At 38.6% G+C, this 144,179-nt stretch overlaps 1 protein-coding gene across 1 annotated transcript; it reads left to right on the top strand.

The window, feature by feature from the left end:
- Positions 1 to 51,898: 51,898 nt before the first annotated feature.
- On the top strand, positions 51,899 to 128,402 carry LOC121388627. The gene is made up of 5 exons (XM_041520048.1): positions 51,899 to 54,947; positions 81,595 to 81,951; positions 92,514 to 92,648; positions 122,508 to 122,668; positions 126,172 to 128,402. The coding sequence occupies exons 1-5, from the start codon at positions 54,860 to 54,862 to the stop codon at positions 126,772 to 126,774; spliced, it is 1,344 nt and encodes a 447-aa protein (XP_041375982.1). The 5' UTR covers positions 51,899 to 54,859; the 3' UTR covers positions 126,775 to 128,402.
- The last annotated feature ends 15,777 nt before the right edge of the window (positions 128,403 to 144,179 follow it).

The following is a 144,179-nucleotide window of genomic DNA, read 5'->3' as shown; positions in this document are numbered from 1 at the left end:
GTATACTCAAAATAAACATGCACAAATTAAATACAAAATTATTGACCGTAAAAGTTTCACTTCAAATCCACTGAATTGGTGTGTTTTAATTAGATTATTAAAGTAACTTGAAATGCAATTCTGAATACCTACAAATGCAATTCTGAATACCTACAACCCTTCACAGGGCTCAAAATTAGAAGTAAAATATGGCATGCTGTTATTTAAAAAAAAAAAAATAGCTGGCCAAAAGAAATATGGCCGTCTAAGAAAAAAATGTGTTCTGCTAGAAATAGACAGCATGGGTTGAGTGGAAGGTTTGGGACAGTGTGTGGAAAATTAGGACGTCTGAGATTTATTATAGAGTATTGTAAAATGAGAATATAACACTCACGAGCTCTGCCTCAGCTAAATAGAAAATACATACATACACTCTCTTGAATAACGACATGCAAGTTTTTGGTAGTTTTTGCCGAGCCGATATATTTTAACATGCTCATATACCACAACGGTTTCGAGCATGTCTGTCCCAGGTCCCATTTCTGGTTAGTTTTAGCAGATAATTTCTTCTTTCACTTGCTGGGTCTGAAAAAATGGACCGCTGTTTGCAGGATGCTATTTCAAGCCCTGCTTCAGCCAACCTTGCTGTGTTTCAAACAGTTAAATGTTTGAAATTTACTGTTGAATGTCAAACATTTGGTAATTCTGACACGTGGTCATCAGAAGAAACCCACTACATTTTTCCTAATGCAGCAAGGGATCTTTTATATGCACTTTCCCACAGACAGAAAAGCACTAGTTGTGGTGCACTGGTTGGAATGAGAAAAAACCCCAATCAGCTGAATGGATCCACCAAGGTGGTTTGATCCTGCGATGCAAGCACCTCAAGCGAGCACTCATCTGATTGAGGTAAATCCCACCCCTAAGTGAGATTTAAGGGCCTGTTTTGGAACAATGTCAGACTCTTGATTAGTAAATAAGAGCATGTCATTGTACCAATACATATAGCAGCAGTGACATTTATAAAAACAACTAAAAACAAAGTAAAAACACTCGGTGAAAGTAATTTATTATATCATTATTTGATTTTGAAATGTCAGAATGCCATATTTTAACGGACATCTTGATTTGTAAGGAAATATACATGTCATTTCCACCCACTGTCTGTCGATAGTGTTGGAAAAGATGAATTAGTGATGCTGCATGTATGCTGTGATATTTCAACATGTTTTAGTAATGTGAAAGCACACAAAACATTTTGTAGGTTTTTACTATCGTCATTCCAGTACCATGTTTAGAACACTGTACAACTAATCGGTGGCGTGTTCAGGAGACTGAGTGCTTGCCGACAGTTTGACTGGTACTGTCGTCTTCTATTGCATCACATTCACTTGATGTTAGGTGAAAACAACCGGTCTAGCGCTCGACTGTGATCGTACGCCCTCCTAGTTACAGCTGTCCAACTCTGAGAGCGAGGGCGGGACATAGCCCAGTGGTAAAGGACTCGCCTGATGCGCGGTCGGTCTAAGATCGATCTCCGTCGGTGGGCCCATTGGGCTATTTCTTGTACCAGCCATTGCACCTTGACAGGTATATCAAAGGCCGCCCTATGTGCTACCCTGTCTGTGGGATATGGTGCCTATTTAGATCCCTTTCAACTAATGCAAAAATGTAGCGGGTTTCCTCTCTAAGACTGACTATATGTCAAAATTACCAAAATGTTTGACATCCAATAGCTGGTGATTAATAAATCCGTGTGCTCCAGTGGTGTTGTTAAACAAAGCAAACTTTATTTGAGTTTTACCCTGTGAACACTGATGTGGTGAGCACAGTATTTGTACATGGCCAAGCTTACACATGATGAGAATGGTATATGTGCATAAACTATGCTAAATTTGCTTTTATACGCCATTTATATGTATTAAATACAAAGTTATAAAATCTTGAAAGTACAGTTTGACTTGACATAAACACGGTGGAATTCACTTTGCAGCATCCACAATAAACAATACTCTGCTTTGCATTCCTTGAACACATAATATAATGGAGTGAAGTTACCTGCCCTTGATATGAACACCCTCATCGGGAAGGTGACTTCACTTAAATTCCTGTATCCTTCGTGTATCGGAATATGGCTATGCAGTAATTGTTCATTTTATTTCTCAGTAACCACATTGCTGTAACAACACCCTTCATACCTTGGTAGTGCTTTGCAGAGCTCACCCTGTTAATTGCAGAATCAGCCAATTGCTAATTTTTACACAAAGTGGCCACAGCATTTTGTCTTTGGTTAATAAAATAGTGCTTAAATTAACCACATTTAATCAAGTTTCAATGAAATGCTCTACACATCTGGATATTGGCTAAGCCAAACTTAGATCCAGTGTGAGCCCTGCCATTGTAAGACATTGTAATATATGTTAATGTTTGTTAATGTTAGATGTTAATTGTTGTCATGGAGTAAGTGCATTTAAAAACACAACAATCCCCTCCCCAACTAACTTCCTTGAACCTTTTGTTATAGTCAGTAAACATAACCCATGTGCCAGAATAACCTTTAACATTTTTGTTTGGAGTAGAAAGTTGAAGTTTGTTTCGTTTAACGACAACACTAGAGCACATTGATTAATTAATCCATGGATGTCAAACATTTGGTAATTCTGACACGTGGTCATCAGAGGAAACCCACTATATATATTTCCTAATGCAGCAAGGAATCTTTTATATACATTTTCCCACAGACAGGAAAGCAAATACCACAGCCTTTTGCCAGTTGTGGTGCACTGGATGGAACGAGAAAACTCCCAATCATTTTAATGGATCCACCGAGGTGGTTTGATACTGTGACGCAAACACCTCAAGTGAGCACTCTACCAGCTGAGCTAAATCCTGCCCTGTTTGGAGTAGATGACCATGCAGTGCGTAATCCTTATTTATAGTATGTTGTTCACCATGAGCAAAGTCTAGGCGAGCTGAAGATCACTCACCATTTCACCTGAAATGGTGCTATGCGAGCTAAAGATCATTCTCCAGAAATGGTGCTAGGTGAGCTGAAGATCACTCACCTGAAATGGTGCTAGGTAAGCTGAAGATCACTCCTGAAATGGTGCTAGGTGAGCTGAAGATCACTCTCCTGAAATCGTGCTAGGCAAGCTAAAGATCGCTCTCCTGAAATAGTGCTAGGCGAGCGATCACTCGCCTGAAATGGTGCTAGGCGAGCAATCACATGAAGTTTCAAACAATCTATTAATTGTTTTTATACACACATTGTATTATGGTATGGCATTGTCCGTCCATAAATCTGTATGTCTGTCTGTTAACTTTTTCTTGTCCGGCCCATATCTTGCATACAGATGCATACAGGACCATCAGACCTAACATGTAGGAACAACTTGGGATGGCGGTATGTCTGGTACTGTTATCTAAGTCACTTTGACCTACTTTTCATGGTCTGCTGCACATAACAGTAAATCCTTGTCCGGATCATATCTTGCATACAGGACCATCAAACCTCACATGTAGGAACAACTTGGGATGGCGGTATGTCTGGTACTGTTATCTAAGTCACTTTGACCTACTTTTCATGGTCTGCTGCACATAACAGTAAATCCTTGTCCGGATCATATCTTGCATACAGGACCATCAAACCTAACATGTAGGAACAACTTGGGATGGCGGTATGTCTGGTACCGTTATCTTAGTCACTTTGACCTACTTTTCATGGTCTGCTGCACATAACAGTAAATCCTTGTCCGGATCATATCTTGCATACAGGACCATCAAACCTAACATGTAGGAACAACTTGGGATGGCGGTATGTCTGGTACTGTTATCTAAGTCACTTTGACCTACTTTTCATGGTCTGCTTCACATAACAGTAAATCCTTGTCCGGATCATATCTTGCATTCAGGACCATCAAACCTCACATGTAGGAACAACTTGGGATGGCGGTATGTCTGGTACTGTTATCTAAGTCACTTTGACCTACATTTCATGGTCTGCTGCACATAACAGTAAATCCTTGTCCGGATCATATCTTGCATACAGGACCATCAAACCTAACATGTAGGAACAACTTGGGATGGATGTAGCCCAGTGATAAAGCACTTACTTGATGTGCTGTCGCTCTAGAATTGATCCCTGTCGGTAGGCCCATTGGGCTATTTCTCATTCCATCCAGTGCACCACAACTGGTGTAAGAAAGGCTGTGGTATGTACTATCCTGTCTGGGTGGTGCATATAAAAGATCCCTTGCTGCTAATCGAAAAGAGTAGGCCATAAAGTGGTGACAGCGGGTTTTCTCTCTCTATCTGTAGTCCTCAACCGTATGTCCGATGCCATATAACCGTACATAAAATGTGTTGAGTGCGTTGTTAAATACTACATTTCCTTTCTTCATTAATTTTTCTCTGGTGAGTTAAAAAAAGCAGCCACCTTTTACCTAGTTACTTGTACATGTATGTTTATAATTTTCTGTGGATAATAAAATGTCTGACTCATTAAAATTTCAGCTTAAACTATCTTCTGTTTCTTTTTGATTGTAAAGACTTTTTGTACAAACTTATAGTATCCTCAACACATGTACATGGTATATTAGATTGTGTCTTGCCTTCGTTTGTCTGTCCTTGAATTGGATGACTATTTCATCCTCATGTCTAGACGTACTAAATCTTTTTTATTTTTTTTATTTTTTTATTATTAAAACTCAAACTGTATAAATTATAAGATCACATTTAATTTGATTTATCACCAATTTTGTCACAATGTTGTAACATCCCTGTCTGGAAGGATTGCTAATTTTATGCAAATTATGTTTTAAAAAATTCATACCTGTCTGGGGTTAAAAACCAACAAATACGATGTTGTTTAGCAGTTTACTTTCATAAATATGTATTGTTCACTTGGAGAAATAAATTAATAGTTAAAACCAAAATCAAGTACCGATTACATATATATTTTAGTTTATATATTTTGATCAAGCTGTTCATATTTTGGGGTGAAACTTAAATTATACAGTAAATCAATGTGCTCTAGTGGTGTCGTTAAACAAAACAAACTTTAACTTTAAATTATACAGGGGTGGGACGTAGCCTAGTGGTAAAGTGTTTGCTTGATGTACAGTCAGTCTAGGATCGATTCCCATTGGTGGGCTATTTCTTGTTTCAGCCAGTGCACCACAACTGGTATATCAAAGGCTGTGGTGTGTGCTATCCTGTCTTGGATGGTGCATATAAAAGATCCCTTGCTATTAATGGAAAAAATTAACTAGTTTCCTCTCTATGTCAAAATTACCAAATGTTTGACATCCAGTAGATGGTGATTAATAAATCAGTGTGCTCTAGTGGTGTTGTTAAACAAAACACTAACTTTCAAAAGAAGGCTAACTTGCTTTTCAAATTAATTTATGATCTATTTTTTAAACATTTGTTGTCATTATAATCAATAAAGTATATATGTCTACTAGCCACCATCTCAGATTCGCAACTACTCTGATGGAGTTGAGTGAGAATTAACCACCCTTTAAAAAAAAAAAAAAGGCCTTATGTTGCATAACGTGTATCAAAAAAACACAGAGTGACTCCTCCTAACATTTTAATACTACAGTTTCATGAAATGGCACGGTAGCTGTTAATGTTAACAAAGATCAGAATATAAAACATGTTAGGTAGCTTTCTTGAAATAAATAATGCATTTTTTGTAATCACACCTGCAAGCAATGTACAGGTGCAGACATGTCTAGTTTGTGAACCTGTCACTTGTGAAACTCCGGTCGGTGACATGCTCTGCCAGCACACATTTTGACCCCTCAGGTCTCTGTATTAACTGTTTCAGTGGATGCAAATAATACTATTATTCCAGCTGAAGGGCCGTGGAAAGTTGGAACTCGTTACACAGGCAGTAACTGTGGCCTCTACTACATTCCTAATGGACTCAAAATATAAGGTCATGAGTCCATGGACTCGATATTTTTGGATGAATGAGAACCCTGCAGTTCATGTTGCTGATGATCTATTCCCATTCAAGCCACTGGCTGTGGTCCCCTAGAATAGGTTGTTTGTGTGTAATCTTCATTTACAATGATCATTTGAAAGTGATTATTTTAACATCACCAAAGTGTTGGGGGGGGGGGGGGAGGGGGAGAGGAAATATGAAAAATATGAGAGAGGGAGGGAGGGAGGGAGAGACAGAGACGGGGGGGGGAGAAGGTTTATTATTGCGACCTGTTTTTTTGTTGTAAGTTTTAATTTTCAAATGAAACAAACAAATAAAGGGTGGGGGGGGGGGGGGAGAATACGAAGATGGGTGAATTATATGAGCACCCAAAATAGATAATTTTCCTCTGTTTATTCCCCATTTAGTATAATGATATTTTAATGATACTTTAGTGGAACTGTTTGCCCCCTTCCTCAAAAGTGGGAGTGGGGGATGTGATTAAAAGGAGAGGAAAAAAGAAAGAAAGAAGAGCATTTGTTGCAACCTGTTTGTTTGTAAGTTTCAATTTTCAAATGAAAAACAAAAACACAAAAAATAGATCATATTCCCTATTCTGTGTAATGATTCTTTAATGCAATTGTTTGCACCTCCCTTTCTCTAAAGTGGTGGTGGTGGTTGGGGGGGGGGGGGATGTCAATAAAAGGAGAGGGGAAAAAAAAGATGTTTATTCGAAACTTTTTTGTTGTTGTGTGTTTCAATTTTTCAAATGGGAAAAACCCTCCACAAAAACAACTGAGACAAAGAGGGGTAAATTACCTGAACACTCAAAATAGATGACATTCCACCTGATCTCCATTCCCCATTGTGCCCAGTAAGTCATCTGTGGTTGGAGACCAGCTCCAAAATATCTCCCTCGCGTGCAGTACGTTGTGAGTTGGGAAAATTCTCACTTGAAAAGACCCGGCTTTCATTGTGAGAAGCCGATAAGTTGTTGTCGTGGGCAATATGGCCATATCGAGTGGAGAACGTAGCTGAGTGGAAAGAAGCAGGCCTGATTATGTCGGCCAGCTGGATGGGTTGCGGTGACCCACCGCCTGCCACGCTGTGTGCTGTATATTGCCAGCTCACCCGGTCACTAGGTCAAGCGGTCTGGCATGTGCAAGCCATTTGGTGGCCACTGGTCATTGGAGTCCAGCTCCCGTGACCTCGTCTGACTCGGTTGGTTGAAGGCATATTGTGTAGATGTGCAGATACTTGTTATCTGTCAGATGGTCTCATTTTACAGTTTTGTTTTTTATTACCTCCAGTATTCTGTGCTATTGGTTTAGTTCCAAACAAATGATTTATGCGATAACCACAAGTCATACCGATTGCGAGGTGCTTAGTTCTGTGGTTTATGCTTGAGTGAATCCAGTATTTGTGTACGGTGTGGGAGGGCGAGTTACCCCAAATATCTATTTAATAGCAGAGGGAGGAAATTCATATTTGATTTTTAGGGTTTTTTGGGGGTGGGTAGGAAAGGGGAGGGTTTTTTTATATTTTTTTTTATAATATTTTTTTTTTTTTTTTTTACCAACCCCAATGGTGCAGTAGTATAAGGCTGTTGGGTGCTCAGTTTGTTTGCTAGTCGTAAGAATTTAATGCACGTCTAGTGTTAGTTAATGTAGTACCTGCAGGTTGAAGTCACATGCTCTTGATAACAAAATGAGGAAGGAAACATTTTGTTCAGTGATGCCGCAAATTAAAAAAAAAAAAAAATACGGCTATTTGGTGTCTTAATACATCAGACCACTGGGTGAAAACCCCCACACTGAACGGCGTGATTAATTGTTTTCCTACATGTAACTTAGATTTATAATGGGACCCATTTAAGATGTTATCATATTTCCCATGCGTATTGAGCACTGATATCTATATATCCTTTTGTAGTGCTGTTAAAAAAAGAAGTCACATGCTACTATATGTAAGAGGAGGTAAAAACCACTCTCCTGGAACTAGATAGGGTAGGATCTAGCTCAGTCAGTAGAGCGTTTGTGTCAAGTTTCTAGAGTCATATAGGATCAAACCCCTTTGGTGAAGCCATTCTTTGATTAAGGCTGTGGTATGTGTTGGTCTGTCTGTGGGAAAGTGCATATAACAGATCCCTTGACTACTAATGAACAAATGGTGCAGGCTTCCTTTGAAGACTGTTAGAATTATCAACTGTTTGACATCCAGTAAGAAATTTAATTTTCGCATTTACCATAGTTAAACATTAATATTCATTCATTCATTCATTCATTCATTCATTCATTCATTCCAGTATCAATTGATCCATTAATCAATGTGCTCTAGTGGTTTGTTAAAACCCCCAATCCCCCAACTTTGTCTTTCCCAGAATGCTATCTGCCCTTGCGTCAGTCTGCGTATGGTTTTTTGGACACTTGATCTTGATAGAGACAGACTCTGATAATCTGCTGCTGCCACCATGTTAGCTGGCTCTGTTAGATGTGTGTGTGTTACCCATGTTAGCTGGCTGTTAGATGTGTGTGTGTTACCCACGTTAGCTGGCTGTTTTACATGTGTGTGTTTTACCCATGCTAGCTGACTCTGTTATATGTGTGTGTGTTACCCACGTTAGCTGGCTCTGTTATATGTGTGTGTGTTACCCACGTTAGCTGGCTCTGTTAGATGTGTGTGTGTTACCCATGTTAGCTGGCTCTGTTAGATGTGTGTGTGTTACCCACGTTAGCTGGCTCTGTTAGATGTGTGTGTGTTACCCACGCTAGCTGGCTCTGTTAGATGTGTGTGTGTTACCCACGTTAGCTGGCTGTTTTACATATGTGTGTTTTACCCATGCTAGCTGGCTCTGTTACATGTGTGTGTGTTGCCCACGTTAGCTGGCTCTGTTAGATGTGTGTGTGTTACCCATGTTAGCTGACTCTGTTAGATGTGTGTGTGTTACCCATGTTAGCTGGCTCTGTTAGATGTGTGTGTGTTACCCACGCTAGCTGGCTCTGTTAGATGTGTGTGTGTTACCCACGTTAGCTGGCTCTGTTAGATGTGTGTGTGTGTTACCCACGCTAGCTGTCTGTGTGTGTGTTACCCACGTTAGCTGGCTCTGTTAGATGTGTGTGTGTTACCCACGCTAGCTGGCTCTGTTAGATGTGTGTGTGTTACCCACGTTAGCTGGCTCTGTTAGATGTGTGTGTGTGTTACCCACGCTAGCTGTCTCTGTTAGATGTGTGTGTGTTACCCACGTTAGCTGACTGTTAGATGTGTGTGTGTGTTACCCACGCTAGCTGGCTCTGTTAGATGTGTGTGTGTTACCCACGTTAGCTGGCTCTGTTAGATGTGTGTGTGTGTTACCCACGCTAGCTGGCTCTGTTAGATGTGTGTGTGTTACCCACGCTAGCTGACTCTGTTAGATGTGTGTGTGTTACCCACGTTAGCTGGCTCTGTTAGATGTGTGTGTGTTACCCACGCTAGCTGGCTCTGTTAGATGTTAGCTGGCTCTGTTAGATGTGTGTGTGTTGCCCACGTTAGCTGGCTCTGTTAGATGTGTGTGTGTTACCCACGTTAGCTGGCTCGGTTAGATGTGTGTGTGTTGCCCACGTTAGCTGGCTCTTTTACATGTTTGTGTGTTACCCACGTTAGCTGGCTCTGTTAGATGTGTGTGTGTTGCCCACGTTAGCTGTCACTTTTACATGTGTGTGTGTTACCCACATTAGCTGGCTCTGTTAGTTGTGTGTGTGTTGCCCACATTAGCTGTCTCTTTTACATGTGTGTGTGTTACCCACGTTAGCTGGCTCTGTTAGATGTGTGTGTGTTACCCACGTTAGCTGGCTCTTTTACATGTGTGTGTGTGTTACCCACATTAGCTGGCTCTGTTAGATGTGTGTGTGTTGCCCACGTTAGCTGGCTCTGTTAGATGTGTGTGTGTTACCCACGTTAGCTGGCTCTTTTACATGTGTGTGTGTTACCCACGTTAGCTGGTTCTGTTAGATGTGTGTGTGTGTGTGTGTGTGTTGCCCACGTTAGCTGTTTCTTTTACATGTGTGAGCTGGCTCTTTTACATATGTGTGTTGCCCATGTTAGTTGGCTCTGTTACATGTGTATGTGTGTTACCCACGTTAGCTGGCTCTTTTACATGTTTGTATGTGTTACATATTAACCCACTTAATGCACACGACTTAATGCACATGTTGACATGTGACACTGACTATGACCGAAACAGACACCACAGTGAAGTGTGATTACCCAAACGTAATACTATTATTCTGTATATATTTACATATGTATATTATATTAAAAAAATAAAAAAATAAAATAAAAGAAAAACACAATTCAATAAAAAAAAAGAAAAAAAAAAAGAGAAGATTTTTCAGTACATATGCACGCAGATACGTTAATGTAAAAAGAAAAGGTGCTTTTGTTTAACGACACCAAAAGAACACATTGATTAATTAATCATTGGCTGTTGGATGTCAAACATTTGGTAACATCTGACATGTAGTCATCTATGACATGTTTCCATCTAGTTGTGGTTGGGGTAATGATTTTTTTATTAGGACTAGCAGGGAATATTTTGTTCAGTCTCACAAGTTTTAGAGATTGTAAGTTTCAGAGATCGCTACACATATTTAAAACATTAAACAGTAGTTGCTATTGATTTTCAACTGACTAAAGACATCACTAATCGAGATTTTGAAAACAAAATGTTCCCTGACTAATTTCTACACCTAGTTCGTATGGGGGTCAAGTTGTCACAGAGCTGCATGGCACTAAAGAATATTGCAGGCGACTGACTGTTCCTGCAGTACAAGTTCAATAACCCCATCATGCGCTGTCATGCTGTGGGCTTTACAAAGAACCGAAGTAAGCGGATATACTGTGGCACATTTTTTTTTTTTTTTTTTTGTAGAGATTATTGCAGTCTTTCATTTGCAGCCTGTACACTTGCAGCACTGGGAATGCTAGACCATCCATCACAGAAGCCATCTGTGTTTGGTGACTGGATTTGTCAATGAATGTTGCCACAACCCCAAGTATTACTCATTCAGTATCAGGGGAAGAAGGAGATAAAGAAAAATGTTCAGTCAGCTGAAGAGGATTTAGCATTTGCCCTCTTAATTGTAGTGACATTAGTCAGGTCTTGAAATTTCAAGATGCAACTGGTAATCTTTGAAAACAAAACAATTAAATGATGTCAATGTTCACCATAGCCATAGATGGGACCCGGGACAGACATGCTCGAAACCTTTGTGGTATATGAGCATGACAAAATTATCCACTCCGCTCCATAGCCATAGATAGGACCCGGGACAGACATGCTCGAAACCTTTGTGGTATATGAGCATGACAAAATTATCCACTCCGCTCCATAGCCATAGATGGGACCTGGGACAGACATGCTCGAAACCTTTGTGGTATATGAGCATGACAAAATTATCCACTCTGCTCCGCTCCATAGCCATAGATGGGACCCGGGACAGACATGCTCGAAACCTTTGTGGTATATGAGCATGACAAAATTATCCACTCCGCTCCATAGCCATAGATAGGACCCGGGACAGACATGCTCGAAACCTTTGTGGTATATGAGCATGACAAAATTATCCACTCCGCTCCATAGCCATAGATGAGACCCGGGACAGACATGCTCGAAACCTTTGTGGTATATGAGCATGACAAAATTATCCACTCCGCTCCGCTCCATAGCCGTAGATAGGACCCGGGACAGACATGCTCGAAACCTTTGTGGTATATGAGCATGACAAAATTATCCACTCTGCTCCGCTCCATAGCCATAGATGGGACCCGGGACAGACATGCTCGAAACCTTTGTGGTATATGAGCATGACAAAATTATCCACTCCGCTCCATAGCCATAGATGAGACCCGGGACAGACATGCTCGAAACCTTTGTGGTATATGAGCATGACAAAATTATCCACTCCGCTCCATAGCCATAGATAGGACCCGGGACAGACATGCTCGAAACCTTTGTGGTATATGAGCATGACAAAATTATCCACTCCGCTCCATAGCCATAGATGAGACCCGGGACAGACATGCTCGAAACCTTTGTGGTATATGAGCATGACAAAATTATCCACTCCGCTCCGCTCCATAGCCGTAGATAGGACCCGGGACAGACATGCTCGAAACCTTTGTGGTATATGAGCATGACAAAATTATCCACTCCGCTCCGCTCCATAGCCGTAGATAGGACCCGGGACAGACATGCTCGAAACCTTTGTGGTATATGAGCATGACAAAATTATCCACTCCACTCCGCTCCATAGCCATAGATGGGACCCGGGACAGACATGCTCGAAACCTTTGTGGTATATGAGCATGACAACATTATCCACTCCGCTCCGCTCCATAGCCATAGATGGGACCCGGGACAGACATGCTCGAAACCTTTGTGGTATATGAGCATGACAAAATTATCCACTCCGCTCCGCTCCATAGCCATAGATGGGACCCGGGACAGACATGCTCGAAACCTTTGTGGTATATGAGCATGACAAAATTATCCACTCCGCTCCATAACCATAAATAGGACCCGGGACAGACATGCTCGAAACCTTTGTGGTATATGAGCATGACAAAATTATCCACTCCGCTCCATAGCCATAGATGAGACCCGGGACAGACATGCTCGAAACCTTTGTGGTATATGAGCATGACAAAATTATCCACTCCGCTCCGCTCCATAGCCGTAGATAGGACCCGGGACAGACATGCTCGAAACCTTTGTGGTATATGAGCATGACAAAATTATCCACTCCGCTCTGCTCCATAGCCATAGATGGGACCCGGGACAGACATGCTCGAAACCTTTGTGGTATATGAGCATGACAAAATTATCCACTCCGCTCCATAGCCATAGATGAGACCCGGGACAGACATGCTCGAAACCTTTGTGGTATATGAGCATGACAAAATTATCCACTCCGCTCCGCTCCATAGCCGTAGATAGGACCCGGGACAGACATGCTCGAAACCTTTGTGGTATATGAGCATGACAAAATTATCTACTCCGCTCCATAGCCATAGATAGGACCCGGGACAGACATGCTCGAAACCTTTGTGGTATATGAGCATGACAAAATTATCCACTCCGCTCCATAGCCATAGATGAGACCCGGGACAGACATGCTCGAAACCTTTGTGGTATATGAGCATGACAAAATTATCCACTCCGCTCCGCTCCATAGCCGTAGATAGGACCCGGGACAGACATGCTCGAAACCTTTGTGGTATATGAGCATGACAAAATTATCCATCCACTCCGCTCCATAGCCATAGATGGGACCCGGGACAGACATGCTCGAAACCTTTGTGGTATATGAGCATGACAAAATTATCCACTCCGCTCCATAGCCATAGATGAGACCCGGGACAGACATGCTCGAAACCTTTGTGGTATATGAGCATGACAAAATTATCCACTCCGCTCCGCTCCATAGCCATAGATAGGACCCGGGACAGACATGCTCGAAACCTTTGTGGTATATGAGCATGACAAAATTATCCACTCCGCTCCATAGCCATAGATAGGACCCGGGATAGCCATAGATGAGGACCCCCGGGACAGACATGCTCGAAACCTTTGTGGTATATGAGCATGACAAAATTATCCACTCCGCTCCATAGCCATAGATAGGACCCGGGACAGACATGCTCGAAACCTTTGTGGTATATGAGCATGACAAAATTATCCACTCCGCTCCGCTCCATAGCCATAGATAGGACCCGGGACAGACATGCTCGAAACCTTTGTGGTATATGAGCATGACAAAATTATCCACTCCGCTCCATAGCCATAGATAGGACCCGGGACAGACATGCTCGAAACCTTTGTGGTATATGAGCATGACAAAATTATCCACTCCGCTCCATAGCCATAGATGAGACCCGGGACAGACATGCTCGAAACCTTTGTGGTATATGAGCATGACAAAATTATCCACTCCGCTCCGCTCCATAGCCGTAGATAGGACCCGGGACAGACATGCTCGAAACCTTTGTGGTATATGAGCATGACAAAATTATCCACTCCGCTCCGCTCCATAGCCGTAGATAGGACCCGGGACAGACATGCTCGAAACCTTTGTGGTATATGAGCATGACAAAATTATCCACTCCGCTCCATAGCCATAGATAGGACCCGGGACAGACATGCTCGAAACCTTTGTGGTATATGAGCATGACAAAATTATCCACTCCGCTCCATAGCCATAGATGGGACCCGGGACAGACATGCTCGAAACCTTTGTGGTATATGAGCTGACTCCGCTCCGCTCCATAGCCGTAGATAGGACCCGGGACAGACATGCTCGAAACCTTTGTGGTATATGAGCATGACAAAATTATCCACTCCGCTCCGCTCCATAGCCATAGATGGGACCCGGGACAGACATGCTCGAAACCTTTGTGGTATATGAGCATGACAACATTATCCACTCTGCTCCATAGCCATAGATGAGACCCGGGACAGACATGCTCGAAACCTTTGTGGTATATGAGCATGACAAAATTATCCACTCCGCTCCATAGCCATAGTTTTATAAATGGTCAGTTGTGGCTCAGTGGTGAAGCACTCACCTGATATGCAGTCGGTCTAGGATCGATCCCTGTTGATGGGTCCATTGGACTATTTATAATTCCAGGCAGTGCACCACAACTGGTATATCTTAAGACTATATGTCAGAATTACCAAATGTTTGATATCCAATAGAAAATGATTAACAAATCAATGTGCTCTAGTGGTGTTGTTAAACAAAAACAAACAAAGGTTGCACACCAATATTAACCTTTGCATGCAATACCATACCATTTTTATGTCGGAAAAGCAGGACAGTGTTGAAAGAACTACGAGACTGCTGCTATTTTTAGAAGTGCATTAGCTTCCCAACTTCCGTGCAGAAAGTCAACATACATGAAGGTTGACCCCTGAACATTTTGAATTAGCCACTCTTATGCCCGAGCAATGCCTTATTCTGAATTGGCCACTCTTATGCCCGAGCAACGCCTTATTCTGAATTGGCCACTCTTATGCCCGAGCAACGCCTTATTCTGAATTGGCCACTCTTATGCCCGAGCAACGCCTTATTCTGAATTGGCCACTCTTATGCCCGAGCAACGCCTTATTCTGAATTGGCCACTCTTATGCCCGAGCAACGCCTTATTCTGAATTGGCCACTCTTATGCCCGAGCAACGCCTTATTCTGAATTGGCCACTCTTATGCCCGAGCAACGCCTTATTCTGAATTGGCCACTCTTATGCCCGAGCAACGCCTTATTCTGAATTGGCCACTCTTATGACCGAGCAACGCCTTATTCTGAATTGGCCACTCTTATGACCGAGCAACGCCTTATTCTGAATTGGCCACTCTTATGCCCGAGCAACGCCTTATTGTGAATTGGCCACTCTTATGCCCGAGCAACGCCTTATTGTGAATTAGCCACTCTTATGCCCGAGCAACGCCTTATTCTGAATTAGCCACTCTTATGCCCGAGCAACGCCTTATTGTGAATTAGCCACTCTTATGCCCGAGCAACGCCTTATTGTGAATTAGCCACTCTTATGCCCGAGCAACGCCTTATTGTGAATTAGCCACTCTTATGCCCGAGCAACGCCTTATTGTGAATTAGCCACTCTTATGCCCGAGCAACGCCTTATTCTGAATTAGCCACTCTTATGCCCGAGCAACGCCGTATTGTGAATTAGCCACTCTTATGCCCGAGCAACGCCGTATTGTGAATTAGCCACTCTTATGCCCGAGCAACGCCTTATTGTGAATTAGCCACTCTTATGCCCGAGCAACGCCTTATTGTGAATTAGCCACTCTTATGCCCGAGCAACGCCTTATTCTGAATTAGCCACTCTTATGCCCGAGCAACGCCTTATTGTGAATTAGCCACTCTTATGCCCGAGCAACGCCTTATTGTGAATTAGCCACTCTTATGCCCGAGCAACGCCTTATTGTGAATTAGCCACTCTTATGCCCGAGCAACGCCTTATTGTGAATTAGCCACTTTTATGCCCGAGCAACGCCTTATTGTGAATTAGCCACTCTTATGCCCGAGCAACGCCTTATTCTGAATTAGCCACTCTTATGCCCGAGCAACGCCTTATTGTGAATTAGCCACTCTTATGCCCGAGCAACGCCTTATTGTGAATTAGCCACTCTTATGCCCGAGCAACGCCTTATTCTGAATTAGCCACTCTTATGCCCGAGCAACGCCTTATTCTGAATTAGCCACTCTTATGACCGAGCAACGCCTTATTGTGAATTAGCCACTCTTATGCCCGAGCAACGCCTTATTCTGAATTAGCCACTCTTATGCCCGAGCAACGCCTTATTGTGCTGTTATAGAAGTGGCAGCAGCAGCGTACCACTTGAACAAGAACTTCAAACCAGTGGGTTACTTAAATACAATCATCAAAGAAAGATTTCAAAAGACATTTCAGTATTTTTTAATTTTATTTTTTAAATGGGCTATTTCCTAAAGCGGACTATATTAAGCTTCCACAACAAGTAATAACCTGACAGATGGGTGTGTGGTGCCACAAACAGGGCTCACACTTAAAGGAATTGTCCAGAGTCTGAACCTATTGTAAGATCTTTCCCACTAGCAAAGCATTTTGGGGACAAAAATTGTTCAGAACACCAGTATCTGTATATATTCAATGTGTTTGTGGTCATGTACTCATTTTTGTAGCAGTTAGTTTTCATTTTACTTCATCATATGTATATTTTTCATATTCATGTACAAAATTACTGTAAGGTACAATCTGTTTTGCCATAGTTCAGGGACCTTACTAATGGTAGGTTTTTTTTCAACTGAACACTAACTATTGCCAGTAGTTGAAGAGATAATATTTTGCTTTTTACTTTATATTAATTTGTTGCAAAGATTACTGGTTTAAAATTGCTGTAAGTGAGTATTTTGCCTGTGCCAAAAACTTTTCAAAATTGCTGGTGGTAACACATTTTTCAGTTCGAGCTATGAACATACTGTTTTGACTAATTTCGTATTATAAAACTGTTCACAAATTGTGGTCACTGGAATTGGTTGTACCTAAAACTCTTCCTGACCATGCAGCCAGTTGATACAGGGCTAGATCTGCCACTGACCAAATTCACCAATTGTGTATTTTAATATCAACTGGCAAATTTTATTTTAATTTGGCGTGCAGTAATTGTTATTTTGTTAGGAAATAACCGGATTTTTACAAGCTTAAAGTTTAATAACAGACAATTTGGCCTGTATTATTTCAATATGGCCTATAATTGTTTTTGTTTTAACATAAATGTCTGGTTTTATTAAAGAATTGATGCTAAAGTGAAAGCAATGGACGTCCAGTGAGATTTGAGGAATGTACATGTAGCCATTGAGATGCCATTGGGCTATTTCTCGTTCCAGCCAGTGCTCCACAACTGGTGTAACAAAAGCCGTGGTATGTACTATCCTGTCTGTGGGATGGTGCATATAAAAGATCCCTTGCTGCTAATCGAAAAGAGTAGCCCATGAAGCAGCGACAGCGGGTTTCCTCTCTCAATATCTGTGTGTGGTCCTTAACCATATGTCCGACGCCATATAACCGTAAATAAAATGTGTTGAGTGCATCGTTAGATAAAAATATTTCCTTCTTCTTCTTCCGTTGAGATGTTCACTTGAGAGACTTCTTCCAACCTGCGTTCAGTCTGTCGAGTACAGGAAGTTCATGCATGGTTGGCGTTTTGGTCAACTATGGCAGAATCACAGAGCAAGAAAACCTCCAAAAATCAGTTGACCAATATTCCTGGCAGGCTTATAATTCCGCAAGTTGTTTGCGCAGCGGCTAGACACAGCAAAGTTGCTTCATCAATGAAGAAATGATTGTATCCAGAGATAAAAAACAGAGCAGGCTTTTTGCTCCAGCTGCAATGCTGAAGGGATGTTGACGTATTCTGAGGTTTGCAGTCATAACAATTTTCTCTTAAAAGATGTATGATGGAAACAGAACTCGCTAACACTGTGCATACCTTATGAGGGGTTTTTTTGTTTGTTTTTTAGTGAGATTTTTTCCCCTTCTCGGCTTTGCTTTTTTTGTGTGCCAATAAGATAACTCTGACAAGAAATAATTTAAACAAGTGCAAAAATAAATGCTTAAGACAGTCATTCCAGACATTTTTTCTGGTTTTAAAGTTTCTTATATATATATATGTACTTTTTTTTAGCTTTTAAAAAAAAAAAAAAAAAAAATTATAAAACTTTTTGACTATTGGATTAAGTTTCTGACAAAAACCATGATGAGGGATAGATGCAGATTTATAATTTTTGCTAACATGTTTTCACTTGTAAATAAGTAAATAAGTAAAATTATGCTCAAATATGATATATGGTGAATGCACTACAGTCTTCATGCTGTATACAGTGTGTCGACTGGCGATATTGGGTGAGATGAGGTTAAATAATTTCTTTTTACTTTTTGAAATTCTGTGCCAGTCTTCTTCCAAATCCTGTATGGGAAGCAAAGTGTAAGGAGTTGGATTTATTCCCACTACCGTTTCAGACAATTCATTATATAAAATTGCCCCCATCACCACCTCCATGTCAGTTCAACTTTTGTCAGTGCTTATGGCATTTTTGTTATCCTGGAAATGTTAAAGATCTAATAAATGTATACTTTCTCCTTTTGTATATCACAATACAGTTGATTGAACCTGCCTATGTTGTGGCCTGTAATAAGTAGCTATATATACATGGTAGTTTCTGTAAAGTGAAAGCTTGTTTTGTTTTTATGTCTGTATTATACACAAAACATTTCACCTCAAAATGCATTTCTGAATATCTACCAACTCTTTTACCAGCTGTTAAATAAATTTAATATACAAACAATATTTCAGAGTGCTCAGAACAGAAACACAAAAATCCATTGTGTCCAAATTAGTGAGATCTAAAGTCCTAACTGTTGCTATCTGTGTGTTTCCTTATTTCGCTCCATCAAGTATATTACTATTATTAGCTAGCCTGCAAGTATTATGCAGCCACCCGGACAGTACATGTAAATCAGGTGCTTATGAAATGTTTTGTCTAAAACTCGACACTCGAATAGAGTCTGAGACGTGAACGTCATGGCAACGCCATACAAATTGTATGCATGTGTGAAGTTATTAGAGATTGAGTCTGAGACGTGAACGTCATGGCAACGCCATACAAATTGTATGCATGTGTGACGTTATTAGAGATTGAGTCTGAGACGTGAAGGTCATGGCATCGCCATACAAATTGTATGCATGTGTGACGTTATTAGAGATTGAGTCTGAGACGTGAACGTCATGGCAACGCCATACTAATTGTATGCATGTGTGACGTTATTAGAGATTGAGTCTGAGACGTGAATGTCATGGCAACGCCATACAAATTGTATGCATGTGTGACGTTATTAGAGATTGAGTCTGAGACGTGAATGTCATGGCAACGCCATACAAATTGTATGCATGTGTGACGTTATTAGAGATTGAGTCTGAGACGTGAACGTCATGGCAACGCCATACAAATTTGAGTCTGCATTCTATAAGTTTTATAAGCACAGGGCCCAGTAGTGACAATTTTTCACAAAATTCTTGCATTTAAATAAATTATGTTTAATTATTACAGGAAATGTTGTTTGGATTGTGTTGGTGTGACAGAATTACAAAATTGAAGGGATTATGGTGAATGGGAGCTGAGATCTGAGTAAACTCTGAATCTGTCTGATGGGATCCGAGTAAACTCTGGATCTGTCTGATGCGATCTGTGTAAACCCTGGATCTGTCTGATGGAATCCGAGTAAACTCTGGATCTGTCTGATGGGATCTGAGTAAACTCTGGATCTGTCTGATGGGATCCAAGTAAACTCTTGATCTGTCTGATGGGATCCATGTAAACCCTAGATCTGTCTGATGGGATCCATATAAACCCTGGATCTGTCTGATGGGATCCATATAAACCCTGGATCTGTCTGATGGGATCCATGTAAACCCTGGATCTGTCTGATGGGATCTGAGTAAACCCTGGATCTGTCTGATGGGATCCATGTAAACTCTGGATCTGTCTAATGGGATCTGTGTAAACCCTGGATCTGTCTGATGGGATCTGTGTAAACCCTGGATCTGTCTGATGGGATTCATGTAAACCCTGGATCTGTCTGATGGGATCTGAGTAAACTCTGGATCTGTCTAATGGGATCTGTGTAAACCCTGGATCTGCCTGATGGGATCCGTGTAAACCCTTGATTTGTCTGATGGGATCCGAGTAAACTCTGGATCTGTCTGATGGGATCCGTGTAAACCCTGGATCTGTCTGATGGGATCTGTGTAAACCCTTGATCTGTCTGATGGGATCCATGTAAACTGGATCTGTCTGATGGGATTCATGTAAACCCTGGATCTTTCTGATGGGATTCATGTAAACCCTGGATCTTTCTGATGGGATCCATGTAATACCTGGATCTGTTTGATTGGATTCATGTAAACCCTGGATCTGTCTGATGGGATCATTGTAAAACTTGGATCTGTCTGATGGGAGTCATGTAATACCTGTATCTGTCTGATGGAATCGGTGTAAACCCTGGCTCTGTCTGATGGAATCAGTGTAAACCCTGGCTCTGTCTGATGGAATCAGTGTAAACCCTGGATCTGTCTGATGGGATCTGTGTAAACCCTGGATCTGTCTGATGGAATCTGTTTAAACCCGGATCTGTCTGATGGGATCTGTGTAAACCCTGGATCTGTCTGATGGGATCAGTGTAAACCCTGGATCTGTCTGATGGGATCAGTGTAAACCCTGGATCTGTCTGATGGAATCGGTGTAAACCCTGGCTCTGTCTGATGGAATCGGTGTAAACCCTGGCTCTCTCTGGTGGGATCTGTGTAAACCCTGGCTCTCTGGTGGGATCAGTGTAAACCATGGCTCTGTCTGATGGGATCCGTGTAAACCCTGGATCTGCCTGATGGGATCCATTTAAACCGTGGATCTGTCTGATGGGATCTGTGTAAACCCTGGATGTGTCTGGTGTGATTCGTGTAAACCATGGCTCTGTCTGATGGGATCCGTATAAACCCTGGATCTGTCTGATGGGATCCATTTAAGCCGTGGATCTGTCTGATGGGATCTGTGTAAACCCTGGATGTGTCTGGTGTGATTCGTGTAAACCATGGCTGTCTGATGGGATTCGTGTAAACCCTGGATCTGTCTGGTGTGATGAGATTCCAGACGGTGAAATTGAACTGGTTGTTGTGATCTCTTGCCATAGATACTTCCTTGTATGCCAGCTTACAACTCTTTAACCTTTAGACTACTGGATTAATTTTTAACAAAAACCACGTTGAGTGGGTACAAGTTTATAATTTTTACTCACGTATATTCACTTAAATGTTTCATAAATACATGAAATAAAGTTCATATATGAATCGGTAAGTATTATTTTCGTGTCTTTTTTTTTTAATTTTTATTATTTTAGATCGGCTAATGGTGATTAAAATTAGGCAAAAAATCGAAAAAGTTGCGTTTACTTACGGGCATTTGTGGCCAGCTGTCCAGTATTTATGTCCATTATTCCCGATAACTGGTTTTCTGACCAGAATTTTTTTTAAATCCCGAACTACGATTCATATTGCAATATTTGGTAATTTTCGTTGTTGGTAAAACAATCAAATTTATTATCAAATTAGCTGTTACAATCAGCTATCGATCCCTGAAAATTACCGCGACGTGCCGCCATTGTTGTCAAGCGAAAATACTTGCCGAAAACCACTTTTTGAACTCAAAATTTCAAGGTATTTTCAATTGAAAAAATCAAAACAAAAACCACCATTTTGAAAAAAAATCTTTTTTCTTTAATTATATTTCCGTTTCTGGTGAGTGTCGTGTGCAAAACGGCGGGAAATATGAATTGGGGAATGCACTGTATACAGTACAGTATATCGACTGACGTGACGTCGGGCGAGATATCTCCCCTGCAGTAGTCAGAAGGTTAAGCATAATCTGAGTAACTTAGCAGTTTTGTTCCTAGATATTTTTACAACAGATTGCCTGATCTTAACAAGCTATAGACGGGCAATTCCATGGTCAAGTAAACCAATAGGTCATTTTTAGAAACTCATTCAAGTGAGACAAGTTTGGTATCATTTGAAAGGTTATTATCTCTAGTGTCAGATATCACATTAATCCTTTTTCAGTAGATGTGTTTTAGTCACTTATAATGCAACTAATGCATCAACCATGAATGCAGCAATATTTTACGAATTTTTTTATTAACACATGTACATGTACCTAAAGCGACGTAGGATGGAATAAAGTTTATATATAACAATGGTGCCCTAGTTGGTTCTTACAATGTATAACAAAAAAAAGTTGTGGAACGTTTTGTACATTTATGTAATGCTTGGCTGAAGTGTCTGAAATGTATGTCCGACACCACAGAGTTGCCCAGACATTCAAATAATCAAATAAGCAAGTAAAGGTGAAAGCAACTGGGAGTGGGGAGGTGGGATGGGGAAGGTGGGACAGTTATATACTAATTGGGCTTTTCATCTTGGTGGAAATGTATTATTTTCAAAGTTAAAGACAGGCCAGTGCTTCCCTGCCGTGCTTCCCCCTCCCCCCCCCCCCCCATACGCTTATGGTGTCTATGCTAAGCATTTCTTCACCCTACTGTTCTAATGAGTTTATTTTATATAATTGTGTCTGTAGATACTTCCACTTCAAGAATACTGTCCTCAAAAGATGTTAAAGGTTAACAGACAACCTGACCTCATTTTTCACAGTCCGTATCATTAATACCCTAAGTATTGTAATGAGTAATTTAGCAATTCTATCTGATAATGTTTTTCACCACTAATGGCCTTTACTTGCCTGCCGAGACCTTCGGACCGGCTAGACGTACAGACAGTCCAGACTATTGTTGGCAGTCTGTTGCAGTTTCATCATCGATCATCTGTTGTGATCGGTTTTCACCAGCCAATCAACTTTCCATTATACAATTGGTAAGCATTGTACAGACTTATAACTGAAAGGTTTCAGCTGTTAGGACATGTATTTATTGTTGTGTTCACCAGGAAATCCATTACAAATTGCTATGTTTACATTCAGTACCTAATTAATGTTTTCTTGGAGTGCATTTGTATACATGAAAACAAACCCAAACCCCCAGCGCAGTTGCATCAGTTGCACCGTTTGAACTGTAGGAACAATTACAGTTAACATGTCCCATGACAATCAGCTACGGATTTTTATAATTGCAGTTAACATGTCCCATGACAATCAGCTACAGATTTTTATAATTGCAGTTAACATATCCCATGACAATCAGCTACAGATTTTTATAATTACAGTTAACATGTCCCATGACAATCAGCTACAGATTTTTATAATTACAGTTAACATGTCCCATGACAATCGGCTACAGATTTTTATAATTACCGTTAACATGCCCCATGACAATCAGCTACAGATTTTTATAATTCCCATGACAATCAGCTACAGATTTTTATAATTATAATTACAGTTAACGTACATGTCCCATAACAATCAGCTACAGATTTTTATAATTACATTTAACATGTCCCATGACAATCAGTTACAGATTTTTATAATTACAGTTAACATGTCCCATAACAATCAGTTATGGATTTTTATAATTGATCATTGGAACATCACTAGTCTAGGCCTACGGGCAGTCTAGACCTACTGACAGTCTAGACCTAGACCTACTGACAGTCTAGACCTAGACCTACTGACAGTCTAGACCTAGACCTACTGACAGTCTAGACCTAGACCTACTGACAGTCTAGACCTACTGACAGTCTAGACCTACTGACAGTCTAGACCTACTGACAGTCTGACAGTCTAGACCTAGACCTACTGACAGTCTAGACCTAGACCTACTGGCAATCTAGACCTAGACCTACTGACAGTCTAGACCTAGACCTACTGACAGTCTAGACCTACTGACAGTCTAGACCTACTGACAGTCTAGACCTAGACCTGACAGTCTAGACCTACTGACAGTCTAGACCTACTGACAGTCTAGACCTAGACCTACTGACAGTCTAGACCTAGACCTACTGACAGTCTAGACCTAGACCTACTGACAGTCTAGACCTACTGGCAATCTAGACCTAGACCTACTGACAGTCTAGACCTAGACCTACTGACAGTCTAGACCTAGACCTATTGACATTCTAGACCTAGACCTATTGACATTCTAGACCTAGACCTTTTGACAGTCTAGACCTAGACCTTTTAACAGTCTAGACCTAAACCTGCTGACAGTCTAGACCTACTAACAGTCTAGACCTAGACCTAGTGACCTTCGGACATTCTAGACCTAAATCTACTGACAGTCTAGACTTACTGACATTCTAGACTTACATATTTATATAGACCTAGGCCCCATTCCACAAAGCAGTCTTAGCCATAAGATCTAACTGTCTGATGCACTTAAAGCGATTTTAGTGCTAAGATCCCTTTGTGGAAATTGGCCCAGGACTTGCTGACATTAAAGATGTAGTGCTACGGAGGACAATGTAGCAGGGCAGTGTAGCGCTGTCTCCACAGCCTAGTGGTGGGCAGGAGAGAGTTATTGATCAGGTGAATGTCATGTTTATTTGTCTGGGTCGCAGATGGCATGGACGGCACCGCTGTCCTCTGTTCTGTCTGACGTCTTTTACCAGAACCTGGAGACTAGCAGACCAGGCTTCAAGACTAATGTCTTATTTAGTCCGTCACATTACCACTAGCAACAAAATTGAACTAATATACACATATATATTTTTTAAATGCGCTAATCCCAGTACAAGATGCATGTATTTGAATCTGGGAAAAAAGATAGTCATTAATGCATCGTTTCAAAGAAGCTTAATGCAGCAAGATGATGAATGTAATCGTCGTGAAAAATTTAAAATGTTAGCATTCGGAGACCAATTTCTGCCAGTGGGAAATAATTGTAGGAAAATTGATTTGATTTTTTTTCTCCAGTGAAAATTTAAAAAGTGGAAAATTTTAAAACAATTAATGAAGTCTGCCCCAAAAATAAAACCCATTAATTAATAAGAAAATAGATTAACAAACAAACTAAATCATTCCATGCAGATTGGTGCACTAATTTGTAAATGTAACCATTACAGAATTCCACCCCAAAAGGATCTTTTATATATTCTTTCCTAAAGGCAGGTCAGTATGCATACACTGTGTCATAAGGTATATATACACGTACAGCTCTATTAATTCTTTTGTCAGACACTATAGGTTGCTTTTTGTTCTTGTTAGTTTGTTTATTTTTTATTTATTTATTTATTTATTTTATTGGGGGGAGTGGATGGGGTGGGGGGCACTTCACAATAAAACAATAATTCAGGTACTACTTACTCCCAGCACATTTCTACCCATCCCTAAGGATGATAATATATAATTTAAAAAAAAATTAAATTAAATTTTATGTTCAAATATTTTCATTCATAACCATAAAGTAATTCATTTGTTGTGCTAGCACTAGGTAAGTATGAATAATAATCCTTTTTTACAACCCCCCCAGAAACATGCCCAACAGCAGAAATATAAATATATAAATGACGTATTTATATAATAATCACTAATACTAGTCCTGGCAATTAAAAAACATTTAAATGCCAAGGCTTATATAAATATATAATATTGTTGTAAATATGTGTTTACTGCTTTCTGAAACATTTGAAATTGTTTGGCCTTGACCATACATACATGCACAATTCATAACATGGCATTTATAACATGTATTATTTAAAGTTAGAGGCTGCTTATTCCGGTTAGCCGACTACATGTACAAGACGCTTGATAAACAAGGTAATTAATCTGTACTGTCGTCAGAACATGTTACTCTAAAACACAGACAGTGTGCAACTTACATATACAATAGCTGATGAAAATTCAACGCTTGTCGGCTTTTTTTGACAAGCCTGAATTGTTTTTCCATATGTGTATATAGTGGAGAATGTTTGAGGAAGTGTGGATTCGTGAAACATAATTCACAAGCTCTGTAAAAGCGAATTAATTGTGTGTCATAAATCCAGTGTTGAATGCATTCTCCAACATAATCCATTATTCATTAACAAATTTAATGTGATTGCCAAATTAATTATTATTTTGTATCTTTTTTTATTTAAAAAATTGGTTAAAAATGGCAAGGAATATTTACAAAACTAATACCGGTAACCCAAATTAACTAGATCCTTTTCGACCTAACGTGAATGTATCGGCCAATAAATTATCAGCAGTGGATGACTGGCATTTAGTGTGATACATGTGCTAAATATGTCATCTATTATTTCCAATTTACTATTTGACAGTTTTGGTTGCAATCAGTGTGTATACATTACTGTCATTAGTATCGGGTTGATAAGGTTTAAACTACGTTTTAATTCATTGATTCAGTGATTGGCTGTTTCTTGTTCAGCCAGTGCACCATGACTTGTATATTAAAGGCCATGGTATGTGCTATCCTGTCTGTTGTATGGTACATATAAAAGATCCCTTACTATAATGTGAAAAATGTAGCAGGTTTGCTCTCTTAAGACTGTCATTCAATAGACGATGATTAATAATTCTAGCACAATGACGTCGTAGAAAGGTGCTAGAAAGGGGTGGTAGAAAAACCGTCTACCACGTGTGTAGACGCTAATCCGCCCTTTTCATTGGTTAATATTAGGATGTACACGGCAGTTGCTACCGGTTGATTACGTCATTTTTTAAACAAAGTAGTATATGACGTCACATAATATGAGTAGGTCTTCTCGACACCACTGTATGCTTTCACACTCGTGACGTAACATGGGTGTCAGCTTAGAGGTGACGTCACGTTACAAAAATAAAATGAAGATACTTACAGTATAGTTAGACTAAATTAATAATTAAATATATGAGACAGGTTGTGCTAGAAAATATTTCTGGCACTCGTCCTTTTGTATATGGTTTTTCTGACACTCGTCTCAAGAAAATCAATCCATGGAGCTTGCTCCAAAGATTGATTTTCTTGAGACTCGTGTCAGAAAAACCATCTACAAAAGGACTCATGCCAGAAACTATTAATCAATGTACTTTAGTCGTGCCATTATACAAAAGAAACTTTAACTTTTGTTCACAATGTACAAGTTCTGTCAGTTACAGGTTCGAATCCCTGACCTGAATGCACAAAACATTCAAATTGCATTGTTCTCTGATGTTTGACATCCAATAGCTGATGATTAATACATAATTTTTTCATTGTGTTGTTAAACAAAACAAACTTTAAACTTTTGTTGTTGGCAGTATATTAATTCTTGAAAACCAATCTACAAGTATGGTTAGAACAATAGAGTGACATCACAGGTATGAATTAAAACATTAAAATTACATTATCAGCTGTATATTAATTCTTGAAAACTAATCAACAAGTACAGTTAGAACAATAGAGTGACATCACAGGTATGAATTAAAACATTGTTCTTGCCTGTATATTCTTGAATTTTAACTAATCTACATGTACATTTCTAAAGAACAATAGCATGACATGACAGGTATGGATGAAAACATGGCCAGTGTGCGGTGCACTTGTTGGGTGCAGGGTATATGATTGCTTTAGTCTGTATCTGTGGGCCTGTATTTGCCAGGGAGCTGTGAAGAAATGGTTGACTGTCATATTTTGGCTGTCTGCACAGCGTGATCGCTCAGGTTGCTACTCTTTGCTCATTGTCTTGGCAAATGGCCAAATGCAAACAAATGCTGGTTTTTGTCTCTTGTTTCATTGATTGAAAGACCCAAAAATGTTGTTACTACATGTGTTTGCGGCTATCGGATCAGGGACCCGAGGATGTCATTTGTCGATATGTACACGTTTCATGTATGAAAAATTGCATCTGTGCATGTACTAGAGTATTTTTGTTTGTTCCCCAATGTCTGAACATGAAAGCTGATGCTTTGCTACAGAAATTTATTAATTTGGTCTAACATAAGCCATAACTTGATTAACATGGTTGCATAGGAATTGGCAAATCAACAGTGAAACCTGCTCCAGTGTCCACCTGTGTTTAGCAGCTACTGTGTTAAGAGGCCACACTTTTGTTCTCCCAAATGATCTAATACAGTGTAAATTGTATTAAGCAGACACCATTAAAAATCCATTTGGGTGGCTGCTTATCACTGGTTGGACTGTAGTTCCTTTTTATTTATTTTTTAATATGCTATTAACTGAATACTTTACTGGATGAACAGTGAGTGGGTTTTAAATTTACCACACGTTATTAGGTCTAGGTTTAGACTGAATTAAAAAATATTGTCCATCCATCCATCCATCCACCCATCCACCCATCCACCCACTGACCCACCCACTGACCCACCAACCCATCCATCCATCTATCCATCCATCTACCCACCCAAAAACCACCCACACACCCACCCACCCATCCATCCGTCCGTCCGTCCGTCCGTCTGTCCGTCCATCCGTCCGTCCGTCTGTCCGTCCATCCACCCACCCGAAACCCACCCACCCATCCATGCATCCACCCACCCACCCATCCATCTATCCATCCATTAGTTGTCAGTGTTTAGTTTTCCCGTTGATAGTTTTTATGTTTATTTAATCTGGATGCCTTAGTTCTGATTACTTCACCAGTTGATTCATTGATTGATTCATTGATATATTATGCTTTACCCCAAATAACCCATAGCCTATTTTCCCATGTATTATGCGCACCAGTGTATAATGCGCCCCCATACTTTGAACGTATATTCCGAGAAAAAAAACCATGAACCACAATATAATGCGCACCATTTTTTTAAAACACAAAATCGACAGTGAATGCAAGATATACCGTTTTCCCCGTGACCAAAATTAACGAAAAGCGAAAGCAGCGGTATATTCAAGAAACAAAACTTAAGTTAGGTACTTGCGTATATATACCTACATGTCATATTATACAAAGGCTAGTATTTGTGTACTTACATGTCACAGACTCACACATGCATAAATCAAAACAAAATTATATACCCATATACTGTAAATGACTAATAAATAAATGGAAACAAAAATATAGCATATTACATTTGGTTCTCGTGGCTAACGTGAATGCGCGAGATTTCTAAATTTATAGTTGTGTTGTGTATTTCCGGTTTGCCGGAAATGGCCGAATTAAATCTCGTGGAAATTATTTTTTTTTACATTTATTACAACCATCACAAGTGAAAAGCAATTTTTAAGAGGGTTTTGGCATTTCATTGTAATGAACACTGTCAATAACCTGTAAAGTACCGTAAACTACCGATCAGTGATTTTTTATGGGTGATTGCTGGACATTTTTAAAAGATAGTTTTTCTATTGCTATGTATAGTGTACACCCCCATTCTTAACCTGTATTTTCTGAAGGAAAAAAGTGCATATTATACATGGGACAATACGGTATATATTCTTTGTGTTGAGGTGTTGCTAAACATTAATTAATTCATTCATTCATTCATTCATTTATTCCATTTATTTATTCACTCACTCCATGCATCCACTCACTCCATTCATCCATCCATTCATTCATTCATTCATTCATTTATCCATCTATCCATCCATTCATCCATTCATCCATTCATTGATTGATCGATCGATCCATTCATCAACTCATTCACTCATTCATTATGTTCTGTATGTACATTCATCTATGAAGTCTGCACACTACTTGCACAAACCAGAAATCTGTTTTATTATTTTTATTTTTAACATTTTTTTTACAAAGAAAATAAGATTTTTAATACTTTTTGTTGTTGTTCTCTGATTGGGTTGGCAGCGAAACCCGTGTCCTTGCCCTCAACCTGTCTGCCCAGGTTCACATCGCCGGACTGTATTTAAAGGCCTCCTTCCATCAGAGTTCGCAGTTGGCTCACACAAGTGGCACTCCACCGACAGTACACCGGTGTCTTCAGACCTGTCAATATTAATCGAAGATCCCGCACGCCCAATTCACATGAAGAAATTGTACTTCACTGACTCTCTCTCTCTCTCTCTCTCTCTCTCTCTCTCTCTCTCTCTCTCTCTCTCTCTCTCTCTCTCTCTCTCTCTCTCTCTCTCTCACACAGCGGCAGGTTCTTGATGCCACATGATGGGCCACGACAGCAGGGGGGAAAAAAGAGAATTACATGTGGCATTTATGTTTCATGAGCAAACTGACGGGTGTGACACTCCACTGCCAACGTAGAACCCGCCAATTTGCGTGTCCTTAACCAGACCGACCGACCAACTGGGGGGCTGTGCTCATTGTTGAGGTCTTTCCCACTAGTAGAGCCTTTGAAATGACTAAAACCACACATTAAAGTTTGGGTTGTTTAACAACGCTACTAGAGCACATTGATTTATTAAATCATCAGCTATTGGATTTGAAATATTTTAAGCAGGGTTTCTATCGTTAAAGAAAACAAAACAAAATTTTAACTTTCTACTGACTAATTTAAAATCTGCCCCTTCATTAATTAAAGTTAAAGTTTGTTTTGTTTTGTGACACCACTGGAGAAAATTTATTGATCGTCGACTATTGCATGTCAAATATTTGGTATTTTGACATATAGTCTTAGAGCGGAAACCCACTATTTTTTAATTAGTAGCAAGGGATCTTTTATATGCACCATCCCATAGACAGGATAGTACATACCACAGCCTTTGAATTACTAGTCACGGTGCACTGGCTGGAATGAGAAATAGCCCAGATGAGAGGATGTGTGTAAAACTAAAAATATTTAAAAGTTGTTATTTGTTTAACAACACCAATAGAGCACATTGATTTATTAATCATTGGCTATTGGATGTAAATCATTTTGTAAATTTTTCATATAGTCTTAAAAAGGAAACCACCTGCATTTTTTCATTAGTACTAGTAGCAAGGGATCCATCCCACAGGTAGGATAGCACATAGGATAGCACATAGGATATACAAGTCATGGTGCCGGAGAATGGGATCCATCCCACAGGTAGGATAGCACATAGGATATACAAGTCATGATGCCGGAGAATGGAATCCATCCCACAGGTAGGATAGCACATAGGATATACAAGTCATGGTGCCGGAGAATGGGTCTTATCATGTGTCTTGTACCTACGAAACAAGCCTGCCCCTTTGATTAATTAATTAATGCAGGATGTTATTTGTTAATTACAAGAAGATGCCTTTAAACACGAGTGGGCCGGGAACTAGCCCAGTGGTAAAACGCTTGATGTCCAGTTGGTCTTAGACCGATTCCCATCAGTGGGCCCATTGGGCTATTTCTCGTTCCAGCCAGTGCACCACGACTGGTATATCAAAGCTATCCTATCTATGGGATTGTGCATATTCATTTCATTTCATTTCAACTTATTTTCGTGCTTATATCCAGTTAAGGTTCAAGCACGCTGTTCTGGACACACACCTCAGCTATCTGGGCTGTCTCATTTGTGGGATGGTGCATATAAAAGATCCCTTGCTACTAAGAGAAAAATGTTGGGAGTTTCCTCTCTAAAACAATATGTCAGAATTACCAAATGTTTGACATGCAATAGCCGATGACTAATAAATCAATGTGCTCTAGTGGTGGTGTTAAACAAATAACAATCTTTAACTTTACAAGAGGATGCCTTTAAAACAGGAGGACAAGAAACGAGTGTAAACCGGTGGCCTGGCGTGACTGTAAACCGGTGGCCTGGCGTGATGTTCTATAAATACTGATGATGGTTAGACAGCCGTGCCAGCCAGACAGACTGTCACAGAATGTCTGTCTATTTTCTGACGTTCATCATGCTGTAAACAGCAATGTGCAGGTGTGGGTGTGACAGCTGAGGCATTGTTTGCCCGACAGGTCATTTATAGGGCTGCAGTTATTATTAGTAAATTATTAGGCTTATCTCATGTTTTCCCCCATCATGAATTTAGACACTGGTACATGTGCATGTTACACCAAATATGACGTAAACCTTTTAAGCATTTTTTATTATTTTTAAATATATAATTTTGAAAATGTTGATTAAAAATATATTTTAAGATATTCAAAATATTTTAAAATATTAATCAAAACTTGTTTTGAAGTATTATTCCTTAATATGCTGTAAAAACATTTTTTAAAAACTGTTTATTTGACATTATTCATTGTTGAAAATCCCCAAATTAATGACTTCATTTGAAGTTTTTGTATTTTTTTGTATTTTTTTTAAAGCTTGGTCACAGTGCCGTGATGGAAAATGGCTCTCGGCATGATTGTATTGATTGCGACATATGCTGTGTTATTACTGCGCGCGTTGAGTAAGGGAGTTATACCACGGGCTTGTGTCATATTGATTAGTAGATCAATACCAGACAGGATTGGCCGAGCCTGCGTCAGTTTGCGTCAGAGGCTTGGCGTACTGTCTGTGAGACCGATGCATCGTCTTGGTACCCACAACTGCAAGGCTTCGTATGGCTTATGCTTGCATTGCAGGATCGAACCACCTCGGTGGATCCATTCAATTGACTGGATTTTTTTTTTTACATTTAACCAGCTAGTGCACCACAACTGGTAAATCAAAGGCCATGGTATGTGCTATTCTGTCTGTGGGAAAAGTGCATAGAAAAGATACCTTGCTGAATTAGGAAAAATGTAGCGTGTTTCCTCTGATGACGGCATGTCTTTGACTTATTTCTGTGTAACTGGGCTATAGGTTTCTCAAACCCCGATATAATGTCCCGACATCTTAAATAGACCATATGACCCCAGAACATGTAACTACATTTATATACACACTTTTTTGTTTTTGTGCAGTCATTTTATATTTTGAAAAGGTAAACTTTTTTCTTGCAAAAATAAAATATGATGATGATGATGATGATGATGATAAAAATTATAATAATCATAATATTAATAATAATAATAATAATACAAATAAATTGAAATAAAATAATAATATATAAAAACTGAGAATACTGGGTTAATTTCTATTCCAGATAGTGTGATGCTGACTGGTTTTAAATATGTTTAAATTTGTTTTAATCCTGGTTTTTGAGGATATAAAATAATACATATGTATCTGTTAAATACTTACATCTTGTTGTTTAAAAACATATCAAACTCATTTTCATTCATTAAATATGTTTTAAAACAACCCTGAAGATAAATGGTACTCTATTTATGCACTTTATCTTTTTTTTGTATATTATGCAGACAAACAATTTTGGCGGCTTTGGTCAACTTAGTCTTTGAAAAACATTGTTTACTGTAATATACGAACAATCATACTGTCAGTATATCTTTTCATTATTTAATTTTTTTTTTTTTAAATGTCCAATATAATATCTTTAAAAACAAAAATCAAGACTTACATGTAAAAAACAAAACAAAAACCCTTTATCATTTAATCATCGACATTTAAAAAATAATTTGAAGAAAAATTCATAAATAATGGTGGTTTGCCTATATAGTATGAACATTACCGTATATCTTCGCCTGTAAGTCGATCTCGGCTATAAGTCGAGTCCCTAATTTCAAGCCCTGAAAACGTATTTTTTTATTGACCCGTTTATAAGTCGACCCATGAAAAACTACTTATAAATATTGAAATATTTATTATTTTCAGCACATGAGAACAATAATATTTGAACAAAAGAAAATTATTTTACAAACTTCGGTTTTCACGTTTTGTACATCGCAATATAATCAGACTATTCCAATCAAACTATCATTATTACATAGCATCAAAACGAAATATTCCCTTAGTAGAGAGTGAAAGCTGTTTGACTGTTACTGTATAGTACTGTACAGATGGTTTTGTGCACAGACAACGACTTTATTTATAAACACTGACAACAGATCACTACGATAAAACTGAAAGTATCACGTTTTGCCGCCATATTAATACATGTAAGGAGGATAACTCTGGAAAGTACACTGGTTTTTGTACCAAATGATGTGTGTCCCTATTGCTCTAGATGGTGAACTGCAGAGATCAGTCTATTTTAAGGGAAAGCTCAGTAATATTCATGAAGTTAATCACCGCCAAAACATTGTTTGAACAACCATTAATGCCAGTGACCAGATTTCAAAATAAACTCAGGCAACAGGTAGTTAGTATTGTTTACATTTTTACTATTAGTGATGGCTGTTAATTTAACTAAGTGGACTGTTGTCTTGGCATGTGAGTGAGATCGTACGCCTTTTCGCATAACCAAAACCGTTCTAATGCCAAAAAAAATAGGTTATAAAAAATAAATGTGTCAAATTAACATATTTGAGTATAAATACATGGCATACTTCAACAATAAAACTTGTAAAATAATCCCCAAAACAGTAATATTTTTTTTTGAAATTTTTTTACCCTCTTATAAGTCGACCCCCCAAGTTGTAAAATAATTTTTGGGTGAAAAAAATTCGACTTATAGGCGAAGATATACGGTAGTTAAGAATTATTCACACTATAGCTGCCGTGCTATTGTACTTGTGCCGAGTGCGTTGATGATGTAATGACACTGTCTGGACCAGCCACTGTGCCAGTGTACGTACACCGATGATGTAATGACACCGTCTGGGTCCGGCCACTGTGCCATTGTACGTACACCGATGATGTAATGACACCATCTGGGTCTGGCCACCGTGCCGTTGTGCGTACACCGATGATGTAATGACACTGGGTCCGGCCACCGTGCTGTTGTACGTACACCGATGATGTAATGACACTGGGTCCGGCCACCGTGCCATTGTACGTGTGCCGATGACATAATGACACCGTCTGGGTCCGGCTACCATGCCGTTGTACATGTGCCGATGACGTAATGACACCGTCTGGGTCCGGCCGCCGTGCCATTGTACGTGTGCCGATGATGTAATGACACTTGTCAGGGTCCGACCACCATGCCATTGTACGTGTGCCGATGACGTAATGACACCGTCTGGGTCCGGCCGCTGTGCCATTGTACGTGTGCCGATGATGTAATGACACCGTCTGGGTCCGACCACCATGCCATTGTATGTGTGCCGATGACGTAATGACACTGTCTGGGTCTGGCCACCATGCCATTGTACATGCACTGATGACGTAATGACACCGTTTGGGTCCGGCCACCATGTCGTTGTACGTGCGCCGATGATGTAATGACACTGTCTGGTTCCAGCCAGCGTGCCATTGTACATGTGCCGATGACATAATTACACCGTCTGGGTCTGGCCACCATGCCATTGTACGTGTGCCGGTAACGTAGTGACACTGTCTGGTTCCAGCCACTGTGCCATTGTACGTGTGCCAATGACGTAAGTCGCTCGGGCTGGACGCCGGGGCGATATTGATGCTCCCATCAACCTTCATTATGAGCTTCAGACAAAATAATTGACAGGACATGGATCTTGCGGCATTTTTTATTTATTCTCGCAGCACATTGATGCAGACAGTGCTAGACTTAATTACACGACCAGCTCTCGGTGGCATAGCCCGAAAATTATGCATTAGCTGTACGCAATTCTTATAAGATCTTCAGTCCTCCGCAGCAGACAGAAAAACTTCTTTTTAAAACTCTTTTAGGGTATTTTTAGCAACGCTCTGGCTGTGCTTTTAAAAATCTTATTTATATTCAAGTTGAAGCCTTGGTATTAGTAATATATACTTGTTTAATACGGCTCAACTTAAAGTCTGTTTTATATAACAACACTACTAGAGCACATTGATGTACTGATCATCGGTTATTGGATATCAAACATTTGGTACTGCAATTCTGACTGATAGTCTTAGAGAGAAAACATGCTATATTTCCCTTAGTAGCAAGAGATAATTGATATGCATTATCCCACAGACAGGATAGCACATACCACGACCTTTATATACCAGTTGTTGTGCGCTGGCTGGAATAAGAAATGGCCCACTGACAGAGATTGATCCTAGACCGACCGTGCATCAGGCAAGTGCTTTACCATTGGGCTATGTCCCTCCCTTCTCATATATATATATATATATATATATATATATATATATATATATATATATATATATATATATATATATATATATATATATATATATATATATATATATATTTATTTATATATATATTTATTTATATATATAATTATCATATAATATCTTACATTTTCAGTGCAATCAATGTATGTGATCTTTTTCAGATCACATACTTTAAGAATTTGATAACTTTGCAAATTAGATGTAAATTATTCAAGGTCACAGCACTAGGTTTATTGACATTTAAGCAAACGTACATGGGTGACACTCCATGATTGACGTATGCATTCATAGTCATCAAATAAAAATATTTCAATAGCAATTTGACACTGAAAGCTGTCCAGCATTCAGAAAACAAAAAACGTTAGGCATAACTTTATTGTGATCTAAGGACATCCAAAATGATGTCATTAGAGTTTGACGTCATTTTCATTCAAAAATACACCGCGCCACATATTCTTACGTCATTTGAATATCTAGTAATGGCGGACTGGAATTAAAGTTGCGTGTACAGTTTCCAAAAACACGTTGTATTAAGCTTGAGATTATATGATAAAGAGATTATTACCCTCGTGTATTTCGGTATCGTCAATATCATATATTAGGAATAAAAATAATGTATTATACCGAAATACACGAGTGTAATAACATATATATATATATATATATATATATATATATATATATATATATATATATATATATATATATATATATATATATATATATATAGGCTATATATATATGACATAGCAGTGTAATAACCTATATATATATATATATATATATAATATATATATATATATAATATATATATATATATATATATATATATATATATATATAATACTGTAAATCATGAAATTAATGCGAGAGCAAGTAATTAATGCGAAAAATGCGGCGAAGACATCGACGCAATAATAATAACTTGACACATTTTGTTTAGTCTCATTCTCAATACAAAAAATGTGCAGGATTTTACTATAATACTTCTAAATAAAATAAAACTTTTATAATATAAAGATGAAACAAAATACAATTTTTTTGTTTTTGTTAAATGTCGTTTTGTGAATACTTCAAGAATCTTTCTTTCATTTCGATGTTGCCATTCTATTTTCACTTTCCTGGAATATCATAGCGGTTATATAATACAGTGATGTTCCAAATGTTCTGTTTTTAAAAAGTTCATTTTGCGATGTGAGTATTTTTCAAATTTTCTTACACTTCTGGATTACTGTATAAATTTAAACTGTTTTGAACATTTGTAAAATTATCATCAACAAATTTTATTACTAAATATATTCCTTTAAAAATGAAACAGTAGAAAATTATATAACCGCAACCAACAATCCGTGCATATTTCTTCAAACCATTTGGCTCGACTCTATACATGGCATTTTAAGTTAGACTGGTCGCAAGTTGTCACTATTGCAATATATCGCATTTGTTAACGTCTATTCCTGTGCTGCGCATCAAGTGTATAAAATCAGTCTAAAACATTTGTTAGAATAATACGTCTGCGTTCGCATGAAATATTGTGCCCTGCAATAGCGACCCGTTTACCTTTTATTCCTACTGGTGGATTAATTAGAAGCAATCACCACACAAAAGTGCGAGGCATACCCTTAACAATAAGGTGTAGTTATACTAATTACACTACTTTAAGTAATTAGGGATTCCTGGTCGACCCACCATGCGATTAGCTTCAGATTATGTAGTAGCTGTCAAAACAACTACTGACTTCTTTTAACATGAAAGATGACGCCCAAACAATATAATAACTTATTAAATAAGAACACAACTGTGGTTTTTATGTGATGTGGACTTTTGCCCGACGCATTAATAAAAATACACATTTTTGTTCACTCATGTACGGACGCAATAATATCATGTCGCATTAATTTCATGATTTACAGTATATATATATATATATATATATATATATATATATATATATGACATAGCAGTGTAATGACCTATATATATATATATATATATATATATATATATATATATATATATGACAATGTGTAATAACCATATATAGTCGAACTGTTTGTCAGTTGGTTCATAAATAAATAACTTGGATTACTCAGGTGACATGTTTAACTCATTATTAGTTTTATGTTCCCGCTAATCCAATGGTATGGTACTTGCATTGGGGTTACATCGCGACCTGCAAACAAAATAATTTTGGTAAACAAAGGTTGCGATTTACCCAAGCATACCATGATACCGGCTTAACTAAATTCATTAATGTTTGCCGCTTGGTGCAAACTGCATGTGAACAACAATCATGATGATTGACGGTGGGGACTACTCAGGCACCTTGGTTATAATTGCCTTTGATAATACCGCAACAATCGGATACCGTAATACATTCTGCTTTCATAGGCTACAGCCAATGAGAAGTCGCCTTGTTATTGAGTAACGATTCGAGCTGAACTATCGAATGCAAATTATGCAACCGCTGGAACTGAACAGCTGTTGACACATACCAAATTAACAAAAGGATTAAAATAATGCTTAGTATTAGTAAACATATATTTGTTTACGACAATAACATCATATGATAACATCACAATAAGTTGGGTTTTTTTTTGTCGAGTCAATCAAATAATCAAACATTCCGGTCATGTGACACCACAATGGCGGCATTGCAGAAAACAATGGGATTTACTGGGAACTAAATTGCTGTAGTCATTTGTGGTGGGACGAATTTGATTTATTTTTTTAAATAATATTTTGGCCGCTAATATTGTGGCCGCTAAAGCAGGTCCTGAACTTATTTTTGCTGACAAATAGTGGCCGCTGGCCGCTTTGGACAGGTGGACGTTCTATAGAGGTCAGATAAAGAAAGAAACGTGTTGGGGGGGGGGGGGGGGACTTCAGGGTGGCCGTTATGGGCAGTGGCCGTTATATAGAGGTGGCCGTTAGACCAAGTTCGACTGTATATATATATATGACATAGCAGTGTAATAACCTATATATATATATATATATGACATAGCAGTGTTCTAGCTAGTAATAAGTTTTTGGTTAGCGAGAGAGAAGTTACTGTGGTGGCCTTACACTTTATGAATCGTTAAAACTCTCTGGCTTGCTGGCACATTTACCTTGGTTTGCCACCCAATAGCCCATGTACTTTTTGTGCTGGGGTGTCGTTAAACATCCACTCATTCATTCACTCTGGGTTGGAGCCAATACAAGGCTGCTGACCCAGTAATTACCTGCCTGTAGTCTCATGTCTCAACTAGGCTGATTTTCTTTTTCTTTTTTTAAATTCTAAATATTTTTATCAGCAATTATTTCATTATTTACACAATCTGTGAAATTTGCAGGACTTCATGCTTTAGCGAGTCCCAGATTCTGAGCTGAAAATTTAAGATTATAAAATGAATTTCCAAGATATCCATACATGTATGTATTAATCCTTTTTTACTATTCTGACAGGATCCTTAAAAAAAAATCGCCAAATTCATTGCCTGACAAGACATTAAACTGTGTGACATCCTTGTTTGTCATATATGTTTTACAGGTACATGTACCTCTCGTCAAGTGAAGACTGCGATATCATGACACTTGCGTGAGGCGTGCAATATGAAACTGCACACTTCTACAGATATTAATCATATTTGACAAAAAACATGAAATTAATTCTCTATTTATTATCATCATTCATCATTTTATTTTTATTAAAAAGCAAAAAAAAAAAAAAACCCACACAAAAAACCAACCCACATGCCATACCAGAAATTGTTTGTAAACTGTGTAACTGACCTGTGACATCATTTTGATGTGACATCAGTTACAGTGAAATAACACTTTTCTTCTGTAAAGTCATCAACTTCCATTTGTTCTTTTTTAGCTGCTGACTGGTAATATTTCTGTTTCATTGCTGATTTCTAGTGTTTCACTCAGTGTTAGGTAATAAATATACACAACTTCACATACGTTGTTTTTGCTTCCTATTTACTGCATGAGTTTATTTTGCCCAAGAATATATACCACGAGACCATCTTTCACAAAATAAACGAGTGCAATAAATAGGAAGCGAAAACAAGGTATGTGAAGTTCTGTATACGTTTTTTAATTTAACATCATAACAACACTTTGTTAAATCTATGATCAAAACTCCTTTCATGGATTCATTTAACGTTAAGAATCATATGCTGCGGCAGCCTTGTGTAATGTTTCAAATACGATATGACGTCATTTGTAAATCATATATGATGTAAGTAAATAAAAGGCACTAACTGCAGAAAAAGAAAAAAGGGAATTCCCCTTTTAAAAGTTCCAGTCCAGATTGCACATACGTGCGATACAGGATAAATTTATTACACTGTTTGAAAAGGCCTTTATTACTATAGTAAGATTAAGGTATGTAATAAATATTATTATTGTTTGAAATACTGAACAAATTGGTAACACAAAATTTAGTATTTTGTATATCCTCTCCTTTTGTTCACGTTCCAGCCAGTGCACCACAACTGGTACATCATAGGCCGTTGTATGTGCTATCCTGTCTGTGGGATGGTGCATATAAAAAATCCCTTCCTACTAATGGAAAAATATAATGTTTGACATCCAATAGCCGAATGATTACTAAATCAATGTGCTCTAGTGGTGTCGTTAAACAAAACAAACTTCTTCCAGTAGCTGATGATTAATAAATCATTGTGCTCTAGTGATGTCGTTAAACAAAATAAACTTTAACTTTATTCCACTGCAGTTTGTGTTTTTAAACTTGCAGTCTTGCCTGACCTCACCATATGATGACATCGTTTACTATAGAGGGGTGGGACGTAGCCCAGTGCAGTTTGTGTTTTTAAACTTGCAGTCTTGCCTCACGTCACCATATGATGACATCGTTTACTATAGAGGGGCGGGACGTAGCCCAGTGCAGTTTGTGTTTTTAAACTTGCAGTCTTGCCTCACGTCACCATATGATGACATCGTTTACTATAGAGGGGCGGGACGTAGCCCAGTGCAGTTTGTGTTTTTAAACTTGCAGTCTTGCCTCACGTCACCATATGATGACATCGTTTACTATAGAGGGGCGGGACGTAGCCCAGTGCAGTGTGTGTTTTTAAACTTGCAGTCTTGCCTCAAGTCACCATATGATGACATCGTTTACTATAGAGGGGCGGGACGTAGCCCAGTGCAGTTTGTGTTTTTAAACTTGCAGTCTTGCCTCACGTCACCATATGATGACATCGTTTACTATAGAGGGGCGGGACGTAGCCCAGTGCAGTGTGTGTTTTTAAACTTGCAGTCTTGCCTCAAGTCACCATATGATGACATCGTTTACTATAGAGGGGCGGGACGTAGCCCAGTGCAGTGTGTGTTTTTAAACTTGCAGTCTTGCCTCACGTCACCATATGATGACATCGTTTACTATAGAGGGGCGGGACGTAGCCCAGTGCAGTTTGTGTTTTTAAACTTGCAGTCTTGCCTCACGTCACCATATGATGACATCGTTTACTATAGAGGGGTGGGACGTAGCCCAGTGCAGTGTGTCTTTTTAAACTTGCAGTCTTGCCTCAAGTCACCATATGATGACATCGTTTACTATAGAGGGGCGGGACGTAGCCCAGTGCAGTGTGTGTTTTTAAACTTGCAGTCTTGCCTCACGTCACCATATGATGACATCGTTTACTATAGAGGGGCGGGACGTAGCCCAGTGCAGTTTGTGTTTTTAAACTTGCAGTCTTGCCTCACGTCACCATATGATGACATCGTTTACTATAGAGGGGCGGGACCTAGCCCAGTGCAGTCTGTGTTTTTAAACTTGCAGTCTTGCCTCACGTCACCATTTGATGACATCGTTTACTATAGAGGGGCGGAACGTAGCCCAGTGCAGTTTGTGTTTTTAAACTTGCAGTCTTGCCTCACGTCACCATTTGATGACATCGTTTACTATAGAGGGGCGGAACGTAGCCCAGTGCAGGTTGTGTTTTTAAACTTGCAGTCTTGCCTCACGTCACCATATGATGACATCGTTTACTATAGAGGGGCGGGACGTAGCCCAGTGCAGTCTGTGTTTTTAAACTTGCAGTCTTGCCTCACGTCACCATATGATGACATCGTTTACTATAGAGGGGCGGGACCTAGCCCAGTGCAGGTTGTGTTTTTAAACTTGCAGTCTTGCCTCACGTCACCATATGATGACATCGTTTACTATAGAGGGGCGGGACGTAGCCCAGTGCAGTTTGTGTTTTTAAACTTGCAGTCTTGCCTCACGTCACCATATGATGACATCGTTTACTATAGAGGGGCGGGATGTAGCCCAGTGCAGTTTGTGTTTTTAAACTTGCAGTCTTGCCTCACGTCACCATATGATGACATCGTTTACTATAGAGGGGCGAGACGTAGCCCAGTGCAGTTTGTGTTTTTAAACTTGCAGTCTTGCCTCACGTCACCATATGATGACATCGTTTACTATAGAGGGGTGGGACGTAGCCCAGTGCAGTTTGTGTTTTTAAACTTGCAGTCTTGCCTCACGTCACCATATGATGACATCGTTTACTATAGAGGGGCGGGACGTAGCCCAGTGGTAAAGCCTTCGCTTGATGCACGGTCGGTCTAGGATCGATCCCCATCGGTGGACCCATTGGGGTATTTCTCGTTCCAGCCAGTGCTCCACAGCTGGTATAACAAAGACTGTGGTATGTACTATCCTGTCTGTGGGATAGTGCATATAAAAGATTCCTTGCTGCTAATTGAAAAGAGTGGCTCATAAAGTGGCGACAGCGGATTTCCTCTCTCAATATCTGTCTGACACCATATAACTGTAAATAAAATGTGTCGAGTGCATTCTTAAATAAAACATTTCCTTCCTTCCTTCATTTACTAAAGCAGAATACAAAGACAACTACCATTTTAATAAACTCTTTGTGTTATCACTATCTGTTGGTGCGGTCAGCTGCCTTCGTACATCATGTTATTTAATACTTTGAAATGTGCTACCATGTGTGAGATGGTGTATATAAAAGATCCCTTGTTACTAATGGAAAAATATAGCGAGTTTTCTCTCAAAGACTATACATCAAAATTACCAAATGTTTGACAACCAATAGCCGATGATTAATAATTAAATCAATGTACTCTAGTGGTGACATTAAACAAAACAAACAAACTTTAATACTTTATAATATAAAACAGCATAAAAGTACTCAGTGTGGGTTCTGAAATGGAACAAAAAGAAACTTTTTAGCCAAAAAAACCCCAGAAGAAAAGTGTTGCTATAAAATGTTCAGTGTTGATGGTCGATTCTAAATGTTTAAATAATAAAAATAAATACCAGAGATTGCAGCTTTAATACAATAATTATAAATTCTGGAAAGGTGATATTGTGCCTTTAACCTGAGATGGAAAATTCATAGTGCTGGGGTGTTATGCTAAGTTTTTTACTCTTTGTGTGTGTGTGTGTGTGTGTGTGTGTGTGTGTGTGTGTGTGTGTGTGTGTGTGTGTGTGTGTGTGTGTGTGTGTGTGTGTGTGTGTGTGTGACATTTCCTTAGCTGGAGATCCTGCTTTAAAAGTGATGAAGTGATTTTTAAATCCAGTGTGAGTCGGCAAATTCATTATCCTGCCAGGCAGTCTGTTGATGGGTTTGCATACATGTGCAAAATGTATACTCCCCACAAAAAATAAGCAGCTTAAAGCTTTCGTGTTGTTTTTTGTTTTTTTAATTAAGCAACTGAAGGTTTGATTTTTTTTCCTTCTTTTGTTATGTATCAACTTTCCAGGTGTGTGTCAACTTATTTTAGCAGTATTGATAATATATCATACAAAGTGACATGCCTGTGCCAAAACTCACCAAAATGTCAGTATAATAGATTGAACACGAGCAAACATCCATCTTATTGCAATTGCAATTAAAAAATATGTATCATGTCAATCATAAATTGCTTAATGTTTTTGGTGGGGAGAGTAAAGCAGCACCATGTATTCAGATCAAGTGTACAAACATCTGTCTTCAACTGTCTGCTTCCCAGGTGTGGAACCAAGGGACGGACATGGGGCTGGGTGCACACTCTGACGAAATTCAAAATTCAACCTTTCATGTATGAATGTAGTAGATTTATTTCTTCTTGTGGGCACAATACATACATGTATAATATCTTGGTTGGCTGGAGGAATGCATGCATTACAATATTGACATTGTACAATAAATGATTATGTACATGTACTCTTGAATACTGGAGGTGCCTTTTGTTAAATGTTGCACTCCATCCTTAGAAAAATCCTGCAGCACCCCCCCCCCCCCCCCCCCCCCCCCCCCGTACCCTGTAGTCTATATATTGACTGTATGTGTGTGTTATTGCAAATGTAATTTTCTGTGTTGATCATTACTAAAGAGACGACCTATTTTTTCTGTTATCTACCTGCTTGTAATTATTTTACCCACCTCAGTGGGGTAGTGGTTCAGCCGTATCAGACTTGAGGCTGATAGGTAGTGGGTTCGCATCCCAGTACCAGCTCCCACTTGGAACATGTTTAAAGACTGAATGGGAAGGAGTGAGGCCACTTTACACCAACCTGTCTCTCACTAACCACTAACTCTCTGTCCTGTACAGACAGCCCAGATAGCTGAGATGTGTATCCATGACAGCATGCTTGAACCTTGATTAGATATAAGCCTGGAAATAACGTAAAATAAATGAATAAATGATTATATTGGAACACAGATCTTCTAAGTTGCGGAGCACTGATGGTTGGTTTTAACAGTGTATGTCTTGTTATATTCTTACACACACTAATAGCCCTGTCTGTGGGAAAATGTGTGTATGACAATTCCTGGCTGTTATATATAGTCTGAAGGAGTGGCAGTAGTTTTTCTCTCACTTCGTGTGCATCATTTACTCAGGGCACAATATTTTGTGGAAAGCCGCTGTTCCATTTGTGAACTGCCAATTAAGTGGTGAACCAATACATTATAAAATTAAGTTTACAAACTCCAGAATCATCAGAAGCCCATTTTACGATGCTATGTTAGTGCTAAGATCACCTTTAGTGCATTACTTTCTTATGAATTTAAGGTGCTCTTAGTACTAAGATCGGTTCGTAAAATGTATTATAATCAGTTAAATCCAACATTAATCATACAGTAATGATAAGTCATTAATTTTGTCAAAAGGTCAACTAAAAAACCCAAGATCTACAAATGTTTGGGGTTATTGCTCCATACCCAAATAATATTTTTGGGGGGATGGTATTTTATTCATTTTACCTTCTAGCAGAAACCCTACATGATCGAAGTAGCCTATGTGGCACTACCAGCTTTCTGGACCATTTAACATTCTGACAGGAGTCAATTCTCATGAGCTGCCATATAACAAACATCCCGTTTCTGTTTTCCAATGCCAACAGCCAATTAATTAACGTAGTGAGGTGTCATTAAACACTATCCTTCTGTTAATAGTGGGGCAATGATCCAGCTCAGTCAGTAGAGTGCTGGGTGCTGGGTTGTGGGATCAAATCCTGTTGATAGACACCCATAAAAACCCAGTGCTCCACAGCTGGTATATCTGTGGGAAAGTACATATAAAAACTTAATCCATTACTGGTTTCTTCTGGTCACAATGACCAAATGTTTGACATCCAATAGCTGATGATTGATAGATAATTTTGCACTAGTGGTGTCATTAAACATAGTAAACTTAAAACTGAAGATTACTTGTCAGAATTACCAAATGTTTGACATCCAATACCCGATAATTAATAAATCAATGTGCTCTAGTGGTATCGTTAAACAAAACAAACCTTAACTAAAGACTATCTTAGAATTATCAAATGTTTAGTATCCAGTAGTCAATGATTAATTAATCAGTGTGCTCTAGTGGTGTCGTTAAACAAAACAAACCTTTTACTAAAGACTATCTTAGAATTATCAAATGTTTAGTATCCAGTAGTCAATGATTAATTAATCAATGTGCTCTAGTGGTGTCGTTAAACAAAACAAACCTTAACTAAAGACTATCTTAGAATTATGAAATGTTTAGTATCCAGTAGTCAATGATTAATTAATCAATGTGCTCTAGTGGTGTCGTTAAACAAAACAAAACTTTTACTAAAGACTATCTTAGAATTATGAAATGTTTAGTATCCAGTAGTCAATGATTAATAAATCAATGTGCTCTAGTGGTGTCGTTAAACAAAACAAAACTTTTACTAAAGACTATCTTAGAATTATCAAATGTTTAGTATCCAGTAGTCAATGATTAATTAATCAATGTGCTTTAGTGGTGTCATTAAACAAAACAAACCTTTTACTAAAGACTATCTTAGAATTATCAAATGTTTAGTATCCAGTAGTCAATGATTAATAAATCAATGTGCTCTAGTGGTGTCGTTAAACAAAACAAAACTTTTACTAAAGACTATCTTAGAATTATCAAATGTTTAGTATCCAGTAGTCAATGATTAATTAATCAATGTGCTTTAGTGGTGTCATTAAACAAAACAAACCTTTTACTAAAGACTATCTTAGAATTATCAAATGTTTAGTATCCAGTAGTCAATGATTAATAAATCAATGTGCTCTAGTGGTGTCGTTAAACAAAACAAAACTTTTACTAAAGACTATCTTAGAATTATCAAATGTTTAGTATCCAGTAGTCAATGATTAATTAATCAATGTGCTCTAGTGGTGTCGTTAAACAAAACAAAACTTTTACTAAAGACTATCTTAGAATTATCAAATGTTTAGTATCCAGTAGTCAATGATTAATTAATCAATGTGCTCTAGTGGTGTCATTAAACAAAACAAACCTTTTACTAAAGACTACTTATCAGAATTGTCAATGGTTTGACATCCAATAGTTGATAATTAATTATTCAGTGTGCTCTAGTGGTGGTGTTAAACAAAATAAGCTTTTAATTAAAGAGTATTTGTCAGAATTATCAAATGTCTGACTCAAGATTAATAAATCAATTTGCTCTAGTGGTGTTGTTAAGCTGATTCAAGATTAATAAATCAATGTGCTCTAGTAGTGTTGTTAAGCTGATTCAAGATTAATAAATCAATGTGATCTAGTGGTGTTGTTAAGCTGATTCAAGATTAATAAATCATTGTGATCTAGTGGTGGTGTTAAGCTGATTCAAGATTAATAAATCATTGTGCTCTAGTGGTGTTAAGCTGATTCAAGATTAATAAATCATTGTGATCTAGTGGTGGTGTTAAGCTGATTCAAGATTAATAAATCAATGTGATCTAGTGGTGTTGTTAAGCTGATTCAAGATTAATAAATCATTGTGATCTAGTGGTGTTGTTAAGCTGATTCAAGATTAATAAATCATTGTGCTCTAGTGGTGTTGTTAAGCTGATTCAAGATTAATAAATCAATGTGATCTAGTGGTGGTGTTAAGCTCATTCAAGATTAATAAATCATTGTGATCTAGTGGTGGTGTTAAGCTGATTAATAAATCATTGTGCTCTAGTGGTGTCATTAAACAAAAGCAAGTAAAACTTCAACAGACAGTGATTTACAGTGTGCTGAGGTGACTTCAGCAAGACATTCCTTTTCTTGGCGCTGTATGGCTGCAACAGAAGCAGTGTACACACACACACTCTGTCTCTGTGTTCTGAGTGAATACTCATTAATTGTCTGTCTGATAAGGCGGTGGTGATTGTCACTTTTTAATTCACTGTGTCCTTGGCCCCCGATCAGATTGATCAGCCCACTGTGTCGACAGGAAATCAGACTGGCGGATTTCTCAACATAGATCTATCTCTTGTCTGCAGGCACAGAACATACTGATAATAAAATACACCACACTTCTTTACGACCTGCGTCTAGCCACACGTGCATCAGTTAGGGAGGATAGTAGGGTTTTTTTGGTGGATTGGGAATAATTTAAATACATATACATATATATATATATATATGTATGTATATGTGTGTGTGTGTATATGTATGTATATATATATATATTAATTAATATTTATAAATATCTTAATATCTATATTTATTAGTCCCCTTCCAGTCCCAACTATACCAGAGGGGACTATAGGTTTCATCTCCGTCCTTCAGTCCAACTGTCTTGTCCGTCTGTCCATCCGTCCGTCCGTCTGTCTGTCCGTCTATGTCTCCACCCGTCTGTTCATCCCTTTGCCTGCTTGTCTGTCTGTCCATATGTCCGTCCATCTGTCTCTCTGTCTGTCTGTCCCATATATATACTCTTCAAAAGAAGAAACGCAAAACCACATTGTCGTAACATTTGGAGAATTGATTTAATTATTGAATGGTGAGTCCGATAATTACCAAATGTTGCAGGATTGTTCACAATTCACTCTAGTCCATTGTGAGTAAGTGATAGGACACACCACCAAGGTCAAGGTCATCTGGAGTCAATACCGGGTGTGGCCTCCGCGTGTGTTGACAACTGCCTGGCACTGCCTGCCCATTGAAGCAACCAAAGTACGGATGACGTCCCGGGGGATGGTGGCCCACTCGGCCTGCAAGGCTGCTGCCAGCTCGGGCAGGGTCTGGGGCTGTGGTTGTCGCTGTCGGAGGCGTCGGTCCAACTCGTCCCATAGATGCTCAATTGGGTTCAAATCCGGTGATATCGATGGCCAAGGAAGGACATTAATGTTGTTGTTCTGTAGGAAAGCCGTTGTGAGACGTGCTGTGTGAGGCCTGGCGTTGTCATGTTGGAACACTGCGTTGGCGTTGGCCATAACTGGAACGATGTGTGGCCGGAGGATCTGGTCAATGTAGCCCTGTGCATTCAGGTTGCCCTGCACGTGGACCAGGTCAGTTCTGCCAGTGTGTGAGATGGCTGCCCACACCATGACACTACCCCCGCCGAATCTGTCCACTTCCTGCACGCAGTTTGCCGCATAACGTTCACCACGACGCCTATACACGCGACATCTTCCATCATGACGTCAGAGCAGAAATCGGGACTCGTCACTGAACCACACCTGTCTCCATCGCAGTTGAGGCCATTGTCGATGAATCTGGCACCACTGCAGTCGGAGTCGACGGTGTTGTGGTGTTAAGATGACACCTCGAACTGGACGTCTGGCACGAATTCCTACCTCACGTAGGCGGTTCCGTACGGTCTGGTCGGATATCCTGCGCAAACCTGGTATTGCTGCGGCTGTGGAGGTGGCAGTAGTCAATCGTTCCCGAAGGTGGCGTACCCAGATGTAGCGGTCCTGCCCGGGGGTAGTGACCCGTGGTCGACCGGATCTAGGGAGGTCATGTGTTGATCCATGTTGCTGGTCGGCCGATGGCATTGTTTCTCTGCGGTTCACTGAGACGTGGCATGTCCTGGATTGTCAACTGTCGGCCAGATACAGAGGCCAGGCAAGCGAACACCCTGCACTTTTATACTGTCGGTGTTCATGTTGCACGTGCAGACAACGCACGTGCAGTGGTGACATGGTTTGCACGTGGCTGCGTTTTTGCGAATATTCACATTTTGGAACTTTATTGTACAGTAGCTGCGTTTTATCGAATGTAACCGTGGGAATGTGTTTGGGACATGCAATGACCTTATATTCACAAAGCATGAACCGGTAGGAAACATAAAATCGGAGTTATAACCCATTTGTACCCTTTTGCGTTTCTTTTTTTGAAGAGTATATATATATATATATATTTTTTTTTTTCACAATGCCTTGAGATATTGAGCAGATATTTTGTTTATAGTTTTATCATGTACTGTGACAGATCAGGTTTGACTTTTATGGTGATTTACCTATTTTTTAAGAGAATTATGGCCCTTAACTTAGGAATACAAAATTGCTGGGTCCAGTAGGGGACATGTATTTCTTTAGCACTACTCTCAGGATGCTTGTTAATACGTACATGTTTATAAACATGTCTACATGTAGCTCGGTCTATCTCTATCTACATGTATGCAGTGTTTCTGCCAGAAAGACATTTTTGGGTATTGAATGCAACAACAGGCAACAGGGGGTATGCCCGCCCTCCCCCACCCCCCCACCCCTTCCCAAAAGAAAATGAGTTAAGTTAAGGGTTAGGGTTAAGAAAATCATAAGAATAATGATGAGAGTAATTAATTTTGTCAAAAGGTTAAATAAAAAAATAAAAAATCTGCAAATAAAAATTGTTTGGTGTCATACCCATTTTACCCTCTGGCAGAAACACTGGTATGTCAGTATTTGTCTCTGCCTTCCTGTCAGCACATACACACGTCTGTCTGTCTGTCTGTCTGCCTGCCTGTCTATCTGCCTGTCTGTCTGTCATCCATCCATCCATGTGTCCTTCCATCTGTCAGTCTGTTTGTTCATTTGTCTGTCTATCCATCTGTCTGGCTGCTTGCCTGTCTGGGTTTTTTTTCAATATAATTAATATCTTTTATTTCTACTTCCTTTTTCCTTCTCAGGATATTGGTTTAATCATATTTATGATGCAGATGTTGCAGTATTTTTTATTATTATTTTTTTAAAATATATCTGTTACACACCCGAGTGCAGCAGTGGCAGATTACAAAGTGCGTTAAAAGTCATTGACCGAAGATTGAAAAAACCCCAACACCTGGCCTGGTTTCTTATCATATGTATCGTATGTACATATGTGTGTGTTTGGCTCACCTGGTGATAAGTCGTCATGTGTACAACTGACATTTCTCATTTATTGGTAGTATTTAAAAAACCCATGAAAAGTGATTTATTTGGCAGATGCGTGTAATTTTTAACTTGTAATATACACATGTGTATGTGAGAACCAGAACAGCAAAAATTAGCATAGAGTGAGTGGTGGGGTGGGGGGGGGGGGTTGGATTGGGTGGGGAGGGGGATGGTATGGGCACATACTTAAATAGAAGTTTGTAGAAAGCATCAGAAAATATTCAGTGAAATATCCATTGTATTATTTATACCTTTCAATATACATCCTTGACCAAAGATTTAAATAAAACAGAAAAAGACAAAAAAAAGACTTGTTTTCTTATCAGTATACATCTTGGCCCCCCTCCCCCTTGACACCTGGCACATTTGACACTAGTTATTGACAGCAGCTGAGCAATACATACACTTCAACCAATGGTAGGGTAATTATCAACTTGAGTACATAACCACGGACATACAATGTAGATGTATTTGTGATATATATATATATTTTTAATCAAACTGAATTTAAGCCTTATAACCCAATCTGAATCTATTTTTATTTGGAGGGGGAGGGCATGTATGTAAAACACCTGCTTGATGTGTTGAGTCTCAATGACTATGTGTCATAACTGACATCCAAAAGACGATGATTAATTCATCAATGCTCTAGTGGTGTTGTTAAATAAACTAAACTATAGTTTTTAGTCTGTATGTCTGTGAATTGAGGGTGTCTACAGCTACAATATTTGAAGGTGTATCTCGATGTCAATATGTCTGTGAATTGAGGGAGTTTACAGCTACAATATTTGAAGGTGTATCTCGAGGTGTGTAGGTCTGTGAATTGAGGCAGTCTACAGCTACAATATTTGAAGGTGTATCTCGAGGTGTGTATGTCTGTGAATTGAGGCAGTCTACAGCTACAATATTTGAAGGTGTATGTCGAGATGTGTATGTCTGCGAATTGAGGGAGTCTACAGCTACAATATTTGAAGGTGTATCTGGAGGCACGGAGCCAAACAGCCAAACAGCCAAGCCGTGGAGTGCCATATTTTGGGTTGTTTACATGGTCTGCAGTTGATCACTGTGATAAGCCAATATACATGATAAGATTATGGCCACTGGCAGTGACTCGACATCTAGCATGCCTTCCCCACTGTAATTCCTCTGTCACTCTCTTACCCCTAGCTCACAGCGTTGGTGTATATATTATATATTTATGATTTTATTCTCTGCCAAAATGCAGACTCAAGATTTTTAGGTGTTTTTTTAGTTAAAAAAAAAAAATTCCGTCTCTCCCTCCAGTTAAGATTTGTATTTTTGTTGTGGGGAGTTGCTGAGGTCAGTGGAGAGACTATAACCACTGGTCCTGGTCTGGAGAATACCAAGTAACAGCAGCCAGCAGTATATATGTGTGTGTGTGTCTGTGTCTCTGTGTCTCTGTGTCTCTGTGTGTGCGTGTGTGTGCGTGTGCGTGCGTGCATGCTTATGTGCGTGTGTGTTCACGCGTGTGTGCATTTGCGAGCATGTGTGTGTGCGTGCGTGCGTGCGCAACTATTGGCTTATGCCCAGCTGGCTTGCACCACAAGTCACATAGCATATGTTCCTTTTTCCTCCGAATGGAAATTTTTAAAGTAGTAGAAGAAGAAGAAAAAGAAGTAATAAGAAGAAAAACAACAAGTCATTAGCAGCCAGCACTGTAGCAGGTACTTGTGTACATGTGGCCGTCTGCGTCTGCTCAGTGTGTCTGCCTGTTTCTGCTAGAGCAGCCACTGCTTTCTCCCTCCCTCTCTTCTCCTTGATGAAATGTGGAGCATATTGCAAGTGGGACACTGCGCTCGTTGGTTCAGCCTGCCGCTAGTTGTTGCCTTTCTGCGTGTAACGTGTGATTTGTCTATTATTCTAATGTGTGTGCAAAGCCAGTGGGCTGCTCTTGTCAGCTCAGTGACCTACAACTGTAGTGTGAGCTTCGTCAGCCAGCCAGCCAAGCCAGCCAAGCCAGTCAGCCAGCCAGCCAGCCAGTGATCACATACATCCAGTGAGCAAGAGTGTGTGTGTCTGTGTATGTGTAAGTGCATAATGTTGGCTCGGGCTCACTGCATGCAGCCATTTACCTCACTCAGTCAGTTGGGGTCACGACCCCTACGGAACTAACTAGGTTTATGTGTGCTCCTCTGCATGGAGAGTGACAGATCTGTCTCGGAGATGGCTGGAGCCGATTTCTGAAGCAAGACCACACGAGTTACATGCCCTTGCTTGGTGGCTGGATGCAATTATTGTAGGAAGAGAGAGATATAGTGAGAGAGAAAAAAAAAAAGAAGCAGTAAAAACCTGAAAAAGAAATATAATAAAACATGTGTGCGCTCTGTGTGTGTATACAGTGTGTTACGGTGTGTGACGTCATTTTGTGAAAATGCGCATGTGAAGAGCAACAATTACAAACCACCTTCACCTGCCGACTGACTGCATTTTGTGTTGAAAACAACCTGTTGTGCAACTGTGTGGTGTGTTCGTAAAGATTAAAAACAATAATTAAAAACTAACAAATATATATAAATACATATACACATATTCATGTAAACATTTGCCCTCGGATTGATATTAAACTTGGATCATTGTTCCTTCAGCTTGGTATTTCACTGGGATATTCTGTGGTGTTTTTTACGTGTGTACACACATCGCTGGGTTGGAAGGAAGGCCGGCAGAAAGTGTGTTAGAGGCGAAGAAGAGGAGAGGAAATCTTATCTAATGATATGCTGAAGTAGACATCTGCTTGTACGTCTGCTTGTATGTCTGCCTTCAACTGGGTTAAAGTCTCTCACTAGTCTGGCTGTTCAGGATCACGCTGACCTCACACACACACACACACACACACACACACACACACACACACACACACACTCAGTCACACACACACACACTCACACACACAAACACGCCAGACTCTCTCCGCGGGCTGGCTAGCGATCCCAGTAGTCAGTTATAATGTGCACGGCCACATCCAACACTCACTCCTTCTCACTGCTGCCACCACTACTGCTGCTGCTGTTGTTGTTCGAGTGCATGCGTGGCTGATGCTGGCTCAACTCAGGTTGGTCGTGGAAAGTTTTCTCCAACTATGAAAAGCTGGCGAGCCAGAGTGTTGTAAAGGCTCGTCTCAGCTGCTGTCATGACACTGCGGCTCATACTACGTCTATAGCTAGGCTAGCAGGTTGTTAGTGTGTGTGTATATTCGTCAGTGGACTGCACCACTACCTTGCAGACCGGAACCTGGTGGATGTGTATCGGTGTGTGTCTGTGATTGTGGCATAACGTCTGCTGTGCGTTGAAGTGGAGAAATAAAAAAAATTGTTAAACAGATATTTTAAAAACACTAGAAAAAAAGAAAGAAACAAATCTCAGAAGAAAACTGAGAAAAAAAATTATTCTTTTTTTTTCAGTGATAATAGTCTTACGGTGTATTGTTCTAGCCCAAGGCTGAGAAACTTATTTTGATCTCTAATTGACGAATGAAGTAATTTTTGGATGTGAAAATCAATGGAGAAAGATGTACGGTTTCGTCTGGTAATTCAGTGGATTATACATTCGCCTGTTTTTTGTCTGTGGATTGTTGTACTAGAACTTGCCTTCTAAAAACGTGGCTGCTTGCTCATGTGTGATTCAGTGAAGCTGAAATATTCATTGCTGCATTTAAAAAAATATTATTATTATTATTTAACATCATTGCTAAATGGGTGTTCTCTTAGTTGCTCATTTATCCATTGTTATGCTTTTTAATCCAACTTGAAATGGTGGACATGGATTTAGAATTTGTGTATGACAAACATGAATATGTGAATCAAGTGTTTTCATTTTGACGCCATTAACTAAAAAAAAAAAGAAAAAAAAGAAGATTTTTATATATATATTTTTTTTCAAATGAAGTACATATTTTTCTCTATGATTTTTGATTTCCGAAATGAGAACGCTGCTAGTTTGGAATGGTTTTCCGATTCGGAGATGGTGCTGTGTGCACGAGAGTGCAATGGTCGTCGGTCAGGCGCTATCGTGTTCGCTGTTCACAAGATGGAGAAGAAGATTTTATAGATGGGATTAACGCCAACTGAAGCCCAGTTGATGGAACAGTTATCCATCCTGTTTTAAAAAACCTACAGCTTGTGTACAACACCCCTCTGTACCCCCAACCCCCCTCCCCAATCTCACGTTACGCAGTGCTGTGGTGAAATTACATCCCAGGAAAAGTATCCTGTCTCTCCCCACCCACCCCCCCACCACCACCCCTTTCCACAAGTTATGCTGTTTGATTTGATTCGCTGAGGAGTGGTGATGTTACCCGGTGCGGCAGTGACGGATTGCGTGCAGAGTGGCAGTAAAACGGACTAATGACCCGTCAGCTGCGGAATGAGTTTTACCACTAGTCTACTTCTGGTCACGCTATATGCACTTTGGATTGCATGCATGATCGTAGTAAATGCTGAAACCAAGAAAGGTAAGTGCTGCCCCGACATCCTGGGCCTTGTTTTGGGTTTTTTGGGTTGTTTTTTTACGGAGCTATCTTAATGCTAAGATCACCATGCTTTTTATAAAGTGATCTTAATAGCACTAAAATCACTTTGTAATATTTCTTGTCATGTTGGAATATTTTGCATATATCATTATGGGACGTAGTTGTATTTTTAAAAGTTGCCTTCATAATATACCTGCCTATTCTAAGATCACCTGAAGCCTTCATAATATACCTGCCTATTCTAAGGTCACCTGAAGCCTTCATAATATACCTGCCTATTCTAAGATCACCTGAAGCCTTCATAATATACCTGCCTATTCTAAGGTCACCTGAAGCCTTCATAATATACCTGCCTATTCTAAGGTCACCTGAAGCCTTCATAATATACCTGCCTATTCTAAGGTCACCTGAAGCCTTCATAATATACCTGCCTATTCTAAGATCACCTGAAGCCTTCATAATACACCTGCCTATTCTAAGGTCACCTGAAGCCTTCATAATACACCTGCCTAATTCTAAGATAACCTGAGACCTTCATAATATACCTGCCTATTCTAAGATAACCTGAAGGTGGATAAGGTACATTCTCTTTATAAAAACAAATATTGATTTGTAATATTTCTGCTTATGTTGAATATTTTGCATATACAGTAGAATCTTGTTGGGTCCAACTTGGAAGGGTCGAATACTCTGCAACGCTTGAACCAAAAACGAAGTCCACAAGTTACATTTACACGATGTTGACCAAATGGTTAGGTTGAACTACCCGATGGGTCGAACCCTTTCTCGAGCACGGACAGGGTTCGAGCCAATGGGATTCAACTGTACATGGGACGTAGTTGTGTTTTTAAAACATGGCATATGCAATACGCCTCTGTCTGCTAACAGATGAGGCTACTTTTAGAATCTAGACTCTCAACTCTAACAGTCTGAGACTTTAATGTCATGGCAATGTGACACGTACCAATTGCTAGCGACGTCATTGAAAGATTTCAGTCTAGACGTTGAACTTTTGTAAGCAACGGGCCTTATGTTAATGTGTATTAGCCACCTCTGGTTTTGGGAATTGGTTGGCATTTCGTAGTCGATCATCAGTTTATAAGTAGTTTGCACCAGGCGATCAATACGATTATACGATCGGTTAGAATTATATGCACTTTAAAAGGATTTGCACTATTAGGACTGTACAGTGGTGTGCATCTGTTGTCAGTTCACTGGATTAGGCCATGTGAATTGATAATTTTACCTGTAAGTCCTATTCGGTGTCTGCTTTCTTTATGATCACATGGAAACTAAGCTAAACCCCAGCATATCGGCTCCATCATCTGATGTCATACAGCAGGGCTCGAAACAGCAGTCTGCGGAAAGCAGTGAATGAATGAATTTTAACGACACCCCAGCACAAAAATATACATCGGCTATTGGGTGTCACAAATTCTAAAAAACAAAAAGCAGTCCAGTTTGTTTTATACCTAGCAGGTGAAATAGAAATTCACCAGCTAAAACCACCAGTTTGTTTTTCAAGAGACTGATGTATGTACGATTATCTCCTGCTATTTATAATTTGGCTTGTAATTCTATGATATTTTAATTCCATAGTGCTCTATAATACATATCAGATGTCCAAATTTTCCACACACTGTCCCAAACCCTCCCCTCACCTCATGGTATGGTATTGTCTGTTTGTATACATTTCCTTTCTTAAAGGAATGCTAAAGCAAGGCTTTTGGACTGGTGTGCATATTCAACGATACATAATGCACATTATTGCTTAATATCAACAAGTATAATCGTATAGTTAATTAATAAAAGGTTAAATGTGACGGCTATTATATATAACGGGCGCAGCCATTTTGTACCATCCCAGTGAATACGCCCTCTGATGAGCTGGTGGTTATATAATACCTAACATGTCACGTCAGGAATTAGTCTTCGAACTGAAGAAACAAAACATACCTGATTTTTGCGGATGCATTTCAATGTTCTGTAATAATATTCATCCCAGTAACAGCAACGTGTATATGTGGTTTATTTTTCAATACAAAATAAACCACCATTGTTAAAGTGTTGAAATAACTGTTTTATGTTTTGTATATAAATTAACCCACATACTGAAATAATAGTCGGAGTGTTTTCTTGGTTAATTGGTCTTTTCTTTCCATGGCCTGTACCTGTGGTTCTTGATTGGCACATGTATATTTAGACGGTCCCTAGACACTGTGTCTTGGATATTCAAGTTCTTTATTTGCCTTAAGTTAAAAAAAACTTATCAGCATAAATACATACATATATAATCATGATATATATACAAATATACAAATACAGGTGGAGAGTGATTTAAGAATTAATGGTAAAATTAACATAGTATACTAGTAATAGTGGTGGGATGTATATGTGCACTATAAACATTATCGTGTTATAGTAATAATTCTAATTCTAAATATATATATATATATATATATATATATATATATATATATATATATATGTATATACCAGATGAAATATGACACACTAAAAAGACGTGCCTCTTTTATGAAGATCACAGGATATTGTGTGATAACCTCAAATCGTAATGGACTTTACCAGCTTTATTACTGTAAGTAATTCTGTAAAACCCTTGATTAAGTAGACTTTCCCATCTAAAATCACAAAACTGACCAATTACGTAGTCCCAGAAAAAAGAAAATTATCACTTGGGTATCGTGAGTGGTCGTTTTTGCTCGAATGTATCCTACCAATAGACTTAATAATATGCATTTTTTCTTTGGATTTAAAAACCCCCCAAAAACCTATAACTCCATTTCGCTATATTGATACAAATAGAAATATATTTAGTTAAATAGTTTATTATACTATCAAATCATTTATCTTGTTTTACAAGTCAGGTTGATGAAAGCGAAGCGCCTTGTGGTAAATTAGAGCATTTGTTTACACTGTGCATAATAGAAAAGTTGGACCTGAGCTGACGTTCTTCGCCCCAAGCTATACCACCGGACAAAAATGAAACAAAATGGCTGCCCCCAGTTAGCAGGAATAATGACGTTTTTTTATTAATTCTAAAATTACGCGTTTTTCATTTGTTAAAGTGTCAGTGTGTGTTGGTGGTCCAGGTATGCATCTTTCCAACACATAAAGCTCTTGTTGGAGTTTAGTCTACCTTAAATATCTTCCGTATCAATTTATATAGGATCATCAAAGCTTGCATGCGAGTACAACTTGGGATGGTGTGTTGTTTACCATAACTAGGTCACCATGACCTACTTTTGAAGGGCATATCATGTAGCTCACCGAGACTTGTTTTCTTAGCTAGACCTATTTGTTTAGGCCTCAAACGTTTAAAAGATAACAATAGAGGGCCATATTTTATTTCCCATTTCAAGGCCTGTATGAGTGGTGTAAACCTAACTGAGCACCCGTGAAGGAATAACACCTGCATTCACTTAGATTACCTTCAGTATTGAAACTTAATATACATGTAGCCCAGTGGTAGAATGCTCGCCTTATCCTGTCGGTGGGTCCAATGGACTATTTCTTGTTCCAGCCAGTGCACCACGACTGGTATATCAAAAGTCGTGATATGTGCTATCTTGTCTGAGATGGTGCATATAAAAAATCCCTTGCTACTAATGGAAAAATATAGCAGGTTTCCTCTCTATGACTATATTTTTAAAATTACATCCAGTCGCCGATGATTAATAAATCAATGTGCTCTAGTCAAACTTTTTTTTAATATACATGTAGTACAGTTCAGGAAATAAATCTTCATTAAAAAAAAAAAAAAAAAAAAAAAAAAAAAATAGTGAAATAATTTATTGCCTTTTTAAATCTTTCGTGGTTGGATTTAGCTCAGTCGGTTGAGTGCTTTCTTGAGATGCTTGCATCATAGGATCGAACCACCTCAGTGGATCCGTTCAACTGATTAGGTTTTTTCTTGTTCCAACCAGTCAAAGACTGGTATGTGCTATCCTGTCTGTGGGAAAGTGCATATAAAAGATCCCTTTCTGTATTAGAAAAAATGCAGTGGGTTTTTCTCTAATGACTATGAGTCAGAATTACCAAATGTTTGACATCCAATAGCCGATGATTAATTAATCAATGTGCTCTAATGGTGTTGTAAATTAAGCAAAACAAACTTCTTCTTTTAAATGTTTCTTTGCTGATTACCAGTAGGTTGATCTCTGTAGTGTTTAAGTAACTAACTAATTTAAGTAACTTCGTTTTGTTTAATACACAATGCTGAGTTATTTATTTACAAGTGGATATCTCCATTCTCGTCGTCGTCCCGTTTTTGACAGACTACATAGAAGTGAATGGTGATGTGGAACCTGAAGTAGAAGATTAAACTAAACAAGTCAAACAGTAACAAATACAACACTGCTCATAAGTAAAATTATCAATTGGATGATTAAAATCAAAGTTTAATTCATCGACTATATTTAATCCCTGCCGACAGTTTAGTTTGACATCTTGTAGCCAGACCTGTCAACCCTCCCGGATTCCGCGGGAGTCTCCCGGTATTTGATCAAATCTCCTTTCACCTGTGCGGGAAACAGTTTCTCCTGTTAAATGACATTTTTGTAAGCATAAAAAAAAATCGTTTTTTTTGTCAAAATAACAGAAGGAAAGTAACTGCCTTTTTTTCTCATTCGGAAAATGTCGACTACTTTCTGTTTCTGAGAATGTAACAGGCCGAATTGTCCCGACTGTTTAACCTTTGCCGAAGTGAGAATTGTAGTATAGCCTATTTATATTGTTAAAAAAGCACATGGAGTTTATAAAATGACGTGTTATTATAATGTTTGTTGTCATCGTTTAGGCTACGAAGCGTGTTGCTGCTAATTCAACAGGCTGTGTATTGACATTCAGTGTTGCCATATAAAAAAAAAAACCTATCCAATTTAGTTCTAATAACACCTCTGAATTGTAAAATGTCTTCCCACTGGATTACATAATGCAACTATGACGAATCTGAACTGCCAGACTCCGAGTTGACAGCGATACACACGATGCATGTTAAAATCACATGTCGCAGCAAGACAACGAAAAGACCAATTAGCTGTATAAACATACTTGTGTCAGTTAATTTTGTATGTTTGTGCAGTAAAATGTTGGTTATACGGGTACACTTCAAGAAATTATTTTTGTACAATTAAAAAATGTTGTTTGACATTGACATAAAGTTACTCACGGAAATGGGTATAATTCCGGTATATTTCACACGATGTCCGTAATGAGGTTTTACTTATGATTAATGAAAATACGATGTTTATTGCATCATTATAATGATTTTAAATAGGTACCACGCCACCGGTCCTCATTATAGTAAAAACTGAATATTAATTTATAAGATTTATATAAATTTGTCTTTGGTACTTTGGAACACTAACCACAAATGATAATGTAATGCAACCTGAAAGGCTGTAAGTGTAATACCGTAAATGTACTAATTAAATTTTTTTATTTCTTGTTCATGTTCTTAACATTTTTGGATAAAATATATATATTTTTTAAATATGTATTAAATCATAATAATATTTAAAAAAAAAAAAAAAAAAAAAAAAAAAAAATATATATATATTTTTTTAATGCCAAGATCTAAGGTTAAGAAGTATATATGACATTATAAAGTATTCATATAACTTATTGTAATAATGTTTTTGATTTTGGGTTAAATTGTGTGAATTTAAAAAATCTGCTTTTTGACAAAATCTGCTTTTTCAACACACACCTCCTGCTTTCTCTTGACTAAAGGTTGACAGGTCTGCTTGTAGCCGATGTATTTTTCGTGCTGAGATCTCGTTAAAAATTCATTTATTCATTCAGTTCCTGCAGGCAAGATTTTGCACCCCTCGAATTCTACAGCCCCTTTAGATTCCCATAGCACCCATCTTTGCATATTGTCACTGAGTTGTCTCCCATGCTGTTTTCACAGTAAAGCTACATTTCCATATGTACTTTTTTTCCTGTCCATTTTCTGTGAATCCATGAATCTGTAAATCCACGGGACCGGCGTCTTGGTTAGGCCATCAGTCTACAGACTGGTAGGTACTGGGTTCGGATCCCAATCGAGGCATGGGATTTTTAATCCAGATACCGACTCCAAACCCTGAGTGAGTGCTCAGCAAGGCTCAATGGGTAGGTGTAAACCACTTGCACCGACCAGTGATCCATAACTGGTTCAACAAAGGCCATGGTTTGTACTATCCTGCCTGTGGGAAGCACAAATAAAAGATCCCTTGCTGCTAATCGGAAAGAGTAGCCCATGTAGTGGCGACAGCGGGTTTCCTCTAAAAAAATCTGTGTGGTCCTTAACCATATGTCTGACGCCATATAACCGTAAATAAAATGTGTCGAGTACGTCGTTAAATAAAACATTTCTTTCTTTCTTGTAGCCAATGTATTTTTCATGCTGGAATCTCGTTAAAAATTCATTCATTCATTCATTCATTCTCTGCAGACAAGATTTCGCAACCCTCGAATTCAACAGCCCCTTTAGATTCCCATAGCAGTTTTAACAGTAAAGCTACATTTCCTGTCCATTTTCTGTGAATCGATGAATCTGTAAATCCGCGAATTATCGAAATTATGTGTCCGCCATGTCTGTGTTTCCACGGATCTGTAACTCCACAAATTGTCGAAATAATGTGTCCGCCATGTCTGTGTTTCCATGCTATCAGCGAATAGTGTGTGATCGGTGTTCGTGAATTTACAATCATTTTTTGAGTGATTTTTCTTGGATACACAGATCATGTGACGGAAGTGCGGAATCCCACAAGATTTGATGTAATAGGAAACAAAGTGATCATCATCAGTATGGGTAGGAAGTCTATACTAGCTGACCCATGTTCTTACCATGTCGTTCTGTCTTCAAGGGTGGGATGTGTGTACTGGTAGGAAGTCTATACTAGCTGACCCATGTTCTTACCATGTCGTTCTGTCTTCAAGGGTGGGATGTGTGTACTGGTAGGAAGTCTATACTAGCTGACCCATGTTCTTACCATGTCGTTCTGTCTTCAAGGGTGGGATGTGTGCACGGGTAGGAAGTCTATACTAGCTGACCCATGTTCTTACCATGTCGTTCTGTCTTCAAGGGTGGGTATATGTATACGGGTAGGAAGTCTATACTAGCTGACCCATGTTCTTACCATGTCGTTCTGTCTTCAAGGGTGGGTGTATGTGTACGGGTAGGAAGTCTATACTAGCTGATCCATGTTCTTACAATGTCGTTCTGTCTTCAAGGGTGGGTATGTGTGCACGAGTAGGAAGTCTATACTAGCTGACCCATGTTCTTACCATGTCGTTCTGTCTTCAAGGGTGGGTATATGTATACGGGTAGGAAGTCTATACTAGTTGATCCATGTTCTTACCATGTCGTTCTGTCTTCAAGGGTGGGTATGTGTGCACGAGTAGGAAGTCTATACTAGCTGACCCATGTTCTTACCATGTCGTTCTGTCTTCAAGGGTGGGTATGTGTGCACGGGTAGAAAGTCTATACTAGCTGACCCATGTTCTTACCATGTCGTTCTGTCTTCAAGGGTGGGTATGTGTGCACGGGTAGGAAGTCTATACTAGCTGACCCATGTTCTTACCATGTCGTTCTGTCTTCAAGGGTGGGTATGTGTGCACGGGTAGAAAGTCTATACTAGCTGACCCATGTTCTTACCATGTCGTTCTGTCTTCAAGGGTGGGTATGTGTGCACGGGTAGGAAGTCTATACTAGCTGACCCATGTTCTTACCATGTCGTTCTGTCTTCAAGGGTGGGTATGTGTGCACGGGTAGGAAGTCTATACTAGCTGACCCATGTTCTTACCATGTCGTTCTGTCTTCAAGGGTGGGTATGTGTGCACAGGTAGGAAGTCTATACTAGCTGACCCATGTTCTTACCATGTCGTTCTGTCTTCAAGAGTGGGTATGTGTGCACGGGTAGGAAGTCTATACTAGCTGACCCATGTTCTTACCATGTCGTTCTGTCTTCAAGAGTGGGTATGTGTGCACGGGTAGGAAGTCTATACTAGCTGACCCATGTTCTTACCATGTCGTTCTGTCTTCAAGGGTGGGTATGTGTGCACGGGTAAGAAGTCTATACTAGCTGACCCATGTTCTTACCATGTCGTTCTGTCTTCAAGGGTGGGTATGTGTGCACGGGTATGAAGTCTATACTAACTGACCCATGTTCTTACCATGTCGTTCTGTCTTCAAGGGTGGGTATGTGTGCACGGGTAGGAAGTCTATACTAGCTGACCCATGTTCTTACCATGTCGTTCTGTCTTCAAGGGTGGGTATATGTGCAGGGGTAGGAAAACTATCAACATGGATACAAATTCACTTTTTCACGCAATATGAACATGGGGAAATGTACATAAGGAAATGTAGCATTATATACTGATTATAAACAGTATTCCTTCCATCCATTCCTTTGCTAGTCTTTGTGGTGTGAAATCCAAGTCTATAGCAATGTCTACGTGAGTCTGTAGGTTTGTAAATACACACATTGCCCATTAACATGGAGTGTTGACAGAGTATATGTGTGTGTGTGTATGTGTATGTGTGTATATAATATGTATGTGTATATCTATATCTTTATCTACATGCATGAACATACTCATGAACACCTCGTTTAAACAGCCACCTGTCAGCAAAGAGCACAACATACACATGTATGTCCCTGCTGCAGTGAACACTGTAACCTCTACATAAAGACCAACTAGGTCCAGATTACAGAGTGGCCTGTATAGACAGGTTTTCGGTGCATCAATTTGCTAAGGATATCTGGTACACACACCTGGCAGTTTGACAAATAGCTGCATATCAGACGTGCAGTATTTTCATACACATGTCTAGGTAGGCTTGGTTATTACATTATAAATAATTATCTCCAACAACACACACACACACTCTCCCTGCATCACCCAGTAACAGTCTGGCTACTGGCCTATATTTAGAACGTTCAGAGAACACTCACATTTTTCTAGTTAAGTCAAAAAGTATATATGTGTAAGATGTAATTTTTTAACATTCAGAAAAGATCTGCATTTTTTCTAGTTAAGTCAAAATGTGTATACATGTATGTAAGATGTAATTTAGAACATTCAGAGAAGTCTTACATTTTTCTAGTTAAGTCAAAAAGTGTATATGTTTAAGATGTAATTTAGAACATTCAGAGAAGATCTGCATTTTTTCTAGTTAAGTCAAAAAGTGTATATGTGATGTGATTTAGAACATTCAGAGAAGACCTACATTTTTTTAGTTGAAAGATGTGTGTGTGTGTGTGTGTGTGTGTGTCTATATATATATATATATATATATATATATATATATGTAAAATGTTACATGATAATTGATACTTTGGCATATGTATTCTAATGAGGGGTTCCCCCAAAAAGTGAAACATATTTCACAAATGGAATGAAAAATGAATGAAATCCACTGGAATATACACGTATGTTGAAATGTAAGCGACACAATGGAATGAATGAATAAATGTTTAACAACACCCCAGCATGAAAAATACATCGGCTATTGGGTGTCAAACTATGGTAAATGCAACAAAACGACACAAGGGCTTTTTGCCTCTTATTCAATCTGCCGGCAACCCTCACCACCTAACAAGCTAATATCTGATGCAATATCCCCAGCTTTTTGCCTCTTATTCAATCTGCCCGCAACCCTCACCACCTAACAAGCTAATATCTGATGCAATATTTCCTGCTTTTTGCCTCTTATTCAATCTGCCCGCAACCCTCACCACCTATCAAGCTAATATCTGATGCAATATCTCCTGCTTTTTGCCTCTTATTCAATCTGCCTGCAACCCTCACCACCTAACAAGCTAATATCTGATGCAATATCTCCTGCTTTTTGCCTCTTATTCAATCTGCCCGCAACCCTCACCACCTATCAAGTTAATATCTGATGCAATATTTCCTGCTTTTTGCCTCTTATTCAATCTGCCCGCAACCCTCACCACCTATCAAGCTAATATCTGATGCAATATCTCCTGCTTTTTGCCTCTTATTCAATCTGCCTGCAACCCTCACCACCTAACAAGCTAATATCTGATGCAATATCTCCTGCTTTTTGCCTCTTATTCAATCTGCCCGCAACCCTCACCACCTATCAAGTTAATATCTGATGCAATATCTCCTGCTTTTTGCCTCTTATTCAATCTGCCCGCAACCCTCACCACCTAACAAGCTAATATCTGATGCAATATCTCCAGCTTTTTGCCTCTTATTCAATCTGCCCGCAACCTTTACCACCTAACGAGCTAATATCTGATGCAATATCCCCAGCTTTTTGTCTCTTATTCAATCTGCCCGCAACCCTCACCACCTAACAAGCTAATATCTGATGCAATATCTCCAGCTTTTTGCCTCTTATTCAATCTGCCCGCAACCCCCACCCACCTAAATAGTTAATATCTGATGCAATATCCCCAGCTTTTTGCCTCTTATTCAATCTGCCTGCAACCCCCACCCCCCACCTACCTAAATAGTTAATATCTGATGCAATATCCCCTACTTTTTGCCTCTTATTCAGAAATGCAGAAATGGAAAATATTCAACAAGCATGCCAGACCAGGACAAACTAAAATTTAGTAGCCCACCAGTATTTCTACTAATCCACCAGCCTGTAGAACAATATATTATTGTTTAACACCATTATACTGTACATTGTCTTCACTTCAAATGTACTAGCTAGCCGACCAGTATTTCTACTAATCCACCAGCCTATAGAACAATATATTATTGTTTAACACCATTATACTGTACATTGTCTTCACTTCAAATGTACTAGCTAGCCCACCAGTATTTCTACTAATCCACCAGCCTATAGAACAATATATTATTGTTTAACACCATTATACTGTACATTGTCTTCACTTCAAATGTACTAGCTAGCCCACCAGTATTTCTACTAATCCACCAGCCTATAGAACAATATATTATTGTTTAACACCATTATACTGTACATTGTCTTCACTTCAAATGTACTAGCTAGCCCACCAGTATTTCTACTAATCCACCAGCCTATAGAACAATATATTATTGTTTAACACCATTATACTGTACATTGTCTTCACTTCAAATGTACTAGCTAGCCCACCAGTATTTCTACTAATCCACCAGCCTATAGAACAATATATTATTGTTTAGCACCATTATACTGTACATTGTCTTCACTTCAAATGTACTAGCTAGCCGACCAGTATTTCTACTAATCCACCAGCCTATAGAACAATATATTATTGTTTAACACCATTATACTGTACATTGTCTTCACTTCAAATGTACTAGCTAGCCCACCAGTATTTCTACTAATCCACCAGCCTATAGAACAATATATTATTGTTTAACACCATTATACTGTACATTGTCTTCACTTCAAATGTACTAGCTAGTCCACCAGTATTTCTACTAATCCACCAGCCTATAGAACAATATATTATTGTTTAACACCATTATACTGTACATTGTCTTCACTTTAAATGTACTAGCTAGCCGACCAGTATTTCTACTAATCCACCAGCCTATAGAACAATATATTATTGTTTAACACCATTATACTGTACATTGTCTTCACTTCAAATGTACTAGCTAGCCCACCAGTATTTCTACTAATCCACCAGCCTATAGAACAATATATTATTGTTTAACACCATTATACTGTACATTGTCTTCACTTCAAATGTACTAGCTAGCCCACCAGTATTTCTACTAATCCACCAGCCTATAGAACAATATATTATTGTTTAACACCATTATACTGTACATTGTCTTCACTTCAAATGTACTAGCTAGCCCACCAGTATTTCTACTAATCCACCAGCCTATAGAACAATATATTATTGTTTAGCACCATTATACTGTACATTGTCTTCACTTCAAATGTACTAGCTAGCCGACCAGTATTTCTACTAATCCACCAGCCTATAGAACAATATATTATTGTTTAACACCATTATACTGTACATTGTCTTCACTTCAAATGTACTAGCTAGTCCACCAGTATTTCTACTAATCCACCAGCCTATAGAACAATATATTATTGTTTAACACCATTATACTGTACATTGTCTTCACTTCAAATGTACTAGCTAGCCGACCAGTATTTCTACTAATCCACCAGCCTATAGAACAATATATTATTGTTTAACACCATTATACTGTACATTGTCTTCACTTCAAATGTACTAGCTAGCCGACCAGTATTTCTACTAATCCACCAGCCTATAGAACAATATATTATTGTTTAACACCATTATACTGTACATTGTCTTCACTTCAAATGTACTAGCTAGTCCACCAGTATTTCTACTAATCCACCAGCCTATAGAACAATATATTATTGTTTAACACCATTATACTGTACATTGTCTTCACTTCAAATGTACTAGCTAGCCGACCAGTATTTCTACTAATCCACCAGCCTATAGAACAATATATTATTGTTTAACACCATTATACTGTACATTGTCTTCACTTCAAATGTACTAGCTAGCCCACCAGTATTTCTACTAATCCACCAGCCTATAGAACAATATATTATTGTTTAACACCATTATACTGTACATTGTCTTCACTTCAAATATATTAGCTAGCCCACCAGTATTTCTACTAATCCACCAACCTATAGAACAATATATTATTGTTTAACACCATTATACTGTACATTGTCTTCACTTCAAATGTACTAGCTAGCCCACCAGTATTTCTACTAATCCACCAACCTATAGAACAATATATTATTGTTTAACACCATTATACTGTACATTGTCTTCACTTCAAATGATAGATAGATATATTTGACAAAAACATTAAGGAGAAAGGACACTTGGTTAGCTAAGTAAAGGAAGGAAATGTTTTAATTAATGGCGCACTCAACACATTTTATTTACGGTTATATGGTTAAGGACCATACCGGTATTGAAATAGAGAACCCACTGTTGCCACTTCATGGGCTACTCTTTTCGATTAACAGCAAGAGATCTTTTATATGCACCATCCCACAGACAGTATAGCATATATCACAGCCTTTGTTATACCAGTTGTGGAGCACTGGCTGCAACGATAAATAGCCCAGTGGGTCCACTGACAGGGATCGATCCTAGATCGCTCCCTGTCCTGCCCGTGGTTGACTAAGTGATCAGCATCCCGTGGCATGTGAAATGAAGCCCCAAATCTGGAATGACAACTCGATAAATTTACAAATATTCTGGTAAAGACAATGTTTTTCACATTTCTTTCATGTGACACCCTGCATGTATTTAACAGAACAATCCATTCAAAACACACTGGTATCATACTTTCAACATAAACAAGCCATTTCTAGAAAGTATTGACCTTTGACCGGCTCTGTTTCTGGAATGTCGCGCTTGTGCAGTTCGTAACTCCGGATTTGTCTATTGTCAATGTATTGTGTATTTCTTCATAATTCCAAACTGTTTCTTTGAGTAGTTTGCAATTCTGACATGGCTGATGCGGTTTCAAAAAAGACAGATTGTCCATTGGACTACTACTTTCATTTCATCTTTTAACTCGTCCATCAGAATTTGTACTACGTTTGTCGAGAGGCTGAGTACTTTCTACACACCTGTGATGGTGGTGGTGGCGGTGGTGGTGGCGACTGTGGCAACATCTGTGTTTACAGTTCAATAAAACGTTCATGTTTAGCTCTGTTTGTCACAAACTTTAAGTACTGTATCAGTTTATAGTTAAACCTATAAATATTCATCACAATGCATGTGGGGGTGAAAATAATCTTATTCAACTTACTGTACTATCAAAACAACTATGTTATACAACCTTATTCATCTCCTCCACTGCAGAATTGTCTTCCCTTGCCCGATGTATAGAATAGTTGTTGTGCTAGGACTAAGCAAGTATGAATTATAATGAAAATTAGAAACAAATTTTCTAACTGAATTAAAATGTTAATTTAATTTTTTAATTGCCTCTTGAGGAATCTTTTATAAGGAGCATCCCATAGACAGGACCGGCCTCAGTGGCGTCGTGGTTAGGCCATCGGTCTACAGGCTGGTAGGTACTGGGTTCGGATCCCAATCGAGGCATGGGATTTTTAATCCAGATACCGACTCCAAACCCTGAGTGAGTGCTCCTCAAGGCTCAATGGGTAGGTGTAAACCACTTGCACCGACCAGTGATCCATAACTGGTTCAACAAAGGCCATGGTTTGTACTATCCTGCCTGTGGGAAGCACAAATAAAAGATCCCTTGCTGCTAATCGGAAAGAGTAGCCCATGTAGTGGCGACAGCGGGTTTCCTCTAAAAAAATCTGTGTGGTCCTTAACCATATGTCTGACGCCATATAACCGTAAATAAAATGTGTCGAGTGCATCGTTAAATAAAACATTTCTTTCTTTCTTGTAGCCAATGTATTTTTCGTGCTGGAATCTCGTTAAAAATTCATTCATTCATTCATTCATTCTCTGCAGACAAGATTTCGCAACCCTCGAATTCAACAGCCCCTTTAGATTCCCATAGCACCCATCTTTGCATATTGTCACTGAGTTGTCTCCCATGCTGTTTTCACAATAAATAAAACATTTCTTTCTTTCTTTCCCATAGAAAGGATAGTACATACCACAGCCTTTATTACACAGGTATGTTGTGGATCACTGGCTGGAACAAGAAATAGCCCAGTTGGCTCACCGACTGGGATCGATCCTAGACTGAAAGTGCATCAGATGAGTGCTTTACCACTGGGTTACGTCCTGCCCCACAAGCATGAAGATGACCACAGACATATTAAATATAAATACACTGATATTGTAAACAAGTGAATGTATCAGACGTGTACTTTGAGTTGACATAATGGTTCTGTTAGTTGAAACATCTTACAATTGCCAACCCCCCCCCCCCCCCCCCCACACACACACACACACACATACACAAGAAACCAAAGAGTTATATACGGAAGGGATGATAATTTACTTTGTGTCTCACTTCAGTGAGGACAGAAGACCTTTCTGGAGGTGTATGGCATCGTCTTGTGGATTTACATATACCTCTAAGAGCGAGATTTAGTCCAGTGGTAAAGAACTTGCCTGATTCACCGTCGGTCTGGGATCGATCCCTGTCAGTGGGCCCATTGGGCTATTTTCTGTTCCAGCCAGCATTCCATAACTGGTGTAACAAATGTCATCATCTGCTGGTAATAAAAAAAAAAGAAGGATAGGCCATGTCATGATGGTAGCAGGTTTTCTGTCTTATTATCTGTGTGGTCCTTAACTATATTATGACCAACTTAATATAACTGTAAATGAAAATGTGTTGAGTATGTCATTAAATGAAACATTTCTTACTTTCTTACTTGTACAGTGTGGCTCTGTGGCTCTATGTTGGTTTTGTTTTGCAGTTCTCACACCACAATTCCTAAATAAATGGTTGCATCAGTGGATGGTCTTGATTTATAATTAAAAATGTTTTTTGAATTTTTATAAAAAACCCAAATTATAATAAATTTTTACTTTGAAAATTCTTTTAATACATAATTATTAAATCAATATAATCTCTCCATGCATCATTTTAAAATAAGCCTGGTCAGCAATACAGATACAGGTACATGTATGTAACTGGAAGCAGATTTTCTCGTTAACGTGTCACAGGTGATATATGTCATACCTGCATGCATGGGACATTTTTGTGGTTTGTTTGAAATTGATACTGCATACTGTACATGTATCTATCATGTATTTAATGGCTTTTGTGATAAAGGAAAAACAGTAAAAATCATTTGCAGGACTCGCAATTGCAGCTTATAAAAAGCAAAAAAGCTGTCTCGCCTTTAAAAAACAATTATGTGAAATACAGGTGTATATTACTTTTCTGACGGTGATGGTGTCAACTTTTGCATTAAACTTGCACATTTACATCAGCGTCTCACAAAGTATAAATCCTAGGTCATTGAAACTTGGTTTATAGTTGCACCTCTGGGTGTTCATCACAGTGAGCTGAAACTTGGTTTATAGTTGCACCTCTGGGTGTTCATCAAAGTGAGCTGAAACTTGGTTTATAGTTGCACCTATAGAAGTTCGTCACAGTCACAGTGCAAAAGAAAAGGTTTATGGTAGGTGAGACATTGAATTCTACAGGATCTAGCAGGTGAAACCCAACTGCTAAAACCATAAAACAAATTGCAGGTCATTTTTTAAGAGAGATGGATGTATGATTATTAGCACGTAATTCTCTTATATTTTAATTCCGCAATGCTCAAACATACGTTTGTCCTAATTTTTCACACTCTGTCCTAAACCCTCCCCTCTGCTCAAACTTGTCTCATTTCCAGCAGGCCATATTTTTCTTCTTATCAAGACATTTTTCTTTTGACTTACTATTTTCAAACAGATATGAGCAGGCCATATTTTACTTCTTATCAAGACATTTTTCTTTTGACTTACTATTTTCAAACAGATATGAGCAGGCCATATTTTACTTCTTATCAAGACATTTTTCTTTTGACTTACTATTTTCAAACTGATATGAGCAGGCCATATTCTACTTCTTATCAAGACATTTTTCTTTTGACTTACTATTTTCAAACAGATATGAGCAGGCCATATTTTACTTCCTATTTCTATCCCTGTGAGGGTTTTGAAAGGTGATAATACATAATTTGTATTTTTGCATATAACAATTGACTTCATTTTTCTATAACAGTTGACCTCATTTTTCTATAACAATTGACCTAAGTTTTCTATAACAGTTGACCTCATTTTTGTTACACTGGGTATGTCACGTTTTTTATTTCACTTGATGCCTAGGGCTTCTTGTGAAATGTAGGGGCGGGACATAGCTCAGTGGCACAGCACTCGCTTGATGCACAGTCAGTCTGGGATCGATCCCCATCGGTGGGCCCTTTGGGCTATTTTTCCCTCCAGCCAGTGCACCACGACTGGTATATCAAAGGCCGTGGTATGTGTTATCCTGTCTGGGATGGTGCATATAAAAGATCCCTTGCTGCTAATTCGAAAAGAGTAGCCCATGAAGTGGCGACAGTGGGTTTCCTCTCTCAGTATCTGTGTGGTCCGTAACCATATGTCTGACACCATATAACCGTAAATAAAATGTGTTGAGTGCATCGTTAAATTAAAATATTTTCTTCCTTCCTTCTTGTGAAATGTACTGTCAGTTCAAGGTTTGATTTGCCCAGCAGTCAGTGTGAAATGTACTGTCAGTTCAAGGTTTGATTTTCCCAGCAGTCAGTGTGAAATGTACTGTCAGTTCAAGGTTTGATTTGCCCAGCAGTCAGTGTGAAATGTACTGTCAGTTCAAGGTTTGATTTGCCCAGCAGTCAGTGTGAAATGTACTGTCAGTTCAAGGTTTGATTTTCCCAGCAGTCAGTGTGAAATGTACTGTCAGTTCAAGGTTTGATTTGCCCAGCAGTCAGTGTGAAATGTACTGTCAGTTCAAGGTTTGATTTTCCCAGCAGTCAGTGTGAAATGTACTGTCAGTTCAAGGTTTGATTTGCCCAGCAGTCAGTGTGAAATGTACTGTCAGTTCAAGGTTTGATTTTCCCAGCAGTCAGTGTGAAATGTACTGTCAGTTCAAGGTTTGATTTGCCCAGCAGTCAGTGTGAAATTTACTGTCTGAACATTACTATTTCAGGGTTGAAAATTAACATGAAAACCATGGTTGCCAGCAGGACCAGTTGAAGTAAAATCTTACTGGCTCTTCTCAAATTCAACTAGCCCTTCAATTATCTCATTGGAATATAACTGCACAGCCAATATCAAAACTTGAATGTTTTTTGTTGAATAATAACCATGTATATAGTCTGCTTGCTTCAAAAGGAAACCGGTGAATTGACACATGTAACTTCATAATGAATAAAGTTATGTCATATAAAAACATGTTCTTAAGGTTTAAACCCATACCAACTCAAAAAAAAAAAAATTGAAAATAGAAATTTATTATAAATAAAAATGGTTCTTTACAAATTACAATTAAATTATACAGATTAAATCTCGTTTTTAATACAGGGATGACGACAAAACGCTAGAACAGCCAAGGTATACAGCTTGACTTGCATTGTCCCTGAAGTAAAACAAACAATGCAGTTCAAAGAGATTAAAGGTAGAACTGCGCGTGAGGTAGTATATGAAACTAGTCTGGGATGGCAGTCCTCTGTGGTGATGCAAGAGTGAAAGAAAGAAAGAAAGAAATGTTTTATTTAACAATGCACTCAACACATTTTATTTACGGTTATATGGCATCAGACATATGGTTAAGGACCACACAAATTTTGAGAGGAAACCCAGTCGCCACTACATGGGCTACTCTGTCCGATTAGCAACAAGGGATCTTTTATTTGCGCTTTCCCACAGGCAGAATAGCACAAACCATGTCCTTTGTTGAACCAGTGGTTTACACCTACCCATTGAGCCTTGCGGAGCACTCACTCAGGGTTTGGAGTCGGTATCTGGATTAAAAATCCCATGCCTCGACTGGGATCTGAACTCAGTATCTACCAGCCTGTAGACCGATGGCCTAACCACGACACCACCGAGGCCGGTGATGCAAGAGTGATGAACTAAATGTTGTGGAAATACAAGAGGGGGTATAATATAGAGTAAATGATTTCCAAGAGAGTGGCAATCTTCCTGTAGATTAAGAACACGTGTGTACTTAATTTGGATATTGTAAATGCTACAGTAGTAGGCTACTAATAAAATAAATATTGAAAAAAAAATTGTGAGAAAAAAAGAGAAATACTTACTTAACAAATTACAAAGCATGAACAACGTACTTATTGTTTATTTCAGTAATATTTGGAGGGTTATGTTATCATATAAGTCTTAATGTCACTTTAGATCTGATATGTTCTTATTTCATGCAAATTGCTTAAACTTAAAACAATACCGACAACGACAATCAATTAACTGGCGTTTGGAATAAGCCCTGTAGTAATAGGAAATATCACTGTTATTTTTACGTTAATTTGAGTTCAAACTTCAAGATAGATTTTGATTTTGTCCCAGAATAGTGTAAGCTAATTAAATATGAATCCTTTTTACCATAACATTGAATAATAATTGTCAAATATAAGTAGCTTTACTAGATAATTATGGCGAATCCAGTCCATTTCAATAAACCGGTGACTTCCAAGTTTTAAAAAGACCCAGCCCAAAGCCACATAAGCTTAATCTGGCGCTGTCAAAATATAGAGCATGTTCTAGTCTTCTGCTGGCAGATATGTAGTTTGTGCTAGCACAGATGCTGTGTGTTTTGTCAAATTCGATTCAATTTCAGTGACTTTCTTTTTCAACTGGTACCATACTCACCAGACTCTAAAATCGATGGTCGCCCAACGGACTACCTTTGTAAAATGCTTAGTCGTCCTTAGCCAATAAAGGTCGCCACGGGCGACAGGGTGACTGCTAATATTTTCAACCCTGCTATTTTACATGCACCGTAATGCTAGGTTCAGACTACCAGCTGACAGCAGAAAGTTGGCCAACTCGATGGTTGCGTTGTAATTTCCACAACCCCTTAACTTATGCGGGGTGCACTCAGACAAACAACTAATTTGTAATTTAGAGTGCTCTGACTAGCAATTGGACAGTTGTAGAAGTCGTGACATAAAACAGTTGGTCAACTTTCTGCTGGCAGTTGGTAGTCTTAGAATAGCATAAAATCACATTAGTTGGTCTGACTGGTATGTCTCTGTAATGAAATGTGGTGCTGAAAATGTTTTTGAAATAACTAAAATTCCTAGTGATTAATGAAATTCTGTATTGAGTTATAGCATAGCATATCTACGAAGGGTCCAGGGGAATAACCTACGATGTGACACTTTTAATATTTGGAGATAATTTAATTTTAAAGTTTACAGCTCTGTAGTAATGCAGTCGTGAACTATTTTTACCTAACCAGGTGTGTTTTACCAACATCCCTTGATGGCCTAACATAATTAGAGGTTTTATTCCATTGTCAGGCTTTGTGCCAGAGGGTAAAATAGGTATGGCGCCATATCCAAATTGTTCTGCAGATTTTATTTTTGTAAGTTGACTTTTTGACAAAATTAATGACTCCTGTCATTATAGTATGATATTTTCTTAACCCTAAACCTAAACCTAACCCTTTATTTTTCGGGGGGGGGGGGGGAGGTGCCCCCCCATACCCCCTATAGACTGCGGTTGCATTTCTCACATATTCAATTTCATAGCGCCATACCCAAAACTTTCTGGCAGAAACACTGGTTGTGTTATTATGACCTTGACACACTCGACTTTTATAACATTAACTTGGACATCGCAGGTTATTCCATTGTATTTCATGTTTTTGATAATAACACGTCTGGGTCACAGTGACTCCACATCATTGTCGGTTAATTATTGGCCACTTTCTGTTGTTTTTTAAAACATATTTGCCATAAAATAGTGGTATAATAATTAATTCAAGCGAAAGTGAAGTGTATAACTATTACATGTTGAAAGTTCGCCATGTGACCTATTTTAATGTAATGCCACTGATTTCTACATAACTATAGCGTGGTGTTTCTTATTGAATGCATTTTAAATATGCTTATACAGTGTTATATTACTGGAACTGGAGTAGTTTGGAAGTTATAAAAGTATGTATTCTAAATATGGAATAGAGTCGATAATAAAAGAAAAATGTCAGAAATGGATATTATAGGTTCTTGCCTTGGACCCATCATATAAATATATATATATATATATATATATGTATATGGGGTGTTTCAAATTTCAAGGTAAGGATGTACAACATGCTTACGTCTAAAAACTCTACACATTTATTATGCAAAATTTAAGCATTTTCTTCCTTCGCGAACATTTGCTTTGAGGTGGGGGGGGAATCAACTTGAGCATTTTTTCAAAAACGTTTTAAAAGTAGAAGTGTCCCAAAATAAAACCTTTTTGGCAGTTTTGTGTCAACCAGCAAGGCTATCATAATTTCAGTGAGACATTTTAAATATGTTGTAGAAATATATTGTAATCTTCTAGTAGTTCTACTGTATTTCTGGAGAAAGTCTCCATTTACTTCTTAATAATAATTTCATGTCTTATTCTTACTTAATCTTTTTGTTAATCTGCATTTTATTCTGTACACATAAGTGATTGATAAATAAAAAATGGACACTCCCCTCCCCCTGTAATTGGGTATGAATGATAAATTTAAAAAATGGACACCCCCTCCTCCCGTAATCAGTTATGAATGATAAATTTTAAAAATGGACACTCCCTCCCCCTGTAATTGGGTATGAATGATAAATTTAAAAAATGGGCACCCCCTCCCCCCATAATCAGTTATGAATGATAAATTTTAAAAATGGACACTCCCTCCCCCTGTAATTGGGTATGAATGATACATTTTAAAAATGGACACCCCCTCCCCCCGTAATCAGTTATGAATGATACATTTTTAAAATGGACACCCCCCTCCCCTGTAATCAGTTATGAATGTTAAATAAACAAATGTACACCCTCTCCCTTTGTAATCAGTTTTGAATGATAAAAACAAAAACATTGACACCTTCTCCCCTCTTTAATCGGTTGTGAATGATAAAAAAAAAAAAAAAAGAAGCCCATCCCCTTGTAATGAGTTGTGGAATGGCCCTGGCCGGTCGGTAGGGAGTGAAGTGTTAGACGCCAGCGATGTGTAAGCAGCCGGTTAACTGGTTCGCACGACTGTCTAGACAGTGGCATTGTGATCTCATACCATATTGATCGCAAAACGGGATATCTTTGTCAATACATGCACTCAGGCTTTTATTCCGGTTTGAGTTCCACTCGCTCTGAAAGCAGTCTAGATCTCGTCTGCAGTGCTATATGCCTGCATACATACAGGGGTAGTGGATCGACGAAATGTCAGATAAGACATTACTGGGGGAAGGAAAACACACTTGCGTGTATTTATGGGTCAGCCTTATAAAGCAGTATATTGTTGGGTCTAATCCAGATGACTGGTTAACTGAATAGACTTGCATAATGTTAAAAAACATTTCTTCTTTTTATCTCCCCTTTTGATCAATATGTGTATATTGGTTTTTTTTAAAAAGAAAAGAATTATAAATAACATTTAATGCCAATGTACTAATGTTTAAATTATTTCAAGAGGGACATAAATTTGATAATAATTTCAACCAACATGTAGTTTGTTATTCCGTTACATGTATATACTTTCTTTTTCCTAAACGCCTTTTATTTTCGGTATCTATACATGCACATGTAGGCCTACATAGAAACTACGTAACCCACTTTACACACTGTTCTATGTATTGCTGTGAGGTCACACTGAGTACAGACACGGTCACTGGTGTGTAAGTGCCAAGACGTCTGATAATATTGTCATGTACTTTACACCAGTGCATGATAATATATATCGGTGAAAAATGTTGATAGTTAATTTGTTGGGTTATGAATGCCTGTGTGCTGGGGCCCCGTAATAAAGTGATGATATGCATAGTTCGCTGGTTTCCCTTCTCCGTCTCTTTATTGATTCCACTGTCTGAAACAAGTCTAGTCATCCAAGCCTAATCCCTCGGTCATCCGTCCGTCTGTCCATCCATCTCTCTGTCTATCTGTTTTTCTGTCCATCTCTACCAGCTATAGTGAAACCTCTCAAAGCCGGACCCTCTGTAAACCAGAATTCCCTCCAAACCGGATGTTTTTTTGCGACCCCCTTTTAAATATATTTACAGAAGAGAACCTCTCTAAACCAGATACCTCTTAAAACTTGACATTTTTCTTAATCCCAAGGATGTCCGGTTTAGAGGAGTTTCACTTGTACCATGAAGATCGTCTTCGTTTATCAGCCGACCCATTTATTGAAAACAAAACCATTACAATGCATGTTGCTTATTTATTAATACTGAAATCAGTGCACACACACACACATGCATGTACCCCCCCCCCACACACACACACACACATACACACACAGACATGTACCAGGCATGTGTGCAGGGGGTGGGGTGGAGGTAAAATCCCCCAATCCCATCACCAGCAAATATTCTTTTTCTTTCAATACATTTTTCAGGGGAGTATGTCTTGATCCCCCTATAAACTTTGCTCACCACAGTCTAGACCCCCCACCCCCCCATCTAAAATTCCGTCACACACACCTGCATACACACACACACACTCATAGGCCATATCATTCATGTTGACTTACATCGAGTGCTTTTGACATCAATGGATCTATGTATGGTACATGTCCCTTTGTACTGAATTACAAGGCTGCTGTTTTACAAACTTGTCTGGTAGTGTCTTTAATGTGGAGCTATCCACATGCATGAAGGTCACAGTAATTAATCTACACACTGTCTGTCAGTTTTGGGTACCAGAGAAATATTTGTATAAGAACACCCAAGCATGTCCAACATGTGTTTATCAGGCTTTCTGCCAGGAATTAATTTGAGGATACACAATAAAAACAAAGCCAACCATAAGTGTATTCGGGTTTGAAATTTTTGGAAATTTGACAATGTGTTACATTTATTTTGACAAATTTGGACAGTTGGACTTTTACTATCATCTATGGTATCTAAAAGTGATAAAATATATTGAGTAATTTCCAAGATTTTAGTGTACCTAATTGTAGCCTTTGTACATCCTGGCAGAATTAAAACCTGCTAATTGTAGCCTTTGTACACCCTGGCAGAAAGCCTGCTAATTGTAGCCTTCGTACACTCTGTCAGAAAGCCTGCTAATTGTAGCCATCGTACACCCTGAAGAAAGCCTGCTAATTGTAGCCTTCGTACACCCTGACAGAAAGCCTGCTAATTGTAGCCTTCGTACACCCTGGCAGAAAGCCTGTTAATTGTAACCTTCGTACACCCTGGCAGAAAGCCTGTTAATTGTAGCCTTCGAACACCCTGGCAGAAAGCCTGTTAATTGTAACCTTCGTACACCCTGGCAGAAAGCCTGTTAATTGTAACCTTCATACACCCTGGCAGAAAGCCTGTTAATTGTAGCCTTCGTACACCCTGAAGAAAGCCTGCTAATTGTAGCGTTCGTACACCCTGGCAGAAAGCCTGCTAATTGTAGCGGTCGTACACCCTGGCAGAAAGCCTGCTAATTGTAGCGTTCGTACACCCTGGCAGAAAGCCTGCTAATTGTAGCGTTCGTACACCCTGGCAGAAAGCCTGCTAATTGTAGCCTTCGTACACCCTGGCAGAAAGCCTGCTAATTGTAGCCTTCGTACATCCTGGCAGAAAGCCTGCTAATTGTAGCGTTCGTACACCCTGGCAGAAAGCCTGTTAATTGTAGCCTTCGTACACCCTGGCAGAAAGCCTGCTAATTGTAGCGTTCGTACACCCTGGCAGAAAGCCTGCTAATTGTAGCCTTCGTACACCCTGGCAGAAAGCCTGCTAATTGTAGCGTTCGTACACCCTGGCAGAAAGCCTGCTAATTATAGCCTTCGTACACCCTGAATAAAGCCTGCTAATTGTAGCCTTCGTACACCCTGGCAGAAAGCTTACTAATTGTAGCGTTCGTACACCCTGGCAGAAAGCCTGCTAATTGTAGCCTTCGTACACCCTGGCAGAAAGCTTACTAATTGTAGCCTTTGTACACCCTGGCAGAAAGCCTGCGTGTCGTTATTATGACAGTGTGGGCTGTTAAAGTACGTGCCCATGCAGAGGCTTGCATAATACAATTTTTATTCCTAATATATGATATTGACAATACCGAAAAACACTGGTAATAACCCCTGTCTTGCTCGCTCGGTATCATCAATATCATATATTAGGAATAAAAATTATAGATATACATATGCATATGCATGTACATATACAAATACATATACATACATGTATACATGTACATGTACATATACATATACATATACATACATGTATACATGTACATGTACATATACATATACATATACATACATGTATACATGTACATATACATATACATGTACATATACATATACATATACATATACATACATGTATACATGTATACATGTACATGTACATATACAAATACATATACATACATGTATACATGTACATATACATATACATATACATATACATACATGTATACATGTACATGTACATATACAAATACATATACATACATGTATACATGTACATATACATATACATATACATATACATATACATACACGTGTACAAGGGTTTTAGATCTCACTAATTTGGGCGTCATAGGTTTTGTTGTCTGTTGTGAATACAGTGAGGTCTTTCTAGTCTTTGTAGTGCAGTAATGTTATTAACAGCTGCTGAAGATTTATGGGAATTTAGAAATGCATTTGATGTTATTTTAATCTAATTAAAGCTTATTATGCGTACTGGTTTTAGTGGAAATGTTTTGATGTTGGCATGTTTGTACTTAATTTGAGTCGCATTATTTTGGGCAGACATAAAAACAGGGAATTCTGAGAGGCAGATTTGACAGAAAAACCCAACTATTATTCGTGTTTATTCGTGTACAAATTAGTTAAGTCAGCTGAACGGTGTATGACTTATGTCCGTCACATTAAAGTCATAATCTGCTAGTGTATTTTTATGACTTTGCTTTAATTGGTCATCGTAATCGGCCAATAGAAATGGCGGTTGCAGGATAAAAAAAAATATATATATACAGGGCTTTAGATGTGACTAAATTGGGCGCAACAAGTTTTGTTATTTGTTATGAATGCACCAAGGTCTTTCTAGTGCAGTATTGTTATTAACAGCTGCTGAAGATTTATGGCGAATTCAGACATGTATGCATTTGATGTTATTTGAATCTAATTAAAACTCGGTATACTGGTGTTTAGCTGAAATGTTTTGACCCCGGCATGTTTGTACTTAATTTGGCTCGGATTATTTCGGGCAGACATATTTTGGGCATAACATTTATCATCTTGACTTTGCTCCAATCTGTAGGGGCGGGACGTAGCCCAGTGGTAAAGCGCCTGCTCGATGCACAGTCGGTCTGGGATCGATCCCCGTTGGTGGGCCCATGGGGCTATTTCTTGTTGCAGCCAGTGCACCACAAGTGGTATATCAAAGGCCGTGGTATGTACTACCCTGTCTGTGGGATGGTGCATATAAAAGATCCCTTGCTGCTAATCGAAAAGAGTAGTCCATGAAGTGGCGGCAGCAGGTTTCCTCTCCTTAACTATATTCTGATGCCATATAACTGTAAATAAAATGTGTTGAGTGCATCGTTAAAATAAACCACTTCTTTCTTTTCTCCAATCTGGGTCAGAACGAAGCCCAGTGGTAAAGCGTTCACTTTATGCGTGGTCGTTCTGGGATCAATCCCCGTCAGTGGACCCATTAGGCTATTTCTCGTTCCAGACAGTTCACCACGACTGGTGTATCAAAGGCCGTGGTATGTGCTGTCCTGTCTGGGTTTCCTCTCAAAGACTTTACATCAAAATTACCAAATGATTGACATCCACAAGTCGCTGATTATTAAATCAGTGTGCTCTAGTGGTGTTGATAAAGAAAACAAACTTTAACTTTCGTCCAATTTAAAGTCCTGAAGCTCTGATAATATATCACCAATATGTAAACATGCACACTGACATTTTTAATTTTGCCTGTTTTTTATTTAATTTTAATTAGGTTTTTCGCCTGTTTGTATTGACGTTTTTTTGTTGTTTTGTTGTTTTTCAGCTGAATGTAGCTACACGTATCTGAATGACAGTCCACCGATCGAGGCCGAGTCTGAAGAGTACGCGGCACAGGGCTTCAGCCAGTGTGAATACAACATTTCCGCTCCTCGCACGCACTACATAGAGCTCAACTTCACCAAGCTGTTCGGCTTCAGCTTCGTGGACCGCGAGTCGGCGACGATGGCCAACTCATGCTCCCCCGATGTCGTAATACTGGACGGCAAGGCGCGTCCACGCACTGTGATCTGTTCCAACCAACCTGCTGTCTTTCACACACAGTCGAACTCTATAAAGATTATTTATATATGGGAAAATCACCGCAAAAGCGGTTTTACGCTCTTGTTTGACTTTCATAAAAGTAAGTATGGATTTCACTGTGTTTGATACGTAGTTGAACTCGATAAATATTATTTATATATGGGAAAATCGCAATTGTTTGACTTTCATACAAATCTCGCTGTGATTCTTACCTAACATACATGTAGTCAAAATCTATAAAGATTATTTATATATGGGAAAATACTGCAAAAGCAGTTTTACGCTCTTGTTTGACTTTCATAAAAATAAGCATGAATTTTGCTGTTTCACACCCAGTCAAAATCTATAAAGATTATTTATATATGGAAAAAATACTGTAAACGCGGTTTTCCGCTCATGGAAACAATCGTTTCCAGTACCATGTCGGTAAAATCATGGAAATGATCGTTTCCAGTACCATGTCGGTAAAATAACGGAAATGATTGTTTCCAGTACCATGTCGGTAAAATCATTGAAACGATCGTTTCCAGTACCATGTCGGTAAAATCATGGAAACGATTGTTTCCAGTACCATGTCGGTAAAATCATGGAAACGATCGTTTCCAGTACCATGATCGTTTCCAGTACCATGTCGGTAAAATCATGGAAACGATTGTTTCCAGTACCATTTTGGTAAAATAACGGAACAGAAATTTCATTTCCCATGATTATTATATTGAGTATCACTATTTAACAAAAATAATATATAGATAATTATTTTTTAAAAACAGTTTCCGTTGGATTTTCATGATCACAAGGCACGGAACAGAAAAAGTGTTTCCCATGAAATTTGAAATCAAATGGCCTACAGTGTCGTTCACATCTCTGCTAAATGCTTAAATCTACTAAACCACAAAAGAATGAATATTTTGATATATATATATGATATATTTATATATATATTTTATATATATATTTTCATAATCAAATGAAAATGGGCATAAAATGTTCACAAGATTCATAATAGAGGGCTCGACATAGCAAGTAGAATACAGCTTGGTGTTATTATTATGTTTAAAATAACAGGTCAGAAGAAATATATGTCCTACTAAGGAAAAAATATGTCTTGCTGGCAGTAGGACAGCATAAGGTGAGGGACGGGTTTGGGACAGCGTGTGAAACGTTAAGACATCTGAGATGAAGACTTCCAGAGAATCACGAGTTAAATGAGAGATGACATAATCGTACATACATCTGTACCTTGAGCCCAGTAGTAAAGCGCTTGTGTGATGCGGGGTCAGTTTGGGATCGATCCCCATCGTTGGGTCCATTGGCTATTTCTCATTCCAGACAGTGCATTATGACTGGTATATCAAAAGCTGTGGTATGTGCTATCCTGTCTGTGTGATGGTGCATATAAAAGATCCCTTGCTACTAATAGAAAAATGTAGCAGGTTTCCTCTCTTGGACTATATGTTGAAATTACCAAATGTTTGACATCGAATAGCCGATTATTATAAATCAGTGTGCTCTAGTGGTGTCGTCAAACACAAACTTTTAACTCTACCTTTAAAAATTACCTGTAATTTTAGTGGGTATATTTCTGTTTCACCTGTATGTCTTAAAACATTTACTGCTTTTCACAGGCTGCTGTTTCAAGCCCTGTAGGGAGTAATTATAAATAACTTAAAGAATTTTTTATATTTTTTATTCTTCATTTTTATTTGATCTTGCATTCACCTATTTAAATACATACAGTACATCTAGAAAACTAAACTACTGAGGGCGGGGTGCAGCCCAGTGATACAGCTCTCACTTGATTTGATCTTGCATTCACCTATTTAAATACATACAGTACATCTAGAAAACTAAACTACTGAGGGCGGGGTGCAGCCCAGTGATACAGCTCTCACTTGATTTGATCTTGCATTCACCTATTTAAATACATACAGTACATCTAGAAAACTAAACTACTGAGGGCAGGGTGCAGCCCAGTGATACAGCTCTCACTTGATTTGATCTTGCATTCACCTATTTAAATACATACAGTACATCTAGAAAACTAAACTACTGAGGGCGGGGTGCAGCCCAGTGATACAGCTCTCACTTGATTTGATCTTGCATTCACCTATTTAAATACATACAGTACATCTAGAAAACTAAACTACTGAGGGCGGGGTGCAGCCCAGTGATACAGCTCTCACTTGATTTGATCTTGCATTCACCTATTTAAATACATACAGTACATCTAGAAAACTAAACTACTGAGGGCGGGGTGCAGCCCAGTGATACAGCTCTCACTTGATTTGATCTTGCATTCACCTATTTAAATACATACAGTACATCTAGAAAACTAAACTACTGAGGGCGGGGTGCAGCCCAGTGATACAGCTCTCACTTGATTTGATCTTGCATTCACCTATTTAAATACATACAGTACATCTAGAAAACTAAACTACTGAGGGCAGGGTGCAGCCCAGTGATACAGCTCTCACTTGATTTGATCTTGCATTCACCTATTTAAATACATACAGTACATCTAGAAAACTAAACTACTGAGGGCGGGGTGCAGCCCAGTGATACAGCTCTCACTTGATTTGATCTTGCATTCACCTATTTAAATACATACAGTACATCTAGAAAACTAAACTACTGAGGGCAGGGTGCAGCCCAGTGATACAGCTCTCACTTGATTTGATCTTGCATTCACCTATTTAAATACATACAGTACATCTAGAAAACTAAACTACTGAGGGCGGGGTGCAGCCCAGTGATACAGCTCTCACTTGATTTGATCTTGCATTCACCTATTTAAATACATACAGTACATCTAGAAAACTAAACTACTGAGGGCAGGGTGCAGCCCAGTGATACAGCTCTCACTTGATTTGATCTTGCATTCACCTATTTAAATACATACAGTACATCTAGAAAACTAAACTACTGAGGGCGGGGTGCAGCCCAGTGATACAGCTCTCACTTGATTTGATCTTGCATTCACCTATTTAAATACATACAGTACATCTAGAAAACTAAACTACTGAGGGCGGGGTGCAGCCCAGTGATACAGCTCTCACTTGATGTGTGGTCAGTCTACGATCGATCCCCATTGGTAGGCCCATTGGGCTATTCCTCGCTCTAGCCAATGTACCACGACTGGTGTAACAAAGGCTATGGTATGTGCTGTCCTGTCTGTGGGATGATGCACATAAAAATTCCCTTGCTAGTGATGGAAAAATGTAGCGGGTTTCCTCTCTTAAGACTATATGTCAAAATTATCAAATGTTTGACACCCAATAGCCGATGATTAATAAATCAATGTGCTCTAGTGATGTTGTAAAACAAAAAAAACTTTAACTTTGAGCTAAATTACTAGTGGCATTTTTTATATTGTTCAGTATATTATTAAAAATGATATATTTCACATTGCAGCTTTAACATCTTGGAGCTAAGTTTTTTTTTGGAAGGGGGGGGGGGGTCATTTGCTTTTGTAACAGTGAAGTTATAGAGTGCAGTCTCAAGTTTATGAACTATAGATTAGGAAGTAATTGATCAATTTGTGCACTTTAAATTGGACCATTTTACATGACCTTCAGACGAAATGTAAACACACATCTGTGATCACGGAACTGTTGTTCATAAGAGCGGTGTTAAATGTGGTTATTACTTGTACAATTGAAATCAATGGTGCACGTTACGCTTGGTTCAGACTACAAACTGCCAGCAGAAAGTTTGCCAATTTCTACTATCACAACTTCTAGTCTGAGCGTTCTTACAACTTGATTCTTGTTGTATAACCCATTAGTTGTTAATCTGATCTCGCCCATTTAAGTTGGGACGAAATTACAAAGCAAACGTTGAGATGGCCAACTTTGCCTTAACAGTTGATGGTCTGGTCCTAGCATTGCATGACCTTCAGACAGAATGTAAATACACATCTGTGATCACAGAACTGTTATACAATTTGAGCAGTATTAAATGTGTTTATTACTGATATGATTGAAATTGATGGTGTACAATGGTGCACATAATAATCATATTGACTCATCTGTACTTAAATCAGGACATTGATTACCAGTTGACCTTTAAAGATGGTCAGATGATTTTCAGGATGTTAAATCCTTCACAGTCAATTAGAGATCAATGTTTCTATGCGTTTAGGTACAGTGTTACTGACAGTGTGCATGTACAGTCAGCTAAAGTTTAAAGTTTGTTTTGTTTAACAACACCACTAGAGCACATTGATTTATTTATTATTTGCTATTGGATGTGAAACATTTGGTAATTCTGACATAGTCTTAGAGAGAAACTTGCAACATTTTTCCAGTAGAAGCAAGGGCTCTTGTATATACACCTTCCCACAGATGGAACAGCAACTACCACAGCCTTTTGATACACCAGTCATGGTGCGCTAGCTGGGATCGATCCTAAACGGACCACACATCAGGCGAGTACTTAAAGTGTTGACCACTGGGCTACTTCCCGCCCCCAGATACAGTGAGATTTAGATGCGTGCTGTTCACAATTTATAACACCGTGTCTTGTCGAATAAAAGAACTTATAAAAAACCCATCTTGAAACAACACCAATGCCCTGGATACAAATACATTCAGGCTTTCTGCCACAAAATAATGTTATGTTACGTAATCAAATAGATGATAAATGCCTCTTTTTAGGTGGTTAAGGGTTTAATATCTTTTAAAATTGGACACAGCATTGACATTTGGTGTTTTTAAATTTCAGGTACCATGACAAATTTCAAACGGCTGTTCTCTTAATATAATCTTTCTAAAAATTATTAAAAATATTTCAATTTCCAAGGTTTTAGGGTATGTAATTTTACCCTCGGTGTACCCTCTGGCAGAAAGCCTGTCATGCAACCTGTAGTTGATAGACTGGCTAGGTAAATGGGATAGTATAGATTCACCCATTCATATTTGTGATTTTCCCCGTCAAGTTTGAGTCTTGCATGGTGTATACACAGTCGTCTGCGAAAAACAATTTGCCCTAAGTACCCTGACTAGGTGGTTATGGGTTTTAAATCTTTTGAAGTTTGAGTCTTGCATGGTGTATACACAAACGTCTGCGAGAAATAATTTGCCCTAAGTACCCCGACTAGGTGGTTATGGGTTTTAAATCTTTTCAAATCGGACACTGCATTTATGTACTTTGACAAATTTTAAATAGCAGTTCTCTTACTATAATCTTTCCTAAATATTATTTAAAAATGTATCCTTGAATTTCCAAGATTTTAGGGTTAATAATTTTACCCTACCTATCATCTGGCAGAAAGCCTGCCTACACATGCATGCATACAAACACACCAGACCTTGACGTGAAACAAGCTGAGGGGAGTGATTAATTGTAAACCCTCCTCCAACTTGTATGATGAGGAGCCATTGAAGACAATTACTATATTGATACCATATCAATTCACATGCTAAGGGAGCTAAGAATTACTTCCGTTCAACTGGTCTCAGGGGAGTTATAGGGAGTGAGTCACAGTTCCCCTTAAACAAAGAGCCCTGACATGCACGCACACATGCACACATGCACACACGCGCGCGCGCGCGCGCACACACACACACACACACACACAGAGTTATCAGAAGTAAATGTAGCAGGCACTGATTTGGGGGATATTTTTGGATCCACCAGAATTGTAAAAAATATTTCAATTGAGATGTATGGGATTCCATTTGATAACCGTACCCTCTTGCCGTGCAATCTGTGATTCACGGAAGCACACAATCCTGTAAATTGACAGTCTGCTTAGAACACGTTGGTTTTCGCCTTCTTCCTTCCCTGGGAATGAGACGTAACCCTGTGGTAAAATGCTCCTCTGATGTGCAGTCAGTCTGGGATCGATCCACGTCGGTGGGGCCATTAGAATATTTCTTGTTCCAGCCAGTGCACCACAACTGGTATATGAAAGAGACTATGGTATGTGCTATCATGTCTGCGGAATGGTGCATATAAAAGATTCCTTGCTGCTAGCGGGTTTCCTCCCTAAGACTATATATCAAAATGACCAAATGTTTGACATCCAATAGCTGATGATTAATAAAGCAATGTGATCTAGTGGTGTTGTTGAACAAAACAACTTCAGATCCATTGGTTTTACCCATGGATATTATATTTAAAGTGAAAATCACTTTTAAAAGCTGTTCTTTCCAACCAACCAACCAAACAAAATACGCAAAAACAAGTGTAGTAGTTGAGCAGAAGTTGTATATTATAGTTAAAACATGTATTAATTAAGCAGTTGCAGGGATCACCAGTTTTATTGAAACCATAGAAAATGGGATTTAGTTACGGGCGAGGCATGAACTCAGTCTTTTAAGGTGTTTAGTATTAACTGTATGTGCTGTTGGTGTATCAAAATGTTTATTATACTAGTAACAGAAATAATGACTATATTTATATAATTAGGAATAAATCTCTTTTGTTAATGTTGGATGTTAATAGAAAGGGAAAGAAAAGATTTCATTTTCAAAATTTTGCTATTGGTTTGAAAATTGATAAACAACCATTATTTAACAGTTAGCAGCCATTGTAACAGAGCATATTTAACGGCTAAAATTATGTATTACATACATTGTCTTGTTTAAAATATCAGTGTCTGTATATTCAATGTGTTTCTTGTTATCCTAATGTTTGTTTAAAAAATTTGTTTATTTCGTTTAACTACACCACTGTAGTACATTGATTAATTAATCATCGGCTATTGGTATAATTGGATGTCAAATATTTGGTAAATCTGATTCGTAGTCATCACAGGGAACACGCTACATTTTTCTTAATGCAGCAAAGGATCTTTTATATGCAGTTTCCCACGGACAGAAAAGTACATACCACAACCTTTGACCAGTTGTGGTGCACTGGTTGGAACGAGACAAAACCAGTCAGTTGAACGGTTTCACTGAGGTGGTTCAATCCTGTGACACAAGCACCTCAAGCGAGCACTAGACTGATCGAGCTAAATCCTGCCTCCCTAATGTGTGTAGTAGCCCAAAGCTGCATTTGACCTCTTAAAATATACCGGCCTCGGTGGCGTCGTGGCAGGTCATCGGTCTACAGGCTGGTAGGTACTGGGTTCGGATCCCAGTCGAGGCATGGGATTTTTAATCCAGATACCGACTCCAAACCCTGAGTGAGTGCTCCGCAAGGCTCAATGGGTAGGTGTAAACCACTTGCACCGACCAGTGATCCATAACTGGTTCAACAAAGGCCATGGTTTGTGCTATCCTGCCAGTGGGAAGCGCAAATAAAAGATCCCTTGCTGCTAATCGGAAGAGTAGCCCATGTAGTGGCGACAGCGGGTTTCCTCTCAAAATCTGTGTGGTCCTTAACCATATGTCTGACGCCATATAACCGTAAATAAAATGTGTTGAGTGCGTCGTTAAATAAAAATCTTTCTTTCTTTCTTTCTTTGACCTCTTAATATGTTCATACGTACACACCATTTACCTCTTAATATGTTCATATGTACACACCATTTACCTCTTAATATGTTCATACGTACAAACCATTTACCTCTTATTATGTTCATACGTACACACCATTTACCTCTTAATACGTTCATACGTACACACCATTTACCTCTTAATACGTTCATACGTACACACCATTTACCTCTTAATATGTTCATACGTACAAACCATTTACCTCTTAATATGTTCATACGTACACACCATTTACCTCTTAATATGTTCATACGTACACACCATTTACCTCTTAATATGTTCATACGTACACACCATTTACCTCTTAATATGTTCATACGTACACACCATTTACCTCTTGATATGTTCATACGTACAAACCATTTACCTCTTGATATGTTCATACGTACAAACCATTTACCTCTTAATATGTTCATACGTACACACCATTTACCTCTTAATATGTTCATACAATGTTCATATGTACAAACCATTTACCTCTTAATATGTTCATACGTACACACCATTTACCTCTTAATATGTTCATACGTACAAACCATTTACCTCTTAATATGTTCATACGTACAAACCATTTACCTCTTAATATGTTCATATGTTCACACCATTTACCTCTTAATATGTTCATACGTACAAACCATTTACCTCTTAATATGTTCATACATACAAACCATTTTACCTCTTAATACGTTCATACGTACAAACCATTTACCTCTTACCGTATTTGACCGGAAATAAGCCCATGTCTTTGAATAAGCCCACCTCTGTTTTGATAGCATTTAAGAAATTAGGCCCTCATTCGTAAATAATAAGCCCACCCCCAACTTTGTCACCTTATAAATAACATGAAATTGCAAGTTTGCTCAAAGTTCATTTAAAAGGTCATACCTCCTGCAGATAATTAAACACAAATGTAACACAATATTTTACAACCAGTGAGATTTAGCAGTCTAACAATAACAGTGTGTAACATTGTTTTCAATTTCATGCCTGCAGTATTTCTCTGAAGTATCCAAGCCAAGTATGAACTAAAAACCAGTGTCTATTTTTACCACCACACTGGGTCCGCAGTTAATGCTAATTAAGCAAATACCTTATTCTGATTGGCTAAGAACAATGACCTTAGATTGACAATTCTTTGTAGGGTAAGCTAGCTGCCTGTGTCAGAAACGTGTGTATAGGCTATTGAGTTTGTTGTTAATTGCTGTTGTTTTAAGTCTTCTCAGCATTAAATTTTGGATGTAAATAAACAGCACTGGTAAGTAATTGTAACATAGAAGGTGTGTTTCTGATAATTAGATACTAATAAAAAAACCACCAATTTAATTAATAAACAATAACAAATGGAACACTAATTAACCTTCTGACTACTGCAGGCGAGATATCTCGCCCGACGTCACGTCAGTCGATATACTGTACACTGTATACAGTGCATTCCCCAATTCATATTTCCCGCCGTTTTGCACACGACACTCACCGGAAACGAAAATATAATTAAAGAAAAAAGATTTTTTTTCAAAATGGTCGCTTTTGTTTTGATTTTTTCAATTGAAAATGCCTTGAAATTTTGAGTTCAAAAAGTGGTTTTCGGCAAGTATTTTCGCTTGACAACAATGGCGGCATGTCGCGGTCATTTTCAGGGATCGATAGCTGATTGTGACAGCTAATTTGATAATAAATTTGATCGTTTTACCAACAACGGAAATTACCAAATATTGCAATATGAATCTTAGTTCGGGTTTAAAAAAAAATTATGGTCAAAAAACCACTGTTATCGGGAATAATGGACATAAATACTGGACAGCTGGCCACAAATGCCCGTAAGTAAATGCAACTTTTTCGATTTTTTGCCTAATTTTAATCACCATTAGCCGATCTAAAATAATAAAAATTACAAAAAAAGACACGAAAATAATACTTACCGATTCATATATGAACTTTATTTCATGTATTTATAAAATATTTAAGTGAATATATGTGAGTAAAAATTATAAACTCAACGTGGTTTTTGTTAAAAATTAATCCAGTAGTCTAAAGGTTAATAGATGTGCTACTGAACGTTTTTTGTTTTCTTCCTAGTTCATTTAAATATTGTTATTTATTTTAATAATTATTATTAAAAAATATTTCAACAAAACTGGCCCCTTGTCTGGGAATAAGCCCACCCCATGCCAAGCTTATAATGAGTTGTCTTGGCCCCCTGGGCTTATTTCCGGTCAAATACGGTAATATGTTCATACATACAAACCATTTTACCTCTTAATATGTTCATACTTAAAAACCATTTACCTCTTAATATGTTCATACGTATAAACCATTTTGGACAACTGGTCACACTGAATTGGTAAGGGGGGGGGGGGGGGGGGGGGGAGAGGCAGAGACAAAAAGTTATATTTTGATCTTATTGCACTGGACCTCAAATTTGTCAAAGTGACTGATGGGATATATATATATATATATGACAAAATGTGTACATCTGGTCTGGCTATGTGATATCTTGACGTTCATTACGTAATTTGTTTTTGAAGTCTGATAAATATTAGGACCAAAATATTTTTATGACTTTGACTTCTCACAACTGCTAACAACTTGGTAACTTCAGCCAACTTTGAGTGAAAGAAAACAACAACAAAACAATGCCATTTTAGCAGTTAGATAAGTGCCTGATGTGGCTGCTGTATTTAATACAGACTCACAGATTACTTTTAAATTTAATGTCTGTTTCAACTAAAATGTATTGGCTACACTTGCATTTGCAGTTACCGTGTGCGTTACGGAGCAATTAGATTCAGGTCAAACATATGTTACAGAGCAGTCAATTTCTGTTGTGCTTATTTCATTGGATGATATGACGTTGGTGTCCAAGTCATCGTCATGGAGCAGCCAATCAGATGTGTTGAAATTGACGTCACACAGACTTTGGAGACCATCTCCAAAAGGTTCTTAAGAAAGTATCGTTACACACAATGATATTTCACCAGAAACCTATTATCACCTTCTTACCAGCAGTCCACGTTAAAAGTCTGTAGATATTTGTTATGTCTAGTAGGATGTCTGGATTTGCCAAGCAGTATACTGTGAAGACATTCACCTTCATTTGTCTTTTAGGAAGCCAACAAACACAATACTTAAAAAACATTTTTTAAAAAGAAGTAAATATTCTTTCAGACAGCAAAAATTAAATACTTTGTAACTGTTATTTTTCACCCCCAATTTACAGAGTCGTGTGCATTTCTCTGTGATGGTGGCGCCACCTGCCTGCAGACAGCGGGCAGTCTCTGCGACGGTGTGGCAAACTGCATTGATCGCAGCGACGAAACCAAGGAGAGCTGTCCGGAGTCTGGTGCTTCTAAAAGTGAGTCAAAACATGGTAAATGTTTCACTGACAACTGCTTTACTCACAATATCTACAAAACACGGTAAATGTTTCACTTACAAATGTTTCACTGACAACCGCTTCACTCAAACATCTAAAAAACATGGTAAATGTTTCACTGACAACCACTTCACTCACAACCGCTTCACTCAAACATCTAAAAAACATGGTAAATGTTTCACTCACAACCGCTTCACTCAAACATCTAAAAAACACGGTAAATGTTTCACTCACAACCGCTTCACTCAAACATCTAAAAAAAACTGTAAATGTTTCACTCACAACCGCTTCACTCAAACATCTAAAAAACACGGTAAATGTTTCACTCACAACCGCTTCACTCAAACATCTAAAAAACACGGTAACTGTTTCACTGACAACCACTTTCACAACCGCTTCACTCAAACATCTAAAAAACAAGGTAAATGTTTCACTGACAACCGCTTCACTCAAACATCTAAAAAACACGGTAAATGTTTCACTGACAACCGCTTCACTCACAAGATCTAAAAATCATTTGTAAATGCTTCACTGACAACCACTTCACTCAAACATCTAAAAAACAACAAAACAACAACAAAAGATTTTACATATACAATATTTTCCCATGTATTATGCACTCTTTTTTTTCTCCAGAAAATACAGGTTAAAAATGGGGAGTGTGCACTATACATAACAATAGAATTTAAAAAAAAAAAATTAAATGTCCAGCGATCACCCATAAAAAATCGTTGATCGGTAGTTTACAGTATTTTACAGGTTATTGACAGTGTTCATAACAATGAAACACCAAAACCCTCTTAAAAATCGCTTTTCACTTGTGATGGTTGTAATAAATGTAAAATAAATGTACAAAAGCATCCATAGCTTGCCAAAAAGTGCACAAAAATGGAAAAAATGAACCATAATATTTTTTATTTCCATGAGATTTAATTCGGCCATTTCCATCAAACCGGAAATATATGACACTACCATAACTACGAGAACACAATGTAATATTCTATATTTTTGTTCTGGTTTATTTATTAGACATTTACAGTGTATGGGTATATAATCTTGTCTCGATTTATGCATGTGTGAGTCTGTGACATGTAAGTACACAAATGCTAGCCTTTGTATAATATGACATGTACGTCTATATACGCAAGTACCTAACTTCAGTTTTATTTCTTGAATATACCGCTGCTTTCGCTTTTAGTTAATTTTGGTGACGGTGGGGAAAATGGTATATCTTGCATTCACCGTCGATTTTGTGGTTCATGTTTTTTTTCTTGGAAAAAACTTTCAAAGTTGGTGCGCATAATACACCGGTGAGCATAATACATGGGAAAATACGGTACTGTCTCCTATTTTACGTTCATCAAGTTATATACATTTATATTGATTTAAGAATACTGTCTCCTATTTTACATTCATCAATTTATATACATATAGATTTAAGAATACTGTCCCATTTTACGTTTATCAAGTTATATACATATAGATTTAAGAATACTGTCTCCTATTTTACGTTCATCAAGTTATATACATATAGATTTAAGAATACTGTATCCTATTTTACATTCATCAAGTTATATACATATAGATTTAAGAATATTGTCTCCTATTTCTTTTACATTCATCAAGTTATATACATATAATTACAAACTTTCTGCATTTATACAATTTCCTCAATTCTGACTGGATGACGTTGAAGAAAAACTGAATGTCATCTTTTGATAAACCTCAGAAAATGACGTCATTACACCAGCTGGGATGTCATTACACCAGCTGGGACGTCATTACACCAGCTGGGACGTCATTACACCAGCTGGGACGTCATTACATAAAACAGGTCATGGAAAGGACGATAGAAGCTGATTATGTGTATTTTAACTAAATATGGTGTGTCCAGGCTTATTATGTGTATTTTAACTAAATATGGTGTGTCCAGGCTTATTATGTGTATTTTAACTAAATATGGTGTGTCCAGGCTTATTATGTGTATTTTAACTAAATATGGTGTGTCCAGGCATACATTTTAGAAGAGAGTGGGGGGCTAAACTTTGGCTAGCGAAATTTATAAGGGGTTAAGACATGCTTCCCTGGAAAAATATTGAAACAAAGAGAACATTTGCTTGATCAAGGGGAGAGTTCAACTGCCGTAACCCACCTTCTGCACAATCTTCTGTCTTTGTAATTATATAAAATATGTTTGTCATTTTTAAAAGGAATTTATCAATATATACAACTGTCACAAACTGCATAAAATTGCGTAGCATAGTGAAGGATTTTAAACTAAACACCTCAGAAAATGACGTCATTACGTCAAATGGGACATCATTACGTAAAGCAGATGATGGGAAGAATGCTAGAAACTGATTGATGAATTATGTGTAGTTTTAACTAAATAAGTTGTGCTGTTTGTAATCATAAGAATTGTTTGTCATTTTGTTGTGAATTTATCAATGTATAACAGTCACAAATTTAGAATAAAATTGCATAGCGTAGCTACACAATTTTATACAAATTTATAAAAATGATGAAAAATTCTTACATAGATTTAAGAATATTGTATCCTATTTTACGTTCATCAAGTTATATACATTTATATAGATTTAAGAATACTACCACCCCTCACCCTTAAAGTAAATCTGAAAAAAAGGGGGTCAAGCTGCTCATTTTAGAAATAACCGGTATGGTCTATGACTGCCCTAGTTCCACACAAATATTGTCATGCTATTTGTAGTAGGACTCCACACTGGTTTCAAGTGGGCGGGATTTAGCTCAGTCGGTTGAGTGCTTGCTTGAGGTGCTTGCATCGCAGGATCAAACCACCTCAGTGGATACACCCAACTGATTGATTTTTTTCTTTCTCATTTTAACCAGGGCACCACAACTGGTAAAAAATTAAGGCCTGTGGTATGTGCTTTTTTGTCTGTGGGAAAGTGCATATAAAAGATGCCTTGCTGCATTTGGAAAAATGTAGCAGGTTTCCTTTGATGACTACGTGTCAGAATTACCAAATGTTTGACACCCAATAGCCGATGATTAATAAATCAAATGTGCTGTAGTGTTGTTGTTAAACAAAACAAACTTCTTCCAGTAACCGATGATTAATTAATTAATGTGCTTTGTTGGTGTCGTGAAACAAACAAACTTCTTCCAGTAACCGATGATTAATTAATTAATGTGCTCTGTTGGTGTCGTTAAACAACAAAGTTTAGATTTCAAGCACAATTGTCATTGTACCTTGACACTAATTAAAATGACAGGAATTTACTGGCTAGATGAACCACCATTTTATCAAAACAAACACTGTCACAGTTATCACCAATGGCAGGACTTGTGATATTAACTGCTCTATCAATAGTTTGGACCCAGCCGGATGTTATTTTGTTTTGTACTACCTAAAGGGCCCAGTATTTTAAGTGAACCATCGGTGTGTTCGAGTGTTAGTTATGTAACTTCAAATTAATGCGAACTGTCAGTTGGTTAGTGGTGAATTGTTACGTTCTGAAATGAAAATAGGTGAACCTAAAGATCACAAGAACTTGATTCATGTATTCCAATAATGAATATTTTACTGATCATTGGACACAGATGTGCATCTCATCAGTAGTAGGGGGGAGGGATGTTTTAGATCAGTCTGTCACTCACGTGTGAGGTGCTTGCATCACAGGATTGTACCACCTCAATGAATGCGTTCAACTGATTTTTTTTCTCTCGTTCCAACCAGTGCACCACAACTGGTAAAAGGCCGTGGTATGTGCTTTCCTGTCTGTGGGAAAGTGCATATAAAAGATGCCTTGCTGCATTAGAAAAATGTAGCGGGTTTCCTCTGTTGACTACGAGTCAGAATTACCAAATGTTTGACATCCAGTATATCAAATGTGTTATCCTGTCTATGGGATGGTGCATATAAATGATCCCTTGCCACTAATATATCGAAATTACCAAATGTTTGACATCCAATAGCCTATGATTAATTAATCAATGTGCTCTAGTGGTGTCGTTAAACAAAACAAACTCATCAGTAGTCAAGCTGTGACACACAGGTTACGTCAATATAATTCCAAACAATCTGTGAGTGTAGAATTTTCACAAAATCCACTATAGCCGTGCAGGGTTTGATTACCCATGTCAACTAAAGTTAATGTTTGTTTTGTTTAACGACACCACTAGAGCACATTGATTTATTAATCATAGGCTATTGGATGTCAAACATTTGGTAATTTCGATATATTAGTGGCAAGGGATCATTTATATGCACCATCCCATAGACAGGATAACACATTTGATATACATGGTGCACTCGCTGGGACAAAAAATAGCCCAATGGGCCCACCGATGGGGATCGATCCCAGGCCGACCGCACATCAAGTGAGTGCTTTTACCACTGGTCTACATCCCGTCACTTTGTTGGAAAGAGTCACATTTGTGTGTTCAACTTAGCTTTGAATAAAATTAAACCGGTAGACTGCCACAGACAGGACAGCATTTACCACAACCTTTGATATACCAGTCCAGGGTTTTTGCCAGAGGGTAAAACGGGTATGGCACCATACCAAACCATTTTGCAGATTTTACTGTATTAATTTCTTAACCCTAACCCTAAACCTAACCCATTTTCTTTCAGGGGTAGGTAGGTCTCCATTCCCCCTGTTGACTATGGTTGCATTGTAAATATTCAATTCCATAGTGCAACATCAAACATGTCTTTCTGGCAAAAACACCCTGTAGTTGTGGAGGAAATGCAATTGGAGAATGAGTTGACAATGGGTTCGAACCTCAGTGTAAGCACCTCAGGCGAGCACTCTACCGACTGAGCTAAATCCTGCCTTGTCCATGTGTGTATTGCATGATGTTTTTGTGGACTTCGATTTTCTGTATCATTGATTAAGTTTGATACGTATAATCAGCCTGTCTAATGTTGGCCACATCTTTAATTTGCATGAAGGGTTTATTTTCTCAACAATTCACCGCCAGATATTAGTGGTAGGACAATAAGTGTAATATCCGGGTACACAATTTAATTTAGGTTTTAGTGGGGTTTTTTTGTGGGGTGTTTTTTTTTGTGGGTTTTTAATTGGGTTTTTTTGGTAACCAGCAGTTTGTGAGATTACATAAACCGTAGCCCATCTCCCCACCCCACCCCCCTGATAAATGCCCTACATGCACGAAAGGAAGGAAAGAATGGAAGACATTGTATTGAGAGCCGATTTAATTCACTATACGTAACGTCAGACGTGAATGATTCCAGTCAGGCGACAGGTTGGTTGTGTCAATAAAAGAAGAATGTCAGTTTATGTATTAACACCCCCCTTCACCCCCACCCCCCAATGATTTACATCTACATCTCCGTAGCAGGCCGTGGAGATGATTTCATCAATTGGGGTGGGGTTGAGCGGAGAGCCAATTTTAACCATGTTATGTGTGGTTAATAGTCTGACATTTAAACAAAAGTTATAAATGAATTTGAGGAGTTAAGTTGAACCGTGTTACATACATGCACTTGTATGTGGTTAATATTGTCACATTTAGACGAGAAGTAATAAAGCTATAAAATCACCGAGATTGGATGGAAGAACACCACGGCCGCCACATGGGCTGTTTACTATTAACTAGTTATCAGAAAGGGTTGCATGAATGAATTTGCTATTAACTAGTTATCAGAAAGGGTTGCGTGGATGAGAATACACATGGGCTATTTGCTGTTAACTAGTTAACAGAAAGGGTTGCGTGGATGAGAATACACATGGGCCATTTGCTGTTAACTAGTTATCAGAAAGGGTTGCGTGGATGAGAATACACATGGGCCATTTGCTGTTAACTAGTTATCAGAAAGGGTTGCGTGAATGAGAATACACATGGGCCATTTGCTGTTAACTAGTTATCAGAAAGGGTTGCGTGAATGAGAATACACATGGGCTATTTACTGTTAACTAGTTATCAGAAAGGGTTGCGTGAATGAGAATACACATGGGCTATTTGCTGTTAACTAGTTATCAGAAAGGGTTGCGTGCATGAGGTTACACATGGGCTATTTGCTGTTAACTAGTTATCAGAAAGGGTTGCGTGAATGAGAATACACATGGGCTATTTACTGTTAACTAGTTATCAGAAAGGGTTGCGTGGATGAGGTTACACATGGGCCATTTACTGTTAACTAGTTATCAGAAAGGGTTGCGTGGATGAGGTTACACATGGGCCATTTACTGTTAACTAGTTATCAGAAAGGGTTGCGTGGATGAGGTTACACATGGGCCATTTACTGTTAACTAGTTATCAGAAAGGGTTGCGTGGATGAGGTTACACATGGGCCATTTACTGTTAACTAGTTATCAGAAAGGGTTGCGTGGATGAGGTTACACATGGGCCATTTACTGTTAACTAGTTATCAGAAAGGGTTGCGTGGATGAGGTTACACATGGGCCATTTACTGTTAACTAGTTATCAGAAAGGGTTGCGTGGATGAGGTTACACATGGGCCATTTACTGTTAACTAGTTATCAGAAAGGGTTGCGTGGATGAGGTTACACATGGGCCATTTACTGTTAACTAGGTATCAGAAAGGGTTGCGTGGATGAGGTTACACATGGGCCATTTACTGTTAACTAGTTATCAGAAAGGGTTGCGTGGATGAGGTTACTTTGAATTCAGCAGGAGGCAGGATGTAGCCCAGTGGTAAAGCACTTGCCTGATGTGCAGTCAGTCTATAGGATTGATTCCCGTCAGTGGACCGAGTATTGATCCCTGTCTTGTGGGCCCATTTGCTGAAGAAAATTGTGTTTGGGGTGGGACCATTTATGACCGTTCACCCAGAACAAACAGATGTCTTCGGTGCATTCCAGGGCCATAGCTAGTGGGGAGAGGTTGGTGGGGGGGGGGGGGGGGAATCTGGAAAAAATAATAGAAACTTAAAGAAAAGTATGTAACCTCCCTGAAATGGCTGCAAAATGGTATTTTAGAGCTTATACATTTCAATATTTCTAAGGCGGGGGTGGGGGGGGGGGGGAATGTCCCCAGATCTCCTTCCATGCTCGTTCATTTCAAGAATTCACCTGCCCCACCCCACCCCTATTAAAAAAAGAGATAAATTATGATATCATAAGACACGAGGGGGGTATTCTTTTTGTCATCCATTATCATTCTTTTCATTTGCGACCATTGTAAACAATGTCAGTAATGTGGGTTGAATGTCAGTGGTAGACTCGTTAACTAGCAGAACGGCAGTGGTGTGACGTCACTAATGGTAGATTTAGCGCTGAAACATACACAGTGATGTAACAAAATATTGTCTTGTGATGATAAATATCTATCTATCTATCTATCTATCTATCTATCTATATATCTATAAATCCTACTTCCGGCCCTGCTTTCTGGTCGCAATACATTACTGTGTGATAATGTGTTATTTCTACTCAAATACATTGTAAACTACTGAAAATTAACATTTAAGTAATTTTTATAATTTGCACAGATTTATGTATATGAAGATGATTGTTTTATTTCCTACTTAAATGTAACATTAGATACTATTATAATTGTGACGCAAATGATCTTTCAAATGTAACGATTTACTGGTGTTTTAACACGTGCTCAGTATCAGTTTTCAAGTGAAGCATATACTGTAAACCGTGAAAAAAATAAGTGCGTATAAATTTCGCGTTGTTCGCATCCAACCTTATGTTGCGAAATTAATACGCACGCACTATTTTCCAGTTTGAAGTGTGCTTAAAGTAATTTGTTTTGTTTTGAAATATTTTATTGAGAATAAAATTCACAAAAAAGATTCACTCAACAGGCGCAGCCTATACACGAGCTCTCCTTGATGGCGACTAATCGTTAATTGTTTTATGTAACTTCAATCGATGGCGACTAATGTTTATTGTTTTATCTACCAAAGGATGTTAACAGTTAACAACTGAAGCTGTGAGTTGTGATTCTAATACAGGTGAGATGGGTAGGGCCTAATCCCCTCTATAGACTCTGTACCAGGCACAATTGCTTGATGTAGGATAACAGAATATTGATTTACAGACAGTAACTTTATAACTATTACAGTGAGCTTTTTTTTTGAGCTGTCAACGGTCGTTCGCGAAATTTACATGTCGCGAACATGCGCTAAGGTATACATTCGCGAAAAAAGCACGTCGCAATATTAATACGGTTTACAGTATATCATTTGTATAGATTACAGGGGTTAAAAGCCTATGGCTGAAGAAAGCCATAAAAATAAAATAAACAACATAATTACAATAACTGCTGTCATGCCACCATTTTATTTGGAATTTTAAGCATTTTAATTAGACGAGCTAGCTTGTATTTAGGCATATATGAACATAATGAACATAATATATAGCTTTCCAAAAAGTGTGTGTGAGGGGGGGGGAGGAGGGTGTATCCTTCCGTGCCCCCCACCATGTGACATCCATGATCATCAGCTATTGGATATCAAACATAATATGATCATTACAGTTTAATTTCCCGTTTTCAACATTATTAAATAATTATAATATCAGTCTGTATAACAACTCGGGGAAAATGGCAAACAGATGTGCTTGTGAAAGTTTATTTTAACACAACAGTTTGACTTCATTCAGTCTCGTTATAAACTATTTCAATGATGGGTGTGATTTTAATATTTAACTCCAGGGCATAAACATAGACCTATTTAGGACACAAATTGATTTTTTTTTTGGGGGGGGGGGGGGGGGGGGGGGAGAGGATGTCCTGACATCCTCTGCCAAATGATACCCATGCCAATACACACTACACACCTAAATTCACCGGACTTGTCTTCCTGCATTTCAACTACCACTGGCGAAAGCGGTAGGCCTACGGTCGATAAAGAATCACTTGCACTGTCCATACCCATTTTTGACAGGTCAAATAATTGTGGCATATCCATGATAACTGTTCAGCAAGTCTGACAATTAAAATTAAATAAATCTTCTGACATTATACCTGCGTGCATTCAATGTGAGGATGGGTGGGTGGGTGGGTGCGGGTGGTTTCTAGTCACAGTAATGTGAACTTGACGATTTGTCAACACAGAAAACTTTGTCTAGACGTCAGCGTCTAGCGTCTAGACTACAGTCTGTAGACCATGTTGTTGGTAATTTGGTACAAGGCTGTTTATTACTACTATTCAGCCTACACTCGTGGTTGTCTTATGGAAATGTTGACAATAATATTAGCTTCTAACATAACACATTGGTGTTTTGGGGGGGGACATTTGCATATTGCATGGTCCTCCCACTCAAAAAGGTGTGGGGGGACATGTCTCCCCCCGTCCCCCACCATGTGATGCCCATGGGCCCATTGAGCTATTTCTCATTCCAGCCAGTGTACAATGCTAGGTATTTTGAAGGCTGTCCTATCCTGTCTGGTGCATATAAAAGTTCCCTTGTTACTAATCAGGGAACATTTTGATCAGTATCGCATCATATTTAGCTATGCAAGTTACAGATATTGGGGCGGGACTTAGCCCAGTGGTAAAGTGTTCCCCGTCGGTGGACCCATTGGGCTATTTCTCGTTCCAGCCAGTGCTCCACAACTGGTATAAAAAAGGCCATGGTATGTACTGTCCTGTCTGTGGGATGGTGCATATAATAGATCCCTTGCTGCTAATCGAAAAGAGTAGCCCATGAAGTGGTAACAGCGGGTTTCCTCTCTCAATATCTGTGTGGTCCTAAACCATATGTCTGATGCCATATAACCGTAAATAAAATGTGTTGAGTGCGTCGTTAAATAAAACTTTTTTTTTTTTTTTCACAGAGATCACTACACAATATTAAAACATTAAACTAGTTGCTAATCAATTTTCAGTTGACTAGAAATATCGCCAATCGAGATTTTGAAAACAGAATGTTCCCTGCTAATGGAAAAAGGTAGCGGGTTTCCTCTCTAAGATAATATGTTGGAATAACCAAATATTTGACATCCAATGGCTGCTGATAATTTATAAGTCAATGTGTTCTTGTGGTGTTGATAAACAAAACAAACTTTGTGAATTTAGCAGAGATTGTTTGAATGAGGTAACTTTGAATTCCCAGAAAGTGGAGGTGCTAATTGTGTCGAACATTCACATATTGAGGAACGTGGAGTGTTGTGGAATATGGAATGTTGTGGAATATGGAATGTTGTGTTGAGGAATATGGAATGTTGTAGGGTGTTGCGGTTAATCTGTTATTTATGAGGAAGGGCAGGATGTGACTACTCTCGAACCAGACGATTCATCTTCACTACTATTTTAATGGCTTACAATGTGTAGCAGTCGGTGAAACTTTAATAGAGAGAATCACGACACAGCACTAAAAAAGAAATCTTCCTTGCTGTCTGTGACTGACAGTTTGTCTCTCTGTCTGTCTGTCTGTCTGTCTGTCTCTCTCGCTCTCGCTCTCTCTCTCTCTCTCTCTCTCTCTCTCTCTCTCTCTCTCTCTCTCTCTCTCTCTCTCTCTCTCTCTCTCTCTCTCTCTCTCTCTGTCTGTCTTTATCTCGAATATCAAAATAAAATAGTAAACACATTTGTTTTCGTGTGTCATAAACTAAATTTATTCCTTTCCCTTCCTTGATATGATTCCCCTCCCCACACTTAGTTAGTGGTTGTATACATTAACCTACATACCTGCCTGCAGTCTAGCACCTGTCTGGGTAAAACAAGGTTATGTCTGGTGTACGGCTGATAGTAACCAGATAAATGACACGGTAACTCGGCCTGTACACTTTTGTTCAGCATAGACTGTGTGTGTGTGGCTACAGGTACGTTGGTAACTTATCAGCCTATATCGGTGTTAACCTTTACAACAGGAATTTGCAAGAGCATAGAGAGTGTGTGTGTGTCTCTCTCTCTGTGTGTGTGTGTGTGTGTGTGTGTGTGTGTGTGTGTGTGTGTGCGTGTGTTTGTGTGTGTCTGTGTGTGTGTCTGTGTGTGTGTGTGTGTGTGTCTAAGTTATAGTTTCACTCCATTGTGTGTGTGTGTGTGTGTATTATGTTTTATGTAATGTATGTAATGTATGTATGTAATAATAGATTTAATGTAATGTATGTAATAAATATATAATAAATTTAAACACCTTTTTCAACTAAAACCTATGTATGGCCCTAGCGCTTATAGTTAACTTGTGCGTCACAGACAAGTCAATTTCAGGATAACTTGTACGTCATGGAGTGGTCGATTCGACTTCTTCATTTTTTCATTGGATGGTATGGCATTGGTGACCTGGTCATCACCTAGGAGCAGCCAGTCGTATGTCTTTAAAATGTTATCGCATGTATATGTGTTAACACTATATGTCTTATAAAAAATAACAATTGATGTTCTCACTAACGGGTGAGTAAGAAAAATGATCTTTCCCTAGGGAAAGTAAAAACCATTTGTACCGTACTCCTAGATATATTTTGACGTCATAATCAGTGCTTCGCTATAGACTTTGATGTCACAACTGTTGGCTGATCATTTTAGTACATGCAGCAGTTAATTAAGTGTAAGAATAGTTTGCATGGTGGCAGTCATCTCAATAACTAACTTAGTTCATCAGCGATAACGTATGTCACAACTATGACGCAATGCTGTCTCTTGTTCTCAATTTGCAAACTTGTTTTCAATAATAGTATCGTTTGAAAATCTTCCATAAAATGATAAAGATTGATAATTTGTAATAAATGGAATACCCAACTTGCTACTCGACAATACCGTTTATCTTGCACCCATTTATTAATGAATACAAACGTTCGGGAAGGACAACATCAATTCACTTGTGCAAGATAAACGGTATTGCCGAGTAGATGAGTAGATGGTTGAGTATGTATTCGCTAAATAGTCAGAAATGCATTTCAAGTTATTTTGATGTAATTACAGCGGTGTTAAGAGAAAACATTTTGAGGCCAACTTGTTTGTACTTAATTTGTGCTTGCATCTTTTGGGTACGTTTATCGCTGCCTCGGCTTTGGTGCAATCTGAAGTCCTTGCTTAAAGACACAAATGTTAATGAGAAACGATTACCTTTGACATGTTGATTTACAAAGGATCCTTTTTAAAAAGTGTGTTCTCTTAATGAAAATGTATGGATCAGGGAACATTTTGTTTTTAAAATCTTGATTAGCAATATTTCTAGTCAGTTAAACATTAATTAGCAACTACTGTTTAATATTTTAAAATTGTTTAGCGATCTCTGAAACTTGTGTAGCAAATTTGAGTGACAACGTTTCTCTAGCTAATATATACATTAAACAAAATAAAATACTAAATACAAATCATTAAAGAACAGGCTAGAGATTTCGAAGCTAACTTAGCTCTATGATACCGTAAAATCCTTCATAGGCCATGACATAAAATATTGTGCCCTGTGCCATCTTTGGTACTTCAAATATTAATACTGTCAATAAATTGAACGGTTATTATCTGTGGTGAATCCTGAATACAGTCAAACCTGTCTTAAGCGGTCACACAAGGGAGTAGATAAAAGTGGCTGCTTAATTACAGGTTGCCACATATAGAGTCTTTAAAACATTTGTTGTTGTTTCTTGTTTTACCATCTGTACTGCTAATCAACGGATGTGTGCTTCACAGTTGACTATAAATCAACTTTTGACATGTCATCTTCAGAAAAAAAATTGCAGATGAAATGTATTAAATTAACTGTTCTCAACAAGTTTATATTCTTTTTCCATTTAATTATTTAATTCCTATTTAATGCGGTGTATTGCCATAATAAGTGAATCTACAAGTGTCAAGTGTATCCTGCCCAGAGGCAATTAGATGCATTCCACAGTCATACTTTTTTAATTGATACACAGTGGAGATATCGGGACTGAATGGGTACTAGTATTCCTGAAGGTGTGAAGATCGGTTATTTGCTGCATCTTATCACTGTTGTTAAAATATCCCTTTTATAAAATAGTAAAACTTTACTGTGGCTGCTTAATACAGGTATTATAGCGATTTGGGATCCGATTTGGGTGGCCGCTGGCCGCGTTAGATAGGTGACCGCTTATTACAGATGCATTTACATTATAAATCATTTGGGAGGGTAAAAAAGTGGCCGCTTAAGGCAGGTGACCGCTGTGTACAGGTGGCTGCTAGGACAGGTTTGACTATATCCGAAGATTTCTGAATGTGAATTACAGTGTGTTTTAATTTAACTCTTGAATTTTTATATTAATGAAGATCATAGCTTCATTTACGCATTTACTTTACCTTGACACCTAATAGCTGATGTATATCTTGTGTTGGGGAGTAATTAAACATTTGTTTGTTCGTTCGTTCGTTTGTACCTTGACACCTAATAGCTGATGTATATCTTGTGTTGGGGAGTAGTTAAACATTCATTTGTTCGTTCGTTTGTACCTTGACACCTAATAGCTGATGTATATCTTGTGTTGGGGAGTAGTTAAACATTCATTTGTTCGTTCGTTTGTACCTTGACACCTAATAGCTGATGTATATCTTGTGTTGGGGAGTAGTTAAACGTTCATTTGTTCGTTCGTTTGTACCGTGACACCTAATAGCTGATGTATATCTTGTGTTGGGGAGTAGTTAAACATTCATTTGTTCGTTCGTTTGTACCTTGACACCTAATAGCTGATGTATATCTTGTGTTGGGGAGTAGTTAAACGTTCATTTGTTCGTTCGTTTGTACCTTGACACCTAATAGCTGATGTATATCTTGTGTTGGGGAGTAGTTAAACGTTCATTTGTTCATTCGTTTGTACCTTGACACCTAATAGCTGATGTATATCTTGTGTTGGGGAGTAGTTAAACGTTCATTTGTTCGTTCGTTTGTACCGTGACACCTAATAGCTGATGTATATCTTGTGTTGGGGAGTAGTTAAACCTTCATTTGTTCGTTCGTTTGTACCTTGACACCTAATAGCTGATGTATATCTTGTGTTGGGGAGTAGTTAAACATTCATTTGTTCGTTCGTTTGTACCTTGACACCTAATAGCTGATGTATATCTTGTGTTGGGGAGTAGTTAAACATTCTTTTGTTCATTCGTTTGTACCTTGACACCTAATAGCTGATGTATATCTTGGTTTGGGATCGATCCCTGTTGGTGCGCCCATTGGGCTATTTCTCGTTCCAGCCAGTGCACCACGACTGGTACATCAAAGGCCGTGGTATGTGCTATCCTGTCTGTGGGAAGGTGCATATAAAAGATCCCTTGCTGCATTAGGAAAAAGGTAGAGGGTTTCCTCTGATGACTACATGTCAGATTTACCAAATGTTTCACTTCCAATCAGTGTGCTCCAGTGGTGTCGTTAAAAGAAAACTTCATTCATTCATTCATTCATTCTAAATATAAACCTTTAACTTGTAAACAGACTAATAGAAGCGATATTGAAAGGGTCTTTGTTCATCTCTTTTTTTATGGAAAGTTATATTTATATGATTTGTGCCTAATAAAATACATCATTAAAGGCATACTGTCACGGATTTAAGGACCTTATTTCTCTAAAAATACATAATAAATAAAAATTACATTAATATTGGAAACCAAATCTAAGTATTGCATCACCTTAACTGAACCATGATGGAGTGAAATCCATGTCATCCCTTATCGGCAATTTTAGATTTTGAATTATGGACCATTGCCATAATTCAATTATTTTTACAAAATGTCAGTAATAAATGGAGTATGGTGGTTATGAAGATGGTTGAATAAAGTACATTTAGGGACAAATCAAATTATTTGTTAGACCATTAAATAGGTCAGTGGTCTGACAATATGCCTTTAATGTATAGCAATTTAAAAAAACCCCAACCACTTAAAGGCAGAAAAAAAAAAAAAAAAATAGTTTGTACAATGTGTATAATGAATAATATGAATTCAGGGCTTCTAGATTATGGTAGCCTCATTCCCATGGCTAGTGATATTCAGTGTTGGGCTAGTAAATAACTACTATTGCCATGCCCGACAGCTAGTGAATTTTTGGGGTTAAATGTTGCAGTTAAGTCTATTTTGTAAATATCAATATCCTCTAGAACTAGTCTCAAGGGAGTGATGGGGAGCGGGAGTAAGGCACACGTATGCTTTTCCCTAAATTATCTGGAGAGAAAAATACATGATTTCTCTGTGATTTCTCACTACTTTGTCAATCTAACTTGAACCCTGATAACAAAATTAATACTTGTAAGTTCAGATGGGCATTAAAATGCATCCGGCTTGTATTGCGTATCATAATACTTGAATAACTGTTGTTTTGCCCAACAGATAAACAGGTTTTTTTGTGTGTGTGGTTACAAAGAATAAGTGCATCAGCGGTGTTCCATGCCTTCATATTGAGCAGCGGGGTTATGGTGACATTTGTGGTGCGTTCTGTGTCATGACCCGGTTTGGCAACTATCATTCTGCATGAACAATTGGGACACTTGGTAATGTATAGGCACTGGTTTAAAAATACCTCCGCCTGCTGTGTGTTAATGTCTGGATAATACTGGTGTGATCTGCCATGATCCACGACTTGTACACCTCTATTAAACACACCCATACCAAGACATGTACAGATCTTGTACATCTGCTATTAAAAACACCCACACCAAAACACGTACAGATCTTGTACATCTGCTATTAAAAACACCCACACCAAAACACGTACAGATTGGTGCTATTCACGAGAGAGGTTGAAAACTGTGTAACCACTTGAGCAATCGGCTGGCTGTAAAACATGTCGATAGTAACGACAGTAACGTTGTTGACAATCGCGTCGCGTCGTTGGGTGAAATTAAAAGTTTATCAAATGCCAGTAGCACTCCTTGCCATTTAAGGGGAGCTATCATTGTGGCTCCCCATCGCTCCCCTGAAACTAGATGAAGGAGAGTAATTGTTACCTACCCTTAGTGTGTGAATTGATATGGTATCAATCAGGGGCTGTGGTATGTGCTATCCTGTCTGTGGGATATGGTGCATATAAGAGATCCCTTGCTTCCAATATGAAAGAATGTAGCGTGTTTTCTCTATGGCTACATGTATATGTGAGAATTACCAAATGTTGGACATCCAATAGCCTATGATTAATAAATCAACACGGCTAGCTCGGACACTCACCAAATTCGCCAGTTGCCAATTTTGAAAGCAGTTGGCGAATTTTATTTTAATTTGGCGAAATAATTTCATGTAATAATTGATATTTTAAAGAAAATAACTGACAATTTCTGCAATTTTTTAAGTTTAATAGACAATTTGGCGACATGTTTTGCTCACCCAGAGCTAGCTAGCCCATTGATTCAATGTGCTCTAGTGGTGTCATAAAACAAAACAAACTTTTAACTTTTTAAATGCCATATGGTAATATCTTAAATGTCTCCTCATAATGTAAGTTAGATGAGCAGTTAATCTCTCCGGTCAGTGTTTTTCTTTGTGGTGAGGTCTGCTGTGGTACATGTAGATACCGTTTTCAGCAGAGTTCTTGAGAACTGTTTTCACTACAGTCCAACAGTGCATAGTCTTGTAACAAGTGTGCTGTGTAAACTTTAACACACACATACACTGGCTCTTCATGTGGCTCCAGGCTGTTGGTGTATGTGAAAACAAAAACACCCTTACCTATCATGTCTAAAAGTGGATTGGAACCGATTCACTGACCGTCCCAACTGTAAAAGTGGATTGGAACCGATTCACTGACCGTCCCAACTGTAAGAGTGGATTGGAACCGATTCACTGACCGTCCCACTGTAAGAGTGGATTGGAAAAGATCCAGAATAGTGGCCGTCGAGAATAAATCCCCATCATTGGTGGGCCCATTGGTCTAGTTCACGCTCCAGCCATTACTCCACACCAGGTGTAACAGAGGTCATGCAGGGATTTACCTTGTTTTTCTGAAATGGGGGTCCCTTGGACTCACCTCTTTCTTTTCTGGGGGTCCCAACCTGAAAACAAAGGTCCCAAAACCACACAAACGACAGAGAGCTGCAGACAACAAATCACGTGTATACTATATATGTTTCATTAAAGTAAATTTAACAAGCTGTTTTTCCTTTCGGGAAATCAGTGTCGGTATTCATTGTTTATTCTTTCAAAATCAACATTTCACTTTGATCTGTATAATTAATTTGAACCATTTCCTGCAAGCTAAAGACACTCACAATACCATGCGTTGTTTATAAATCGTGCTACTTGTTTGTTAATGCAAATCAGAACATTTAACCAATTTGTTTTATTTGCCCGGGAATTTCCGATTGTGTTCGGCCTGTTGACGAGAAGTTCCGAATGATCGCTAAACCGCGATCTCTTTCCGGAAATTACCAACTTTACAGCAAAGGATAAAGACGGTGTGTTCCCAGAGATTAAAACTTTTTGTTTTCGATATGGGGAATCCCCATTTGAATACGCAGTTTATAGGTAGAAAAGAAATAGTGTGTTACACAGAATGATCGGTCTTTGATAGTGGACAGGGTTACTGAAAATGTCAGATATTTTATGCGTCCCACGGGACGCAGTATCTCTATTTTTGCGGGTTCAGTTAAGTTTTAGTACGTCCTATACGCAAGTTTTGTGCGTCCGGTAAATCCCTGGTCATGGTATGTACTACATGTATGCAGGGTTTCTGCAAAAAATTAATTTTGAGTATGACACTTCAGAATTGAGTTTTTCACTGGTGTAGGAAGTGGGAGGGGAGGGGGGCATGTGCCCCCCATTTTGTGGGAGCAGCAATGTTTTTTTTTAAATATATATATATATATGTGTGTGTGTGTGTGTGTGTGACCCCTCCCCCAGTGTTTTGGTACCTTCCTACATCCGTGTAAAATTTTAGAATGCAGGTGCCAATTAAAGAAAATGACATTTAGGATCCCTCGGACACATTTTCCCCATCTCTGTTCACCTTGCTGTACATATGAAAAGACTAGTTTTAATCATACAGTAATGATAAAGAGTCATTCATTTGGTCAAAAGGTCAACTAAAAAATAATCCTGGGAATTGTGCCATATACTCAAGAAATAGTTTTGGGGTATGGCATTTTACCTGTTTTACCCTCTGGTAAAAGCCCTGGTATGCTGTCTTTAGGATCCTGCTTAACATCAAATATCCCTTGCTCGTAGTTGGAAAGTGTAGCCCATTGTGTCTGCAGCAGGTTTCCTCTCTCATCTGTGGTCCTTTACCATTGTCTGGCCGACACCATATGAGTATATAGTAACCACATTTAAAACCATAAATACAGTTACGATGCTGGTTGTTGTGTGGTGCACTCAATATTAGAGAGTGTATCCTGATTCCCCTACTCTGCCCTCATTTGTTTTTACTGCTACCCCACCTGTTAGTTACTTCACAATAGGTATGGCACAGTACATTTGTGTGTGTCTACCTCATTTTTATTAAAACATCAACACCAGGTGGCGCTGAGCCAAAGTCTTGTTATACACTGCAGCCCCCCACCCATACCATCCCCCCACCCACACCATCCCCCAAACATGAATGCCGCTTTTGATGAACTTATCTGTTTGCACTCTGATTCAGAGGTTAGAGTATGACATGACCTTGAGACTAGGAAGGGCACCACACTCACTGTTCATGGAATATTTGTAATGCTTCCAGTGTTTACCTGCCCGTTAGGTACAGTATGGGGAGCCAAGTGTGGCCAGACATAAACATTCATCTGTCATTCATTATCGGGATAACTATGGCAAGTTGTTATGACCAACAAGTCAATTTAAGCCAAAATTTAGGTGAACCTAGAACAAACTGCAACAGCAGGTTTTTTTTGTTTTATATTGTTCAGATGACCTCGCTGAACATTATATCCAAAATCTACCCAAATCTGAAAAGGTGGTAATTAGCATAAATCCAATATGGCCACCGACACAAACTTTGAAGCCGTATATCTTCTAAATGGTTGATTTTAAACCATATAAATGTATTATAAGTAGATAAAAATATGATACCAAAGAATCAAAGTATCTTGTTAAAAATATTGTGTGACACACCTATGACATCATGATGCAAATATGACATCCCAATATGGCGTAATCAAGACTCAGAATGGCTCATATTTAAAATTAAAAGGTATAATTTCCAGCAGATATGATACTATACTGATAACTTTATCCACAGATTGACTAATAATGCTTAATCCTTGATGATATAATATCACAAATACGAAGGAAGATAACATGTACTGTCAGATTCAGACATAATATCTCGAAGGAAAACAAATGTCTAATCACCAATGACGTGTAACGTCAATGAAATATCAACTCTGACTTTACTAACAGAAAGACAGTGCCTAGATCTGTGTTCAACTTCATATTCCATGTGCCGCCGCCATGAAGCACTGTCAGGTGCTTTGTTTAAAGGTTCACTGCCACTCCCTAGAACCACACACCCTTCCTGACCTGTCTTGCAGGAGGACTGCCCCTCTCAAGATTGGTTTGACAAATTAAAATTTGCACCAAACATAACTCCCTGGATTTATTTACATATAGCTCTGATGCCATGTACTCTTCTTGTACTGTTAAACAGTGGTGGTGTCGGGTGTTTTCGAAAAATGAGCATATATCCTCTCACAATTTGTGACATCCAGCATAAGCATGTCCTACAGATGTCACATCTATTGTTTTCATCTTAATGATGACAAATATGTACAATATTTTCACCAAAATAAAATAAAAAGGTTTGTACAAAATCAAAATAGTGTAGCTATAGTATTGGACATCATTTAAGCCAGTGATGGGTCACCATGTCTACCGTATACGCAAATATGTTCGCAAATAAAATATAACGCGAAAATCGCGAACACGTTGATAGCATAGCAAATTTAATTACTCGCAAACTTACTTGGTAAAATATTATTTCCCTTATAATATATAGTCTTATCTCTACATGCCCAACCCATATCAGAATCAAGCAGAGGTCCACAAGGTCACGTGATTCTGTAAACCTGCCTGGTCATGTTGATATGTCGAAGTGACACACAGTTGGGTGTAAGTCTGTTGTTAAGTAATCTCAGTTTTGTTTGTTTTCTTTGTAACTTTGAATGGAAGTTTGTGGGTACCATCAATAATTAAGTTATTTCTTAAGATATTTGCGTTTTTCAGTTTTCTGTATCGCATGTACATGTTCCATCGATAACATGACAATGGTCTTATCAGACATACATACAACATTGACGTCTCGCTCACAGCATGGTGAACATGTACAAGTGTGTGCATGAAATCATCATTGAAAAGAGTTTGGCAAATAAAATATGGGTAATTTTGATTTTATTATCGGACACAGTCGTGAAAATAATTCCGATTGCGAATTATTTTAGCCACGAAAATATTTGCGTATACGGTATCATACAACTTTTGGAAAGCATTAATGGGTCTTTGAATGTCATAACCTTGATTAAACAACTTTCGTGCAAAAGGTATTTGGTGTTCTTTGAAATTGGAAAACAATAAGCACGACCTAAGGTATTTTAGAAGCAGACACCAACAACTTAAGAATGAATATAGCTTAACTGACTATTGGAACACTGAACACATCCCTTTTGTCAAATATCGCAGTTTGAAGGCTAGTGTCATTTTGAATCTCTGTAGTGTCCAAGTTATCCAGAAGTTTGATGAATGAATGACTAATCGCTTAACTACACATTGGCTACGGAGTGTCAAACAAAGGTAGGTACATTGACAATGGCCATACCAATATAAACATTGGAAAGTTAAATTAAAACAAAGTAAGTGCATGTATCTCTTTAGAATTTCAATTAAAGTTCAAGGTGGAATGATTCCATCACATTTCTTCTATCAAATATATCTTTTTAGTTTGATTGAGATGATGGCACCCAAACCAAAGTGTGGCTCACCATGGTTTTAGTAAATACACATGGCTGTCAGCTAAAGGTGCAATATACCACAGACGACTGGCCTCAGTGGCATCGTGGTTAGGCTGTTGGTCTACAGGCTGGTAGGTACTGGGTTCGGACCCCAGTCGAGGCATGGGATTTTTAATCCAGATACCGACTCCAAACCCTGAGTGAGTGCTCCGCAAGGCTTAATGGTAGGTGTAAACCACTTGCACCGACCAGTGATCCATAACTGGTTCAACAAAGGCCATGGTTTGTGGTATCCTGCCTGTGGGAAGCGCAAATAAAAGATCCCTTGCTGCCTGTCGTAAAATAGTAGCCTATGTGGTGACAGCAGGTTTCCTCTACAAAACAGTGTCAGAATGACCATATGTTTGATGGCCAATAGCCGATGATAAGATAAAAAAAATCAGTGTGCTCTAGTGGCGTCGTTAAATAAAACAAATTTTACTTTTTTACACCATAGACATTCAAAAGGGGATGCCATGTCCAAATTCCCTCTTTACTGCTGAACCAAGTTGCATTACAAATAAAGAAAAGGGAGTATTCCGTGGGGTCATCTAAATCATGTAAAACAAAAAAACCTGTTGCAGTTTGTTCTAGGTTCAGTCCTATTTTTACTCGACTCTTTGTCTGGCTTGAGCCACAGTACAGGACAGTACCAGCCTCAAACTAAAAGGTGAGACTGACAGACGTGATGGTGTATCTGTCACCTATTAACACGTAGTCACAGATCCCGCCACAACTGTCTGCGAGGACCAGCCGACATACATTGTGAAGCACAATGTGTGAAACACTTTGGATGATGTTTGGATGGGCAGCAACCCGGAAGAGTTAAATGACAAAGATTCATTCCTAGTCTGACCCTTTATATACCACCAGTGATCATTTGTGGACAGGTGATATTCTACAACATGTCCTGAAGACGGTCACAGTTAGAACACTCGCAGAATTAACCCGGCATCAGATATTAAGCCATCTTGTTGTGGTCTGGGAGAGAGTACCAGATCATCTATGGACAGGTCATATAGCACAACAGTATGCCCTGAAGACAGTCACAGTTAGAACACTCACAGAATTAACCCGGCATCAGATATTAAGCGATCTTGTCGCGGTCTGGGAGAGGGTACCAGATCATCTATGGATAGGTCATATAGCACAACAGTATGTCCTGAAGACCATCACAGATCAATTTGCTGCTCTCCAAAAAAAATTCCAGGTGAGTGTGTAGGTGAGTGAGAGTGATCACTTGCCTCTGCTGGCGAACACTGCATTGAGTTTAAAAAAAGTTAAAGTTTATTTAATGACACCGTCATCAGAGGAAATCCACTATATTTTTTCTAATGCAGCAAGGAATCCTTTATATGGACTTTTCGTACAGACAGGAATTAAGCACATACTACAACCTTTAAATTGACCAGTTATGGTTTGGAACGAGAAAAACCCTAATCAGTTGAATGGATCCATTGTGATGGTTCGATCCTGTGGACCCCACCCCCCCCCCCCCCCCAAAAAAAACCCCCACAAATCTCCCCCATCATTGTGCAAATTTTAAAGTTAAAAGTATCAAGTAAGTGAAATACACAGAAAATATGTATAATTATCTGGTGGTTATAGTTTCGTAGGGGATATATTTGCTAAGATATTGGTCCCTAGGGGGCAATTTTCCCTAGGAAATATACCACCCATATTGTAATGCAAATGTTGTTAAAAGTAGTTAATTCTGGCATGATTGTAATGTGGGGATATATCATTGAGGGTTGAAGGGTATCCTAGGAAATATACCCCTCATATTGTAATGAAAATGTGAAACAAGTTAAATAGGTAATTCTACAACATGATTGTAGTGTGGATGTCCTTGGGGGGGAGGGGGGGGGTATATTTCCTAGGATACCCCCCAACCCTCTATCATCATGCAAATACTAAACAATGTCGAGCAAGTGGAAATGTATAAAATATGTATTATGTATAATATTATATATGTTATATCTCCTAGGGGGTATATTTCTTTAGATATTGGCCCCTGGGGGAGGGAAATGTTTCCTAGAACATATACCCCCCATATTGTAATGCTATTGTGAAACAATTACAGGCAAGTGAAGTATATATAAGAAGGGTTTCTACCAGAGGCTAAAACAGGTAAAATGCCATGGCACCATATACCCACATTGTTTGCAGATTTAATTTAATTTAGTTGATCTTTTGCCAAAATTAATGACTTTTATTAATGACTGTATGATTAATGTTGGCTTTAAATGATTATAAAACTATGCTTTCATATGTGCAGTAGGTTGACCCTTTCTGGAAGAAATACAGTCAGACCTCGTTACAGCGACATTTACACCATCCGACCACAAATTGTCGGGAACAAACGTACATCAGAGTTATTCTGTTCATTGCACCAGAATTCACATCTTGTGACACTAACAGAGCAAATTAGGAACAAACTTGCATCTGATGGCATTACATAATCACAGATACCGAAGCACATTGACAGTACACACACAGCCACTTAGAATCCTTGATCTCGTAGTGAGCCGACATGCTGTCAGAGCTACCGATGTCTGCTAAATCTGTAGACATGTATTGCTTTTGCAAATAAGCCTGATGGTGAATGCACCTCGTTTAATATATTTAAGGATTGTCTGTTATTTCTTTTACGTTCATCAGGGTATGAAAAAAACCCCATCATCAGCAAACTATGTGAATCGGCGAAGCTGTTTGAAGATATTCTGATAGCCTAAATAGAGGGTGGAAAAACATAAACGTAACATCTTATATTCCTTTTAAATTAGCAACCTGTTGTCTTATTTTTGTATGTATGTTGTATTTCAGTGTCTAATGTGAGTTGGTAAATTTTCATGATGGGGGTATGTTTCCTAGGATATATACCTCCCTGGGGAGGGGGGAGATTTTCAGTAGGGAAAATTTCCTGTGACACTGGGACCCATTACGGAGTTTATTACAGTATACTTGGTTTGATCCATCTGTCCTTGGAATAGTCGCAGTTTGCGCAGACAGACACATACACAACATGTTGTTGTGGGGATGTCACTAAATGATTATATCTTCAACGCACCTTTATTTTAGTTTGTCTTATTTTGTAACGTGTCTCTGTCACTGAGCACGCTATACATCAAAGGTGCACAGTTCTGTGAGTATTTTCTTCTTCTTTCTTTCTTTAACTTTTATTCATGCTTATATTCAATTAAGGATCAAGCAGGCTGTCATGGGCACTCCCCTCTGCTGTTTGGGCTGTCTGTCCAGGACAGTGGGTTAGCCGTCAGTTGGATACTGGTTAGTGAGAGAGAAGAGGATGTAGTGGTCTTACACCTACCCACTGAGCCGTTAAAACTTGCTCTGGGTGGGAGCCGGTACCAGGCTGCGAACCCAGTACCTACCAGCCTGTAGTCCGATGGCTTAACCATGATACCACTGAGTGTATTTTATTATTGATAATATGTTCCAATGATCGATTATATAACAGAAGATTGATAGGTCAGGCTCTACCAATGTGATGGTTGTTCGTAAAAATTCATGATCAGTTGTATAGAAAAATTATGAACAAATTTTTCCTCCAGTTTACATGATGGAATTCATTGGTGTTTGTTTTCATGTGAACCGATTTCTATAAATCTGGTATTTTCCATCTACTTTCACTTTATGAGTAATAAATGTATTTATCATACACAAAAACTGCGATTTAATAACAAATGCTGAGTATGGTTGTACTCCTTAAGGGTGTAGCCTACCAAATCAAATCCCATAGACGACAATAGTAACATGTGGCTAAAACTCTTACCTGCAGTGTATCAATCGACATAAACACCCCTCACCCTTGAAGTGAATCAGAAAAAATTGGGAGTCAAGCTGCTCATTTCTAAGATAACGGGTGGCATCTATGACTACCCTAGTTCCATACAAAATTCCAGTACTTATTTGTACAGGTACCCCATACATGTTTCAAGCACAAGCCTACTTGACACAGTGGTACTAGTTGAAATAAAATTGCATACATTTTTTGCCCAGATAAAACTATTTTGTTTTACAACCAACACACATTTATCACCAATCATTGGACTCTATCAATAGTTTGGTGCACCTCCAACTTGACTCAGCTGGAAGCTATTTGGTTTAGTACTACCTTAAGCAAATAATGTTTCGATATCAGGGTATAATCTACCATACATTTTTGGGCCTTTCACTGGCCCCATTCCTCCAATGAATATTCCCAATCCAATACCAAACATTTTCCCAATTACGACCCAACTAGTTTCCCAAAGTTGCTCGGTCATGTCACTTGGAATTGATAATCCGGGAATCCCCCTCCATAGCAATCTGAGTAAGCTGTTGTTTTGTAATTTGGTGTCGATTCCACAATGCCCAGCGATGGTGCATCAATCCTTTGTTCTTATGCACAACTGGCTACTTAAAGGAAGGAAATGGTTTATTCCACAATGCCCAGCGTTGGTGCATCAATCCTTTGTTCTTATGCACAACTGGCTACTGAAAGGAAGGAAATGGTTTATTCCACAGTGCCCAGCGATGGTGCATCAATCCTTTGTTCTTATGCACAACTGGCTACTTAAAGGAAGGAAATGGTTTATTCCACAATGCCCAGCGTTGGTGCATCAATCCTTTGTTCTTATGCACAACTGGCTACTGAAAGGAAGGAAATGGTTTATTCCACAATGCCCAGCGATGGTGCATCAATCCTTTGTTCTTATGCACAACTGGCTACTTAAAGGAAGGAAATGGTTTATTCCACAATGCCCAGCGTTGGTGCATCAATCCTTTGTTCTTATGCACAACTGGCTACTGAAAGGAAGGAAATGGTTTATTCCACAGTGCCCAGCGATGGTGCATCAATCCTTTGTTCTTATGCACAACTGGCTAGTGAAAGGAAGGAAATGGTTTATTCCACAGTGCCCAGCGATGATGCATCAATCCTTTGTTCTTATGCACAACTGGCTACTTAAAGGAAGGAAATGGTTTATTCCACAATGCCCAGCGTTGGTGCATCAATCCTTTGTTCTTATGCACAACTGGCTACTGAAAGGAAGGAAATGGTTTATTCCACAGTGCCCAGCGATGGTGCATCAATCCTTTGTTCTTATGCACAACTGGCTAGTGAAAGGAAGGAAATGGTTTATTCCACAGTGCCCAGCGATGGTGCATCAATCCTTTGTTCTTATGCACAACTGGCTACTTAAAGGAAGGAAATGGTTTATTCCACAATGCCCAGCGTTGGTGCATCAATCCTTTGTTCTTATGCACAACTGGCTACTGAAAGGAAGGAAATGGTTTATTCCACAGTGCCCAGCGATGGTGCATCAATCCTTTGTTCTTATGCACAACTGGCTAGTGAAAGGAAGGAAATGGTTTATTCCACAGTGCCCAGCGATGGTGCATCAATCCTTTGTTCTTATGCACAACTGGCTACTTAAAGGAAGGAAATGGTTTATTCCACAGTGCCCAGCGATGGTGCATCAATCCTTTGTTCTTATGCACAACTGGCTAGTAAAAGGAAGGAAATGGTTTATTCCACAGTGCCCAGCGATGATGCATCAATCCTTTGTTCTTATGCACAACTGGCTACTTAAAGGAAGGAAATGGTTTATTCCACAATGCCCAGCGTTGGTGCATCAATCCTTTGTTCTTATGCACAACTGGCTACTGAAAGGAAGGAAATGGTTTATTCCACAGTGCCCAGCGATGGTGCATCAATCCTTTGTTCTTATGCACAACTGGCTAGTGAAAGGAAGGAAATGGTTTATTCCACAGTGCCCAGCGATGGTGCATCAATCCTTTGTTCTTATGCACAACTGGCTACTTAAAGGAAGGAAATGGTTTATTTAACAATGCCCAGCGATGGTGCATCAATCCTTTGTTCTTATGCACAACTGGCTACTTAAAGGAAGGAAATGGTTTATTTAACAATGCATTCAACACATTTTATTTACGGTTATATGGCGTCAGACATATGATTAAGGCCATATATTGAGAGAGGAAACCCACTGTCGCCATTTCATTGGATACTCTTTTCAATTAGCATCAAGGGATCTTTTATATGCACCATCCCACAGACAAGATATATTACATTCCACGGCCTTTGTTACACTAGTTGTGGTGCACTGGCTGGAACGACAAATAGCCCAATGGGCTCACCGATGGGTATCAATCCCAGATCAACTGCACATCAAGTGATCGCTGTACAACTGAATTGATGTACCACTGAATCGAACTAAATTGATGAGTCACTTGAAATTTTAAGATGTCAGCTATTTTACAAGATGGCCACCACGTTTTACTACAACGTTCCATTTTTAATATTTAAATTGATAGAATTGTCTGATTTTAATCATTTTCAAATTTGTAAGTATTTTTACTAATATCCTGAAGTGAATTCTGCTATTTTAAGCACAAACATACCTCCCTTTTCTCATAAAACAGACTGTGACACCAAAAGGTGTACTTGTAAGAAGCATGGCATGGAATGTTCTTTTGGCTGTGAAGAGTGTAAAGGTGTCGCCTGCACAAATGCATCAAGATTTTCTGATGACCATGCTGACCATGTCAATAATGACATGTAACTCAGTATGGTATATTCAATGTGTGATTGATATTGTATCTGTGGATATCATACTGAACAATAATGACATGTAACTCAGTATGGTATATTCAATGTGTGATTGATATTGTATCTGTGGATATCATACTGAACAATCATGACATGTATAACTCAGTATGGTATATTCAATGTGTGATTGATATTGTATCTGTGGATATCATACTGAACAATAATGACATGTAACTCAGTATGGTATATTCAATGTGTGATTGATATTGTATCTGTGGATATCATACTGAACAATAATGACATGTAACTCAGTATGGTATATTCAATGTGTGATTGATATTGTATCTGTGGATATCATACTGAACAATCATGACATGTATAACTCAGTATGGTATATTCAATGTGTGATTGATATTGTATCTGTGGATATCATACTGAACAATAATGACATGTAACTCAGTATGGTATATTCAATGTGTGACCATGCTGACCATGTCAATAATGACATGTAACTCAGTATGGTATATTCAATGTGTGATTGATATTGTATCTGTAGATATCAATAATGACATGTAACTCAGTATGGTATATTCAATGTGTGATTGATATTGTATCTGTGGATATCATACTGAACAATCATGACATGTAACTCAGTATGGTATATTCAATGTGTGATTGATATTGTATCTGTGGATATCATACTGAACAATAATGACATGTAACTCAGTATGGTATATTCAATGTGTGATTGATAATGTGTGATTGATATTGTATCTGTGGATATCATACTGAACAATCATGACATGTAACTCAGTATGGTATATTCAATGTGTGATTGATATTGTATCTGTGGATATCATACTGAACAATCATGACATGTATAACTCAGTATGGTATATTCAATGTGTGATTGATATTGTATCTGTGGATATCATACTGAACAATAATGACATGTAACTCAGTATGGTATATTCAATGTGTGACCATGCTGACCATGTCAATAATGACATGTAACTCAGTATGGTATATTCAATGTGTGATTGATATTGTATCTGTAGATATCAATAATGACATGTAACTCAGTATGGTATATTCAATGTGTGATTGATATTGTATCTGTGGATATCATACTGAACAATCATGACATGTAACTCAGTATGGTATATTCAATGTGTGATTGATATTGTATCTGTGGATATCATACTGAACAATAATGACATGTAACTCAGTATGGTATATTCAATGTGTGATTGATAATGTGTGATTGATATTGTATCTGTGGATATCATACTGAACAATCATGACATGTAACTCAGTATGGTATATTCAATGTGTGATTGATATTGTATCTGTGGATATCATACTGAACAATAATGACATGTAACTCAGTATGGTATATTCAATGTGTGATTGATATTGTATCTGTGGATATCATACTGAACAATCATGACATGTATAACTCAGTATGGTATATTCAATGTGTGATTGATATTGTATCTGTGGATATCATACTGAACAATAATGACATGTAACTCAGTATGATATATTCAATGTGTGATTGATATTGCATCTGTGGATATCATACTGAACAATCATGATTATTAACATATTTGAGGCTTTTGGTACACGAAATATGTTTTCACAGGAATTAGTAATTCTAAGAATCGGATATCAATATCTTGACTGTCAAATGTTCATGTACAACATATTTGATGCATTAACTCATGCAATCATTGCATTCTGACATGTTGTGGATAGATGGTACACTTACAACTTTTTCAAAATGCCCTTTCGACTGCCACAATGACCGTATGTTTGACATCCAATATTCAATAATCAGTGTGCTCTAGTAGTGTCATTAAACAAAACAAACTCGTTTATGTATATATATTTTAATGTTTTGTGTAGTACTAATACAGGTATATGTTTTCTTCCTTCGTTTCAGATCATTGTAGAATACCTTCAAAGTGCCATTGTTAAAAGTTAAAATAGCCTAAATATATATTTTCATCTTTATATTTGTTTATTTCTTCGTTTCAGGATCAAATAATATTGTTCTATACATTGCGAAAATATGTCTAAAGCAACAGTTGTTAAAATATTTGAAATATATACATGTATATATAGGGTGACCCCCAAAAACAACGTTACTGAATATCAAATTGTCAAAAAAAGTATGACACTGTAACTTTGATATTTCATAGCCATTGTACATCATAGTCATTGTACATATTATGTTGCATTTTTTAACTTAAATTTTTTAATCTGTTGCTATTTTAACAATATTTGACCTATGGGCCTAAACGTTTCACTGAAAGTAGCAAATAGCCACATAGTAATGGGTGTGTAATACCAAAGTTACAGTCCCATTTATGATTACTTTTTTAAAATTCCATATTCAGTAGGGTTATTGTTTTTTTGGGGGAGGGAGCAACCCGGTGTATTTTAATGTTATACCTACATATAAGTATGTGTTTTGTTTGTTTCAGGATCCAGTGATCTTGTTCCATACATTGTGATAATAACCATTTCTATTGTGATAATTTCGCTGTTTGTGGCCGTCGTGTACTTGGTGCAACACCAGAGCTGCAAGATGATGTCGCAGAGGCATCTGGGTCGATCCCGGCACACGCAGTCACACAACTCGGAGGTTTGTTCTTCTTTATCTGTATCTGTTTCTTTCTCTGTGTGTTCTCCCTCCCTTCCTCCCTCCCCCTCATATATATATATGGTAAAATAGTGAATTTTTTTACTGTATTTGATAAGGAATACAAACCCATATTATCCTCCTCCTCTCCCTCCCCCAACACCACTCAGAGGTTTGGTCTTGTTTTCTCCTTGCAATTTGTTAGCTTTGGTCGTGGGATCGAACCCCCTTGGTGGACTCATTCTTCGATTGTTGTTGTTTTTCTCCCAACCCAGCCAGTGCTCTATGACCGGTACATTAAGGGCAGTGGTATGTGCTGTCCTGTGTGGTATGGTGCATATAAAACATCCCGTTCTGCTGATGGAAAATGTAACAGGTTTCCTCCGCAGACTGTCGTCAATGTAGAGAACTTGCCTGAGGTGCTTGCATCATAGGATCAAACCACCTCAGTAGACCCATTCTCTTATTGGGCTTTTTTTTACCCATACGAACCAGTTTCCCATGGCTGGTATTTCAAAGGCTGTGGTATGTGCTGTCCTATTTGTTGGAAAATGTATATAAAGAAATCCCATGCTGCTTATAGAAAATGTAGCAGGTGTCATCTGAAGACTACATATGTACATATTAGAATGATCAAGTGTTCAACATCCAATAGCCAATGATTAATAAACCAGTGTGCTCTAGTGGTGTCGTTAAATAATACAAACGTTAACTTTGACTTGACGATCCAACTTGTTGAGATTGTGCCGAGTTTCGTACTCTGTATACTTGAGATGTTTCTGACAAACAGAATCTTCCTAAGCACTACAATTTTACAGTAAATACATCTGTTTTAAGAAGAGCTGTGTCTATATGTTCATTGATTTTCTAATCCTTGTTTGTAGTTACTCAAATGACATTTTATTTTTTTGAATATTTTTTTATTTTTATGTATCAAATTATTGGGAAGTAAAATCCAGTTTAATTTTGATCTCACAGTTTGCATTTCATTCCATATTGTAGATAGTGACTACAACAAGGCTCAAACTTAACGACGGCATTGACGACAATAGTCGTCGTTGGGATACAAATTGCCATAGGCTGGGAACATCATTGATGGCACAAGAGTGCCGTCGGTAAAGCTCCCCAATAATGGCAAAATGTTTTCATCTGATGTACATTAGTTGCCAGTATATACCATTAGTCCATTTCACCAACTGCAGTTTTGTTTTTAAATTGCCGTCAGTGGTCCATTTCACCAACTGCAATTTTGTTTTTAAATTGCCGTCAGTGGTCCATTTCACCAACTGCAGTTTTGTTTTTAAATTGCCGTCAGTGGTCCATTTCACCAACTGCAGTTTTGTTTTTAAATTGCCGTGGGGGACAAATTCTTAAGTTCAAACCCTGCTACAAACCATCACTAAAAGATCATTTCATTCCATATTGTAGATAGTGACGACAAGATCAAAGGTCATTTCATTCCATATTGTAGATAGCGACGACAAGGTCAAAGGTCATTTCATTCCATATTGTAGATGGTGACTACAAACTGTCACTAAAAGATCATTTCATTCCATATTGTAGATAGCGACGACAAGGTCAAAGGTCATTTCATTCCGTATTGTAGATGGTGACTACAAACCATCACTAAAAGATCATTTCATTCCATATTGTAGATAGCGATGACACGGTCAAAGTTAATTTCATTCTGTATTGTAGATAGCGACGACAAGGTCAAAGGTCATTTCATTCTGTATTGTAGATAGCAACGACAAGGTCAAAGGTCATTTCATTCCGTATTGTAGATAGCGACGACAAGGTCAAAGGTCATTTCATTCCGTATTGTAGATGGTGACTACAAACTGTCACTAAAAGATCATTTCATTCCATATTGTAGATAGCGATGATGCGGTCAAAGGTCATTTCATTCCGTATTGTAGATGGTGACTACAAATCACTAAAAGATCATTTCATTCCATATTGTAGATAGCGACGACAAGGTCAAAGGTCATTTCATTCCGTATTGTAGATGGTGACTACAAACCATCACTAAAAGATCATTTCATTCCATATTGTAGATAGCGACACGGTCAAAGGTCATTTCATTTCGTATTGTAGATAGCGACGACAAGGTCAAAGGTCATTTCATTCCGTATTGTAGATAGCGACGACAAGGTCAAAGGTCATTTCATTCCGTATTGTAGATAGCGACGACAAGGTCAAAGGTCATTTCATTCCGTATTGTAGATGGTGACTACAAACCATCACTAAAAGATCATTTCATTCCATATTGTAGATAGCGACACGGTCAAAGGTCATTTCATTCCGTATTGTAGATAGCGACGACAAGGTCAAAGGTCATTTCATTCTGTATTGTAGATGGTAACTACAAACTGTCACTAAAAGATCATTTCATTCCATATTGTAGATAGCGACGACAAGGTCAAAGGTCATTTCATTCCGTATTGTAGATGGTGACTACAAACCATCACTAAGAAATCATTTCATTCCATATTGTAGATAGCGATGACAAGGTCAAAGGTCATTTCATTCCGTATTGTAGATGGTGACTACAAACCATCACTAAAAGATCATTTCATTCCATATTGTAGATAGCGACGACAAGGTCAAAGGTCATTTCATTCCGTATTGTAGATAGCGACTACAAACTGTCACTAAAAGGTCATTTCATTCTGTATTGTAGATAGTGACTACGAACCGTCACTAAAAGGTCATTTTAGCTCTAATGGGCCAAGGTCTAATAAATAACCAATTTTTTCTGTTCCGTAAGAAACATTCGCAACCATTCTAAGAACCTATATATGGTTCAGTTGACAGCTGTTACTCGGATACCATTGAAATGTAAAAAAAGACAAAGAAGATAACTCGAACTTGTGTTTTTGTCTGTTACCCATCAGTTTATAGACCTGTATTAAGTACATGTATATATTTTCACAAAATATCATGTATGTCACGTTTGAAACAATCGGGAATGCTATAAAAGCTAGAGAGTCCAATATCATTTTGAAGGGCTAAAATAATGGGCAACTACGACTGTCCGCAATAGGCAAGGTTCCAGCAAGATAAAAAGTTTGGCCAACTAAGTCAAACAATCAAATAGCTCCAATTCAATCTCAATGAACTGTTACACATTAGAATTACCTCACGAAATTGTGCAAACTATTTTATTTTGGATATAATCGTACGGAACAGTTGCAAATTCTATAGCACCAAAAACCACCTCCGCCTGTTCCCTTGCACATGCCACCATGGGCGACCCCTTCTCCCTCCCCCACCCTGAAACTCGCAAAAATTGACAACTGCATCCATGACAGGCGTGCACTACACAGCTTGCTCTGAACATGCACGTAAAACCTTCTGACGTGATATCATTTTTGCAAATCTCGAACTCCCTGCCTTTCCTAATTCATCTACTTTTATGAATTTAATGGCTTACTATAATTAATACTTTTAACAGATCTTTTAATGCCTTAAATTTACTTTAAAACCTTTTTATTTACTTTCAGACATTTGTTCCAAGTCCTACGCAAAACAATTCGGAGCAACAAGTGTCGTTGCTGATCGACAACAACACAAGCTGTGTTCACGCCGCGGAGCCGTGGTATCCGCCCCAGGTGCGTCGGTCGAAGGACGGGGAGGAGGGCTACATGGAGAGTCAGAAGGAGATGGCCAAGATACAGCAGCAGGCGGAGAGCGGCGGCGGTGACGCATGCGTCCGCCCTCCCCCCAACAAGACAGTGCACGACGCGCATGGCGACGGGCCCCCCCCACCTTACAAAGACTCGGCCCGCTCGCTCGACTCGCTCGGGGTGGGCGTGGCCCCCTCAGTGAGGCTGCGCGACTATTCCAGCGGCCACCCGGTCCGCTGTCACAGTGTCTCTAGTCACAGGGACGGCTACTACCCGTACTGTTCTAATAACGACACCTCTTGGACTTCGTCGTCGTCGGCGTCGCGAACCTCCCCGCCCACCGGTCACTTCGGCTCTGTGCCCACGTCGGGGGGGATCGGGGGGATGGGGGAACGAATTGACTTGGGCCCGCCCCCGGACTACCAAGAGGCTTTCAGTGTTAGTGTGTGCAGTTTTACGTCGGAGAAAGAAAACGTATGATGACGCACATTTTAATTTTTTTTTTTTGCGGCCTGTTTTTCGCTGCAGAGAGTTCTATTATTGTTATCTTTTTTCGTGTTTTTTTTTTTACAAAAGAAAACAAATTAATAAATTTGTGCGATAAAAAAAAGAGAAAGAAAAAGAAGCCGACAGCAACGCATGATACTAAAATAAGACACCCGTTTATAGTTGCTCGCTGTGGTTCGTGTGTGGGGACGGTTAGTGATACGTTCATAAGCTGTGCTGTGCAAGACAGCCTCACAGAAAGGAAAAGGGAAATGTGGAAGAGGTAATGATGAGGTACGGTATGCTGTGTGTACTAGACGTTATGCAGAACAGGCTGGGCTCGTCGCAAGTTGAATAACTCTGTGGTTACGCAGAGAGGACAGCATTGTGTGCTAGACGTAACGGGCTTGTCGCAAGTTTAATAACTCGGTAATTACGCAGAGAGTAGTCCTGAGGGACGTAGAAAGTGTGGTCACTTAATGTGCCCCGTGGACTGCAGAGGACAGCAGCTGCTTAAACGTAGGACTTGAAGCAATCTGAGAGCACAGGGATAATGGCTGTTAGTAGAGAGACCAACTATTTGTGCTGTTATGTCACAAATCAAACGGGGGCAACGTATTGTGGAGGTCATACATGTATGTGTTCACAGGAAACACGGGCAAGTTCTCACTGTTGTCAGGTGGATGGTGATCAATGTTAAACATGTCGCTAAACCTGTAGCCATTTCACAAGAGGTTTGAAAGAGTCGAGAAGAAGACTTTGTTTAAGATGTAACAAAGCAAATTGGTAAAAAATGCCACAAAGCAGTCTGGTAAAAAGAAATGCCACAAAGCAGTCTGGTAAAAAGAAGAAATGCCACAAAGCAGTCTGGTAAAAAAAGAAAAACAACATGTCACAAAGGGTGGGAAAATGCCACAAAGCAGTCTGATGTTGAGAGAGACATATACAGGTTGCACTGGGTATCCGATGGTAGCAGAACTTTAAAACCTGGGAATCTGTTAAGAAAAATGGTCTTTGTTACAAGGAATCTGTTGAGATGTGATTTTTACGAATCTGAAGACAAATGAAGTGAAATTTCATCATTTCTGAACAACGATACCATTTTAAGAATCTTATACTTTTCAATCTTAATGGATTATACTTTGTTTGGGGTGACTCAATGAACAAAATCATTTTCTGTTTTTTGTGCTCCACTTCCTGACTTATTCTTGTGAAGATTTGAACAGAACTATGATGATCGGACGGTTACGCGCTCCTTCCCAGATTGTACGTTTTTCTTGTCATTGCAGTCAGAAGAAATTATTTTTCAAGATGGCTGCCTCTCTTTGTGCAGAAAGTTCCTGTTGTGGGGATGCTCTTGTTGTCTGCATTAGCCAATATAAACTGATGTACGCCCACTGTGGAAGCTGTTGCTATGGATGTGTGAAGCCCGTCGTTAAAACAGAAGTGCTGCCATTTTCTTTCTGCTTGGGATATGGGTGTTGTTGTTTCGTAGGATTTATTCCAGTGTGGTGGACCCAGGAAGATGCCCTGTGCACCTCTAGGGAGTGAATGGATGCTGCTTGTGTGTGTATGTGTGGTTGGGTTTTTTTTGTAGATTTTTTTTTTTTTTTTTTTTTTTTTTGGTCAATCATGTACGCATAATTATTTGTTGAGTAATTTATTTAGCGTCACTGAAACCAGTAATTGTTTGTTTGTCTGATGCATGCATGGCTGCAGAGGGATGGTCAGTGGGATATTGTTCGATTAACCCATTCGCTGCCGAGAGGGCTGAGGAGGTCTTGCAGGAATTTCTCTAAAATGTTCACACGTTTCATTCCCCCCACCCTCTCCCCTCCCATACCCACCCTCTCCCCTCCCATACCCACCCTCCATCTTGATGATTGTGTATACATACATGTCATGTATTTGTTTTGTATTTAAGGTTGGGGGAAAAAAAGCTTTGAAATCCATTCCACAGTATCGGTCTTGCTTTAAAACAAATTACAGCTTTTGGTCAGGTTTTTTAAGTGGTTTAACAAAAACAACAAAAACCAACAGAAGAGAAGAAAGACTGGAGTTTATCTTGATTTTCTCTATATCGTATTGCTCGACTCGTTCCAGCCAGTACACGACGACTAGTATACCAAAGGCCTTGGCATGTGCTGTCCTGCGTGGGGTGGTGCATAATATATATATAAAAAGATCCCCTACTACTAACGAACAAATGGAGTATTTTCTCTCCAAGATTGTCAGAATTACCAAATGTTTGATATCCAATAGCCAATGATTAGAGAAATGGCCCAATGGGCACACCAATGGGGATTGATCCCAGACTGACCGCACATCAGGCGAGCATTTTATACGACTGGGTTACACCACACCATTTCATGTAATAGTGTTTCCTAAAGCTAGGACTCCATACATTATATGCATGCTGGCTTTCTGCCAAAAAACATTTTAAGTGTATATAATAAAACAAAACAAACGGCAAATGCACCTACATGTACAAGGTGGTTATGGGTTTGAAATGCACCTACATGTATAAGGTGGTTATGGGTTTGAAATGCACCTACATGTATAAGGTGGTTATGGGTTTGAAATGCACCTACATGTATAAGGTGGTTATGGGTTTGAAATGCACCTACATGTATAAGGTGGTTATGGTTTTGAAATGCACCTACATGTATAAGGTGGTTATGGGTTTGAAATGTTTTCATATTGAACATTACAAGTTAAAGTTTATTGTTTAAAACCAGAAATACATGGATCACTTCGAGGTACCTAAAATGTATTTAATAATGTTGGCCTCTTCTTTAATCATATCTTTGAAAACCAGTCGAATGAATCTAAGAGACCAGCCAAGATATTTTCAAAGCTATCTTAGCACTACAATATCGTAAACCTGTCATAGGCTATGACATCACAATGGCAGATGTCATAGCCTCGGATGGTTTTAGATATCATAGCACTTGAAGATAGATTTGAAAATATGGCCCCTGGTATGGACTGATAACAAACTTGAAAGAGAGAAATTATCAAGTACATCAGTGCCGATAGGGCACTACCATTGATGGGGCACTGCCATTGATGGGGCACTGCCTTCGACAGGGCACTGCCAATGATGGAGCACTACCAATAACTTCTCCTCTTTTACCGACTCCTGTCGGATGTTCTCAACCGTTTAGCTTAGTCGGTAGTGCGCTTGCCTTCAGTTGTAGGATCATACTTTCTTGGTGGACACACTCTCTGATTGTTCCTCCCCTCTCCCCAAGTGTATATAGAAGAGCCCTGATAGAAGAGACTGATGGGGGAAATGTGAGTTTTCCCTTCGGAGACTACTTGTCAGAATGACCAAATGTAACTTGGTATCTGTAACTGTAACAAACGGCGTAGCTAAAGAATGCAACAAACGGCATAGCTAAAGAATGTAACAAAGTGTATAGCTAAAGAATGCGACAAACGGCGTAGCTAAAGAATGTAACAAACGGCATAGCTAAAGAATGCAACAAACGGCATAGCTAAAGAATGCAACAAATGGTATAGCTAAAGAATGCGACAAACGGCGTAGCTAAAGAATAACAAACGGCATAGCTAAAGAATGCAACAAACGGCATAGCTAAAGAATGCAACAAATGGTATAGCTAAAGAATGCAACAAACGGAATGTAACAAATGATATAGCTAAAGAATGCAACAAACGGTATAGCTAAAGAATGCAACAAACGGTATAGTTATGGTATAGCTAAAGAATGCAACAAACGGTATAGTTATGGTATAGCTAAAGAATGCAACAAACGGTATAGCTAAAGAATGCAACAAACTGTATAGCTAAAGAATGCAACAAACGGCATAGCTAAAGTATAGCTAAAGAATGCAACAAACTGTATAGCTAAAGAATGTAACAAACTGTATAGCTAAAGAATGCAACAAACCGTATAGCTGAAGAATGCAACAAACGGTATAGCTAAAGAATGCAAAAAAAATGGTATAGCTAAAGAATGCAAAAAACGGTATAGCTAAAGAATGCAACAAACTGTATAGCTAAAGAATGCAACAAAAGTCGTGTAAAATCTTACCAAGACTGTCTGATAAGGTATACTGTGGAATGTGATGTGTAGCTTTTTTCTTTCTTTCTTTCTCTCAGAACATGTTTGACATTTTGTCCAGATCTCTGATTTCATATATACCATGAACTATTTACACTGAGAAAATGACATGCAAGGAAAAGCGATTGTTACTGCCACCACCATCCTTTTTTCTTTTCTTTTTTACCGTTCCGTTGGTCAGTGGATTTTTTTTTACCAGAACTTGCGGATCGTCAGCTGTGACAGTGCCCTGGTGATAGTGATTCTGAATGCTAAACTTAGAAATGGCTCTCTACGGTGACGCAGACACAACAATCTTAACTTATGTGATTTTTTTTGTTGGTTTTGTGCGTGTGTTAATTGTTTTGCGCTGTGCATGAACATGCGTGTTTGTATGTACATCTGTGCGCGTGTGTGTGTGTGTGCATACAAATGTATGTGTGTCTGTGTGTGTGATTAGTGTCTAAGCATGAATGGAAACGGTTTCTATATATATATATATATATATATATACAGAGGCAAATAGGTTGAAGATGTCATCACACAGCAGACAATTTTAATTAGTTGCTCGAAGACACCGGAAATAAAACTTGAGACAAAACAAGGTGCCAGTGATTTCAGTACTGTTGATGTCTTACGCCATCGTGTGCTGAAAACCTGCGTGGTGTGTTCGTGTGGCCACTATACTCGCCCATCGCGAGAGACCGAGAGAATGAGAGAGATATTCTTACAGAAATTTGTGCTAGCTTGTTACAGATGTTCTTGTTATGTACGTACTCCAGACATTGATGAATGTGTATATGTAAAACTGTGCTATTTATATTTTGTGTGCCTCGCCTGGCTATGGCCATACAAATGGCGATAAAAAACAAACAAAAAACTCCCAAGAAATGTGTGAGGCGATATTTTGGAGAAAAAAACAACTACAAAAGAAGACAACAACTGAGCGAGTTTTTAACACATTATTATAATTATATGTGGGCCTGGCCCTAAAGCTACAAGCCTTTTCAATGCACATTTGTTACAAATGCTTTTATGCCATCAAATGGCCTCCGATTTCTCTTCATCTTCTTCTGTGATGAAAAAGAGTTTTGTTTTTTTGTTTTCTTTTGACAAATTTCCCCCAGATTCTCATGTGTTAATCATGTCGTGCATCTTACATTTCATGTGACCATTTCAATTTAATTTTTTTTTTAATTTCCATTTTCATTTTTTTAATTTATTTTTTATTTTTTGCTGGATGGATGGTGAAAGTTTTTTTTATAGTTAATAGCAATATATACATGAACACAGGTTGCCAGGGACAACATACATGAACACAGGTTGCCAGCGACAACATACATGAACACAGGTTGCCAGCGACAACATACATGAACACAGGTTGCCAGCGACAACATACATGAACACAGGTTGCCAGCGACAACATACATGAACACAGGTTGCCAGCGACAACATACATGAACACAGGTTGCCAGCGACAACATACATGAACACAGGTTGCCAGGGACAACATACATGAATGCAGGTTGCCAGCAACAACATACATGAACACAGGTATCCAGCGACACCACCTTAATGTAATACTTATACAGTACTTGTATAGTACTTCTAACTAAAACTAGTTTTTTGTTTTAAATACAGATAATTATTTATTTTTTCCACATCTAGTCATGTGATGTTTTTTTGGGGGGTTTTCAGTAAATTAAAAAATTTGTTCAGCACACCCAACCTAAAATGCAAAGTATCTCGAGGTGATTGTGATTTTTCAGTAGTGTTAATTTCTAAAGGCGGGGTGGGATCGAACTCAGTGGGTAGAACCGTATAATTGATTGTCCTCAGTGAACTCACCCCCCCCCCCCCCATCCTCATCAGTGCCCCACAACCAGTATGTACTATGTACAACAAAAGTTGTGGTATGTACTGTCCTGTTTACAAGCACATGCATATAAAAGATTGCTTGCTTCTTTAGTAGTAGGAGTAGCCTATGTGGTGACAGCAGTTTTTGTCTTTTCTCCACCCTCCCTCTCTCACAACCTCTCGCTCTTACTCCCTCACATACACTCCCTCTCTCACAACCTCTGTTACTCCCTCTCTCTCACAACCTCTGTTACTCCCTTACATACACTCCCTCTCTCTCACAACCTCTGTTAATCCCTTACATACACTCCCTCTCTCTCACAACCTCTGTTACTCTCTCACATACACTCCCTCTCTCTCACAACCTCTGTTACTCCCTCACATACACAACCTCTGTGACTCCCTCACATACACAACCTCTGTGACTCCCTCACATACACTCCCTCTCTCACAACCTGTTACTCCCTTACATACACTCCCTCTCTCACAACCTCTGTTACTCCCTCACATACACTCCCTCTCTCTCACAACCTGTTGCTCCCTTACATACACTCCCTCTCTCACAACCTGTTACTCCCTTACATACTCTCCCTCTCTCTCACAACCTGTTACTCCCTTACATACACTCCCTCTCTCACAACCTCTGTTACTCCCTCACATACTCCCTCTCTCTCACAACCTGTTACTCCCTTACATACTCCCTCTCTCTCACAACCTCTGTTACTCCCTCACATACACTCCCTCTCTCACAACCTCTGTTACTCCCTCTCTCTCACAACCTGTTACTCCCTTACATACACTCCCTCTCTCTCACAACCTCTGTTACTCCCTCACATACACTCCCTCTCTCACAACCTCTGTTACTCCCTCACATACACTCCCTCTCTCACAACCTGTTACTCCCTTACATACACTCCCTCTCTCAAAACCTGTTACTCCCTTACATACACTCCCTCTCTCACAACCTGTTACTCCCTTACATACACTCCCTCTCTCTCACAACCTGTTACTTCCTTACATACACTCCCTCTCTCACAACCTCTGTTACTCCCTCACATACACTCCCTCTCTCACAACCTGTTACTCCCTTACATACACTCCCTCTCTCAAAACCTGTTACTCCCTTACATACACTCCCTCTCTCACAACCTGTTACTCCCTTACATACACTCCCTCTCTCTCACAACCTCTGTTACTCCCTCATACTCTCTCTCTCAAACTCTCGCTTACTCCCTCTCTCACAACCTCTCGCACCCTCCATCTCTCACCTCTTTTTCTTACTCCCTCACAACCTCTTACACTCTAAAACACTCTCCCTCCAACACCATTTCTCTGTTTCTCTCTCACAACCTCTCCCTTTCTCTCCTAATTACTCCCTCTCCAAAGAGTCAAAATAAATATTTGTTACATTCAACGACACCCAAATCCACATTGGCTATTGAGTGGCATTTGTTAGACAGCAGATAGCCTTAGTTTAAAATGTGCTGAGGTGTCTTTAAATATATTCCTTTCCTTTTTAAAATTAAAACATGTTATAAAACTTCTTTTGCATACCAAACAGTCAGTCGTATATGAAGACACTGCCATGATCTTTTATACCATACATATATTAGTATCTTTATTATCTTCTTTTTTTATCTAGTACATGTACATTGATTTGTAATGTGGAATGCATAATTTATACGAATGCATATCTGTGGACTTAACATCCATCCAGCAAATGTTCATTAATCATTATCCATGTTACGGTGACATGATGGAAATGCCATTCAACATCTACAAAACACAAATTCAGCAAAGTTTCAGGTTGTGCTTCCAAATTTTTTTTTTAACCCATTCATTACTACATGTAGCTTTCTTATGTGGACTTTAACAAAAAAGAAAGGTTTAAAACATTTTTGTTTTTTCAAATGTTCAACTAGTCCAGAGTGGTGTTGCGGTCTACATGCAGGGATTGAATGGGTTAAAAATAAAATGTATCTAGCGGTTTGAAAGTGTGATGGAGGAAATACAGATTCAAAAGGAATGTTACTATGAATGATGTTTTCTTTTTTAAAATACTTAACCTGATCTATCAGTTAGTATGGTCACTTGTTCAGTGCTACAGGCTTTTTTCTTCTTTCTTTTTTGTTATACGGATAATTTATACTGTGGAAAAGAACACTTGATATTTCAGACGAAATAGAATTCACTATTAGCATTATAATGTCAGTATAAAATACAAAGATGTAATATTTATGACATTGAATGTCAGTAATGTGACATTGAATGTCAGTAGCAGTTATCTTGTGCTATAGATGAGAGGGGCGTGATGTAATGGTGCAGCAGTCACTTGATGCATGGTCGGTTTGGGATTGATCCCAGTCAGTAGACCCCCATTGGGCTATTTCTCATTCCAGCCCGTGCACCGCAACTGGTATGTGCTATCCTGTCTGTGGGATGGTGCATATAAAAGATCCCTTGCTACTAATGAAAAAATGTGGTGGGTTTCCTCTCTAAGACTATATGTAAAAATTACCAAATGTTTGACATCCAATAGCCTATGATTAATATATATATATATATATATATATATATATAATATATATATATTAAGCACTCTAATGTTGTCGTTGAACAAAAAAACCTTCAAGTTAACCGTGACAGAGAGTTTTTGATGAAGTCTATTCCCTGTTGGTGTCAGTGTGTTCTCAAATAGTTTTCCATCAGTATTTAATGTTGTCCCATGTGAAGGATTAAATCTTATTTGGGGGTAAATCAATGAATAGTGTTGGACTGTGGTTGCTGCAGACCTCTTCACACTTATCTTCCAATACCTAGGTAGGACTGTATTTTCAAATGGTTCACTGTTGAAAATAACCAATGAATGAAAAGTTTATATGGTTCTCACTGCTGTTAAAATTTTAAATTGTGGAACACAACCTGAAACGAAGGGATTTGATTTGCCCTGATAATAATGCTTCTATGTTTTTACTCTCGGCGGATATTTTTAATATACACCACTGACCTAATAGGAGAGAAAAAAGAAGAAGATATCCAGGCAAGATAAAGAATTTACTCTATATTTAAAACTTCTGTTATGGGGCAATTGAAAATGAAATGGCAGTTTGAATAATAATATAAATTCAGGATTGAAAAAAATCCCAGGAATATTTTTTAATTTTAATTTTGTCAGTATAAAATAATTGTACATCTTTTTTTCAGTATGATTATTTGTGCATAAAAAGAGTGCAATTAGTTAAATAACAATGGATATGCCAGACTTTGACACCATGATTTTATAGACTGCTTCACTGAAATGTGACGTGTTAACCAAAGTTTTCCGATATTTTTCTTCTTTTATTTTTCGATACAATAATTTATTTCCCCCTTGTTTTCTTCTTTTAAACACATACAGACTAACATAATCAGTATGGTTGGATTTCAAGGTGGGGAATTTCCTTGCATAATAATATATGGTGTCCTTAGTCCAGACTTTAAAATATCAATCGGTTTCTTTTAAAAAACTGCACAGAAATGTTAAGAACTTGAAGCATTATTATCGAGTGATGACAACCCATGTCTGAAATAAACCTACCCACCCTTACTTATGACATTCTTTCAGTAAAAATAATAGAAAACAGTTTCATAAAAAAACTACATTCTGGTACAAGTGTTTCTGCGTTCCTCCTTGTTAAATGACCACCATAGTCTTACAAAGGATATATATATATATGTATATATCCTTGTTAAATGACCACCATAGTCTTACAAAGGATATATATATATATATATATCCTTGTTAAATGACCACCATAGTCTTACAAAGGATATATATATATATGTATATATCCTTGTTAAATTACCACCATAATTTTACAAAGGATATATATACTTTGTAAGATTATGGTGGTCATATAACAAGGAGGAATGCAGCAACACTTGTACCAGAATACACACACACAGTGAAATCCCTCTACAGCTGACATACTCGATATAAATTAAAATGTCCGGTTTTTAGAGGTGTCCGGTTTAGACAGGTTAAGTTCTGCACTGATTTTTAAAAAGGGACCGTTAAAACATCCTGTTTACAGAGGGTCCACTGTAAATATGTATACATACATGACAGATTATATATATATATAAATATCAAATTATATATAAATATCAAATTTGTTTCTTAGAAACAAAACAAATGTGTTACTTGTTTGACACCCAACAGCCGATGATTAATAAATCAGTGTTGTTAAACAAAACAATCTTTATCCTCGACATGTTATTTATACTGAAAGAATGTCATCCTCGACATGTTATTTATACTGAAAGAATGTCATCTGGACTACAGTATCTCACACAAACTGCTTTTTGTTTCGTTTTGTTAGTTGTTTTCTTGCGTTGTGCGAGGTTTCCTCTTCACAATGAGTTTAGCCTAGTGGTTGGTGCAAGCTGTGTGTACCCGAGGCGGTAGTCGGCGGGACACACTGTAACAGTGCTACTATACGGTAACCGGGACACCCACCGCACCGGTCTCCCAACAACTGATGGTTCACAATGCCAATGCTCCAGTCTATATGTCGTGAGCTGTTGGCAGCCAGTAAAAGATTCCAAAAACTACCCGTGTCTTGTGATTTTTTTCTTATTATACCTTTTTAATTATTGGTGTTCAGTTTTTAGTGTATCTTGGTGTTTGAAAAATGTTGTGTGGGTGGATTTGTTAGGTTGTGACAGGAGAAATTATGATCTTGTGGGTTTTTTTTATTAGACCTTTTAAAATAATTTGTGTACTGGTTAAAAAACCCAAGAAAAGTTATACCGGGGCGAGTAGTTTTGCATATCTTGGTTTTAAAAATGTTACATGTTGTGTGGATGGGTTGGGTTGTCATAGGGGAATTATAGCTTAATTTGAACAAGCTTCCATTTCAGATCATGTTTATATCTCGAGTGAAATCATTTTCAATTATTATAGCTATAGCCATGATTTGAAATGGTAGCGAGTTTAATTTCCTATTTATTACCCATAATCGATCTTAATTTATATCAGTCAACTGGTTGGGTTGGTGTTCTTGTAACATTGTAGTGTGCCAGTCGATGATATCGGAGTTACGTCCAGATCACTTTGATATGTACCAAGATATTTTTAACCATTAGGGTAATAAATTAAGATCTTTCACTACCTCAAAACTGTTCTTGAGGTGTTTCTTCAATAAAAAAAAAGCTTCCAGTAACTCCCTCCCCACATTTAATACCAATACTTAATACCGACTCCCCACGCTGACAAATCTGCTGAGAGATAAAGCGTTCTCCTAATGCCTGGTTGGTCTAGGATCGACTAGATTGATTACCTTTGGTGCACCCATTGGGCTATTTCTCGTTCAAACACTGTCGTATGTGCTATCCTGTCTGGGATGGTGCATGTAAAAGAATCATTGCTGCTAATCGAAAAGAGGAGCCCATTGCGTGGCAACAAGGAGTTCCTCCTCTAATAATCTGTGGTCCTTAACAACATAACTGTAATTAAAATGTGTCAAGTGTGCACCACGACTGGTATATCAAAGGCCGTGGTGTGTACTACCCTGTCCATGAGATGGGGCATATAAAAGATCCCTTGCTACTAATGGAAAAATGTAGCAGGTTTCCTCTGTCTATATGTCAAAATTACCAAAGGTTTGACATCAGTAACCAATGTGCTCTGGTGGTGTTGTTAAACAAAACAAACTAAAAGAAAAATGGATATCAAATTAGGCCCAATGTTTTTATAGAAATATTTTGGAATAATCTCTATTGATTCCCTTTTGATGAACAGACTCTTTTTTTTACTTTTAAAATTATTTTAAAAATATTACGATTCAGCATTTTCTTTTCTTAGCATAACTACAACGTGGAAATGTATAAATAAAAAAAAGAGACGAGTTTCAAAGTGAAATGAATCCATTTTATCTGGTACTTGTGTAAATGTCAATCTGATTTGTCTATGAAGATCAAAGGAACGTTTTGCATACACTGATATCTGATACGGGCTGTATACAAGATGAAAGAGAATTCAAAATACAGCAATGACGATTCCAGTACACCATTAAAGAAAAATCTTTTTTGGCGTCTTAGCATATTAAATATTTCATGACATTATTTTCTACAAGCTGTTTAAACTAGATTGAAATAGTTGAGTTCAATGTCTGGACCCTAATTCACAAAGGCTCTGCTAGACAACAAAGCATCCTCTTTTTCAAGTCTTTTAGCATTGCACTGCGAGATCGCAAAGTTGCGAGAGTTTAGTGAATTAGGCCCTGGTGAATAGCAAATAGCAGAAATATAATGTTTTATTTAACAACGCACTCAACACATTTTATTTACGGTTATATGGCATCGGACATATGATTAGCATCAAGGGATCTTTTATATGCACCATCCCATAGACAGGATAGCACATACCACAGCCTTTGATGTACCTGTAGTGGTGCACTGGCTGGAGCGAGAAATAGCCCAATGGGCCCACTGACGGGGATCGATCCCAGACTGACTGTGCATCAAGCGAGTGCTTTACCACTGGTCTACGTCTCGCCCCAAATATCAATGGATCAAACTCCCTTGGTGGACCCATTGCCCTCTTCCCTCCTCCTCCTCCTCCCTTTTGTACCATCCCAGTGAATACGCCCTCTGGCGAACCAGTGGTTATGTAATACTTAACATGTCACGTCAGGAATTAGTCTTAGAACTGAAGAAACAAAACGTACCTGATTTTTGCACATGCATCGCAAGGTTCTGTAATAATATCCATCCCAGTAAGCCAGCAATAAGTATATATTATTTTTCAATACAAAATAAACCACCATTGTCAGTGTCGAAATAACTTATTATGTTTTGCCCATAAATTAACCCACTTACTGAAATAATAATAGGAGTGTTTTCTTAGTTAATTGGTCTTTTCTTTCTGTGGCCTGTACCTGTGGTTCCTGATTGGCAGGTGTATATTTAGACTGTCCCGTCAGTGTGTCTCGACACGCTAAAAATGCGTGCCTCTTTTCTTAAGATCACAGGGTATTGTGTGATAACTGCGCGGACACTCCTAAAATTGTAATGGACATTATCAGCCGTCCTGCTTTATTACTGTAAATAATTATGTAAAACCCTTAAGTAGACTTTCCCCATCTAAAATTACAAAACTGACAAATTATGTAGTCTCAAAGAAAAGAAAATTATCACTTGGGTATCGTTAGTGGTCGTTCTTGCTCCAATGTACTCTACCAATAGGTCTAATAATAATTATGCATTTTATCTTTGGATTTTTTAAGAGAGAAAAACTCCTATAAATATAAATACTATAATTCTGTTGATGCAAATTGAAATATATTTAGTTAAATAGTTTATTACACTATCAAGTCATTTATGTTGTTAAAAACTAAACAAAATGGCTGCCCCCAGTTAGCAGGAATAATCACGTTTTTCATTTGCTAAGTGTCCGTATGTGTTGGTGGTCCGGGTATGCATCTTTCCAACACATACGGCTCTTGTTTGAGTTTACTCTCCCTTTAAAGTGTTTGTATGTGTTGGTGGTCCGGGTATGCATCTTTCCAACACATACGGCTCTTGTTTGAGTTGACTGTCCCTTTAAAGTGTTTGTATGTGTTGGTGGTCCGGTGGTCCGGGTATGCATCTTTCCAACACATACGGCTCTTGTTTGAGTTTACTCTCCCTTTAAAGTGTTTGTATGTGTTGGTGGTCCGGTGGTCCGGGTATGCATCTTTCCAACACATACGGCTCTTGTTTGAGTTTACTCTCCCTTTAAAGTGTTTGTATGTGTTGGTGGTCCGGTGGTCCGGGTATGCATCTTTCCAACACATACGGCTCTTGTTTGAGTCGACTGTCCCTTTAAAGTGTTTGTATGTGTTGGTGGTCCGGTGGTCCGGGTATGCATCTTTCCAACACATACGGCTCTTGTTTGAGTCGACTGTCCCTTTAAAGTGTTTGTATGTGTTGGTGGTCCGGTGGTCCGGGTATGCATCTTTCCAACACATACGGCTCTTGTTTGAGTCGACTGTCCCTTTAAAGTGTTTGTATGTGTTGGTGGTCCGGTGGTCCGGGTATGCATCTTTCCAACACATACGGCTCTTGTTTGAGTTTACTCTCCCTTTAAAGTGTTTGTATGTGTTGGTGGTCCGGTGGTCCGGGTATGCATCTTTCCAACACATACGGCTCTTGTTTGAGTCGACTGTCCCTTTAAAGTGTTTGTATGTGTTGGTGGTCCGGTGGTCCGGGTATGCATCTTTCCAACACATACGGCTCTTGTTTGAGTTTACTCTCCCTTTAAAGTGTTTGTATGTGTTGGTGGTCCGGTGGTCCGGGTATGCATCTTTCCAACACATACGGCTCTTGTTTGAGTCGACTGTCCCTTTAAAGTGTTTGTATGTGTTGGTGGTCCGGTGGTCCGGGTATGCATCTTTCCAACACATACGGCTCTTGTTTGAGTTTACTCTCCCTTTAAAGTGTTTGTATGTGTTGGTGGTCCGGTGGTCCGGGTATGCATCTTTCCAACACATACGGCTCTTGTTTGAGTTTACTCTCCCTTTAAAGTGTTTGTATGTGTTGGTGGTCCGGTGGTCCGGGTATGCATCTTTCCAACACATACGGCTCTTGTTTGAGTTGACCGTCCCTTTAAACATATGTCTGATGCCGTATAACTGTAAATAAAATGTGTCGAGTGCATCGTTAAATAAAACATTTCCTTCTTTCCAAGATGCGATGGGTCAATGCACTGTTTTTCACCCATTCCAACCAGTGCCCGATGACAGGTACACCAAAGAACGAAATGTTTTATGTTTTGACTTGTCTGGGCGAAAGTACATTTAAAAGATCAATAGCTGCTTTATCGGTGCGAGTAGCCAATGTGATGAAGGTTTCCTCAATGTCTCGCTATCACCAGCATGTCTGAATAACGTTATAACAAACAAATGGTCAAAGTATAAAATGTGCTGAGATGTTATTAAACACACATTCCTTTCTTTACTTTCATTCATTAAACAGGGATATGAGAGTTATAAATAAAAGATGAAACGACCATTAAATAGCTCGCCACACAGTAACGGATTTTAGCATATCAGATCAAATTCAGTTTACTTTGTCACGGTTCAGAATTAAAAGGGAGCAAAATGCAATTGCCACATATATAATACATATATATACTACTCAAAAGAATTTAAGGGTCAGACGATATTTTCGACATTATTTTCTGAATGTCAATTATATTAGCTAGACCATAATATCACGCATGGTATTGTTCCATTTTGACGAAAGTGGGTCTAAGCAACCCATAAATGAATTAAAATCCACTGTCATTGACACTGTCGACTAGTTCTAATGGCGAAAACATGCTTACATTTGCACGTAAATTAGGGCGAAAGCGAAAGGTCTGCTAAGTGCCCATAACTTGCTTTTTCACAAAGCGCTTCATTTGCATGCTTTGCATGTGTATTCCATGTTCCCAATGCTGAATTTCCGTATAATTGGAGCTTGCGTTCGTGTACGGTGCACACTCCAAATTCGACAATGGTACGACGTCAACTGACTATCGAAGATCGAGGAAGGGCTATTGCTTGGCTTCAGGATGGCAATACGAAAAAAAATGTTGCTCTGAGACTTGGTGTCAGTCAGAGTGTCGCTGGCCGACTGTGGCAACGGTACCAAGCAACGAATTCTTTCGAAATCGTCCACATTCGGGAAGACCCCGAAGCACTACAAATAGAGAGGACCGCTACATCACCAATATGGCTCTACGTCAACGCACAACCACTGCACGCCGATTACGTGACAATCTGCGGACTGCGACTGGAACTCGAATGTCTGATCAAACCATACGCAATCGTCTGAGAGCCAATAATCTACGCTGCCATCGCCAGGCTGTTCGACCACCACTCCTACCACGTCACAGAACGGCCAGACGTCACTGGTGCACACTTCATCTGCGGTGGCAACGTGTTCAGTAGGGTCGAGTGATGTTCACTGATGAGTCCAGGTTTAGTCTCCAGTTCAACGACGGTCGGGTTCGTGTCTACAGACGTCCTGGGGAGCGCTTCGCTGACGTTAACGTTAGACAACGTCACCGGTTCGGTGGTGGCAGTGTCATGGTGAGGGGCGGCATCTCTATCCACCACAGGACCCCCCTCTATGTGGTGGATGGCAATCTGAATGGAATCCGCTATCTGAATGAGATTATCCGGCCGTTGGTTCTCCCAGGCCTTCAGCAGATTGGCGGTGGGGAAGTTCTGCAGGATGACAATGCCAGACCCCACCGCGCCAGGGTGGTAACGGACTTTCTCAGACAACAAGGTATCGCCAGGATGGTTTGGCCAGCATATTCGCCTGACTTGGCCCCAATAGGGAACGCCTGGGACTAATTAGGCAGAAGAGTTCGGGATAACCATGCCCCTCCGGCCAACCTTCATGATCTGGGTCAACTTCTTATGACAGAGTGGCAGGTCATTCCCCAAGAGTTCTTCAGACGTCTGATCAACAGCATGAGGCAACGATGTGTCGAGTGTATTCGCGCCAGGGGTGGATTCACACACTATTAAACGAATGTTCTAATGTGTAAAATCCATGTTTGACAACCTTCAACTTTGACAGCATGTCATGTGACTTTCTTGTATACAGTGACGTTTATTTGTGGTTTTTTGTAAATATGGAACAATAAATTAAATTTTTGGTGTAGTTTACATCATCAATCTACTACACTCTGAAACTTATTTGGTTATAAATTTTTGACCCTTAAATTCTTTTGAGTAGTATATATATACTTTCTGATAACCAGATGAGAAGCTGCGTTTTGCTTTCCAAGTATTACACGACAATACAATTTGCTGCAATTATATCTATACAGGCCTGATGATCGTTTTCAAATCCACTTTATTCAAAGAAAGAAAGAAACGTTTTATTTAATGATGCACTCGACACATTGTAAACACACTGCTGCCACTCAAGGGCTACTCTGCAATTAGCAGCAAGGGATCTTTTATATTCACCATCCCACAGACAGGATAGTACATACCATGGCCTTTATTACACCAGTTGTAGATCACTGGCTGGAATGAGAAATAGTCCAATGGATGCAATGATAAGGATCAATCCTAGACAAACCGTGCATGAGGTAAATCTTTGGCATTTTTCTCCATATTCGGTATTTATAAAAGAATAACGAAGAACAATACACGGCCATCCTGAAGCTGACTACATGTGTAATGGATGTACATGAAAATGCTGTTGCATGTACACGCACAGAATGAGCAACTCTATGAAGAATAACTAGCTAATGACATAGGATATTTGTTTTATCCTGTGACCGTAACCATGGCAAATTCCACGAGGCTTGCTAAGCAGAATAAAGCCAATATTCTAAGTCATTAACACTAGTTAATATGTTTATCTTACAATTCATAAAAAATTGAGGGGAAATACTACACCGGGTAATGATTGTATTACATAATGTAAACCATTTCTATTTATTAAA

Source organism: Gigantopelta aegis, chromosome 14 (genome assembly GCF_016097555.1).
Source record: "Gigantopelta aegis isolate Gae_Host chromosome 14, Gae_host_genome, whole genome shotgun sequence".
NCBI classification, from domain to species: Eukaryota; Metazoa; Mollusca; class Gastropoda; order Neomphalida; family Peltospiridae; genus Gigantopelta; species Gigantopelta aegis.
Note: the sequence above shows the minus strand (reverse complement) of the source record. Positions and strands in the feature narration are given on the sequence as shown.

Coding starts and splice junctions, on each gene's coding strand:
- LOC121388627 (XM_041520048.1), top strand. CDS start 54,860: ATGAGTTTTACCACTAGTCTACTTCTGGTCACGCTATATGCACTTTGG. Junction 54,948..81,594: donor AAATGCTGAAACCAAGAAAG/GTAAGTGCTGCC, acceptor GTTGTTTTTCAG/CTGAATGTAGCTACACGTAT. Junction 122,669..126,171: donor CGCAGTCACACAACTCGGAG/GTTTGTTCTTCT, acceptor ATTTACTTTCAG/ACATTTGTTCCAAGTCCTAC.